Source organism: Salvelinus fontinalis, chromosome 1 (genome assembly GCF_029448725.1).
Source record: "Salvelinus fontinalis isolate EN_2023a chromosome 1, ASM2944872v1, whole genome shotgun sequence".
Lineage (NCBI taxonomy): Eukaryota > Metazoa > Chordata > Actinopteri > Salmoniformes > Salmonidae > Salvelinus > Salvelinus fontinalis.
The window spans coordinates 27,201,798-27,323,693 of NC_074665.1; the positions used below are offsets into that span (position 1 = coordinate 27,201,798).

Genomic DNA, 121,896 nt, shown 5'->3' on the forward strand with positions numbered 1-121,896 from the left:
GTGTGTGTGTTTCACTTGAAGGACATTAGGTATTATTCTGAGCTTGACATGTTTCATGAGAAGCTGTGAAAATGTACCTCTCTCTAGGACATGCTAAACAGAGCTGGGTAGTTAGCTAGCATGCTTTACACATTTCAGTTTTCCTTTACACTGTGTCATGATTATAGACATATTTTTATAACAATTTGTGACACAACTCCTCAGTGGCGTTATAACACTGATGACTCTCTAATGTTGTTTCATAGCAAGTTGCCAGATATAAAAAGTCAGACATGGTCGTTGGTTGAGTTGTGCTTCTACAGCTGCATTGCTTGCTGTTTGGGGTTTTAGGCTGGATTTCTGTACAGCACTTTGATATATCAGCTGATGTAAGAAGGGCTATATAAATACATTTGATTTGATTTGTGCCCATGAACCGTCTGGGTATGCAGAGATGTGTACTGTACATCCCTGAGTTTGTAATAAGCGTCAGATGCTGCCATAGCTAAACATGGCGAGGGGGTGAGTAAGACCCTCTATGTGTCACCATTCAATTACCTCATGTTAATGGTCACATGTTGACCAATGCCAAATAGAACGACAGTCATATTCTTAGCAGCATGGATTATAGTATTTCACAAAGCCTTGGGCTCGAGGACTGTTGTTTTGGTTGGCTGGAAATCAGACATGCTTAATGGCTTGGATGTTTGTGGTTTTTATCGAGAGGTGAACCATATGTAATAGATATTGAACATGTTTTAGCTGAACTGTTGTTCATAACTCTGGTGAATTGATTATCACATTAAAGTCCACAGTTGCATAAATCAGGGATTCTTGAAAGATGGGAAAATCTTCTACTATTCTTCACACTATTTAAAAAAAAATATTTCTTTCGAAAGAACAAAGTATCAGCTATCACACCATGTAAAGTAATTGTAAAAAAAAAAAAAAAAAAAAAAAGATTAAATGCAACCAACTGGATTTATGTAAACTCCGTCAGACACCATAAAAGGCATTTAATTTGTCCAATTTAATGTATTGTCCAACGAGTGTTTAAACGCTTTGATTGTTTATTTCTAATATTAGATTATTCAAATATTTAATACAAATCTCTCAAACTTCTTTTTGTTTTATTTCACAGCACTATATAATGCGCCACATAATGCTAATTTCGTTAGCATTTTGCTATGTTTTTTAAGATACAGAACATTTTAAAAAAACTATAAAGAAAACATTATCCCTTTGATCAGCAAATACGTCAATAGTTTAAGCATACAGTATGTTGCAGAACGGTGATTAAAATGTTTTTTTTCCCGAATATTTACCAAAAAAACAAACATTTTAAGGGGGTTAGTTTATTTTAATGCATTTTTGTCAACTCCCTAAAATATCAACTTCATCATCTTTTTGTCTAACGTCAACTCCATCAGAGTGCTGAAAGAAAGGTTATATTTTTATTGGGGATTTTCAAATGAATAATTTTCTATATTTTACAAATGTTTGTGCTGAACAAAAATATGTGTGTTTTGAGTACTTGTTGTCAGTATTTGGATATCCTATTTTAATCTATCGGGGAGATGGAGTTGACAGTTCACGGCTGTGACCCTAGTGATTTCAATATTGTTTGTTTAAATCTATCAAAATAAAATAAATCGACGCTACAGTTTTGTTGCACTACATGTAATGAAGACATGAAGAAGGGGTCCTCATGGTGTGACTGACCCTGTTCATTCCTGATTCATTTAGGATTGTATACAAATCCGATGCAATTGACCAAATCTCTGGACATATTCTTTTGGAATCAGTTGAGAGATATATTCTTCAAAGTCAGAGAGGGCTATTGCAAGAAACTACATACGATCCTTTTCAGTTAATATTCATTATTGCCCATTTATTTGAATTTAAAAAACTCATTTTTGGAGAGTTTGAAATTGGGATCCTTTGCTCCGGACAAGAGCATTTCCGGGCATAGAGCCGACATGGAAATGAATAATATTGAGAGAAAAAATTGAAAGTTCCAAAAGCAAATCTTTCCCCTTATAACATTCTCCTAAATGTAATCTTTAAACTCAAATAATGCAACCCTCCACCAAAAAAATGTCAACTATGAAAATAAAGTTTCCCTGCTGGACAAGGATTGTCCCGACTTTCAAGAGTCCCTGAAATATGATTTTTGTTTTATATGAAAATAAAACTTTCTCAAAGGTATAGGTAAATGTATAGGTAATTCAAGGAGAGATGGTCATAAACATGACTATACTGTGAGATGATCTTGGTAACAATGAGAGGGACATCGGGAAGAAACTTTCATTAACAGTGCTTACATTGATATCTATGCCATCAGAGGAGGCACGGATAGAGAAATTGTGGCTTTGTGCATATTTGTAGCAAATTAATGACAATCATATAAAGGCCTATTCATATTTTGCACCAAATTAATACTAGTAACTAATAATCTGTCAAAGTGTAGGAAAATGTATGTGACAGGGACATTGATCCAGGCCCATGTTGCCAGAGTTCGACTCCAGAGTTGACTTCAATCAACACATTATTGGCCGACAAGCTGAGTGGCACTTTCTTGGATCTAACATCAGGAAAAGAGAAAAGAGAGCGAGTCCACCCCCCTCTTGTCAATTCCATTTCCGCTTCACCAAAGAAGATAACTCCCTGGATTTAGCTGCTTTGTGGCCTGATATCACAGTAGTGACCAACATTGAGCTAGGAGGGAGGGGAAGAGTGAATGGGAGGCTAAAGGGAGATGCGGTGGGGGGGGGGGGGGGGGGGGGGGGGTCTATCTTTGGAAGAGCATGTCACTGGCACTGGTTGGACAACTTCCTGGGACAGTTAGGCCAGAGTGGATCTATCCTCTCCACATTGCTTTGGAAAAGGGCAGGGTGCGAGCTCACATCCCATCCATCTGGGAGGATTAATCCCGGGGAATGGGGGATAGCAGGTAGGGGGCAGGGGATAAAGGCCTTTAATACCTGCTGCCCGAGATGGAGGAAGAGGGCTTTGACAGTTTACCTGGCAGGGGTCCGAGGGGAAGCCATATCCAGGGACAGAGAAGAGTTTAATCAGAACCCCCTGCCAAAGAGCTGGCAGCTTTGCATGGTTGGCAAAGCGGACCCCTACTCTACCCCCTCTGCCCACGCTACCCACAGAATACTGGGCAATGAAGGAGCCAGCCAGGCAGGCAGGCGCTGCCACCCACAGGCCCTCACACAGCCACCATCTGGCCTGAGGCTGGGCATGTGGACAGACACACAGCACTGCATGACACAGGCAGAACTCTCTCCAACAACGCTTGTTCTCCATACGCACAATAGCCTAATGCATAATTGGAATTCTTTATTTCCCTTCAAATATTATTATTTTGTTTTACAATATTTAGAGATGGTGTATTTGAATGAATGCATTTTAAAGTACAGTTTGAAATACAGATTTTAAATGCACATCTTGCGTATCAAAATGTGTCAGTGTTATGAAGACAATCCATTCCCTACATTAGCAGTGAAAGAGTTAATCCCGTGCTTGTCCATCAATCTAAATTGGACCTGGTTCGAGGAGACGGACCACTTGAGGAGACTACGCTATGTGCAAACATTATGACTTTTTTATTGCCCAAGGTACAAACACTTGTCAGAGTGGCTCCAGTGCTCGTTTCCCTTTGAGGATTGTGGCGCTCATTGGCCAACTGGCACGCTGGGCACTCAGAGCATAACCATAGCCTGCTTGCTGACAGATCGATGCATCACCTAGCATCGGATCAAAAGAGAGCTGGGACTGGGATGTTTGTGCGTGTGTGTGTATGTGAGAGGGAGAGAGGGAGACAGAAAGCAAGCAAGAGAAAGTAGGAGAGAGAGAGAGCGGAGAGACAGGGAGTGAGCACACACACACACAACAGCTAAATTAACCCAGTGCAGTAAAGCCAGTTAATCCAGAGCCTCTTTTTTTATAAATACTCTCCCTGCAGATGATAATGTAGTTCAACAAGATCCCTGTTGCCCTTGTAAACTGAGGTGGGGGTGAAGAGGTTGTGGGGCTGGTTATTTAAGGAGTCCCCAAGTTCACCTTGACATCTCTGCTGACAGGAAGAGGGGCTGGCGGATCCCCTTTCTTCGCCCATGATTCATTTTCAGCACAGCTGCCAGTGTGTGGCCATACTTGGAGAGGGCTGTTGCCTGCTGCAGACAGAGAAAGAGAGAGAGAAAGAGAGAACTGGGGAGTGGTCTTATGGGCACAGAAAGAAAGAGAGGAAGAAGAGAGGTGATGACTTAATAAGGTAGATGAGGTAGAGCACAGTAGAGCTAGCTGGCCATCTGGTTTCTAACAGTCTGGTCCTGACCAAAGAGCTTGCTGCCACCTGATCCCCCTCCCACTGGTCCAGCTACAACATAATTCACATCCTAAACGTGTTAGCATCTTGTTTGTGGAACTTTCACAGCTAACTATTCACGTTCCACAAAAAAAAGAAAAAAAAAGAACAAGAAACACCTTTATGGGCATTTGCCTTCCTTCCTGTTGTGAATTTGAGAAAAGGTTGAGCTAATATAGAGAGTATGCTGTCTGCAATGTGTATACTGGATGCAATATCGAACGTTTTTCTTCTGATATACAGTGCCTTCAGAAACTTTTCACACCCCTTGACTTTTTTCCACATTTTGTGTTACAGCCTGAATAAAAAAAATGTATTCAATTGAGATGTTGTGTCACTGATCTAACACTTTACTCCATAATGTCAAAGTGGAATTCTGTTTGTAGAAAATGTTCGAAATGAATACAAAATGAAAAAGCTGAAATGCCTTGAGTCAATAAGTATTCAACCCCTTTGTTCTGGCAAGTTGCATGGACTCATTATGTGTTCAATAATAGTGGTTAACATCGGCAAGGACTATGGAGTTTTTCATGATAAAAAGAAATGGAATAGAGCTAAGCACAGGCAAAACTCCTAGATGAAAACCTGGTTCAGTCTTCTTTCCGACAGATACTGGGAGACGAATTCACTCAAGCAGGACAATAACCTAAAGCACAAGGCCAAATCTACACTAGAGTTGCTTACCAAAACAACATTGAATGTTCCTGAGTGTCCTAGTTACAGTTTTGACTTAAATCTGTTTGAAAATCTATGGCAAGACTTGAAAATGGCTTTCTAGCAATGATCAACAATCATTTTGACAGAGCTTGAAGAATTTTAAAAAGAATAATCGGAAAATATTGTACAATCCAGGTATGCAAAGCTCTTAAAGACTTACCCCCCAAAAGACTCACAGCTGTAATCGCTGCCAAGGGTGTTTCTAATATATGGGGGGCGGTATTTTGTGTAGAACAACAATTACATTCATTTTAATCTCACTTTGTAACACAACAAAATGTGGAAAAATTCAAGGGGTGAGAATACTTTCTGAAGGGCACTGTAAATACCAGTGAATCAGACACGTACTGAATTAGGACTTGTGCTATGTACATATAGATATATACATATTACAGTATGTATCCACGTTCACATTGTGTTTTCAGTCAGGCATGTTGTGTGAATTGGCTTTAGGAAATGCATGGTCATGAGTTGGCCTCCAGTGAGCACTAATTTGTGCTTTTACAAATACGAGCATGATAGTGAATACATAGAGGTGAAATGAGATGTAATTCAAACTGGCCTCCAGGTTCCACCTATGAGCCACCAGAACAATTATAGTTAGCCTGCTTTGGATGGAATGCAGTGGAGTATGTCTGACTGTCTTGGCAATGGAGAAGTTTAATCATGGGTAGAAAACCCAATGCAGTACAATGCCATCCTGCTGCGGTGACCCTAGAGGATTAAGGAATTGTTTATATAAATGTGCCAAGGGCTCTAGACTGTAGACGTACAATTGAAGTCGGAAGTTTACATACACTTAGGTTGGAGTCATTATAACTCGTTTTTCAACCACTCCACAAATGTCTTGTTAACAAACTATAGTTTTGGCAAGTCGGTTAGAACGTCTACTTTGTGCATGACACAAGTCATTTTTCCAACAATTGTTTACAGACAGATTATTTCACTGTATCACAATTCCAGTGGGTCAGAAGAGTACATACACTAAGTTGACTGTGTTAAACAGCTTGGAAAATTCCAGAAAATGATGTCATGGCTTTAGAAGCTTCTGATAGGCTAATTGACATCATTTGAGTCAATTGGAAGTGTACCTGTGGGTGTATTTCAAGGCCGACCTTCAAACTCAGTGCCTTTTTGCTTGACTTCATGAGAAAATCAAAAGAAATCAGCCAAGACCTCAGAAAAAGAATTGTAGACCTCCACAAGTCTGGTTCATCCTTGGGAGCAATTTCCAAACGCCTAAAGGTACCTCGTTCATCTGTACAAACAATAGTACGCAAGTATAAACACCATGGGACCACGCAGCTGTCTTACTGCTCAGGAAGGATACGCGTTCTGTCTCCTAGAGATTAATGTACTGGTGCGAAAGTGCAAATCAATCGCAGAACAACAGCATAGGACCTTGTGAAGATGCTGGAGGAAACAGGTGCAAAAGTATCTATATCCACAGTCAAATGAGTCCTATATCAACATAACCTGAAAGGCCGCTCAACAAGGAAGAAGCCACTGCTCCAATACCGCCATAAAAAAGCCAGACTACGGTTTGCAACTGCACATGGGGACGAAGATCGTACATTTTGGAGAAATGTCCTCTGGTCTGATGAAACAAAAATAGAACTGTTTGGCCATAATGACCATCGTTATGTTTGAAGGAAGAAGGGGGAGGCTTGCAAGCCGAAGAACAACATCCCAACCGTGAAGCACGGGGGTGGCAGCATCATGTTGTGGGGGTGCTTTGCTACAGGAGGGACTGGTGCAAGTCACAAAATAGATGGCATCATGAAGAAGGAAAATTATGTGGATATATTGAAGCAACATCTCAAGACATCAGTCAGGAAGTTAAAGCTTGGTCGCAAATGGTTCTTCCAAATGGACAATGACCCCAAGCATACTTCCAAAGTTGTGCAAAATGGCTTAAGGACAACAAAGTCAAGGTATTGGAGTGGCCATCACAAAGCCCTGACCTCAATCCTATAGGAAATGTTTTGGCAGAACTGAAAACGCGTGTGTGCGAGCAAGGAGGCCTACACACCTGACTCGTTTGACCCAAGTTAAACAGTTTAAAGGCAGTGCTACCAAATGCTAATTTAGTGTATGTTAACTTCTCACCCACTGGGAATGTGATGAAAGAAATAAAAGCTGAAATAAATCATTCTCTCTACTATTATTCTGACATTTCATATTCTTAAAATAAAGTAGTGATCCTAACTGACCTAAGACAGGGAATTTTTACTAGGATTAAATGTCAGGAATTGTGAAAAACTGAGTTTAAATGTATTTGGCTAAGGTGTATGTAAACTTCCGACTCCAACTGTAAATGAGCTTGATAGCCAAGTCTGGTGCAGTGTGCATATTTTGCATGACAAATAAACAAAGAAAAGGAGGTGCCATTAGAAATGCAAAAACAGGTAGGGTGCAAGACCTAGCAGTAAAAAAAAAACGGTAACGTTTGTGGTGAATTATGCCAAAATAAATTGCTCCTTTCCCAGTATCAATTATACTTGACAAAACGTTTTTCAAACTCCCGAGTCCTGCATTCTCAGAGGATTCACTGGAATACCAGGGCTATTTTCCAGTGTCCTGGAGAACATCACAGAAGTTTGGCCTATGAACATTCATGCACTGATGTATGTGACGATCTAAAAACGTAAAACTTAGCAAGAGCAAAGAATTGATCATTTTCTTTGGATGGAGACCATCAAATACAAACATCTATGCTACAATTTCAAATTCACATGTGGGGTTTGGAGAGGGTTGAGTAGTTCTGCAGATGGCACAGAAATTGGGAGAAACTCCTACCAGTTCAATACAATGGGACTCCAGTCTAAACAGAGGGGAGATATCGGATCGAAACGCTGCAAGATTTGTTCCATAGATTGTGAAGCAGAGATCTCAGTCATGTTTGAATGCCAATATTGCAAAATAGCTGGCACTTGTCTGAGCTGAACCCACTGGGCACAAACAGGTCGAATCAACAATGTTTCGTGATGTGGAATCTACATTGAAAATATATTCGATTTGAACAAAGTCATCAACTGTTGTTTTGAGGGTGAAATTTCAACCACAGGATTATTTTATCATGGTCACCAAATTTCAACATAGACAAATAAAATACACTACCAAAAGTATGTGGACACCTGCTTGTCAAACATCTCATTCCAAAATGGGCATTAATATGGAGTTTGGCCCCTCTTTGCTGCTATAACAGCCTCCGATCTTCTGGGAAGGCTTTCCACTAGATGTTGGAACATTGCTGCGGGGACTTGCTTCCATTCAGCCACAAGAGCATTATTGAGGTTGGGCACTGATGTTGGGCGATTAGGCCTGGCTCACAGACGACGTTCCAATTCATCCCAAAGGTGTTTCATGGGGTCTGTGCTGGCCAGTCAAGTTCTTCCACACCGATCTCAACAAGCCATTTCCGTATGGACCTCGCTTTGTGCACGGGGGCATAGTCACGCTGAAAAAGGAAAGGGCCTTTGCCAAACTGTTGCCACAAAGTTGTAAACACAGAACCATCTTGAATCTCATTGTGCACCTGTATTTGGGTAGTTTCTCCCATTCTTCTCTGCAGATCCTCTCAAGCTCTTTCAGATTGGATGGGGAGCTTTGCTGCACAGCTATTGTCAGGTCTCTTCAGAGATGTTCGATTGGGTTCAAGTCTGGGCTCTGGCTGGGCCACTCAAGGACATTCAGAGACTTGTCCCGAAGCCACTCCTGTGTTGTGTTGTTGTGTCTGTGTGCTTAGGGTCGTTGTCCTGTTGGAAGGTGAACCTTTGCCCCAGTCTGAGGTCCTTCATCAGGCCAGAAAATCGTGTTTCTCATGGTCTGAGAGTCCTTTAGGTGCCTTTTGGAAAACTCCAAGTGGGCTGTCATGTTCCTTTTACTGAGGAGTGGCTTGCGTCTGGCCAATCTAGCATAAAGGCCTGATTGGTGGAGTGCTGCAGAGATGGTTGTCCTTCTGGAAGGTTCTCCCATCTCCACAGAGGAACTTTAGAGCTCTGTCAGAGTGACCAACGGGTTCTTGGTCACCTCCCTGACCAAAGCCTTTCTCCCCTGATTGCTCAGTTCGGCCAGGCAGCTAGCTCTAGGAAGAGTCTTGGTGGTTCCAAACTTCTTCCATTTAAGAATGATGAAGGCCACTTTGTTCTTGGAGACCTTCAATGTTGCAGATATGTGTATTTACCCTTCCCCCGATCTGTGATTCGACACAATCCTGTCTCAGAGCTCTACGGACAATTCCTTCAACCTCATGACTTGGTTTTTGCTCTGACATACACTGCCAACTGTGGGACCTTATGTAGACAGGTGTGTGCCTTTCCAAATCACGTCCAATCAATTGAATTTACCACAGGTGGACTCCAATTACGTTGTTGAAACGTCTGAAGGATGATCAATGGGAACAGGACGCACCCGAGCTAAATGTTTTGTCTCACATCAAAGGGTCTGAGTACTTATGTAAATACGGTATTTCTGTTTTTTTTATTTTTTATAAATGTGCAAACATTTCTAAAATCTTTTTTCATTTTGTCATTATGGGATATTGTGTGTAGATTGCTTAGGATATTTAAAAGTAATAATAATAATTTTAAAATTAGCCTGTAATGTAACAAAATGTGGAAAAAGTCAAGGGGTCTGAATACTTTCCGATGGCACTGTATACAAAGAACTATTAATAGAAAACAGGTCAAACGAAACGAATTTGCGGTTTTCCAAGTTTCAGTTTGAAGTGATTGTGTTAGTTGTGTTGTTGGCCATCTCCTCTGAACAACAGTGTCCTGAAGACAGAGCACATTTTCTATGCCAGGCGAAATCGTGCATCATTTGCTCATTGTTTTGCTGCTTGTTGCTTTTGGCAGCTTTGATACTTCAGAGAATTTTCTGTGTTGTGATTGGAAAGTATCAACTAGCCACCTCAACAGAGTTACTTCAACGTGGCATATACTGTGCAACTGTACTGTTGCTTTCAACAATAACAACAGAATATGCCCCTTGGGCCTGTGTAGACAGGTTGATTATACTTACCTAATTTGTCATATTAAGATACTTATTAAGACACTGTGCTTACAGGAAACATGGGCCAAAACATGATACTAGGTGTCATGTGAGTGTGTGGCCCCGGGCCCTAGGGGGCCCGCTATATGTTGACACCGTCCACAGCGGCCTCCTCGCTCGCTCCAGACTTCCTGTGGGCATCAGAGCAGACCACAGCCAGCGTACCACATGGACCACGCTCTTATGTTAGCAGAGCTGGGACCCCTGCCAACAGCAACACATTTCATTGATATTTAGCGGGGAAACAGTATTTTTGTGTATCTCCCGTCGGCTATTGAGGGCAACGGTAGTTGGAATTGCAGTAGCTCATTTGCTAAGGTCACGTATTACCTTTAGGAGTTCAGGCGTAATTAGGGAGTTGAAAGCTTTTGGGCAAGAAGAGACACCGTACACCGTAGAATGGCACCCTGCCACCTCTCGCAGACGGATTGCGTAAATGTACGTGTTTAACTCGCTAGCAGATTGGCCAAATGACAGCACTTCATTGCTGATTGTTAATAAGGGCTATTAGGAGCGTGGATGAGTATTCCTCTCGTCTAATGGGGCTGAAGAAGTGGGCCATCTGCTTCACATCACACTCTGATTGGGCGAAGGAGTGGAACCTTGAATAATATTATGTTCTGGCGGAAAAAAATCTCTCCAGGACTATCCTCCAAGACCTCTGTGTTTGCCAATTTCTCTCCAGCTGAAACATCAACATCCAATCGGAGGGGAATGAGTTTATTTAGCGTTGTGACCATGATGGATGTTGCCCTTCTCGTGAGGCAGGGAGGAGTTTCGCTCGAGACGTTTCTGTTTTACACTCTCTTGCCTGACACGTCTTGCTAATGATAGTAGGCTAATATACAGGATGATAAGGCTGTGCCGGTGATTCTATTGAAGTGGTTTTGACCATATTATAACTGGGTTCTATTGACATGTGTAGACCTATGGTTCATTACACATTCACCTCAAACCAAAAGTACTGTGCTTTTTTCCAAAACAACCTCTGGAGTACTGGATATGATGTACAGGATATGATGCTACGTCTGGGCCAAAAGTACATGTTCGTGACAACTGTTCGTAATGCTTTCCCCTCAACAAACAAGAGATCTAATGGTTGCTAATTTGCACCATGCAGTCAATACGTACCGATTTTTTTTTAACCCTCTCTCTACTTGTTTTTTGTTTTCAGTCCGTGGTACAGGAGGGCCTAAGAAAGCTAGCAGCACTGGGAGTTCTTTATTTCCATATTCCCGAAGATGAAGGCTTTTGAGGGGAGCTTGCTCTTATGTTGGAGTGGAAACTCGGTGGAAATGTAACTCTTCAACAAATGTGACGTGACACCCTAATACCCTATGTTGACTGCACATTAAAGGGATCCGAATCAGAGTGCTCCCTCTCATTTTAGGATTATGTGTCTTTTGACTGACTTATCCCTGTGTCTGGTGCTGCAAATGCTCCATATAAGCATACAGGCAAATGGTTTTCAGAATATATAAGTGGCCAAACGTATAGGCAATGGTGGTCACATCAGAGAGCGCTCTTTACCTTTCTGAAATATCAGACATTTTAAATCAAGGTCAAATCAATGAAGGGATCATTCTTTCTTAATAAAAGCCTGGCTTTCCTCCTGTCTTTATACCAATGAGGACTTTTCCAGATGTCAAATCCGAGAAAGGGCTCCCATAGATGGGTTACCTGTTGCTTTTGTGTTAACATCAGGCATTGATTTCGTAGACTTAGGCCTTGGGGCTTGGCTTATGCTATTCCCTCTTATGTTCAATTGCCTTTTCATATGAAACCATTACCCACAGGTTCTATGACGCACACAGCCACTTTATAGGGGTCACTTTTTAAACAGTGACATTGCCTGGTAAAAATGTGGATTTCTTAATATTACTTTAATTGCAGGACTGCGTATTTTTAAAAAAATAAAAAAAGTTAAGGAAACGATTGCCCGCGTTACCTGATTTGACTTGAATGAGTATTACATACTTATTGCAGCTCAGTCCCAGTCTTTGTAAAGGCCAGTAATGTATTTCCGTCGAGTAGAGCAGGTATCGACAGAGTTCTCCCCCATACTGTACCTTTATATTCACAGTGACACATTGTGTCAGGAATACCAGTGACTTAAGTGTCTCTCCTAGGAGTTTTAGTGGCCAGCCTATCACAGTCATACAAGGGTTCCTCTCAGAACACAGGCTTTTCCTGGAACATAGTAACTAGCTAGCAGGGCCCTGCTCCTGGAGGAGTTAAGTTGCATCACAAACAGACACCAAAGGGCTGCCGCCAGTTGAGGGGAGCGGGATCCATTTCAGGCCCAAGAGTCTCTTACAGGTCGCTTTGACCTCTGCCCCTGCCCACCCCCCAGTTGCCTAAAATTACTCCCCATCACTTTGCAGAGTACACACACATTCTCATACTCTCTCTCTCTCTCTCTCTCTCTCTCTCTCTCTCTCTCTCTCTCTCTCTCTCTCTCTCTCTCTCTCTCTCTCTCTCTCTCTCTCTCTCTCTCTCTCTCTCTCTCTCTCTCTCTCTCTCTCTCTCTCTCTCTCTCTCTCTCTCTCTCAAACCCTCTCTATCTCTCACGTGTAGACATGTGTCTACATTTTCATTTGAGTCATTTAGCATACGCTCTTAACCAGAGCGCACATTGACAGATTTTTCACCTAGTCGGCTCAGAGATTCAAGCTGTATGCAGGCCTGCTCTGCTCTGCTGGGAACGGATGTTTTTGTGCTCAGGCTGACCCCCATCAGCGCTTTCCACCTCCTTCCTCCCTCCCTCCCTCCCTCCATGCTTTGCCCCCCTTCCCGTAACCCCTTACACCCCTCTTCTGAACCCTTTAAGAGCTAATTAGGCCCATTAAACAGATATGCTGCATTTCTTTCTTCTTTGTTTATGTTGGCCGCACTGCCAAAACTGTCACCCTCCACCTTGTCAGTTTGGTTTACTGCTTTTAACTCACCAGGACCCCCTCAACACACACACACACAGAGACACACAGAGACATCACATCACCAACAGTTTTGTTGGTGATCTAAACCACTTGTGATGGTAAGTTGGGACAACTTGATACTGTCTCCAAGCTGTTTTGTGAAAAACATCTGAAACAGACTTCTCTAAATGCTGGAAACGGTGTTGTTTTAGGGTGAACTGTAGCTCAGTTGGCCTATCCATGGACTTCCTAGGGCACAGTATTAATATTTCATATTTTTTTGGAGTGGAGGAGACTGGAGGAAAAGGTCAGGTCTTGATATTTCTCTCTAATTTGGTTTACTCTGCAGGTCTGTCACCCTTGCTCTTGACAGTTGATCCTTTCTGGAGTTCGTCATTGCTGGAACAGAGGAAGGAAAAGCACACGGATGTGCACACGTTTTCTAACATTTGTCCTGCAATCATAATACACGGAATTGTTGTTACATTCTGAAGTACACCTATGAGGTACCATACTTAATCCAACTGAAGAGCGCTTCTCGGAGTACTCGAAGTAGAGAGGTTAAGTTGTGCGACAACTTCAACACAAATAAATCATTGTAAGTAATTGGGTTTGATTCACAACACTCAATTGACTTCAAAAAATAAATATTGAAAGGTTCGTACACAAAAAAAAAAATGGTTTCCTTGATCAAGGAAACAATCAGATCTCCACCTTCAATGGAAGCTTTGCTGCTGTTTTTGACTTGGAAGTAAGTCCAGAGTGCTTTGGATTCCTCTCGGGTCAAAGAATGCTCTTGCTCCCACGTAGGAGCTCCTTTTCCACTTTTCGCTTGTAAAGACGTTAGAGCCTCAATTCTCTGAGGTGAGGAGAAAAATGTGGAGGAGCTCTATACATTTAACAGGGACACTGGGTCCTGGCCTGGCTGTCGGTCCACCACAAGCCCAAAGCGGGGGACCCTGGTTGACTTACAGGGTTAACTGGGAAACAGTGAGAGAGGCTTTTAAATTGCTGGGATTCCATTGTTACATGAGATGCCAGTTACCTCAGAATTCTGCTCAGGCACCAATGGAGACAGACAGTTCATTCACACCTTACATATTGAGTATGGCTTATCATTGTCACCTCTGCATCATCAGAGGACCTGTTAAGGCCATTCCTGTTGCGGTCTGAGTCCATCCATCCACTTGTCTGTTAACAAACTCAACGGGAGCCATTTGGAAAGAGGAGAGGATGGGCTGTGCGGCCGAGGTCTGGGAAAGTGTATCGCGGGAGACGAGGGTAGAGGTCAGAAACGTAGTGCGAGGCTAATCATTTGCCCCTCTCACACACAGCAGAACGTGTAATGGGCACTTATCAATTACAGGGCCTAGGAGCCCTAACCCTGGGAAGGGTTTGACTGTCAGGGTTGCAGGCCTGTCAACACGGCTTCCCAGAGTCCTGCCATCAAAGGAAGGAGAAAATGTCTACCCACACTCCTTGTTGGGAAATTACATGAAACAATTTGTGAGATGGGGAGGTCATAATTGGCTTGGCGATTCCAGTAAAAGTTACTTGATGACTATGTTGACTGATCTCATAAAATGTGTCTATTTCCCATTACAAAGTAATTGGATAGACATTGGTCTGCTTTTTAGCATGACAGTAGTATTTTATGACTGCAATATGTATATTTTGACGTCTTGTTACCTACGTTTTATTACGGTGCAATAATTGAAATCTGGTGGAACGAGACAACAACGACAAAGAGACACATTGACTTCCTACTGTAGTTCCTAGTAGTCATAATGTCACATTCCATCAGATATCAGAGGGCATTGTCAGTTGTTGTCAATGAAGGTGATCTGGCTCTGTATTTCTGGTACCTGACGGCCCTTATCGAGGGGTGAGAGGTCAGGCCTGTTGCTGTGTCCCCCTGGGGCTGTGATAGAGGGGAGACGATGACACCAGCCCGTCACAATGACTTCCCCAGCTGTGAAATGAGAGAGCCTGTGGACCAAGAGAAGGGGAGGGGAGGGAGTGGTGAGAGGGGCGATCCAACAGAGAGCCGTGCCAGGGGTTGGGAGAAAAAGGCCCCAATCCAGACAGTTGGTTTGCTCATCTAGCCGTTAAACAGACGTTTGATGCCCCCAAGATAAACAAGGTTATTTACAGTGCTGGAGAGCTGTGACAAGCCAGCAACGGTGGCCTCTCTTTACATAACAGCCCATCAGTGGGTTGTCAGGCAGACGTGTGTTTAAATGTTTGTACTATCAGTGTGTGTGTGTGTGTGTGTGTGTGTGTGTGTGTGTGTGTGTGTGTGTGTGTGTGTGTGTGTGTGTGTGTGTGTGTGTGTGTGTGTGTGTGCGTGCGTGCGTGCGTGCGTGCGTGCGTGCGTGCGTGCGTTGTGTGCGAGACAAAAGAAGAGTTAGTGTTCTCGATCATGGTGTCTTTAGATCTGAGAGCAGGGTTTAGTGTACAGGTCACATACGCTGTGTAAATTAGTTCTGTGTAAATTGGTTTGGTGTAAATTAGTGCGGTGACCTGAGTCTGCCCTTTTGACCTCGGGAGCCTCTGTCCCATTGTACTTCCGACAGGCCACTCTCCCAAAACAGTCATGTTCAGAGTAGTGAATGAGAGGGTAGCTAGCTGCTTAATTGTTAGAAGTCCCCTTTAATCTGAATGATAAGGAAGTCTCTGCCCCAAATCTGTGACTGGGATAGTAAACGCATAAATAAGGACTTGAAGGTCCATGTTTATTCCCCTTTCTATGTGTGGGTCTTTTCCCGACAGTGAAGTGCCAGTGTGATGGCTCTTTAGTTGACATGGCCAGTGCTTTCCCCCTCCATGTTTTTGTGCCAAGAGCTGGGCCTCCCGGTGAAATCTAAAAGACCCTCCTGAGAAAGCACCCCCTCTGCTCTCCCAGACACAGACCCACCAAACCTGATACCATCATTTACTGTAGTGCTGCACCCCCCCAGCTCCGGGCCAGGCCAGGAGGGGTAGACAGGCTTTCACAGCCAGGTCGAGGTGGTGATGGTGGGGACGGGGGGCGCAGGGCAGGGGGGAAAGTAGTGTTTTCAGCTGGTCAAGGCCCTTCATAGTAATCCTGGATTAGATCCCTCTGCGTGTGTGCGTGTGTGTGTGTGTGTGTGTGTGTGCACGTGCGTGTGTGTGTGTGTGTGCGTGTGTGTGTGCGTGTGCGTGCATGTGTGTGCACGTGTGCGCGCAGCACTACAGGGAACTCATGAACTCATACAGGGAACTCATGATGGAGTCTAATCCAGGACTGGGTGTTGGTCGGAGAGGGGAGGGTAGAAGCGAAAAAGTCACAAATGATGTTTCTCTCTCGCCCATGGTAACAGTGGCCATCTAGAATACATTGAACACATTCAATTACCTAAGATGCCTAGATGGTAGAAACATGCCAAAGACAGGTATACCGTCAGATTTCTGTGTTTGAAATCGTGAACTCTCCATAAATTATAGAAAGATGTTGAGAAAAAAGGATGCTCTACTTTTTCAAAACGGAGGCATCATCATCAGCCCCTGTGGGCTATGTGACGAGAGGGCAATGGAGGCAGCATGGAACAGTCTCAGGGCCTTTGTCCCAGGCCTGTCAGAAATGTTTGGCTGCAGTTCATGGGTGTCCATGACTCTGGAATGGAATGGACTGGGGAGATGTGAGAAATACGCAAACACCTGTGTTTGGCAAAAGGTTCATCTCCCTGGCCCAACTTGGGATGTCAGCTCTGACCTAGTTACCAAAGTTTCTGTTTCCTTTTGTGAAACAGCCCTACACTGCCACCATAATATTTACTGTGTGTCTAAGAGAGAACTACAAAACCAGTTATTTCAGTGAATTGGGAAGCTTAATAAAGATAGGCCTCTTTATCTGTCTTTGCTGTTCAGTATTTACGCTTGACCCTCCTGTGATTACTTATGCGTGGTGACATGGATATCCCAGATTACGAGGGATAACAGAGAGCTGGGTTGGACACTTCTGTGTATCCATGGTGAATCGGTCTCGCTCCAGTGAGCCAAAATGAATTTCATGACTCCCTGGCAGCACTATTTCTGTGGCAGTAGTTTGAGTGGAGGTAGGCACTGCAGTAGTGATGGCGGGCGTTTGGTCAAGGGTTCTGCTTGGCCGGTCTGAGATGCAGGGCTGAAGAGTGGGCGGGTGTTGCGTACAGAATTGTTTTGTTCCCGGGGATAACAATCGAACAGCAGATGGTTTGTAAGCCAATGTGGCCACCAGCGCCAGCCAGCACCATCAGAGAGAGGACCACTTCTATATCCTGGAGCTTCCTTTGTTCCGGAAACCTCCAGATTTGAGTTATCACCCCAAGGATTGCAATTTGGGATTGTTTTATTGGCTTCCACGTCAGGCCTGGGATCCCGTGTTTCATGCTTGGAAGTCTATAATTCCTGGAAGTGCATGGCCAGTGACCGCCCTGCAGCCATTTACCCCCACCCCGTTCAGATCATGGATGGTTTACATTGAAAGGCCTTATTTTCCACAGTCAGGGATGATGACTGTGGTAAGATGAATGGTAGCCATGGATACAGCAGACAATTGTCATAATTTGGATCTGGTGAAGTAGGGAGAAGTAGCTAGAGACCGATTGGATGGTCTTGGTGCAAATGTGTATGATGTAATTCTACTATTGCATGTCTAGAAAGTGGGAAGGCTGTTTTCGAGTGTAATCAAACACCAATGTATGTTCAAGTTAAACTAAGAATGAAATGATTCTCAATACCCTCATAATACACAATAGGTAACATTGTTGGGGGGAAAATGACAACATCTAGATGTTCTCAGCCCAATTCCCTTTTTGACTGACCAACCTTTTCACATGGGCCATCAATTCAGAATTCCCTGAGCTTTCCCTCCTGTTCTGTGAAAGGAGATTCCTTTTCCTAAGACCTAGCCTAGCCTGAGGCTGTACCAACCTCAAGTTGATCTCTTTGGCTTTTGAGTGGAGCCTGTTCAGCCTTTAGAGGAGAGTGTAAGAGAGGGTCTGGACATATTTTCTCCGAAGAGCTGACTTTCCCCCTGTTTTAGAATGCCCTGTTGTTCCGTAGGGGAGTGTTCCCCCGAAACGAGACGTGCCTCATTTCTTCTGTGGACTGTGAGAGAGTCCATATGCTCCAGTTAAACGGTTGGAGGACAAATAAGGTGATGTAGTATAAGGATTTTTGAGTGTGTGTGTACATAAAGGTCACTACGCTACAGAGGTTTATTAGGGTCTGTGTACCGTGACGGGTCTTTTCACACCGGTGGGTATGTGTTAAGACATGGTATGTGCATCCATACAAACCTACTAGTTGGGTATTTCGACACTGTTTGGGCATCGATTTCATCCACTTTAGAACATCATGACGCACTTTCGATCGAATCGATATGTGCAAAGCATTGACGCTTTGTGGAGAAGCTGTAAACGGGTGTGGGTCTGTGTTTTAAGGGAGCCGTTCCAGTCCGTTTCCCGTTCTCTGGCCTTTTTGTCCACTTTGCATTCGTCCTACAGTGGAATGGGTTCCCAGGAGCAAAAGGATCTGGGTCCTGTCTCCCAAAATGAGGGTGAGCTGGAGTCTATGCACCTTGGATTGACTCTCCTGGAATGCAATATCTGATTCAAACGTCTCCACCCCTTTGTCCATGTCACCTGTATCCATGGAGCACAACTGCTGTTGGCAGGGCAGGCCCAGAGGCCCATAGCAGCTCTATCTGCCAGTCTGAGCCCAGCATCAGCAGTGTTTTTGAGAGAGAACAGTAGGCAGGTTTAGGGCATGTTTGGTTTATGGGAGAGATGCACTCTCAGGGGACCCCTGGAATAGAACTGGTTTGGGTTTCAGGGGTTCACAGCTGGGGTTATGGGGTGACTTTATACCCAGCAGAGGGGTGAAGTTGTTTATATGTGTGTGTGTGTTCGGTTGGGGGTTTGGTCGGGTGAAGGGGGGGGGTTGTGGTTTGCAGAGGTTTCTGTCTGAGCATTCAGTGGATGTGTAGGACATCTCTTGAAGATCACAGCAGGTCTTTCTGTGTAGCAGGGGAAGACATCTGGAAAGAGAGAAAAAGAGTGAGAGTGAGTGGTGAATGTCTGTGTTGACTGAGCAGGTTCTGGGAACTGACTCTGGTCAGTGTTGTCTGTAGTTACGGCCAGACAGGGACAGATGAGACTGAGACAACATGTTCAGCTTTCTCCAAATCTCTACGGATTTAGAATGAATGCTGCCTCCCCTTTGGCATCCCCGTGGCAATGTGACGCAAATATAGGACAAACACAGAGATACTCAAAAAGATTCTGCCGTGCTCAGAAGTATGAACACGCTACCACCCCATTTCAATTGAGTCCTCAAACTCAGATTTTTTTTTTCACCTCAAATATTTAATCCAATAATAACCGGACCATTTCTTCAGACACCTTTTCAAATCAAAAATCGAATCAAATCAAATTGTATTTGTCACATGCCCCGAATACAACAGTGAAATGCTTACTTACAAGCCCTTTAACCAACAATGCATTAAGAAGTTTTAAGAAAAGTTAGGGGATCCCACCCCCCTTCATGTTGACCAGGTCACCAGCCATATTACTCACTGAAAATGTCAGTTTTATTTGGTCACACAGCTCAGAGATCATTACTGTGGTCCTTTACTCCAGTGTGGTTGTATAGAGTTTTATTTAGAGATGTAACGGAGAGCGGTGAAGAAAATGTTCTCATGTCCCCGGCAACAGTCCTTAACTAAGCCGTAGGGATCAGTGCACATAGCAGTAACAATTTACAAGCAGCATTATGCATGGTTCATGATTATTTTTGTTTTCTTGTTCAGTTTTCAGAGACAAATCTCAGAGCTTCTGTTTCTGGTTGAATGGGGAAGCGAGGAGGGAGGAAGGGAAGGGGGAAATGGGGTTCAAGGGGGTTGTGAGTTGAAGGTATGTGAGAATGTCTTGTCAGTCATAACTCCACTCTACTGGACGTACGCTTGTGTTCGCGGCCAAGTCTGTTTTTCCCATTTAGGCTTCCACCTTCTCAAGGAAGAAACCTGATACTTTCATGTGATTTGGGTTTTCACTTTGTTTGTCTTTGCATTGGATATGTCAGTTTTCAACAGGCCTGTGTTTACTTTTGATATCCTGTTTTGGGGGAACAGAAATAGACAATTAATTGGGACACACGCTTTGATATTTCTCACGAGAGAGGCTATATGGACACGCCTGGTGCCCAAATTGATGACGTATGCCGTGCAGCTGAGAGTCGAGTGGAGACGAATCGATTCGGTTCAGTCAGTCATCCTGATGAGCCCTTCCCAGCTAGCTAATTTATGCTGGCAACAACAGCAGCATGGCACTAGTTAAAACTTGTAAAAGAAAGTGATGCTTATTTCGATGGGCATGGGAGAAATAACTTGTAGTATTGGTCACCAGCTGGAATCTGGATGTCACCCTGACATGTCAATTAGCTAACGTAACGACAAGCCAGTGTGAACGACCAGTGCAACGGTGTCGTATCGAGGCCACTGTTGCTTCCCACTGGGCAGCAGTTGCTTCACCGGGCAGCTGTATCACATGTCGCTGGCGGTAGCTAACGTGGCCAATTCGTTCCATCCCACTTGATTATATCTCGAGGAAGGTAGCAGCCTACACGATAAATAACTTGTAATATTGGTAGTAGCCATCTGGATGTCACCATGACAGTCTACTGACTACTCAATGGGGAGAGTTGGCACTGCATGCCGGAAACACAAGAACACGGGGGCACAGTGTGTCCTGAGTCCCGCTTGCCAAGCACTGCTGTCCTGTAGTAGTTTAGAGGGAAGTAGCTAGATATTGTAGCTAATACCTGGCCAGGGTGACAGCTAAAGCACATTTGTTGTTTTTGTAGTCTGATAAAAATGGAATGATTCTGAACACGTCCCAACTTCGGCAGACAAGTTTCACATTTTTCTGAAGTTTCTTGCCACAAGCATATCAGGGCTCGTTGGGACAATTGACTGAACCGAATCCGTTTGTCCCCATTCAACTGTCGCTGCGCGATATACTGTACGTCATACATTTTGGGCACCAGGCATGTCTGTATAGACTCTCCCATTTCTCAGAGGAAGTGCAGTGGTATCCTGTGGTCTGAAGTCCTTCCTCTTGGTCTGAACGGGCTTCGTCATAATTTGTCAAAAATTCTATAGCGGCACTAATGAAAAAAATAGATATATATGGAAAAGATACAGAGTGACTGAGCCGAATTGTGATTCGTAGACAGACAGGACATATTTCTTTATTTTTCTGAACCCACACTAGACCCCATTTTTTGCACAGTTCCTATTTTAATTCCCTCTCTGATTATGTCTCAAACTCAGCAACACTTCGCATCTCAAATTAAGAGGTGTTGCTGCATTGTTTTGAAACGTTTGTAGATTGTTTACAGCCATCCCAGCACAGTTTATTTGATTAATTTGTTTGGCCACAGGATCCGCTGCTTTGACTAATGTTTCAGTGTCCAACATTTTCCAACACATTGAGGTGCCCATGCTAATGGCAAACAGCAGACTTAGTGCAATGGAACTTTTCCCAGCTCCTGACATTGCAACAGAAATGTGGCTGCATTCTTGTGGCTTTACCATTGGGTGCTTTCCTAATTCTAGGTCCTCTCTGACTTTCAGGGGTCTCAGATAAGGTGAGGCATGAGGTAGGAATGAGGGAGGTAGAGGGAAAGTGGGATACCTAGTCAGTTGTACAACTGAACGCATTCAACTGAAATGTGTCTTCCGCATTTAACCCAACCCCTCTGAAATCAGAGAGACAGGGCAGTTTGTAGACAGGGTGTTATTTCAGAGTGTCTGAAACTCAAGCTTCGCGGCGGTTCTTCTGTGAGGCAAATAGGCCCGGCAGGAGTTTAGATAGAATCACAAGCTCATCTTTCTGTTCTCCGGGCTGCAGGAACACTTCAAGGACTCAGTGCACATTGGTGTCCAACTGGTATAGCTCCAGCATCAGTGCCTGGATACATTCTGTTATATGTGAAGTCTACCCCAGGCAGTGGCAGTTAGCTTGATCCCCACTGACAGTCTTTTCTGCTCAATTATCCAAGTGGCAAGAAAAAGTATGCGAACCCTTTGGAATTACCTGGATTTCTGCATACATTTGTCATAAAATTTGATCTGATCTTCATCTAAGTCACAAATATAGACAAACACAGTCTGCTTATACTAATAACACACAAGCAATTATACATTTTCATGTCTTTATTGAACACACCGTGTAAACATTCACAGTGCAGAGTGGGAAAAGTATGTGATCCCTTGGATTTAATAACTGGTCGACCCTCCTTTGGCAGCAATACCCTCAACCAAACGTTTTCTGTAGTTGCGGTCAGAAGGAATTTTGGACCATTCCTCTTTACAAAACTGTTGAGCTTCAATTGGTGGACAGACATTCTCCTGCAAATGTATTGATACACTTGGGAATTCATTTTTCTGTTGATGATAGCAAGCTGTCCAGGCCCTGAGGCAGCAAAGCAGCCCCAAACCATGATGCTCCCTCCACCAAACTTTACAGTTGGGATGAGGTTTTGATGTTGGTGTGCTGCTTTTTTCCTCCACACATAGTGTTGTGTGTTCCTTCCAAATAACTCAACTTTAGTTTCATCTGTCCACAGAATATTTTGCCAGTAGCGCTGTGGAACATCCAGGTGCTCTTTTGTGAACTTCAGACGTGCAGCAATGGTTTTTTTTCTACAGCAGTGATTTCTTCCCTGGTGTCCTCCCATGAACACCATTCTTGTGTAGTGTTGTACGTATTGTAGACTCGTCAACAGAGATGTTAGCATGTTCCAGAGATTTCTGTGTCTTTAGCTGACGCTCTAGGATTCTTCTTAACCTCACAGCATTCTTCGCTGTGCTCTTGCAGTCATCTTTGCAGGATGGCCACTCCTAGGGAGAGTAGCAACAGTGCTGAACTTTTTTCATTCATAGACAGTTTGTCTTACCGTGGACTGATGAACATCAAGGCTTTTAGAAATACTTTTGTAACCCTTTCTAGCTTTATGCAAGTCAACAATTCTTAATCTTAGGTCTTCTGAGATCTCTTTTGTTCGAGACATGGTTCACATTAGGCAATGCTTCTTGTGAATCTTGTGAGTGTTTTTTATTTGGCAAGGCAGCTCTAACCAACACCTCCAATCTTGTCTCATTGATTGGACTCCAGGTTAGCTGACTCCTGACTCCAATTAGCTTTTGGAAAAGTCATTAGCCTAGGGGTTCACATACTTTTTCCAACCTACACTGTGAATGTTTTAATGATGTATTCAATATAGACAAGAAAAATACAATAGTTTCTGTGCTATTAGTTTAAGCACACTGTGATAGTCTAATGTTGTGACAAATTTTACAACCAATTTATGCAGAAATCCGAAGGGTTCACATACTTTTTCTTGCCACTGTAGAGATAAGACAAGGTAAAATATTGTTTGGTCATACAATGTTTTCCCTTTCCAGATTCATTGGCCTACAATTTGGGGTTGTTTCTCTTATAATCAAACCCAGGCTGTGTTTTGGTCCCTTTAAGCTGATAGGTTAAAGACCCAAACTGTTACAGACCAATATCCATCCTGCCCTGCCTTTCTAAAGTCTTTGAAAGCCAAGTTAACAAACAGATCACTGACCATTTCGAATCCCACCGTACCTTCTCTGCTGTGCAATCCGGTTTCCGAGCTGGTCACGGGTGCACGTCAGCCACGCTGAACGATACTAAACGATATCATATCCGCCATCAATAAAAGACCGTACTGTGCAGGCATCTTCATCGAACTGGCCAAGCCTTTCGACTCTGTCAATCACCGTATTCTTATCGGCAGACTCAACAGCCTTGGCTTCTCAAATGACTGCCTCGCCTGGTTCACCAACTACTTCTCAGACAGAGTTCAGTGTGTCAAATCGGAGGACCTGTTTTCCAGACCTCTGGCAGTCTCTATGGGGGTACCATAGGGTTCAATTCTCGGGCCGACTCTTTTCTCTGTATATATCAATGATGTCGCTCTTGCTGCGGGTGATTCCCTGATCCACCTCTACGCAGACGACACCATTCTATATACATCTGGCCCTTCTGTGGACACTATGTTAATAAACCTCCAAACGAGCTTCAATGCCATACGACACTCCTTCCGTGGCCTCCAACTGCTCTTAAACGCTAGTAAAACTAAATGCAACCGATCGCTGCCCGCACCCACCCACCCGACTAGCATCACTACTCTGGATGGTTCTGACTTAGAATATGTGGACAACTACAAATACCTAGGTGTCTGGCTAGACTGTAAACTCTCCTTCCAGACTCACATTAAGCATCTCCAATCCAAAATAAAATCTAGAATCGGCTTTCTATTTCGCAACAAAGCCTCCGTCACTCATGCTGCCAAACATACCCTCGTAAAACTGACTATCCTACCGATCCTTGATTTCGGCGATGTCATTGACAAAATAGCTTCCAACACTCTACTCAGCAAACTGGATTCAGTCTATCACAGTGCCATCCGTTTCGTCACCAAAGCCCCTACCACCCACCACTCCGTATGCTCTCGTCGGCTGGCCCTCGTTACACATTCGTCGCTAGACCCACTGGCTCCAGGTCATCTATACGTCTTTGCTAGGTTAAGCTCCGCCTCATCTCAGCTCACTGGTCACCATAACAACACCCACCCGTAGCACGCGCTCCAGCAGGTATATCTCACTGGTCATCCCCAAAGCCAACATTACAGTTCTCTGCTGCCAATGACTGGAACGAATTATAAAAATCGCTGAAGTTGGAGACTTATATCTCCCTCTTTAACTTTAAGCATCAGATATCTGAGCAGCTCACCGATCGCTGCATCTGTAAATAGCCAATCCAACTACCTACCTCATCCCCATATTGTTTTTATTTACTTTTTTTTCTCTTTTGCACACCAGTATTTCTACTTGCACATCATCATCTGCACATATATCACTCCAGTGTTAATTTGCTAAATTGTAATTACTTCGCTACTATTGGCCTATTTATTGCCTTACCTCCTTACTCCATTTGCACACACTGTATATATATTTTTGTATTGTGTTATTGACTGTACTTTTGTTTATTCCATGTGTAACTCTGTGTTGTTGTTTTTTGTCGCACTGCTTTGCTTTATCTTGGCCAGGTCGCAGTTGTAAATGAGAACGTGTTCTCAACTGGCCTACCTGGTTAAATAAAGGTGAAATAAAAAAGGTTATGGATTGTTTATGCCACTGGTTCTGTTCTTCAAGTTATCCAAAAGGCAATAATAATTTGATAGCCCCTCTTAGCACGACTCAAGGTGTAGTCTGTATCTGGCCAAATGCCAATCCTTTAGCACACATGGTTAAAACATTAAGATCTTCCCTATTTATTTCAGCAATGCAACCAATGTATGCTCTTGGAGCCCCTGTTTTAATGACGTCTAGCACAGAAAGACCCCCCCCCCCCCCCCTTCTTTCTCCTGGTAACCCAATATGAAGAGGTATTGGCTCCACAAATCGACATCGCACCTAATTTTTGCACTTGGCAGCCGAGTGGTTGGTTATGAATTGAAGTGGCGACTGAGCCTCCAACCCGGTGGTCCCTAGGGGAGTTCTGATATCTGTGCTTTTTCACATTACCAGTGTGACATAGCTGCCCAAATGCATTTGTCTAACACAGCCCTGAAAGATGAGAGAAGTCCTTATGGAAGGGGGAACATAACACGTTTGTTTTGGTTGGTTTAAGAGCTGGAGGGATTATGAATGTGACTAATTGCCATGTAGAAGTCAAGCTGTTATTTGATTTTGGCCAAATTATGATATATGTCAGGAGCACACGGAGATATATGGACCACTGATGTCATGAACTGTAGCAACCCTTTGTGGTCAGAGCCAAGCAAAGTTTATTTGCAGTAAATCCATCATGTAAGCTTAAATGTTTGCATAACACTCATTTGCAGGCATAACAAAATATTCCAAGCCATAGATATAGGGGAAATTATATATACACGATATATACTAGAGTATGTGGACACCCATTAAAATGTGTGAGTTCAGCTATTTCAGCCACACTCATTGCTGACAGGTGTATAAAATCAAGCACCCAGCCATATAATCTCCACAGACAAACATTGGTAGTAGAATGGCCTTACTGAAGAGCTCAGTGACTTTCAACGTGGCACCGTCATAGGATACCACCTTTCCAACAAGTCAGTTCATCAAATTTCTGCCCTGCTAGAGCCGCGCCGGTCAACTAGACGTGCTGTTATTTTGAAGTGGAAACGTCTAGGAGCAACAACGGCTCAGACGCAAAAGGTGTAGGCTCACAGAACGGGACCACTGAGTGCTGAATCGCGTAGGGCATAAACATTGTCTGTCCTCGGTTGCAACACTCACTACCTACCGAGTTGCAAACTGTCTCCGGAAGTAACGTCAGCACAATAACTGTTTGTCGGGAGCTTCATGAACTGGATTTCCATGGCCGAGCAGCCTCACACAAGCCTAAGATCACCATGCGCAATGCCAAGCGTCGGCTGGAGTGATGTAAAGCTTGCCACCATTGGACTCTGGAGCAGTGGAAACACGTTCTCTGGAGTGATGAATCATGCTTCACCATTTGGCAGTCCAATGGAGAAATCTAGGTTTGGCGGATGCCAGCAGAACGCTACCTGCCCCAATGCAAAGTTTGGTGGATGAGGATGCCCCTTAGTTCCAGTGAAGGGAAATCTTAACTCTACAGCAAGGATGAAATTCTAGACGATTCTGTGCTTCCAACTTTGTGGCAACAGTTGGGGGAAGGCCCTTTCCTGTTTCAGCATGACAATGCCCCCGTGCACAAAGCGAGGTCCATACAGAAATGGTTTGTCGAGATCGGTCTGGAAGAACTTTACTGGCCTGCACAGAGGCCTGATCTCGACCCCATCGAACACCTTCGGGATGAATTGGTACACCGTTGGCGAGCCAGGCCTAATCGCCCAACATCAGTGCCCGACTTCAATAATGCTCTTGTGGCTGAATGGAAGCCAGTCCCCGCAGCGATGTTCCAACATCTAGTGGAAAGCCTTCCCAGAAGATTGGAGGCTGTTATAGCAGCAAAAGGGGGGACCAACTCCATATTCATGCCCATGATTTTGGAATGAGATGTTCGACGAGCACGTGTCCACATACCTTTGGCCATGTAATGTATCCTGGCGAACTGTTGACATGATTTACTAACTGTACTTCACCTAGTTTGTTTTTGCAGGTCTGTTTTTACAGGGGTCAACTGTTGGTTCATTCATCAGATTTTGAAAACAATAACACACGACTAGAGCGTCTCTCAGATCAGTCTCTCAGCAAGGTCGTCAGCAGATATGCATATACATTAGCCCTGAAAGATTGAAGGAAGGAATGCTAGCTTGCACAATGCGTTTTAGCACAAGCACAGGTTTTCCAATGTCAATGGTGAACTTTTTAGGCCCTCGTTGTAAGGATGTTGTTTTAACCTTACCCACATTGCCATTTGTCTTGGGTAAATAATGTGTGCGTATGTCAAGAAGTGGTGGGGTTTCCCCTCGGTGACGCCTTCTGTCTGTGTAGTAGCTAACACAGTAGCTACGTGCAGTAGCTAACAGTCGTGTGCTCTATGGCCCACCATACACACATGCCAGGGCTATTATTAGAGGCTGTAAGAGAGGAGGTACTGTAAATGAATGTCATTGTTACTAATCCAAATGTAGGTACTGGTATTGAGGTAACCTTTAGGTGGCAAACCGTTAAGACAGATTGAGTTAAACTTTCCGAGATGATATCAAGACCTTAGCCTTTTATTTGGGGAAGTGGGCATGGTAAATAATCCAATCGCAATTGCTCCATCAGACAACAGGAAATCATTAGAGCCCTAACACATAGTTTCCCTATCATCTATCATAGGTTGTTTGCTCCATTCATTTTCTGCTAAGCATTGTATTTAGCTGTACCAAGGCCAGATCCCTCCGATTAGACCCCAGCAGACAGAACTCTCCACCTCTGACAACACTAAACCCACGCGCCGCTTCGGGCCCCGGTCCAAAAACCACAGGATATGTCCAAATGACTCCTGATGATTTTAAACATAAGCAAATGAAATGTAGCTGCCACGTCCCAGCCACGCATTCAAATCACTCCACTTGGTTGTTTCCTTTGGCTGATGACGAACAGCTTAGGAAGTGCGCAGTGCATGACATATTGGTTTTCATGACAGAGGCCCGTGGACTTGTGAAGGCTATTTAACAGCTACAGTAGGGCCCTCTAGGGTTACAGTGGGAGCATCCCTGAGAAGGCGTTGAGGAGGCTTTTCCGGAGTTTGCTGGTAAAAACTCCTGAAACCCAGCACGTATTTGCTCTGTGGATTTTCCCATTTTCCCGCGATCCCTCCCAGTTTTATAGTGAGTTGTAGTCTAATTCCTTTAGCGTTTGCCAGATCTGGCAGGTGTTAATACATTCTTCCTCCTTTTAATCATGGATTTATTTGTGAGATGAACTGCAGACCAGTAGATGTGGTGTTTTGAAAAGGTTGAATGTTGGAGACCAGCTGCCCTCTACCTCTCCATTGGCATTCCTGTCTGTTCAAAGGCCTCCTTGTCTGGCAGTGAAGTCAAATAGTTTTTTCCCCCTGTGTCTCTTTTGTGTGCTGTTAATTCATGACCTTAAAGTCCAACAACAGTTAAATCCGTACAAAAGCGAACCATGCCAGCCTGAATGAAACTTGCAATTTGAACGCAAACCCACTACCAAAGGGATAGTTCGGGATTTTGACAATGAGGCCCTTTATCTACTTTCCCATAGTGTGATAAACTCGTGGATAACTCGTGGATATTATTTGCATGCAGTTTGACGGAAGGTGCTAACTAAAGCAATTGCTAACTAAGGTTAGCGCAATGACTGGAAGTCTACACCTAGCTGTTCCTGTAGACTTCCAGTCATTGCTCTAACGCTAGTTAGAAAATGACCTCTAACTTCCTTCATACTGGACACAGATACATAAAACTTGGATCCATGACATCATCTGACTTTTCTGAAGTATATAAGGGCCTTGTTCTCTCCCGAGTGGCGCAGCAGTCTAAGGCACTTTCATCACAGTGCTTGAGGCGTCACTACAGCCCCGAGTCCGATCTCAGGCTGTGTCACAGCCGGCCGTGACCGGGAGACCCATGAAGCGGAGCACAATTTGCCCAGCGTCGTCTGGTTTAGGGGAGGGTTTGGCTGGCCGGGATTTCCTTGTCCTATTGTGCTCTAGCGACTCCTTGTGGCGGGCCGGGTGCCTGCAAGCTGACTTCGGTCGGCAGTTTCCTCCAACACATTGATGCGGCTGGCTTCCGGGTTAAGCGAGCAGTGTGTCAAGAAGCAGTGCGGCTTGGCAGGGTCATGTTTTGGAGGATGCATGGCCCTCAACCTTCGCCTCTCCCGAGTCCGTAAGGGAGTTACATTGATGGGACAAGACTGTAACTAGCAATTGGATATCACGAATTTGGGGAGAAAAATGGGTAAAAGTAAAACAATTATATGGACCTGGTCTTTTACCAAATAGGGCTATCTTCTGTATACCACCCCTACCTTGTCACAACACAACTGATTGGCTCAATTCGCATTAAGAAGGAAAGAAATTCCACAAATTAACTTTTAACAAGACACATCTGTTAATTGTAATGCATTCCAGGTGACTACCTCATGAAGCTGGTTGAGAGAATGACAAGAGTGTACAAAGTTATCAACAAGGTGGTTACTTTGAAGAATCTAAAATATATTCAGATTTTTTAACACTTTTGGTTACTACATGATTCCATCTGTGTTATTTCATAGTTTTGATGTCTTCACTATTATTCTACAATGTAGAAAATAGTACAAATAAAGAAAAACCGTTGAATGAGCAGGCGTGTCCAAACTTTTGACTGGTACTGTATATATACACACAAAAAAGGCCTCATTGCCAAAATGATCCCTTTAACTTTTTTCTTTAACTAGGCAAGATAGTTAAGAACAAATTCTTTTTTTCAATGACAGCCTGGGTTAACTGCCTTGTTCAGGGGCAGAACAACATATTTTTTACCTTGTGAGCTCGGGGAATCGATCTTGCATCCTTTTGGTTACTAGTCCAACGCTCTAACCACTAGGCTACCTGCCACCCCAAGTTAATGAAGGAGGAGACAGGGTGACCCCTAATTAACCCTATTAGTCCAAGACTCCAGCACAAATAAGCTTTTCATTTATCTGACTTTAATTTATCTTCATATATTTCCTCACAGTGAAGTGTTTTACCAAAACAATTTAACAAACAGTTGCATTCATTCGTTTTATTGACAAATGTAAATTAAAATGTAATGTCCGCCAAAGCAGAAACCTGATAAAAAAGAATTTATGTCAATGCGGTAAGTACAGAAATTGTTGCTCTGTGGGAAAATAATATCCAACTAGTTAGTGACTGTGAGGAGTTTGGAATTTGTAACAGCAACTATGTGAGATTATTACAGTATTATATACACTATGTCATGGGATTTCCTTTGAATTTCTATGTAGAAAAAACCCTTACCTTCAAATCAAATTTGTATTTGTCACATGCGCCGAATACAATTAGGTGTAGACCTTACTGTGAAATGCTTACTTACAATGTGTCACGCCCTGGCCTTAGTATTATTGGTTTTCTTTATTATTTTAGTTAGGTCAGGGTGTGACATGGGTTATGTTTATGTTTTTGTTGGTTTTGGGTGTTTATTTGGTAAAGGGGTTATGGGGTGGAGTATATGGTTTTGTGTTGAGTGTATATGTCTAGCGTTGTCTATGTTGGTTAGTAATCTAGGAGAGTCTATGGTTACCTGAATGAGTTCCCAATTAGAGACAGCTGATTTCGGTTGTCTCTGATTGGGAGCCTTATTTAGGGTAGCCATAGGCTCTCATTGGTTGTGGGTAATTGTCTATGTAGAACGTTTGTAGCCTTTATGTATGTGCACAACGTTTGTAGCTTCACGGTCGTTTTGTTGTTTTGTTAAAGTGTTTTGTGTCGTGTTCATCTTCGTGTTGTTTAATAAAAGAAGATGGCTTATTTTCCAACTGCTGCATTTTGGTCCGTAAATCCTCCACACGATCGTGACAGAATTACCCACCATAGGACCAAGCAGCATGACCAGCGGCAACAGGAGCAATACAAGGATTTATGGACATGGGAGGAAATTTTAGACCGGGAGGTACCAGGAGAATATAACCGCCCCAAAGCTGAGCTGGAGGCAGCGAAAGCAGAGAGGCGGCGATATGAGGAGCTAGCTCGGAGGCAGGAAAAGGAACCTACAAAGGATCTGGGTTACACTACGTGGGAGGAGATCGACAGGTGGGCGATCAACCCAGGGAGAGTGCCGGAGCCCGCCTGGGATTCTCTGGCGCAGTGCGAGGAGGGATACCGGCGAATGGAGGCAGCACGACGAAGCGGTAGGAAGCCTGTGGGAAAACCCAAAAAATTTCTTTGGGGGGGGCTTAAAGGGAGAGTGGCGAAGTCAGGTAGGAAACCTGCGCCTACTCCCTGTAATTACCGTGGAGAGCGAGAGTACGGGCAGACACCGTGTTACGCAGTAGAGCGCACGGTGTCTCCTGTACGTGTGCATAGCCCGGTGCGGGTTATTCCACCTCCCCGCACTGGCAGGGCTAGATTGAGTATTGAGCCGGATGTCATGAAGCCGGCCCTACATATCTGGCCACCAGTGCGTCTCCTCGGGCCGGTTTACATGGCACCAGCCTTACGCATGGTGTCCCCGGTTCGCCTACATAGCCCGGTGCGGGTTATTCCACCTCCCCGCACTGGTCGGGCAACGGGGAGCATTCAACCAGGTAAGGTTGGTCAGGCTCAATGCTCAAGGGAGCCAATACGCCTGCACGGTCCGGTATTTCCGGCGCCACCTCCCCGCCCCAGTTCAGTGCCACCAGTGCCTATACCACGTAACAGGCTTCCAGTGTGTCTCCAGAGCCCTGTTCCTCCTCCACGCACTCGTCCTATGGTGCGTGTCTCCAGCCCGGTATCACCAATTCCGGCACCACGCACTAAGCCTCTTGTGCGTCTCCAGAGTCCTGTGCATCCTGTTGCTGCTCCCCGCATTAGCCCTGAGATGCGTGTCCCCAGTCCGGTACCACCAGTTCCGGCCCCACGCACTAGGCCTAATGTGCGTCCCCAGGGTCCAGTATGCCCTGTTCCTGCTCCCCGCACTAGCCATGAGATGCGTGTCCCCAGCCCGGTGCCACCAGTCCCGGCACCACGCACCAGGCCTACAGTGCGCCTCAGCCGGCAGGAGTCTGCCGTCTGCACAGCGATGACTGAACTGCTCGTCTCCCCAGCGCCATCTGAGCCATCCGTCTCCCCAGCGCCATCTGAGCCATCCGTCTCCCCAGCGCCATCTGAGCCATCCGTCTGCAATGAGCCTGCAAAGCCGCCCGTCTGCCATGAGCCTGCAAAGCCGCCCGTCTGCCATGAGCCCACTGAGCCGTCCGCCAGACAGGAGCCGCTAGAGCCGCCAGCCAGACAGGAGCCGCTAGAGCCGTCCGTCAGACAGGATCTGCCAGAGCCGCCAACCAGACAGGATTTGTCAGAGCCGCCAACCAGACAGGATCTGCCAGAGCCGCCAACCAGACAGGAGCAGCCAGATCATTCAGCCAGCCATGAGCAGCCAGATCCGTCAGCTAGCCATGAGCAGCCAGATCCGTCAGCTAGCCATGAGCAGCCAGATCCGTCAGCCAGCCATGAGCAGCCAGATCCGTCAGCTAGCCATGAGCAGCCAGATCCGTCAGCTAGCCATGAGCAGCCAGATCCGTCAGCTAGCCATGAGCAGCCAGATCCGTCAGCTAGCCATGAGCAGCCAGATCCGTCAGCCAGCCATGGGCCATCCCTCAGTCCGGAGCTGCAGTCCCTCAGTCCGGAGCTGCAGTCCCTCAGTCCGGAGCTGCCATTCCTCAGTCCGGAGCTGCCCCTTACCCTGGTGCTGCCCCTTACCCTGGTGCTGCCCCTTACCCTGGTACTGCCCCTGACCCTGGTACTGTCCCTGACCCTAGTACTGCCCCTGACCCTGGTACTGCCTCTTACCCTGGTACTGCCCCTTAGTCCGGAACTGCCCCTGAATGCAATGGGGTTAAGGTGGAGGGGGGTCGTTTGGAGGAAGCCTAGGAGGTGTTTAGGTACTGTGGTGACGTGGGGACCGCGACCAGAGCCGGAGCCGCCACCGTGGATGGAAGCCCACCCAGACCCTCCCCTAGACTGTGTATGGTGCGCCCGGAGTTCGCGCCTCAAGGGGGGGGTTATGTCACGCCCTGGCCTTAGTATTATTGGTTTTCTTTATTATTTTAGTTAGGTCAGGGTGTGACATGGGTTATGTTTATGTTTTTGTTGGTTTTGGGTGTTTATTTGGTAAAGGGGTTATGGGGTGGAGTATATGGTTTTGTGTTGAGTGTATATGTCTAGCGTTGTCTATGTTGGTTAGTAATCTAGGAGAGTCTATGGTTACCTGAATGAGTTCCCAATTAGAGACAGCTGATTTCGGTTGTCTCTGATTGGGAGCCTTATTTAGGGTAGCCATAGGCTCTCATTGGTTGTGGGTAATTGTCTATGTAAGAACGTTTGTAGCCAGTGTGTGTAAGTGCACAACGTTTGTAGCTTCACGGTCGTTTTGTTATTTTGTTGTTTTGTTAAAGTGTTTCGTGTCGTGTTCATCTTCGTGGTATAATAAAAGAAGATGGCTTATTTTCCAACTGCTGCGTTTTGGTCCGTAAATCCCCCACACGATCGTGACACAATGCTTACTACCCAACAATGCAGATATTTTTTTTAAGTAAGAAAATATTTGCTAAAAAGAAAAGAGGCTATATACAGCGGGTACCGTTACCGAGTCAATGTGCGGGCGTACAGGTTAGTCAAGGTCATTGAGGTAATATGTACATGTAGGTAGGGGTAAAGTGACTATGTATAGATAGTAAACAGCGAGTAGCAGCAGCGTATTAAAGGGGGTCAATGCAAATAGTCTGGGTAGCCATTTGATTAACTGTTTAGCAGTCTTATGGCTTGGGGGTAGAAGCTGTTAAGGAACTATTTGGACCTTGACTTGGCGCTCCGTGTACCGCTTGCCATGCGGTAGCAGAGAGAACAGTCTATGACTAGGGTGGCTGGAGTCTTTGACCATTTTTAGTGCCATCCTCTGACACCGCCTGGTATAGAGGTTCTGTAAGCAGGAAGCTTGGCCCCAGTGATATACTGGGTGGTACTCACTACCCTCTGCAGCGCCTTGTGGTCAGATGCCAAACAGTTACCATACCAAGTGGTGATGCAACTAGTCAGGATGCTCTCGATAGTGCAGCTGTAGAACTTTTTGAAGATCTAAGGACCCATGCCAAATCTTTTCAGTCTCCTGAGGGGGAATAGGTGTTGTCGTGCCCTCTTCACGACCGTCTTGGTCTGTTTGGACCATGATAGTTTGTTAGTATTAACGACTCTTGTGTAGCTTGTGAGCATCATAGAGCAAAACAAATAGTTTGTAACTCAAACTATTTCGGACTCAACAGACGTTTTTGTATAAAAGACCCGGCCCCGGGCCCTTTCGGGATCCACCCTTGTCTCACAAACACTGCTCTATGTATAAAAGGGGTTAGAAAGTCCTAAATCACGCTAGCGTTACAGTGGGACTCATTGGGTTAAAACCAACGCCCAGTTCCAAAGGCCTGACAGTGCATTTCCAATGATTATGTGAATGAGCAATTCAGGAAAATGTAACCTAGTATCCTGCAGCACTGCTGCTTAACCTCATTTTCGAATGATATAGTTTAAACTGTATGTTTCAAATGCTCTGGGTAACGTTTTTGTGACATGGGAACACCAACATTACTGCTGCTCCTTATAATGTACAGCAGCCTACATTTATAGTATATTTTATCACTAGACATGCAAACTCGTTAATATACTGCACTTACGCGCTTAAAAGCAGACGAGTACAGCGAACTGAGGGTGTTCAAATAGATTCTGCGCCAGAACCTGTATATTGGGACTGGATTCCACTGGAGCCACAATTCAATTGTTGCTGTTTCACATCCATGATTTAAATAGAGGAAAATATGTCAGTTGCTAAAAACAAAGGGAGATTTATGCGCCCCTCCATTAAACCACTTACTGCAATGGAGTGGAAGAGGAAGCCTTTCTTCTGCCCAGTCTGGAGGGCTGTTCAACTTTTAAATGTGTGCCTCTCCCGCCCGAGAGCAATTAGGGAGAATAATGGTAAAGTCAGGTTAATGGTGGCTTTTCTGGCGCAACCACAATGCCGTCTTTGTGGTGATCTGCTGTAAGAGGCACTGCGTAATTATTTAATCTCAGGGCTTAGTGACGTTCTGTGGTCCAACAGTTGTTTGGAAAAAATATTTCAGTCTCAACCCATTTTCTCTCGTTCAGACATTCCAGGAATGGTACAAAACAGAAACGGAATGGGATCGGGTTGTGAAAGACTGAACAGAGATGTTTTATTTGTGTGCAGAAAGTGAAAGGCAGGTCTTCCTATTGGTGTTATCCAGCCCGGATAACCTGCAACATAAAGTAATGCTTATTACATTGATGATTTACTTACACAGCATTTAATGATTTTCTCCCGATCTGGTATTGCAGTGTGTTTACATTTATCTGTTCAATGTGGTCACTTCCCTCTGCACATGGCCTCTGAAGCTAGTACAGTATGTAAACCATGGAAGGCGACAGTCGAGGGCATGTGATTCGTGTACAGCATGTGGCGCCCACACTCCCCCTTAGTTTATTGGCTCTTTACCTAAAGCTCTTTTCCCATGGCCTCCACATCCCATGGTAACTAACTACTGGAGCCAGAGTTTGTCATGCATCGACACCCACCTCTTCGCCATGAACAAGCTTATCCAAGCTAAATGACACCTAGACAGTATGTCTGGATGTGTATGTTTTGTGTTCCATTGAAAGGTATACACAATATTCTGCTTTTGTTTGACGACCAAAGCAATTTCACTCGTGGGGTTTAACGGTTGCCTCTCAGCGGTAGTAGAGAACGTCTTTTCATGAACGTTGGCCTCCCCTCTTTTCACTGGGACATTTTCTCATATCATGACATCAGCGGCACATGAGCCCCCCAAAAAATCACTAGCGCCTTTAAAACTATGAGTCATGTTTAACGAGGCAGCAAACCTACAAGGGCTCCTTGTGAACTGGTCTGTGAACTGTCACCTTTGGGTACACTGAGAGGATCGGGGAACCTCTGCATTGGATCTCTGTGGTTAGCATAGGCTCCCTCTGGCTAGCTGTCTACTGTTCTAGACATGCTGTCTTTTCACAAGGACTCTCTCCCCAGGACCAGTTGAAATGAGCAGAGGAAGGGGTGTGTGATGAACTGCTGATTTGTCTAGACGTGACATTTTTGTGGAGCGCTGGGAACCTGATAGGGCCGTTGTTAATCTTTATTGGTTCCCTGTGGACGGCAGAGGTGCAGGGAGAGGCCTATCCCATTCTTTCAAAGAACTAATCTCCCTCGCCTTTTGGACCAGTCATATACTGTAGTCATATTTTTATTTGGTTATGATTTTTCCAGATTTCAATAAGAAGAGGAGGTTTTTCTCTCAGTAGCTAGGTTTCCATCCAATTGGTGACAGATTTCCATACAAATATTCTTTTTTGCGTTAAAAAAAAACTGGGCATGATGAAGTAGTGCACATAAAAATATCTTTTGCGATTAAATTTCCATGTACCAAATAAAAATTACAAGTAAATGGGTTTTATCACATTTTCAACTCTACAGATCCTTATGTCACAAAACATGTTTTGTTATATAATGAATGTGCCCACTCTGGTCTTTGCACGTGCGATCTAGCCAAAAGCTCTCAGATACAGTGTGGGTAGTTTATCTACATGATGAGAATCCTATAATAAACAAAAGAGCAAGATTATTTGTCAAACGGCAGCCAAGCATCGATCATCATGTCACCAGAATAAGAGCCTTTTTATTTATTGGAAAGCAGCATCAAGCTCATTACCGTGCACTTTCACCGCCCTTTGAAATTCATAATAATGTATTTCATCTATAGCCTAATAAACTGCATGCTTTCCCGAGTCGTAGTGGGAGGACCACACAACATATAATCGTGTGACTCCAAGTTTACTTCGATATGATGGTTATTACATCAATATTTGCGCATAAAGGCGTTTCCGCCGCCATTGCTTGCATAATACATTTTACAGACTATTTTGTTTTGTTTTGTCGATTTAGCTGTTTCCATTAGGCCTGTTGTGACATTTTTTATCCAACATGTACTTTACTCACATGAAAAGGTTGGATGGAGACCTGGTTAATGACAGTAAATCCTGCCCTATGCTTGAACAACTGCATCTGAAAATCCTTTATGTGCAAAAAGGAAATTGGCAGAGAGCAAAATCAATTGATTTTTATTGTAAAGTATTCGTTTCCCCTCAAAATCATTATTATATATATATTTTTTAACGTTTCGTAGTATGAGCATTATAGTTCTATGCGGATTATGCCCTTTAGTGCTCGTGGTAGAGCAAGTTCTGTTAAAAATGAACATTTTATCATTTTCTGCCTAAAATAGCATCGTTAAATTATCACCTGGCTGTGGCACAGACCCTGTTGTGCCACAGCCATTGAAAGTAGTGCCCCCTACTGGCTCTCCATCACCACTACCGGCAACAACCTGTCCCATGCGATCTTCAGTACAAATACCAACCAACCAACCCAAAGCTGCTTTTAGATACTGGCTTTACGAATCTCAACAACAGGAAGAGAACAAGCGTGTTCTATGTCAGCACTAGCGCCGCTGCATTCCATTCAATAGCATGGCTCCAGACTTACCACATCACAAAGCAGACTTTTTGAACGCTGCATGGTTGTCAACCTAAAACTGTCCAATGAGAGTGACCCCTGGGTTCTGGCTCTGTCTTGCATAAGGCTAAAACAGACAGTGTTCTTACTGTTCTGGAACAGCACACTGTTTCCATATAACCCTGTGGTTTCTCCTGTCTGGTCTAGTGTATTGGGAACTCTCCACTACACCTACAGTACATTTCACATTTGTGCCGGCCACTAGTGTGTGTTTAGAAGGGGAATTGGAGAAGCACGGAATCCAGGAGATTGGCTCAGGAAGAGGGGGTTGGGAGGGTATTTTCAGCACTGAAATTCCATAGGTTATTCCTGGATCTATATCGCAGGACACGGATCGTCTTAAGATGGTAACCCATAAGGCCTCTGATCCAGTGTACTCAACCGACTCAAAAGTTAATGTGAATTTAGCATCAATCCAAGGAAATGACAGCCTTTTGGAAGTTTTGAGTTAGTGTCAATTTACTGTTCACACAAAAAAAGTTTGGGTTATTGGTGTTGTATGAGGAGGTGATGCTGAAACTATCATTGTGCGGAAAACAATCTTTGCATCTGTTGTGGAGTTCGAGACAGACATACACTACATGGCCAAATGTATGTGAACACCCCTTCAAAATAGTGCCCACACAAGCTCACAGAACAGGACTGCCGAGTGCTGCAAAAAAATTGGTCTGTCCTCGGTTGCAGTACTCACTACCGAGTTCCAAACTGCCTCTGGAAGCAATGTCAGCACAATAACTGTTTTTCGGTAGCTTCATAAAATGGGTTTCCATGGCCGAGTAGCCGCACACAAGCATAAGATCACCATGCGTAATGCCAACGTCGCCTGGAGTGGTGTAAATCTCGCTGCCATTGGATTCTGGAGCAGTGGAAACGCGTTCTCTGGAGTGATGAATCACGCTTCCCCATTTGGAAGTCCGACGGACGAATCTGGGTTTTGGTGGATGCCAGGAGAACGCTACCTGTCCGAATGCATAGTACCACTGTAAAGTTTGGTGGAGAAGGAATAATGGTTTGGGGCTGTTTTTCATGGTTCGAGCTGGGCCCCTTAGTTACATTGAATGGAAATCTTAACGTTACAGCATAGAATGACATTATAGACGATTCTGTGCTTTCAACTTTGTGGCAACAGTTTGGAGAAGGCCCATTCCTGTTTCACCATGACAATGCCCCTGTGCACAAACTGAGGTCCATACAGAAATGTCAAGACCGGTGGAAAGCCTTCCCAGAAGAGTGGAGGCTGTTAGAGCAGCAAAGGAGGGACCAACTCCATATTAATGCCATGATTTTGTAACGAGATGTTCCACATACTTTTAACCACGTAGTGTAACTATCGCTCAAACTTAAGCTCAGTGTTGGGTAGATGCTTGCCCTCTGAATTATTATCAGTGGTGAGGGAGGGGGACACACCCAAGAGTTTGCATGTGTGGCAGGCAACATTAGACCTCCATTTCCGACTGTCACCAGCTCAGGTCCTTACATAAGAAGGACAGCAGGTGTCAGTGGTACTTGGACAGCGTTTTGTCCGACTGAGGAGGAGCTCAGCGTTTGGCATGCTCGATATAAATGCGTCAAAACAACTTCCTATTTTATGTGTGTCTGTATACGTGTTGAGTGTGTCGCCTTTGCCCCGTAGAGTGTAAAGCTTTGGCTTCATGGCCCTTGCATTGTACAACTGGAGTCTTGTGGGCGCCATCACATGAGCTATTTTTGCAACGCCATGCCTCCCAACGTGCCTTTGGACCAAGGTTGTCTATAGATGTCCCAGAGCGGCCTGCTGGCCTAGCCAACAGGATGTGATGGCGAGCCCAGAATGCTGTTGGAATCTGAGTCCATGCTTGCTTCCCCGTGCTTACGTGCAAGGGGTTTAGGCTTTCGCTTCTGGAGCTGCTCACCCCCACAAGAATTATTGGAGCACCCCAAAATGTTTTCTCCGCCCATCAGTGACTCAGCCTGCGGTGAGTAGGGTGGGCGTTTTTTGGCGAGCACCCCGTCTCTTAGCGCTGTACATGAGCTTGCAACCCAATGCTTAGTTTCTGGCTTTTTAAAATTTAATTATAAAAATTTTTGGCTGCATATTGAAGGCTGGCCAGCACTTCCACACATAGCTCAGCGCAGTTTCTCTAGTTTCTAGTTTCATAAGCTGCCAATATCCCTTTCCAGGACATTCAGAGCTGCAAATACACAGTCAGCACAGATCTAGAATGACTGTGCAATATGTGAAGATGTTGGCTTGGTACGAGTAGGCCCAGCCTAGGTAAAGGGATATTGCTGAAGTGGGTGTGGAGTACAACTAACTGCTGGTTGTTTTTCAACCAGGGCCTCCTGGGTCGAGGGGAAAGAGAGGTCACAATGGGGATCCAGGTAGTTTTACTGTACTGTACCTGCTCTCCACTCTGCATTAGACTGTAGGCCTGTAATGGAACAGGTGAAGAAACATCATAAACATAATACATTCAATGGAATCAGTCATCTCCTGTTATATGGCAACTCTGACAATTACCTTATTTGAGAAAGCAATTTAATACGTGTATGGGTGTTTTTTTTGTGGAATTTAGTTGGTTTTTTAGGAATTTAGTTTAGTGATTTTTTTTCTGAATTTAGTTTAGTGGGGTTTTTTTTTAATTAAGTTTAGTGTTTTGATTCTGTATATTGTGATGAAGTGAAAGTAAAACGTATCTGAAATGAACACGTTCACTGCCCATTCTGGCTGGAACCAGACATCTCCTGTGGGTTTGACCCACTCAGGTTTGACATTTGCTTGTACTATAGTCTTTACTATAGGGTCGAGTCCAAAATAGTGCCTTCCCAGTAAGCAGAAGCTTAGGAAAATGCTAGAAATTGCTAGAAAAACAGAAAAGGAAAAATAATGCAACCCTCAAAGGGAAGGTTTTGTCATCCCTGATTGCATCATCTGTTTTTCCTGGATGTTATTGCTCATGTCAGAATGATCACAGGTCTGTAGGAGTGGCCTGACAGTCTCCCTCTGTCCGTTTAGAGAGTAATTCCTTTCAGGGCTGTTTCTCTAATGTCTATGACAGCTTCTTGCAGTATAATAAGTATGTATTAAGAGTGACCTTCAGACTCTGTCCTCCTTCATTACGGTGTGGCTCCATGGGGTTCTCGGTGTCCTGAGCCCACAGGTTTTTTACTCCTCCTCACTGAGCAGACTACTTGTCCAGCTACAGACCATTTAACAGAGAAACCATCATGTGCTTACTTCCATTCCCATTTTTCACGTTGTTTTTAATGCAAACCGTCTGGAAAACCCGTATGATCCAAAATAAATTATCCAGTTCCACTGCTTGGCTTGATTGTTAATGGGAATATTCCCCCCTGAACAAATTGGCCTGACAGCCGTCTTTTTTACTCATAGAGTCCTAAACTAGGACCAGACAAAATAAGCCATTGAGAAGCTAATGCTGGTGATTTGATGTGACGTTACGGGAAGTGATTTGTCATCAGTAATTTTCCTCACTGTTCTGTGATTGGTGTGATGCCATCTTGTGTGAGCCTACCTTGTTTGACCCGGTCTTGATTTTGCGGTAATTGATTCTGTCTGGTGACTGAGGTCTTTCTGATGATCCCTCTAAACGGCCAGAGGAAAGTATGGTCATAATGTAAGACATATAACTGCTCCTACGCTTTGAGTACTGCTGGAGTATTGCCTCTGTACCTGCCTTGAGTTCCTGATGAGAGTTTTAAAGTGTTATGTAACCCATCAGGGTTGTTCTTTATAGAACTTCAACTATCAGTTGTTCTACTTATAGAACGCATTGATTCCATTAGTATCTCATCACTTCTGGTATTGTGATCTGTAATACAGCTCATGGAGTCCATCGTAGGAGTGAAATAAAATGTTGATTCAGGGAATCATTTTTAAAGAACCAGTTCCCAGGATTCAGTAAGCATGCTGAGAAGAGATACTCCATTGAAAGGGCTTCTTGTTCCAGGAGAAGACTTCATCTGGGTCCTGGAAAACTGCCTGTAATGTCACGTCTGTGTGGATGTCTCTCCACAATGGAAAAAGTAAATGCAATAAGTAGTGCATTAATCTCAGCTGGGTGTGGAGGAAGCTCGAGGAGCGACACCGGTTTGGCGTTGGGCTCAGTCTCATGCTACAGGCGGTGTAGTGTCATCTGGCGTCTCCCTGGCCCGAGTTTCCCTCGCTCCATCCCTGTTCTCATCAATCCAGAAATTGCTAGGCAGACTATTTCCAACACTACCAGAGAGGGGAAACGTCTCAAGGCCAGGAAGGACTGTCTCATGGGAGGGCTGAGGGAGAGTCCGGCTCCCAAAATGAGTACTTTTATGCACCAAATTTCTTGATGTGACGCACAAACAATATGACCTGCCTATATGCTCAGCGTATCCACAAGTTGTCTCAAGAGTGCTGATCTAGGATCAGTTTGACCTTTTAGATCATAGTAAACAAGATTTTTACGGACTGATCCTAGATTAGCACTCCCACTCCGAGACGCTTTTGCGAATACGGGCCCAGTAGTCCCTTCTGTGTCTCTGAAGGTGGTTAGGGACAAAGACAAAGAGCATGAGCGAGGCAGAAGCTGTCCCACTGGGCACAAGACGTCAATTCAACGTCTATTCCACGTTGGTTCAGTGTAATTTCATTGAATTGATGTGGAAACAATGTTGATTCAGCCAGTGGGTGCCCAGTGGGGTGGGTCATGATGGTTTGGAAGAACTCCCCTTATCACTGGACCAGTAAAGTCTTCTATACTTTCACGGAGCCGGCACCTTTGTGATTTGTGCTTTGTAGATGGAAGTGGTGAAAAACCTCTTCTCCTAACAGCAACAGAGAGGTTTTGAGTCATGATTTTTACTGTTCTATAACTCAAAGGCAGGAAGGTTGTCGAGGTGACGCATTGTACCGGTACAGAACAAATCCAAAGCAGACCACCACCGTAAACTGAACTGAAGAACATTTAAAACTTTCCATCTCACATTGTCCTAACTCAATTTCTGTCATGACCTGATCAATGTTTTCCTATACTGAATGACTAATTGAACCTCTCTCTCTCTCTCTCTTTTGCAGGACCCCCTGTAAGTAGAGCTGATACCTTGTGTGACCATGCAGAGAGTGGTAAAGTGACTGTGTTTTTGTGTTTGAGAGTGTTTTGTTTTTGGTGTGCAATGGGTATATGTATGTCCTTAAACGTACAGTGATATCTCTGTTTGATAGCACCTAATCTTGCCTAAATGCACCCGTTTGGTGCTGCTGTGTGGTGTGTTTGCAGAGACCTTGTAAAGAGTGGCGACGTGATGGTTTTGAAGGCATATCATTGAGCATATCATTGAGCATATCAAGGCAATTAGTTAAACGTGGTCATTATAGTCGCTCTTACTTGCGTTGTTTGTGGGGGTGGAAAAACGGTGGATATTCGTCAGTTAGTCAGTTATCCTTATTCAAATGTACATTTTAAGTGAGTCTCCATTTAGTGCTACAGGACATCAATTACAGCTGCTATCAGCTGCTAAGCATTTTAGTGGTTCAGCTCAGTGAAATATCAAGTGGTCTTGACATTATGAATAGTACATTTACACAGGGGTGTGAATGTTATTATGCCTTCAACTTAAAGTCAACTCCTTGGAAAATATGACCACTGAGGAGTGTTTAAAGGTACTTGCTAAATCAGGAGACCAGGCGTGTTTTCCACTCCCAAACTCCTCCACCGTGTCTCTATTTGACAACTAAGAAGCTTTTGGATGTCTGAGAGCACGTCTTCCCTGTCTCCCTTGTATCCTGCCAATACTCAGGGACCCTTAGCCATGTCAGCGTTAGCCTAGCATCTCTCGGCTTACCTGCTGGTCTTAGCCCAGGTCCTGTGGGAGGGCAGGATGTATGGAACATCTTGGGAATGGGACTAAAATTGGGCGTAGCTGCGACAGCTGCGTCCTGGTGCTGAGTGGGGGGAGGAAGGTCGATGCCCAGCTTTGGGCCATGGCAGTGATTGATTGGTCAGCAGCAGCCAAGCAGGGATGGATAGCCAGACCAGGGCCAGGGATAGCCAGAGACAGAAAGGCAGGCCTGGGAGGAGTGGGCTCTGTGAGTTTCCCGGAGAAACACTCACACCTGGGCGGCTGCTTTGCACACTTGATGAAAAGTTCATGGCTGATTTCCAGTCAAGTCAAAAGTAACGACTTAATTATGAAATTGTTAGCTATTACACGAGGATGAAGTTGATAGCTATTTCGTATGATAAAAATAGATGCACGTTTCACAGGGTAGGTGTTCCTGTCACTTCTGCTTTCATTACGTCAACGAAGGAAGGAAACTTCCCAAATTATTTAGTGGAGGTTTGAGTTGTGGTTGGAATCCTTTCGGAAGTTAAGTGCCATTATGTACTGTGGTGTCAAACCTCTCCACTTGAAATGCGTTAGCTATTCATACGAGAAGCACTCAGCTATACAGTAGAGACACAATAGCGCTACCACACAGGTCTCCATGAACCTGCAAGTGAACTTTCATGTAAGGAATAGCACTGGAAGTAATTGATCAAGTTACGTTTTAAATCACTGCCTATATATGAAAAGGGTATTTTAAGACAAATAAATCACCAACACATTTTCTTCATCCAGGTCAAGGATTAATTGAGAATCTCTCTCACTGTGACTAAATGCTAGTGTTTGTTTTCAGTAGTAAGAGTGAGCAATATGGCGCTTCCCCTTGTGTTTGATGAATCGCCTCAGCTTTTCTTAACACGCTGGTCCAGACGATCTGTATAAATACTCTTAGCCTCTATTTACATTGGGATATTAAAGCGAACGCAATTACCCCATGTGATTGCAACTGTAAAATGACATGAAATTGGTGCTTTCCTGTTCCCCCCGAAACCAAGGGCTTTGGTCCTTTTAAAAATATAATACTCCATCATTCATCATAGGTCATATCACAGGCGCTTGGCCTCGTGCATTTAACACACTCTAAAACAATCAGTGTTGATGGGAAACTCCTTCAGACTCAAATTAAACTGAACAGCATAAGAGGTCTCCATCGCTCCACCATTCTTAAGCTCAGATTCAGCGTTGCTCAACACACACAGTTGACCCGCTATAAGTGTACATTTGTCTGAGAAGGACATATTGTTGAAAATGAATTGCTAACAGACCTGTTTCCCAGAAACTAATTTGGTCTCCCCTTTTTGTGGCCCTTTTTTGTCTGCCTTTTGGTTAGATTACAATCAGCTCAGATCTACAGTAAACCAAACCACTCTCCCACACCTCCACCCGTACTACTAAAGGTACAGGCGGGCCCCAGGGGCCACGGAAACCCCAAGAGGGGGACCTCTCATTCGTCCACCAGCACTCGGCCCAAATGGGAGCCACATGTGCCTGGCGTAATTCCAATGAGGGGTTCCTTCCGGAGGTAGGGCCCCTGACCCCTGCAGACGGCCCCCAGAGGCCCTGTAGCAGGCAGGCAAGCAGTCAGGCACCCATGTGCAGTATGTTCTCACTCAGCACCTAGCCTTGCACCTCACCTCAGCACTGCCCCAGACCTCCAGGGCCATGCAAGGTGCTCCACAGAAGCGCTGATCATTAGGCTTCCTAACAGCAGCCGCTTGATTCACTCCCCTGGGCTTGAACATCTATAAAATCTAGCTTCACTTAAGTAGATCAAATAGAATTATGATATGAGATGGGGGAGTGTGTTAACATCTTTTTCCTTTAGGATTGTTGATGGACTGTTGATGCAAGATTAATGACTTCCCGGCCAATAGTCGCCCACGCGCTCAGTATAGGAAGCAGACACAACCATTACTCTCGTTGGCTTTTCAGGGGAGATTAGAGTCAACATGTCAGTCTGTAAGCCATATAACTCCCCCATAGAGATAACATACTCCTCTGTGGACAAACAATGGCCAGTGACTTTGGGAAATGTCAAGGGTTCCTCTTCCCGTTAAACCAGTCATTACCGCTGTGTCCTTTATTGATACAGCACGGATAAAAGAGCCGTCGATTTCTGTTCCCTTAGCTCACCGAAAACAAAACACTCAGTGTTGGAGGACATGTTCCTTTCTCCTTGAACATGGCAATATTGTACACAATATCGGACATCCTCATGGCTTTGTTGGTTTGTGAAAGGCACTAAGCCAAAATACGTTTTTCATTCGACTTGGTTAGCCACCAGCTGCATAAAGAGCTCTACGTAGATGAATCCATGGCATGCCTTCTCACAAGACCTATCTTTGCATGTATTTACATACTGATTGAAACAAATGGATGTCATTGGATGTTCTTTAATGTTGATGAGAATCTACCGTATGCTACAGATAATTAATAACTTAAACAGCTGTGGTATATGATTGATCCTCGACTTAAGGAAGCATGCTATCGTCTCTTTCATGTCAATGAGGTCTATCAAACCAAATGAAATGATGTAATGTTTTATTTGTTTTCTTATTTTGTTGTGGAATGCGGCCTTTGTTTTCTTTTGTGTCTGCCTGTTATAACTGAACCTGACAAAATACAATGAGCACAGAAAATGACTTTTTAACATACAGTATTGGATACAATCCAAATACTCTGCATTGAGAAAGTTCAATAATGACATAATACTGTAGAAAACGCTCCAAAAACCATTTTATTCTGGCCTGGCTCAGTGTGATGTGAACTCTCTTTGTAATAATGTCACGTTCACTTTTTATGTTGTACCCATTTCTCTCACCCCTTTTCAGGGTCCGCCCGGACGATCAGGCTTTCCGGTAACTGTCTTTTAACTTCCGTCTGTCTGTCGGTCTGTGTGTTTTGAGATCTCTCTGATCTCTCTACTGAGAAGTTGTTTTTGTCCCACTAATTTTTTTCACTAATCAACGAATGATCATTGGAAGAAAAAAAATGCATAGTTGGACAATCAACCAATGAGTGAAAATGTGATTATGACAGCTTCTCAGCTAAAATACCTCAGAGATATCTCCTTAACAGAGAGACTGAGTGCATTATGTGCATACTTTATACACTCCTCTTGTGTGATTGTAATGTCTTTATAGACAAACGGTGCAGCCATTCAATAAGATGTACAGCAGTCTTTACTAATACCTTTTGATTGGACATATCATTTGCATTGAAAAGGTTATGCCCCTTTTCATGAAAGAGTCCATTAGGAACCCAATTTTATAAGAATGAGAGACCTTCACCTAGCATCGCAGACACAAGTGCAGTAGTTTTGTTATCACCTCAGGCCCTCTTTTGCCTCGCTCTTTGCTTTACTGTGTCCCTGTCAGCTTCCTGGTTACCCAGCTCTAACATGACTAACTCCCAACCAGTCAAATCCACATGGTCTCCATCATAGCATGACAATAGGAGGCCATCTTAGAGCTGACCTTTGATCCCAGCTGCCAGTTCTAACCTGTGAACTCCCCTCAGTCCTGTCAGGCTTACTGGTGAAACAGGCCCATAAAACAGTTTGAAGCGGAAGAGAAGGCTCACAGGGTGAGATTTTCAAGGGAGATTAGCTGACAGGTTTTTGTCAAAGTACGGACATGATAAGTTCCCGGATTTTTGATTGATAACACTGTCAAAGAACTGGACATTTTATCACAAGTGCTCTCCTCTCTTCTTGGAAAGGATGTGGTTTTGGAGGGGGAACTCGTCTGCATATAAATCAGTAATGCCTCCCCTTTTTCCATAGAGTGTGGTATATCAGATGTGAGTTTTGAACAAAAGAGCAAAACCACCTCGCGTGATGTTGGAACTCTATACGGTCCTGTCACGCTAACACTTCACTATTTTCTACTTTGTACTTCAAGCCTGCTATATATTCATTTCACAATATCTCCATGCAGCTTCCACTAACTCATTCCCAGTGATTCATTATTCTACAATGACAACCGTCACGTAATTATCACATTACGCCACAAACTCTTAAGATGAGTGTTGACTATCATAATACTTTTAAGCCCTATACATCCTCCTTCAGTCATGCCTCATCTAAAGTAATCCACTGGTCTGAGTGTGTGTATACTGAAGCAGCAGCCGTGCTAGCGGTGGTGAGTGGAGCCGGTCCGTAGAGTGAGAGTGTGCTGGGCTCGAGCATATAGTCCAGCTGAGTCTCATTACTCCTGTTAATACACTTGTAAATCCTCCTGCAGTGCATGCATGCATGCATGTTTGTTCAGTGGGGGGGGGGGTCAGCAGTGTGGTCTGGGACCAGTGAATTTGAGACTGCCGCAGTCCCAGCAACTCTAAATCCCAGGCTGAGAGTGACAGGTGGGATGGAATCAGAGGGGACAGGGGGTGGGAGGTGAGGTAGAAGTGGTCGCCTAAACTCTTGTCTTTTTTAGGGCAACGGACTTCAACAATAGAAGGAAAACACAGTGGGGAATAGAGTGGGGAGTGATCAGATTTCTGTCTGAGATCTCTCGGAATGCTGCCTTGCACAATAACAGACTTGGCTCTGCGCGGGATAAAGGTTAGAGAGCCAGCTGTTCATGTGATGCTCGGGAATCAACAGTTTGAGCGAAAGCTGCATTAAGTGACCATAGGAAGTGGCTCGTTCTGCTCCTTTTAAAGGCATAAAACTGAATATAGGGGAATGTTGAGCAGGTATGATATTGCAAGGCCTTGTCTTGAATCAGAACCTTGGAGAGGGCATATAGAGCCCTGCCTTAAGCCAGAAAACCCTATAGAGACCTGATAGTGATGTTCCAGCATGGGGGTCATTGTTTTTAATCACAGCGAGATTTGAAATAGCTGCCATTCTACATAGCTGTAGAGGTTTTGTTATACTAACAATCTTTTCTTTTTGTTTGTTATTGGGCAACTATTTTTCATTATTTTCTTAAAAATAGCCATCACCTGTGGGACTCGCTAAAAGATAGTCAGCTTTATATTGATGACCACCCATGTTAGGTTAGTACTTAGGTCCATACCATAATGAGGGGGGTGGAGAGAGAGTGGGAGTCCAACCCAGGCCTCTCCCCCCCAACATCCTTCACAGATTCAGGTATCCAGCACATGTTGTGTCGCTGTGCGTTGTAACGACTTATGGGACTTGGCCCCAAGCTGGTCAGCTGGCAAACCTCATCTCTGACAAGCATCTGATGTTTAAGTGATTAGGGGAAAGTTACACAGTATATTAGTGAGTTCTGACATCATGTTTACCTTTATGAACCATTTGTTTCAAACCATCTCTGATGAGGCTTGTTTTCTGACCACCGTTGGTTCACTGCTGCACGGACTTATTTCAATGTCTGGCACACTGTAGCTAACCATGAGGGAAGCTACAGTTTTGAGCATGACTGCATCAAAATAGCTCAACCTACCAGAATGTTTGTGAATAGTTCCAAAGCTATACAGTGGTTTAACTTTACCAAAGTTGACCTCTAAAACCTGACTGTCTGCCATCAATTTAAACACATACATCATCTGTATTTGCTGAGAAGAGCATCATGTAATATTTTGATGGCATGATAGGATGAAAGCTAGCTCAAGGATGGCAAAGTTAACCTGTTGGCTATGATTGTAGTAGTTCTAGAAGATATCATCATTGTTTACCCCTTTCCTCTTGACTTGCGTTGCTTATTAGGGTGACAAAGGAACAATGGGAATTCCTGGAAGAATGGTGAGTGACATGAAAATGTGCAACCAAGTAATGTGTAGAAACAGTCAAAGGGACATTGACCAAATAGAGGACACTTGAGTAGTGTCTTTAAACTTTTAAAGAAAAGACTGAAGAGAAAGGGCACCAAACGTCAAGCTATAACCAGATAAAGGTTTTTCTGACATTTCTGACATTCTTTATTAATTAATATGTTTTGTATATGCATATGTAATTATTATAAACTTTAAAATTGCCCATTGCAGATTGCAACCTTTGGTGCCTGTTCATCATTTATAAAAACGGACATATCACAGAGTATCAAGATATATGAGGATTGGGTTGGGTATATTTTGACATAGCTAAAGATGTGTAGTTATACTGTAACTTGACATGTTTGCATAATGCTGAAAATTCAACTTCACAAACAAAGCTCTTTTATGCGGTCATGTCATTCATAACCGCATATATCACCTAATATTTGCACTTATAGTGTGTGGACATGGCCTGCATTTAAAGCGTCTCGTCATGCTTAGAAAGTCATTTAACAAACATTGTATCATGTTAATGGAGCTGATCTTGTTAGCTGCGTACAAACATGCCAAATCACTGAAATGTCATACTCAAATATCTCAAAAGTCACAGATCAGAAAATGCTCTATTGTTGTGTAATGCATCATCCAATATTCCATTACTCCCTCTCCCCTTCCCACTCTCTCTCAAACTTGTAGCTTTCAATTTATTCATTAATTTAGTAGAACATAATGATGTTGCTATAAAAGCCAATCATTTTTGTATCTATTTTTTTGTGTTAGAAACACAGCTTCCCCATATTTCATATTTGTCGCGTTTTTTGGCTTGATACATATTCACGTTTTTATTATTCCGTGTGTAAACTATATTTTTAAGTTTTTGTCGTTTTTTGGAATGTGGAATTGCCAAGAGACATGCACACATTTTTTTATTTAAAGATGAGGAAAACAGTTTGCACTGACAAGTGAAGGCTCTCCCCCATTTTGCGTGCAGACTTTTTATTTTCTCATTTATTTAGATTTGTTTATTTTAGCTCATTTCAAGGCAATCTTAAACCGCAACATATGGTTAACAGTACCTCGGCTCTCTCTGTTTTGCTGAGTCGTCGCACCGGAGGTGAATTTTCACAAATACGACTCCTGTTTGTGGCCTGAAAATTCTGGCTTTAAAAACACTCCCTCTCCAACGTGGGGCTTTCTGCAGTATCGCTCCAGCTGTGAAGCCCATGCAGAGCACTCAATATTTCACACAGTGTACAGGAGTTAAGCTACTATGTGGTCCTCAAGCACCTCCTCAAAGGAAGTCCTTTTTTTTCTCTGGCTTATCCCACGCTCCCAGCTCACTGCCTCTCCCTTTCCTTCAGTCACTACTACTTCTGTGAGAAAAGTACGTCTCGACACTAGACAGCTCCCCGTGGCCCTAGACTTCAGCCCAGCCAAAAGACCAGCCTCCTCTCCTCTCCCCTCCCTTCCCTTCCCTTCCCCTCCCCGCCCCGCCCCTCCCCTTGACCACTTCTGAGGCTGATGCATGCCCCGTGTCTCTCTGTGCCTGTCTAACCCCGGTTCCTCTCCCTCTCTGTCTCTCTCCTCCTTCACACTTTGCATGCGACTGTGTCTGCTGTGACTGACCAGGGGATAAAAGGATACGCAGGGGAGAAGGTAAGTGTATAGGGACGTCAGTAGGAACAGCCAACCTCCAAAGCCTGCAGGAGAGAAGGCAGGGAGAGAGGCTTCAACAGGCTTAGTGGTGATGGTGGTGGTGGTGGTTAGAAGCACACACTTGTTCACTGTACAGTAGTGTATGGAGGTAATAGTTGATTTATTTCAAGGGCCCTGGGCGTTAGGGTCACATTCTGAAAACCATTTCCCACCCTGGTTGGATTACCTGTGTTTTTTCACTCAATGAAACAGAGTAGCAAATAATTGTCACATAAGAGTCTCAGAGTTCTAATTTAAAGAGCGATTGCCCCTGAAAGGCCATTTTCAAAATGAGAAGTTGTTTGTCTGGCATCGATATGAGTCAGAAACATTTTATTCTATTCTTTATTCTAAATTGACAATAATGTGTAAAAAGCATAATTTTGGTCATAAAGTAATTATCGTCCCAAACAGAGTTTTACGAGGTGATAGGGGGGGGGGGGGGGGGAGAAGGTTATGGAACAGTTTTCCTTGGGTTGGGTTTATTTCAATCTTGCCTAGATGCACCCAGCTAGATGCGCCCATAATGCCCATGGTCAATTTTGTTTGACATTCTATAACCCTACGGGGCTAGTTAGGGACTATCAGTAAATTACACAATGTACATGAGAAAATATTTTTTTATGTCAATAGCTCCTAATTTCAACGACTTGAAAACCATATACAAATATTGAAAGCATTTAATGAGCAGTGGCGATTTAGCAAAATTGTGGGATGCATGTCAGCAAAGCAACTACACAACACTAAACAATATATTAATTGCACTATAACGGTGACAAACTGTGCCCACAAACAGTTAGGGCCTACATAAAGCTGTCCCAACAACAGAGCTTTCCTTTCAGCACCATGGAGTGAATCCTTACCACTGCTACACCTGGCTATCAGCAGAGTCTTGTCTGGCAGCGAAACAGATAATTCAATCTCATTTACTGCCTTTAAAAAAACATGGCTGACTTGCAAAAACAAATGTGGTTTCTGCTGATAATTGAGATGTACAAATTATGGCATAAGGCACAGAGGAGCAGATATAATATATTACAATATTCAATGATTATATTTCTCTAAAACAAGCTATAGGCTACATGTGCACCACCAAGTCAGAACAGTAGTCTAAGTTATGAGGGGGAAAGGGACCAAATTATTAGGGTGAGGCACATGGGCTACTAACAGCTTACTACACAACATACACTTAACGTAATACTTTCTTAGCTACAGTATACATTTTTGGACTCACCTTGTTGGGCTGTGCTCACTTGAACAGGAAGGTTGCATGGTGGTCATCAAACTTTGTCATCAAAGTCTGGCATTCTCTAGATTTATGGTGCTAAAAAGAGACCATGTTTGTACGCGGCTTAATTAACAAACTTTTTTATTTTTATTTTTTTACATTGTTTCATACTGATATGTTACCCGTATTAATGCCAAAATAACATGCAAAAAGGCACAAAATATATATAATATCCCACTATGTCCATGGCGATGCGTTCAAAGGGCACCCCGATGATCGGTAGGGGGACCAGCGGATTTCGGAAGTGTGCTTTTGGGGGCAGTGATTTGACACTCTTGGCAGCTGCGTCAATATTCTTCCACGCCCCTCCTCATCCCGGGCAAGTGGAACCGGGCGGTGATCCGTTCCCGGGTCTTCACCATTCCCAGTTGCGCCCCCAACAGATGGGTGTGGGCCAGTTGAAGAACAGTTCCCACGTACTGTTGGGGCAGCAACAGTACCTTTCAAAGTTCCCCCTGTTGGCGTGACACCTGATACAAAAGGTTATTCTTGATTTGGAAATGGGGGTATTGCCAGTCACTCACCCCTGGAAGTAGCTGGCCATCCACCGCTATCACTTGGGCTGCGGCAGTTTTCAAGTTTGGATCCTCCCCCTGAGCAGTCCCGAACTGTCCCCTCAGTTGGCCCATGGCGGGTGTCCCGACTGGTCCCTCGAAATCGATGAGGGGTAGGATGGACTACTCCTCCATTTTTTCACCAGAAGGGTCGGGTTCCGACACCCCCTGGGACTCCGAATCCAGACCCGTAGATACAGGTTTGTCAACCACTTGCTTCCGGGCCGCGCAGGCTACGGGTCGTCCTCGCTCTCGTCTCCCGCCAGCTCATACCATTTTTCCTCAGATCGTGCCTCCACAGTGCCGCGGACAATCTCGTCCCACGAGAAGGGGTACCGGCAACTCCAGGATGGCACCCACCATCATCTGGCAGCTCCCTTGTGGTGTCACGATGTTGGCCTGTACGGTCAGATACCGCTTGGTGTCACCGTGGACACATGAAATGGACATCTCCCCACCACGTTCGGTCCCCTGGGCCAGCAGGCTCGTGGCTACGAGCGTAATCACACTCCCAGAGTCCAATAGTGCTTCGGTGTCGTGTCTGTTGACTTTCACCGGGACACCTCCTTTGGTCTCCATCTACCTGGGGTCGTCACCGGCGGGTCCGCTCTCCCCCGGCCATCTCTCCATAGGTTTGTGGTCTTTTGGCCCCGCAGACTGTCGGTTTAGGGTATACGGCGGTGGGGGTGTTCTTTCGTCCCCTCGGACGGGCCCCCGATTTGGCCCGGCTCCCCTTCAGCAGTGCCCCGGTGTTCTGATGGTTCTCCACTGCTCCCAGGAGTTCCTCCAAGGTCTGGGGCACACGTAGACTCGCTGCACTCTTCATGTCATGGGGTAGCGCCCGTAAGAAGCGATCCATGACCACTTTGTCTATGATGGAAAGGGTGGATACGTCAGTTAAGAGCCATGTCCTGGTGATGCATAGTAAGTCGCTCATCTAGGGTCGGGGGGAGGCGTCGGCCACGAACCTCCAGTCATCGACCAGTTGGGCTTGATGGGCCAGGCTGTACCCGTAGCGGCTAAGTATCTCTCATTTGAGACCGTCATAGTTAGCCGCCTGTTCGTCGTTAAGGTCACAATAGAACGGAGCCAGCAGACTTGCCCACTTCAGCCTTGGCCATCCTTCCTTCCGTTCAAACGTGCAGAGGTATGTTTCAATGTTGTCGTCCTCCGTTAGCTTGATTAAAAACTGGTTTGGATGTGATTCAGTAGGCGCTCCTCCTTGTAGCTTCCTGATTTCCTCAACTGGGTGGACATTTTGTAGCCTCTGTTCCTCCAGCGTTCGTTCCTGAACCGCCTGTTGTGTTTGTTGGGACTAGATGAACTGAGCTATCTACTTGTCGATGCTGATGCTGCGTAAATGTCAACCCTGATCTGACCACCTTATCAGATCGCCACACATTCTCCACCAATTGTGGCAGACCAGGGGGTTTGGTTACTTCCGGGATGTGAACGACATCAGCTTGTTCGACGCCTACCACATGCCGAGGGTGGACGAGCTTATCGACCAATTGGGAAAGGCCCGGTACATCAGCACCCTCGACCTGACCAAAGGATATTGGCAGGTACCGTTGGCAGCATCCTCCCAGGAGAAGACAGCATTTTCGGGCACCGGGCAGCTTATATCAGTACCGGGTGCTCCCATTCGGTCTCCACGGAGCCCCGCCAGCATTCCAGCAGCTGATGGACCGAGTCCTCCGACCCCACCAACAGTATTCAGTTGGCCTATTTCGATGATATCATCATCCACAGCCAAGGTTGGGAAAAGCATCTGACGCGCCTCCAGGAGGTGCTGGATGCGCTCAGGCAAGCCAGGTTGACAGCGAACCCCAAGAAATGCAAGCTATGGTTTGAGGAGTTGGAGTACCTGGGGTATTTGATCAGACGGGGGAATGTGAAGCCCCAGGAGTGGAAGGTCCAATGTTGGTCCAGACTGATGCATGCAACACGGGACTCGGGGCCATCCCGTCCCACGTACACGATGGGGAGGAGCACCATCATGTACATAAGCCGAAAAAAGTACTTGATTGTCGAGAAAGAGTGTATAGTGGTGAAGTGGGTGCTAGACACTCTCAAGTATTACCTGTTGGGCACCCACTTCACCCTGGTCAAAGACCATGCTCCCCTGGTCTGGATGGCCAGGGGAAGGGACATAAACGATCAGGTCACCAGGTGGTTCTTGTCCCTACAACGCTTCTTTTTTTTCTGTTGTGCACGGGTCAGGGGCGAAGCATGGTAACGCGGATACCCTATCGAGAAGTGAGACATATGTCGCACTGACGATAGCCCCCTCCCCAACAGAGCTAAGGGGAGGGGGGGTGGCGTACCACAGGTTAGCCACCAGCGATGACTCATCGAGGCCGGGTCTCGACGGGCTCTCTGGCCAGGACTAATTTGGGACTGATTGTGGTTGGTGAGTAATCAAGTGGCTGATTGCTCACCAGCTGGACGAGTCCCATAAAGGCACCAGAAGGGCAGCAGATGGAGGTAGGGAATGGGGAAGAGAGGTTACTCCCGTATAGTCACGCTCAGTACCAGAGATAATGGAGGGACCTCGGTTTTGTTCCCCACAGGGTACAGCAAGACCCAGGAGCCCAGAAGACAGTATCCCGGAGGAGGTCTCCTGGAGGAGACCTATTCTTTTCTCTTTGTTTATTATTTAAATAAACACCCTTGAAACCGAGCTAATACAATTCTGTCCGTTTCTGATCTGTGTAAATGTCTTAACCAAACCCCCTGGTCTGCCACAATATATATATTTGTTTTAATTGAACAGGTGCCCCACCTGCCCTGAATGACGGGTCGCCACTGTTAATGAGACAACTAAAAGATGTGCAACATGCAAATATTGTTCCATTTACATTGTGTAATTTATTGACGGACCCTAACTAGCCCCAGAGATAGGCTATCCAATGTCAAACCAACTTTGCCACGGTCGCAGACCAGCCCAGCTGAAGCTAATTGGCGAAAGAAGTTGGCTAGCACTAGCCTAAGCGGCTTCAAGTCAGGTTGCCCAAAAATATACATATTACAGCTTTAAGGCTCCCTCTAGAAAGTTGAGAGACATTTATTGAGATCATGGTTTACTCCAGATACACTAAGCAGATTCCACTAAGATGTAGGTTTCAGAACCCTACCTCAAATTATATACACTGATGACCAATCTGCGTTGGTGGTGGTGCATTGCATCACCATGAAATCTTATTTCCACCTGGAAGTTCTCAATATGTGTTCATTCCCTCAGATGGCCTATAGTATTCTGACCATGCAGACTTTTCCAGTCCACTAAATGGCCACAGTTGCAAAAGCGATCAGATCTGCCCTCTCTTTTGTTCCAATCAAAGCCAGAGGCAACAGCTTTTTGGATTCACTTTCATCAAACCTGAGGTGATATGGGATGTGCAGAGCTGAATGTGCTGCTAGAGGAGAAACATGCGTTGCGTTCTTCACTGTCATACTGTAGAGAGAGGCAAGCTAGCCAAACAACTTCAACATGGCTCAGCTAGTCTGCCTGCCGGTGGAGAACCTCAGGAGTTATGGGTGGACTTGTGAGGAAACAGAAATAGTAACCAAGACTGTAAATGTAGAACCAGACAACGGCACTGGCTTTGGGTGCTCTCAACAGATCTGGGTCCAAAACAATCCAATAGCTTAGCTCATATTTCTCTGCACCAATTGTTTTGGGAGTGTAATATTGCGGCCTGTATCCCCATGTGTGGTTAACTCTGGCTGCCAGGAGAGAGGATGAAGAAACACAGGGGTTAGACAGGGAGGCTTGACTGCAAATCCTCATTAAATATGAAAACATCCTCTCCAGAACAAAGACAGAGAGCCAACACAAGGGGAACCTTAAAACAAATGAGTTCTGCGGGTTTGTGGGTGGGCCGTACTGAATGGGGCAAGTGACTGGCAGAAGACCAGAGAAAAGGAAAACCACGATGAATCGGTTAAGCAGAGAGAGAAGCATTCACCCAAAGAACACTGACTTCATGGGTATGGGAAGATTTAATATTGGAGGAAATGAAATCTCAAAGGCTGTCTCTATTCTTGGTGTTTCATAGTCCTGGGTTGTAAACGTGTGTGTTTGTTTTGAGATGTTTCTGGTCTTAGTCATGATTTTCGGCCTCTTGAGATTGACCCTTTCCAACACCAGTAATCTGACCGCTCTAGAAGGGCATCTGTAGATCTTCACTTGTCCAGTCTGTTGGATCTCTGTATCATGGGAGGAACTGTAAAACCCTGAACTATAGTAGATTCGAAGACCATTTTTCACAGTGGTTTGCCTTTTGGCCACTGTGAGGCACAGGCACCATCAATCCATCTTCTCCAGTAGCGCTGCGAGGCGACAGCACCTAACCAGAGTGTGAAAACAAATACTTCCCGTCCCAAAGTAGGCATTTGTTGAGAAACATTAAAATCACCTGCATTTGTGATGGATGGTTGGGCCATCAAAGATGTCCCAGTGACAGGGTTTCTGGGGCGAAAGCTAATTAGGGAAAGTGCTGGAAACCCGAGCCGGCCCTGTCTGGCCCAAGTAGTTTCTGGGATTGTGCTGCGAGGGTCCGTAGGTCTGTATGGACGGGGCTGACACTGTGCAAATCACCCACTTTGTGCCAGAGGAGCCCAGTGAGTTTTCTTGTGTTTGTACAGCAGTGCTGCTGACCTTCTGAGCGAGCACTGCTGTCGAAGGTTTAAAGTATGCTTCTGAAATTTGAACTTTTGACTTTGCTGAAAACGTATAGAAATATGTTCTAAAGCCTCTTCGCCTGAAACGTGGGAAAGACTAGGTGTGCGTGTGTAGGAACTAGACTAACTGTATGTGTTACAGATGTTAGTGGCTAATTTGAAATAATTTCTCTCATTTACCATTTTATTCATGTACAGTACATATTATACAGAATTACTAGGCAGAACATCTGGTTAGCTGGATAGGACTAGGAGAGAGGTATTATTCCATTATTTTGTTCCACTGTTGGTGCGTCTTCTCACATTCTGTTTATCTCTCCATAGGGAGCGCCAGGGGAGCCAGGCCTGTCTATCATTGGGCCACGAGGACCTCCTGTAAGTGTCTTCACCTCGTCTTACACCTAATAAACCTGTGCATTACCTGTACTGTTAACTGCTGCTTTCAATTCTCCTTTTCAATTCTCCTTACTAAGTCATAAGTCTTCAGTTCAATGACTCATGGCCTGCCACTCTGAATAAGCCTGGCATGATTGTAATGTCATGAATTTGTCAACAGCAGTTATAAAAGAAGTTATCTTGTGAACCCCAGACTCATGACCACATAGCAGAAATGTCAGAGATTCTACATGTCTGCCTGTCAGGACTTTCCAGACCAAGTTGCTGAGCTAGTCCACCACAGAGCTAATGGAGATTGAAAACCGATAATTACAGGTTGTGTGGGAGTACTTTGGCATTGTCTGAGGATGCCCAAGCTTTGATTTGCCTGTAATCTGGATCATTCTGTATTTCATCAGGATGAGAAGTGAAGACATTCCTCTACCTCTTCTACTGTATCCCAGACACCAGAACCCAATGGGACCTATTGTGTTAAATCATTTCTTTTCCTGAGGTGAAATAAGACTTCATCCTGCTTCAACAGCTTTCTTCCCCCTGTTTCTCTTCTTTTTTTTATCAGTAGACGGACAATAGAGGTACTGCGTTGCAACTCAGTTGTGCAATATCCTGATCATGCTGTGAAGAATTGGACATGTTTTAATCTGAGGTTTTCTTGTTCCGCTGTGGTTTTTGGACAGCAAGGTTAAGAGTACCTTGTTGTGGAGCCAATAGACTGGCTGCTCATGAGGAGTAGACATGTGTTTTCCCAATTGACGATTAGTTACATACACTACCTGTGTTCCCACTCCCCTGGCCGGTAATAAGGCATTTATAATGAACATCAGGCTACTGCGGATGTAAAGCCCAGCAGGAGAGTGAAGGAGTACACAGAGAACCAGAAAAACAGGGGCACTTAAAAGGGGGTTTCCCACAGCAGGTGAGGTCGACACAAGAGGCTCTCTCTTGACCTCATGAAAGGGTGAGGAAATTGTTTTGGTGGAGAGAAAAGAGCAGAAATGAAAGCAAGATAACGGTTATTCGGGGAGGTGCTTATATTCGTCCCGTTAACCACAAGGGTGTAATGGAAATGTGTTTCTTGCGTATCCCTACTCCCTCTGAGACACCTGCAGGGAGTGAGTCATGGCCAGGATCACTATTGTCCAGCACCCCTGGAGCAAGTTCCTTAGTTCTTCTACTGTAGTTGTTCTACTGCAACCTGACCACAAGGAAACAAAGGAGAAAGGACCCCTATGGTTATATCCGATTAGTTCTCTATGTTGATAGTAATACACAATGGTCATATTGAATCATACTGTAGACGTATGTTAAGATGTGTTGTCCACATGCAGAATTAGCCCTACTAGTATGAAGAAATAAAACTAAATGTGATAGGTTACTCTTGATAAACCAACGACTGAGTCAGTTGACCATACATACAGCTCAATACTTTTTGCAAGTTCCAGCATAGAAGCACAGCAAGAGAAAAGGGTCCCATGTTGTGAATTGTATTTGATCACACTGCATTCTCAGTGTTCCAGATCCTCTGTAAGGCTCATGTGCAAGGCATGTACAAGCCACATCCTTTTGCTGTCTTTCCGAAACAGACAATCCCTTCGGGAGGGAAAACATGCATAGTCCCCAATAACTACTCCGGTCCCAGACATTTCATTAGGGACGTTCACCTCTCCCTAATTTTGTCTATACGGCCCTCCTTCTCTTTTTCCCTGGGATATTGAATGGCCTCCTCTAGTCCCACAGGCCGCGTAGCATATCCAACACCCAGTTCAGAATGTTTTCATCCAAACATTTTCCCTAATCGTTGTTGACTTTTACTCATTCGGCTTGTTTGACTTTCTCTCTTTCGCAGTCAATCTTTATTCGATCGGAAAGCGCCAACCGTTGTCTCTTTCATCCCTCTAAAACTCTTTCCAGTGTTGTGTTTCGCCCTCTTATTCCCTCCTGTTTCGAGAGTCAGTTGGTTTTCCCTCCGCAACCCACACAGAAGGCTCTCCCCGTGGCCTGTGGTATCACTCCCTCTGTCAAGGTCTGTTATAGCGCTGCCCAAATGTATTGCTGTGGAAGAGAAAAAACGGTACCCTCTCACACTGACCCTCTTTCACCAGAGTTTCATGTCAATCTGTCAGCGGAACAAAAAATGTTTAACTCGACATCTATTTCTGACTCTCTATAGGGACAGCCAGGAACAAGAGGCTTCCCAGGCTTCCCGGTAAGACTTTGCAGCTTCCCCAGTTAAAGTCTTTATAAACGGTGTTATAATGTTAGGGTACTATTTTACAAGTGGAGCTTTATTACATAGTTGGAGCTCCCAAATGTCAGACGGTTAGATGTTTCATGGCTGGCAATCTCCCGTGGGCAGATTCTGCATAATCACGCAGCTGACCAAATTACACGAGAGTTTACTTCTGGGTAACCGAGATTACATGGCTGGTTAAGTGCATAAGTGCCTTGATCATTGGTCTTGTTTTATTCAAATCTATAGCCAGTCTACTGTCTCCTTTATGCCTCCTCATCGGGAATAGAGCCTTGTCCAATAGCAAAGCTGGCCCTTTATGGTTTAACATGGCCGTTTTGAAGTGTGTGTCAAGTTTGCTGCATCTTAAGTCACTATAATTTCCCTTAAAGTCCCTTCAGAAATGTTAATGGTTCTTTGTCACCGGCTAGACTCACCATGCCACTTACTCCTGCAGAACACAAAACATCCACTATATCCTCAATTTCCTTGACCTGGAAATACCTTTCTTCCCCTTCATAAGGAGTTTCATATCATTGCTGTGGTCTGTGCAGCTATATTAGCTGCTATTAACCTGTGTTTAAATGTCTTCCCCTCTCTTTTTATCCTAGGGTCCGATTGGGTTGGATGGCAAGCCCGTGAGTTTCGCCCCATTCCTGACAAATGTTGAATAATTGAGTAATTGAAGTACTTTAAAAGCCCAGAATCCACCACCTTATGATGATGATGATGATGATGATGATGATGATGGGGATAATTAAGTTAATAATGATTAGGGTCATTATTGTAATAAAATCTCTATTAGTAACATGATTGTTATTATAGGAAGGAGGTAATAGTGTTATGGATATTTCTTAAACGTTTTGCCAAGATACTCAAGTAGAGGCTTGCTTTGATTATTTTACCACATGCATTCACTCTTTTATGCTCACACAGGGACAGAACGGCTTGAAAGGAGACTTGGTAAGTGGTGTTGTCATTTTGCACACCGTTTTGCAGTTCATGTAAACAGCGTAGGCCTATTGCTGTCTGCACTCCTGTACTTGCAAAGGACGTAAACTCACACTCTTTATGTGTTTCGAATGCCCTACAAAATAAGATCGCCATGAACGTGCAGGTCAGTAAATTCTGCCTATGCACCATTTGTTATCCATGTGACCATCTTAGCAAGTTGTTTACCTTGTGTCCTGAGTGAAGCCACAAAATGAATTGGGAAAACACTGTTGTGGCCTGATTTATTTGGATAGTAATGGGATAGAACACATGAATGATCGGCTATGAAAAGCCAAATGACATTTACTCCTGAGGTGCTGACCTGTTGCACCCTCTACAACCACTGTGTTTATTATTATCTGACCCTGCTGGTCATCTATTAACGTTTGAATATCTTGGCCATGTTCTGTTATAATCTCCACCCGGCACAGCCAGAAGAGGACTGGCCACCCCTCAGAGCCTGGTTCCTCTCTAGGTTTCTTCCTAGGTTCTGGCCTTTCTATGGAGTTTTTCCTAGCCACCGTGCTTCTACATCTGCATTGCTCGCTGTTTGGGGTTTTAGGCTGGGTTTCTGTATAACTCTTTGTGACATCGGCTGATGTAAGAAGGGCTTTATAAATAATTTTGATTGATTGATTGATTGATTGATTGATTGACAGCAGTGGGCTGTCTGTTTTAGTGACAGGCAGAACGTATGTCAGTTGATGGGATCTTCAAATGGGAGTTGGAACTGACTGAGATAAAACACAGAGGAGCAAAGGCAAACAATAGTTAGACTTGTCCGTTTCATGCATATGGTGATACAACTTATTTCGAGAGTCCAATTCAGTGGAGTTTTCCAAGAATACACTGAAATACACCTCTAAATAAACAGTATAAAAGAACAATGAATGAAACAGACAGACCATAGAAAGCAGGAATGGATAAATGGCAAACCATAAAAACCTCCAAAAGAATCACCCCAAAATGACCTATTTTGGCTTCCACTGAGGTGCCAGGGGATTGAGACTTCAATTCCCCCCATAACTCTGACACCTTTATAGGCCCTAATGAATCCTGTGGAGCTCCCTGTGAGGCTTCTGAATATGACACAATGACTGTTGAACGTCGTGTACCCCTTCACCTCCAGCCCTGTGACCGCTGGACCGATCTCATCTAGGACCTTGAATCCCTCTTTTATTGATAACGTTCCTCTCTTTTCTGAAGCCTCGCCTCCTTTTTTTCATTGGCAAGAAAGACACATTCACTAAAGACTATATTCTTCTTGGACGATGGTTGTGGTACCCCTGGAAGCTGTTTCTTCATCTAGTACTCCAGGTCTGACTTTTATCAGGCCAGCTGCCGATTTTAGAGGTCTTTGTGTCTCCGTTAGAAAGCCATTGCTCTTTGTTGGATTTGGAGAGTTATCACGAGGGGCTTTGTTTTATTAGGGGGTTATTCACGTCGGCAGCCTCTCGCTCGGAGCGTGTTTGGAGCGCTGCCTTCCTCCAGAAGCTGACATGCTGAGAGGCAGCCTGGGCCAACACAAATGACATGCCTGTCCGGGGCCATGTGGGGTGGATAATTTTCGATGTTGATTAATGTTCATTGAATGAGACCCTTTTCCTCTCCTCCCACTCCCCTTCCCCCAACAACTGTTTTTAAACGTTGTTTCCGTTGAACATGCCGTACAAAAAAAGGCATTTCAATTAACTATATGAAGTGCCTGGATCCTCCTTTCTTTTTGATGACCAATTTACCCCTTTTACCAAAGAGAACTTTCTGTCTACCAAGATCTACTAGTGTGTACCTCAGCAGCGCTTCCCTTCCTCCTCCCTTTTTTTTCTACAGCTGTCAATCATCATTTTAAAGGGTACTGAAGGCCAGTCTGTTAAATGCACAGATGAAATCTTTCCAGTCTCTACAATGCCTTTATGGAACTCCTATGCACCAGGGTCACAGTCATGGAGTGTGCTTGATGTGTCCAACTGTGTACCACTGGCAGATGTTAGACAGCTCTCCCCAGGCCTCGATGTGTAGTCAAACAGAGCAGAGCAGGCTATGACAAGTGATTGGTACAGTCCTTTGGTTGGTTTGCCTATTGCTTGGATCTACACTTTATTTGAATTCTCCTCAAGTTTGTTTTGATCATTTCCATTGATCCTCTTAAAATATATTTGAATGCATCTGCAGTAAAATGATTAAAGTTGCATTTATAAAACGCAAATGATAGTTTGATGACATGATGTTTTTACATGGTTTTAATCTCTTGATCATAGATTGATATACCGGTACTGTTTATTGCTTTTTAGGGTCAACGTGGTCCTAAAGGAGTTGCAGTAAGTTATTTTTTCTTTTCAGGTTTGGCAGCTTTTCTGTTATTTGACATTAGTTGATTAATGCGTCTGTCTCTCTTCACAACAATCTGTTCTCTTCACTCATATCCTTTCTCCTTCTTTGCCATTTTTTTTTTTTACTTACTAGGGTGAACCTGGTCTGAAAGGGGAAAAGGTGAGTTTGTGGTATAATCCACTATAACGCACCATAAAAGTGTTCATTACATAATCACTCTAACTCACGATCCATCTCTCTCTCTCTAGAGCGTATGTGGAGACTACATTCACAGGGTAAGTGAGTCATTAACTGTATCTCTGTGTTACTACAGCAACATTAGGGTCATATTGATTCATGTTAAAGGCCCAGTGCAGTCGAAAACGTGATTGTCCTGTGTTTTATACAGTGCATTCGGGAAAGTATTCAGACCTCTTGACTTATTCCACATTTTGTTACGTTACAGCCTTATTCTAAAATGGATGAAATCGTTTTTTCCCCCCTCATCAATCTACACACGATACCCCATAATGACAAAGCAAACACAGGTCTTTAGAAACGTTTGCACATTATTATTTTTTTACAAAAATAGACAAAACATTTACATAAGTATTCAGGCCCTTTACTCAGTACTTTGTTGAAGCACCGATTACAGCCTCGAGTCTTCTTGGGTATGATGCTACAAGCTTGGCACACCTGTATTTGTGGAGTTTCTCCCATTCTTTTCTGCAGATCCTCTCAAGCTCTGTCAGGTTGGATGGGGAGCGTTGCTGCACGGCTATTTTCAGGTCTCTCCAGAGATGAGGAAAAAATGTATTTAATCAATTTTAGAACAAGACTGTAAAGTAAACAAAATGTGGAAAAAGTCAAGGGGTCTGAATACTTTCCGAATGTACTGTATATACGCATTTCCACAATATGAGGTTGGAATAATTCTGTGAAAATGATGATAACGCCCTTTTAGTGTAAGAGCTGTTTGAAAAGACCGCCTGAAATCTCTGCCTATTTTGGTGGGAGGGAGTTTTGACCTGCCTGGTGACATCACCAAGTGATAAATCAGTTAATAGACCAATGAGAAAGAGAGTTCCAAACCTCTCTGCCAATAATAGCTAGTTTTCAGTTTTCCCCTCTCCACTCAGATCACTCCCAGACAGCCCAACAAAATACTCGCTTGAGAAGTTGCTCTTTGCTATTTTTGTTTATTTTTTACCATTTCAATTGAAAACACTCATAGTACGATACTTAATTGATTACCCAGAAATCGATATTGAGATAAAAAGGCTGCATTGGACCTTTAATAAAGTGACTATATCATCTAGAATTACCATACTGAACTGTAATAATTTTGTTTTTGGAAAAATTGCTCCTCAGTGATCTCTTACAGTAGCACCACAGTGGATGGTGCTAAAATGTGCTTGTATGCTAACTTACATTCTCTTTGGTGTTCTCTGTAGCAAATAACATTGTATTCTTCACAGGTACAGACGTAAAACAAAGTGAATTGTGGGTCTGCGATGTAACATCAGAGTATGTTCAAATGACAGAAAAGAGGCCTGACAAATGAGTCTATGATGGGTAGCACATGCAACACTGAGGCAGGCATCCCCATGAGGCAAATCAGGCCATCTCTCAGGGGCTTGGCTGTTTGAGTTTTAACAAGGCAATTACTGACAGCATGCTGGAGCATACACTACATCATTGTTTCCCAACCCTGGTCCTCCCGTACCCTCAACAGCACACATTTATATTGTAGCCCTGGACAAGCACGCCTGATTCAACTTGTCAATTAATCATCAAGCCCTGAATGAGTTGAATGAGGTATGTTTGACCAGGGCTACAATGATAATGTCTACTGTTGGAGGTACTGGAGGACCAGGGTTGGGAAACACTGCACTACAAGATAAGGGTCTATGTGTGGGGATGCCAAGAAAAAATACTCTTCTGTGCGTTAAGGGATTGTTCAGATAGCTCATTCCATGTCCAATGTAATTCAACCTCCCACTATTCAATGGGTGCTATAAAGACTTGTTGTTGTTATAAACTCTTGTTGCACCAGTAAAGAATATGTATGAAGGACCTCATAACAACAACTCAAAGCATGTGGAAAATAATACTTATTTCATATACTCTGCCAAATGCTTTGGCTAAATAAACAAGTGCAGCAGAGAATGTATAGTTGAGAGGGAGCAGGTCAGAGCATTTGGGGGTTGTTTAAATCCTTTAACCTGTGCTGGAGCCCCCGCCATGCTGTTCGCCCCCTGGCGCACACTGCATGGGAAGTCCTTGCCAGCGGGTGGTTCCACTCAAGTCCTCCTTGTCCTACAGGGGGAACCAGGAGGGGGGTGTAGGCTCAGGCTGGATGCTGTTCGACAGAGTGGTTTCAGGAGTGAGACAGTATATCAACAGTTATTCTATGTGGGTGTGTGGCCTCTGTACAGGATCTTCCAGTGAAAACCCTGGCTGCTATACGCTCCAGTCAGTTTGCGGGTAACCCCAAAACTGTGTCCCAGTTGTGTTGCAAAGATAGGCAATGCTCCACTCGCAGGTGCTCCTCCGTTCTCCCCTACTCCTCCCCTCGTTTCTGGAGTCAACAGGCTACAGGAGAGTAGTGCTGTTCTCCAAACCAGGCCTATTTCTCACACTGTCCACTGATTATCTATCTTCAGATTGAACATATTATGACAGACTTCAGGCTTCAACTTTCAACTCTTTTTTTTCTCAATTTGTTCTATTTCTGATTGCCAGAAACTGCACCACATGTTGTCATTTACTCTATGACCACTGTATGTGGTAAACATGTTTTTTTTGTGTCAAATAAGTGTCACTCTAAAGCTATTTTACTTCTTCGGTCAAATTTTTGGTTTAAGTTTAACTTGGTGCATCTTGGGTGTGTGGGTGTGTATGGTGGATAGCTCTGATAGCGGTGGGGGGGATAACAACACACGTGTCTACTTTTCATGTATTTCCTCCTTCTCCCTGTCTCTACTTCTCAGTAATGACATACAGTACTGTATATATTTCCTCATTGATACCTCAGCATACAATTTTACTTGATACATTTTATGTTAACTTAACTTTAGTTTCAAACGTCATTGCCACTGAAACATTGCTTTGGCAAGGTCTGAGGACATTATTTTTTTTATTTTTTTAACCAAAACCTCAAGTTGGAAATGTATACCGTATGTAAAAAAAAAAAAAAATAGGCAAGTTGTACAGTGCAGGTTCTATGCAGAAAGCAATGGGACCATACAGTATTCTTCACCTCTTTTAAAACTGTGCCTGATAATACTGGTGAATCTCAACAGAAGCGGCGTATTGTACAGCCTTGTGTTGGAGGATTGGCCACAGTAAGTCTGTGAACTGTACTCTCTCTCTCTGGCAAGACTGAATCCTACCTGATCTCCACTCAGCTGCAACAGGACAGGGGCCAGGAGTAAAGTTGATCTGGAAGATTGATGTATAAACAACTCAACTGCTGCCCCTATGGTCTTACAAGCACTCAAAAGGGCTGCCTGATGTTAAGTAAACTGACAGCGTCCAATCTGGTCAAAAACCAATACCTATTCAATTACCAGTAACCAATCTGACCATGGAGGGCACATCAACCCTCCCCTTTGACACCAACTCCTGCCCCCCTAATTTGCCCTGTTGTTACTCTTTCTCTCCCACCGGCTCTCTCTTCTCTCCCCGCCTTGACAATTTCTTGCTTTTCATTCTCATGTTTTGTTTTTATTTCTCTCTTCTTCCCTTCCCAAACCCAACCTCCCCCCCTTCTCTTCAAATTCTGTTCTGTTTCCTTTCCCTGGCCTCCCGGTGAACTTGTTGCCACGTGACTCTCTTACATCGCTGGCCACCTGTGCTTTGTGACCTCAGCAGATGTTGCCCATCCCCATGCGAAACATGCCCCCAATAAACCCTGTAATCCTAAAGCGCCTCAAGGTACATTTCTCTATGCCCCTTCCTGCCCGTTTTTCCTCCTGGATGCTAACCGCCGTCGACTTCCGCCAACCCCCCCATAACCCACCGCTAACCCGTTATGGCACCTGTGTGTCTCAAACCTGAATTCTGTGATAGGAGGAAAAGGACAGAGTCTGAGACACAGTTGGAACAGTTGATAGATGTAGTTGGAATCCTAAAAGAGAAACAAATCAGTAGTATTTACTTTGAACATATTCGTGACTATAGAGGGTTAAGGGTAAAAACAGATACATGCAGTAGATTCTATAAATAGCCTGGGTTTCAAGGCCCATTTAAATTCCATTAACGTAAATGAAATGTCGAAAGAGCCCAATTTGGCTCTTCCACAAACCCTGCATTGCTGTGGGAAAGAATGCATTTTTGGGGGGGCAAAACATTAAAAGCTTCTATGATTTTCATAACCTTAGCAAAGATATGAAAAGAACAGGAAAGAAAAGTTACCTTTTCTGTCAGGAAGTGAGTTTTCTCCAATCCTCTTTGTGGACTTTCACCCTGGCTCTCTGAAAGGACCTTTGTCCCTCCCTGTGCCCAAAACCCTGCCGGCCCTGTTAGAAAGAGGGCCCCTGGCACAGGTGGACCTCTGTTGGCATCCCTCCTCTATCTTGTTTTGGCCAGGTGTGCAGTCTCGCTGTGCCAGGATAGAGTACCTTGTTTGGAGACAATGCTACACACTGTGGTAGAGCCATCACTAAAGACATAGAGGGGAATTTACCACCCAGACCCAGGCCGAATTGGCTCTGTTTTTTAAATTGAACCCCTGGAATCAGTCCTGTGCAGCATAACGGAATGTGTTCATTTCATGGAAGCACATCCGGATCATAAATCATGGCCAGACACATACTGTCAAGCATGGGATGGATCAAATATGGATCTAATGTGGATGGATGTGTTCCGGATGATCAAGAGCCTCGATGTCTGGCCTGGCAACAGAGGCTCAGCTTGAGCTAAAGATGGGGTCCTTGCAAGCGTTAGTGTAGCCTACTCCACAGTGATTATAGGGAGTGTTTGAATTCAAGGCCAGGATTTTGTATTGTGACTTTTCTAAAGTTAGACCACAAGTACAGTAATACATCATCCGTTTGGGTATTTGTTATGTCATATCTAGTCATTCCTTTGAATAAATACTAAAATGACCGTGGAGATATCCAGAAATGTGGTTTTAAAGCCAATAAATACATTTCTAAGAGAGTTCGCCATTGAATATTTTTTGGTCAAATAACGAAATAGATGGTTTGACATAATCATTGGGATGATTATGAGCTCTGCTAGACTCTAGAATGTTAAGACAAGTTGAGGTGTAGGCCTCTTTCCTCTTCTTATCTGTTCCTCGTTGTAAATACAATATTTGACTTTTGGGATTTTGTTTAGTCTTCTATTTTGTGTTGGATATTCCCCCTGGCTCACAGTTGAGTTGCCTCAGGGTAACAATAAAGAAAGAGCAGTTGGAGTTTTTTTTTTTTTAAGTAACATGTCACTCAAATATCCTAAGATGCCACAGAAAAGATGACTTGTGCCCTTGTTATGTCAATGAGTTGGTATTGTTAAAAACAAACTGGTTTTGACAGAATGAACATTTGAAGGACACAAAAACACAAAACATATCCTCATTTGAATTCAAAGTGGTATTCTCTCCAAACGTGGTGCTCAATGAAAAGAAACACCCTTAAAACCACCCTATAGGCCTTGATTCCTGCTAATATTGCCCGCCATAAAATTCCCAGCATGTGTAGTGCTGTGATGTGTTGTGTTGGCATGGCCTGGCCTGGCATCGACTGGCAGATGGTAACTGAAGGTTTCTCAGCAGGGCGAGCCTGGAGCTCAGGGCCCACCAGGACCTCCCGGCCCTCCAGGGCCCTCAGGGACCTCTGGACTGAATGGTGCTAGTGGACCGCCGGTGAGTCCCCTCAGCCAGCTGACCACCACCATCAGCACTGGACAAGTGACTGTATTGGGGAAGAGGCTATGGCCATTGAAGTGGAAATGTTATGAGTGTTTGCCCAGAAAATGACTGTAATGTATCTGTGATTTATTTTTGTGTTAATCTGGTGTAGGGTAAACCTGGTGAACCAGGAAAACCTGGGAAAGATCTAAGGGTGAGTTTGTTTCGCCTCTTGCGTTTGCCGGGACTTATGTATTTTCCTAATAGAAAGAGTCAATGGAAATCTGGTGTTGACATGCTTGTGACTTCTTAATGTTCCTTCCCCATCTTCTCCAGCTCCTACCAGGGATGAAGGTAAACATGATTTGTATTTTCCGTAATCAACACCACTATACATATACGTAATCACAAATGGACATGTATTGCCACTACTTTTAGCTGCACATACTGTATTAAACGCAAACGCTCCGTGATTGGCACACATCTCTCAATTGTCCAAGTGTAGCTTCCAGACTTCCTGTATCTGCAGACCAATTCATGTTGGGAAGCCTACATTTGTGTTCTCTGCATTGCTATTGGACTAGCGGACTATATTTCCCTTGATTACATTCATGGCCATGGATTATTAAGAACGGGGAATTTAGATTGTGGGCCATGGAAACAGACAGGGTCTGTAAAGCAGCACGCCCAACAAACTTCTCCATAAAAATGTAAACCGAGTTCATATCACAGCGGGAAGTTGAAAGAAATGTGCCCTGTAACTTCTGATTGGGCTTTCACAGCGAGGAATACCTTCCCCTCAACTGGGCTGTGGCGAAATATGGCCATCTAGTTGGAAACAAGTCTTTGAACTCCCCAAATTGAATTGAAGCAGTGCATACTCCGTTGTTGACCCTTGCTTGTAATGAAAGAGGAGGCGTAACTACAGTACATGTGTTGTCTGTTACTGTAATATGAATCTTTCTGTCATTTCAGGGTGAGCCAGGCATGGCAGGAATAAAGGTAGGTTGTGGATCTCAATTAAAGCTTAAATCCATAGTTCAATTGAAATGTGTGGTCTCCGGGAATTCATAAATTGTGCATTGCATGATTTATAGGTATTCACGAGAGCGGAAAAGTAATGGCCGTCTGTTTTTCCTTTAGTAGTGGAATTTTATTTTTGATGAATCCATCTGCTTTCAAGCACCCGAGGCAGAAGGAAGATATATTTCATGTAATCATCCCACGACTTGATTGAAAAATCCGCTGTTTGCGGCTTGTCAGAACTGTTACACTCAGATAATGAATGTGCTGATCACCAATGGGCTGCGTCCTCTAGCAGACGTTGCAGAATACAGATAGGAACTTGCGAAATCCAGTTGAAAAGGAAGAGTTAGGTGGATTATACACAAGTCATTGTGATCTGTCTTGCTGCCGTCTGCAGTTCTACATCGCCTTTTCACGCTTCTATTTTCACCCTCCTCTTTCTCATTCTGTCTGTCTCCGTTTCACCTTTGTGTCTTTCTTCCATAGGGTGATGTTGGCCCCGCTGGTCCTGAAGGCCCCAAGGTATTGTTATGAACAATATTACCTGTTGATCAGTCTCATTTGACCTGTTCCACTCACTACACTATCAGCAGGACCAGGAATCAACACGTAACCATTCCTGTACCTCAGTGTACTTCCTGTGTCAATGGTATAGCACAGGTTTTGTATTTAGAGCTTAAACTGCTCACAGTCAATTCTAAATTCTATTTATAAACCTCAGGCCCGACTGCAGCCTGTCTCGCCCCTAGCCATGGGCCCTCTCTCCCTCTGCTTGTATCATTTCCTTTAGTATTATACTATACTGTATAGGACATCCAAGGATGGTCCCATACCATTATTGATCGAGGGAGCATTCCTCTCCTACATACACACCCACACACACTCCCATTGGGTGGCTGTTAGAGCTAACATTGGCTTTGAAGTGCTGCATGGGGCATGAGAGCCGTGACTCTTAAACTCTCCACGTGTCTGTCCTTCTCCACTTTTCCATGGCTTAATGGACTTCCTCTGGTGGGCTCACTCTCACAGCCGCTGCCCTTCACTGAACTTGGTTCAGCCTGCACACAGCGTGACTGCATAGAGAGGGGGGGGGGGGGGGTGAATGTGGCTCCCAAGTGGCGCAGTGGTCTAAGGCACTGTATCTCAATGCTAGAGGCGTCACTACCGACCCTGGTTCGATCCCAGGCTGTATCACAACCGGCCGTGATCGGGTGTCCCATAGGGCGGTGCACAATTGGCCCAGCGTCATCCGGGTTAGGGGAGGGTTTGGCCGTGGTAGGCCGTCATTGTAAAATAAGAATTTGTTCCTAAACTGACTTGCCTATTTAAATAAAGGTTAAATAAGAAAACGTATACAGGGAGAGAGAGAAAAGGGGAAAGAGAGAATAGGACAGTGGGGTAGAGATAGGGGTTGAAAAGAGAGGGAGAGAGAGACAACAGCCTGCATGGCTCCCACATCCCCCAACAAAACAGGGTCACATCCACACAAGCCTCTAGAGCAGGTTAAACGTCTTAGCCATCTGGGCATTGTCAAACTGTTTGGCTGCTGCTGTCAGAAAACCACAGCCTCTCTATGACACGATCTCTCAAAGTCATTAGTACACTTCCTCAAGTGAGATATACAGAGTTTGATTCAAACTGTGAGTTTGTTAAAATAGGTATTTCTGTTTGGCAATTGCCATTTCATTTATGTTTGACCCCTATTTTGAGGAACTCTGGAAGAACCAACAGCGTCCAGCTCCAAGTTATATTATTGCCTTGTCAACTCCAGCTTTCCTCCATCTCACTGTTTTCCCATGACAGAGCCCAAAAAAAGTTCAGTCTGGTTTATGAGGAGGTTGGACAACCCTACAGTCGGTTGCTCAGAGGACGACCAAGACCAAGGCTTAACTAAAGCCATGGCCATGTTTTTACGAGAGTAAGTTCACCGCTTTGAAAGTTAGTTTTGCACTAGATGTTCAGAGGTGTGTGAAGGCATTGAAATACAAACTCTCCCATGTTCCCACTGCACCCTGTTCCTTATGGAGGATCCAATACCTTTTTGTAGCTGCGTCAAGAGTTTGTTCATGGGTCCACTACTATCAGAGTGTATTGCACCATCTGGTGGTGTTCTACAGGGCTGTAACTCCGTTTCCTGAGGCAGAAGGAAAGGCTCTTCCTCTCAACTTTGACTGGCTGTATTTTCATATTTTGAAAAATAAATCATAGGAATGATTTATAATGTGTGACTAAATGTTTTGTGTTTCTCTTGTCTTTCTCTCTCCTTCTGTAGGGACTGAAGGGAGACCTTGGACTGAAGGTAAGAGCCGTGTTATAACTCACCCTCTCTCTGTGTTCTTGGTTCGATAGAAGCAACGGTGTCTCACAGGTTCGATGTGATTTTCTCTGACTGTCGAAAACACGACGTGGGAGTTTTGGCAGCTTATTGTTTAGCCGACACCCGCTGAAGCACAAACGCACGCCACAGACCCCACACCACTGACTTTGGTCCATTAATGTATTTTCATGAATGGGCTGAATTATTTTCACTGAAAGCCTCAAAGGAGAGGAGCCTCCCAGTGAAACATGCGATAGTGGGTGTGCAGCCACCAGACGGCAGCAGGTTGTAAATAATATGATCTAAAATAAACCGGGAGTATTTTTCTGTAGACATAGATCATAGACAAACTCTGGGCTGGTTCCTGAATCTGGCCCAGATATCATCCCAGTTCAAAAAGCCCAAGTGGTGCGGCCTTGTCCTGTGTAATTCCCTCCTGTTTAGTGGGGCTTGATGGAATATTCATTTCCCTCACTAGACCCCCCACCCCCACCCACCCCCCCTTCAGTCAAGGGACCACCATGCGAGGCTCAGAGCCCAGAGGTCTAGACGTTGACATGGCTAGGAGACGTTTTTAGGAGATTTATGTAGCCCACTTTCAGAATGGAAGGCTTATTTCCCTGGGTAGCATTGGTTGTCTTTTGAGTCCCTCTCTTTGACTCTTTCCTCTGATGATGTCTCCATCCACACTGTAGGGAGGTGAGGGGAAGAAAGGCCTCATAGGGGAGAGGGGAGAAAAATACTGGAAGCTATATGTGGAGTGTGCCATCTTAAGTTATTTTATAGATACATTGAGCACTGTCTGTGGCTTGATTTTGTTATTGCTTGTTTGAGATAATTACCCTAATATAGTTTGTGCTGTTGAAGTAGTTCATTTGAACATTGATGTTTTTTTAAAGTAACTGTCCAGTGAAAAACCCACTTTTACGATGTCTTCTTCTGTTAACTCATAACCAAAACATTTTGTTGACTCGCCCTATACTCGTATTTGTGGCCAAAGCCTAAATTGGAGACTAAAAAAAACCTTCAAAACCCCCACCTAAAACTTGTATCTCAAACAAACCATTTAAAAAATGCTTGCTATTTCCTCATAGAGTATGATGTCATGAGCTGGTCAATCAATGGTCCAGAGGAGGATGAGCTGGCCGCTCAGCGGTCTACTCCCACACCATTCCAACACAAAAAAACGCTGCTTTTTAACATACCTAATTACCATTTTTTGAAAGGAGAACTATTTCACTCATATTCTAAGTAATTACAGGTCATATTTCATACTGCGCTCAGAACAGGTGCATCCACCAAAATAGAATAGAATTCCATAATTGTGTAGCTGGTCCACACTCAAAAAGGACATTCAAGGTATCTTTTTAGTATTTATTTAATTCAGGGGTGGGTAGATAGACAAACGTTTTGGCCTTCGTCAGTGTCGTCAGTGTCTCCTCTTCAGGTGCGCTTCTTTATTGTGAGCTTGTTAAGGTGTAACGACCGACAGGTGCGTTCGTGTGTGTGCTCCTGGAACAGGCACACATGTCAATAATGCATCACAAATATACAATCTAACCACCCCTGAATGAAATAAATACTCAAAAGAAACCTTGAATCTCTTTTTTTGGAGTGCCGACCAGGTCATATTTCATAGAAATCTGTAAACACTGGAGAAGGCGCCACACGGGGGTGGGAGGAGCCTTCCAGAAGAAGTGGGGCTGTATTGCCCATCTCTGACCGGAAAGCTTCAATAACAAGCTCACATCCTCCCATTCACGCCCCTGGGATTTGAACACATGTGATCCCCAGGCCTCTTCAGTCCTTTGACTCAGTCTCTCATAGACAGTGAGCAGCGCCCTCTGTGGGACGTTCTCCAGTGACGAGACTGGATGATGTAGCATAGCCACTTGTTTTCTTACCTGTCAGCTCCCTGTCATACCGACTTTGCCCTCCTTGAGTCTCGGACTCACGGCCTACCGGTTTCCATGGTGAACATTCCCGCTTCCTCGGCCTGAGCCGCCAGACACAGCAGTAGCAGCTGCCTTGTGTTTTCCCCATTACACTCCACAGACGGAGGGATTGGGAAAGAGAGGGGGAAACACTTCAAGGAAGGGTGCTTTCAGCAAAGACACGGTATCCACAGCAACAGTGAGAGCAATGGCTCAAATTGTTTTATAGTAAAGAGAAAGCGCTTTTGCAGGAAAACGTTCCAAAGCTACACTATATTCACCTTAGGATTTGGGATTTGCCTCTGCCCAAGGGAACTTTGTTCTATATTTATACTCCACAATGTTGGATCAGGCTCACAGTATTGTACAACCAGATTGTAATAAAAAGAACAGGTAAAGGATTGTGGCATGGGCCATAATTGTTAATATCCACATGGTGCCGACCACATGTCTGACCGAGCTACTTCCACATCTCCCGCTCAGCAGGATACAGTCGCCAGGCTACAGTCGCCAGGCTACAGTCAACCAGGCTAGACAAAGAGGAAGTGAACAGGATAGCCATAGACCTCCTCCTCTGCCCTGCTTTTGTAATGGTGAACTAGCTCACCGTTACCGTACAGGGGTTCACCATTAGCCCTGTAATGGCGGATGTCTCTCCCCCGGTCTGGACGACTGGTTGATTTAATGAGCCTGTTAGGCTGTTGGAAAAGCCTGCTTTTGAAATGTCTCCCTTGGGTAAGAGCTGTGTGGGCACTCCCAGACACTCCAGTCAGGAAAGCAGACGACAGAGACCCAGAGACAGTGGATAAGGTGACAGTGGTGCTCAGAACACAGGGGGAAGAGGTGTGTGAGGAGGTAGACTTTGCCAAGCCTAGCGCTTCAGACACCGACCGTCTCTCTGACTGAATGGGGCTCTGCCCTCACGCTCCCTCGAAATCAGAGAGCCCTAGACCAGCACAGCTGGAGAGCACATTAGACCAGAGGGGAAGACAGAAAGTAGGCCTCTCTATTCACCTACCTAGTGCTATTATTCCGTTCACTTGCCTCAGATCCACTCTGGTAGTGGTAGTAGCTGCAGTGGCCATTTTAAGGCCATCTTAAAGTATCTCACACTGTTTACGCCCTCTTTACTGGTGAATCAGAGGGATCATTACGGTTTGTTTTGAACAGATGATGAATCTTTTCTCCTGCGACCATCAGGGCATTTCCTCTGAACTGGAAAGGCCATGACCGCATCGTTTCAATGAAGAGATTAGCCTATTGATAAATCAAGCACCAGGCTTATCAGTCGACAAATTACGCGCGGGCCTACACCCATGGAGTTTCATACACACATGCCGGTGTGAAAATAGAACCAGGGGGTGGGGAGTGACGCTGACGGGAAGGGATGGCTAAGTAGATGGGAGGAATGGTGCGAGCTGATTAGAGAATCAGGAGATCAAAGGGAGCTGTGCTTCCTGTTTCTTTGCTGTGTTTGCTGGGGGCCCCTCCATGCGATTAGAGCCATCGTCGCTCACCTGCCCTGATCCCTCCCTGGCCAGGGGGCCCGCTCGGCGCTTTCATCTTCACAGAAACGGACGGACACTCTATCCCCACGTGACAACCCCCTGACAGGTTGGTGTGAAAGCCATGGGGCAGTTGGGCATGCTGTGGCTGCGGGGGCTCTGGCTCTGTGCCCCCCCCCCCATTTGTCCAATACAGTCTGCAGTCTACTGGTGCCCCATCTTCCCCCCTCCCACTCTCCTCCCCCCTCCACGGTGAGCCTGACCCACAGCACCTGTCAGAGGCTCCAGCAGAAATGCACTTGCTGAGTGTCTGTTGGTAGGGTTGGGGAGAGGAGAGGAGGGTTGCCAAGTTGGGCGTTGCCACCTGCCCCTTTGTCAGACCCAGAGGAGTCAGACTGCCGCCTTTGCTCTCTCTGCCAGGGACGTTCCACCCCTCCTCCCCATGTCTCTGTTCTTCTTTGTTTATGTAATACGCTTTTTCTCCTGAGGATCCTGGTCACGGACATTGATCATTTGTTTTCATTACTTTGAAACATGGCAACAACAAGTTTTGTTTCGGTTGGTTGAATTGTGCCTCCAATTGATGTGTTTTTATTTGAGCTTCAGTGTGTTTCGTCAATACTAACTGTGTGTTGTCCTGCTTGTTTGGGAACACTGTCAGTGTAGTTATTGATAATCAATGTCCTCTTTTAGGGGGACTTTGGTATGCCGGGAATGCCAGGGAAACAAGGATTGAAGGTAGTCCACCCATGTGCAACTATCCCCTGACCTTTCACCCTTGTCCTAAACCATCCTGTGCATGCAGTGTATCTGACAGTGTGCATACTGTGCATCTGAGATGAAATGATGGGAGCAGTCCAGTGTCTTTCTCCCTCCAGATTGTTCCTCTCAGACCTTTGTTTGTCCAAATCTTTGGGGGAGAATGCCTTGTATCTGTTAACTGGTAGTATACTGTATGCCAGAGGTATTCAAATCTTACCCTACGAGGTCCGGAGCCTGCTGGTTTTCTGTTCTACCTGATAATGAATTGCACCCACTAAATCAGTCCCTAATTAGAGGGGAACAATGAAAAAGGGCAGTGGAACTGACTTGGAGGTCCAGAGTTGAGTTAGAGGGCTGTATTCCCAGTATGCTGTCTGTAGAACTGCCTGTCAAAGCATTTCCTAATCCAAATGTTCCCCAAAATACAAGTCAAACCAATGATGAATAGTGTATGGCCTTTTTGAGAAATACTTCCAGGTCCATGGTTGTTCTGCATCTGGATTTAAGAACCATATCTTGACATTGATGATTAGCAATCTGAAATGGGGTGTAAATTGTTACGAGAGAAGTCACCCTCGTAACCTTCGGCATAAGACACGGCATTTGAGTCTCAGGAAGTCAAGTAGATATTGTATAAGCAAGCGTGAGGCAATGCGTCCCAAATGGCACTTGATGTTTCATATCAAGTGCACTACCTTTGACCAGGAATAGGGTGCCATTTGGGACTCGGGCCACAGCCGCCTGCCATAAACCCGTGCAGGTCCTGTGGTCACAGCTGTGACCGTACATCATCCGCCGTGTGTCTCCTCGTTAATCTAGCCAATTGAAGAGGGGAGCAAACACAGGGATGAATTAAATAACTCTCGTGTGCTCTTTGCTATTTATAGCAACCAATTTCGAGGGTTAATCGGCTGGCGGTGGGCTAGAAGCTCTTGACGGATGACAATCAGCGACAGTTCCGTGTCCAAACCCAGACCAGCTATGTGCAAGCGTAGAATGCACCAACCCAGACATGCCTTTCCAAATATCGATCCCAGTGCATGTTGTTTACTTGCGCTGAGGGAATGATGTTCTTCTAAGAAAACTGACAAACACGTGGGTGTAAACAGGCCCCGCGCTGTTTCCGACTATTAGGAAATGTATAGAAAATGCTTGTTAGGGATATGTGGCATGGCTACTGATTCAAAGAGGCACGGTTACTGAGTACCAATTAGCTTACCTCCCTCTGTGTGCATGTGCACGTGTGTGCTTTTTCACGTATTGATTCATCAATATTTGAAAAAGAAGAGTAGAACTTTAATTCTTTCTGTCTTCTTTCTTTTCCCCCTACCTTTGACCTTTGTGCCATCTTGGCCACCGTAGGGAGAGCCAGGTTTTCCAGGCACTCCTGGAAGAAAGGTAATTTCCTTGGAATGGTGTGGCTAACACAGCTCGCAAAAGCCTATATATATCCAGGGTACTGAAACTCTTCTTTCCACTATAAAGGGTCAAGCTGGTATCCCTGGGACACCTGGTTTTCCTGGAAAGAGGGGCTACAGGGTAGGCCTGGAATGGACATTGTGTTTGTGCTCTGTGTCTGTCAATCATCCGTGTTCCCATAACAACAAGAGCTCCATCGAGTCAATCGTCTCACTGTTTGTCTTTGTGACTGATTAGAGCTGCGATTAGAGTCTCGAGTTGCTTCTTTAGCTTTCTCCTCTGTCAGGAGGCTTGGCTTGTGTAGAAGTGCTTTGATCTTTGCATTAGTTATGGACTGAAAAATCTGCTTCCTGAATGACTTTCTTCTTATAGCTGCTTGTACTGCGGTGACGCGGCATAACATGCCTCACGTGACAGCGGGCCATTTCAGAGAAATCGTTCACTCACATGACCCTGTTCCCATCAAATCACAGAGATTTGCCAAATGTGTGAAAACGTCCTCTTGTTAGAGAATGCTTTTGCAGATTTGAGTTCGTGCCTCTGTGTTGAGGGGTTAAGAACTAAAGCTGTGGACAAGGAGCTGTGCTGTTGGTTGTTTTCATGTGATTCACTTTGTGGTTCAGATCCGTATAGATCCGTTGTGACCTGTGTTATTCATCTCCCGTTAATGGCACAGTCAATGGGATGGTGTCTCAGTGTTGTACAGTAGAGTCTGTTGTCCTGTACGGTCGTCGATGACACTGCCCATGTCCTGTTCTGTGGCAGGGTGACAAGGGCGAACCCAGCGCAGCAGGAACTGGCATCAAAGGAGAACCAGGGACCCCAGGACTCCCAGGCCTATCAGGATCCAAGGTAGTAAAAGCTATCCAACAAGAAGCTGTAAACTAGTCAGAAAAAGCTACCTTGGTTTACTAATATCATGCATGCCAATAAAACATTTTTTTTTAAATCTTTCCCAGGGTGACAAAGGCGACCAAGGTCTCAAGGTGAGATGGGAACTTCTTTGTAGCCTCGGTTGACATTTTGGCCCAACAGGAAACGTATGATCACTTAACATTATCCTCTCATTTTGCCCGAGTAGCGTTCACTCCCATCCTGTTAGTGTTGAATGCTGTGTTGAGGTTGATAAATGAAAGGGGAGAGGCTCACTGTCTTAACCTTTGATCATCCTCCAGGGGGAAGCAGGATCTGATGGCCCAGCTGGACCAAGAGTAAGTACAGGCTCTGTCACGCATAAATGCCAGTGGGAGATTTACACAAATGAATGAATATGATTCTTAATATACTTTTTTTGTTGTTGATCCCCCAACTTGATAGGGTCCTCCAGGTGCAGCAGGGGAGCCAGGGAAATCAGAAATCATCAACAATGAAAATGTACGTCACCAACTCTTTACTGCTTCCCGTGATGAGCCTGTGTTTGATTCATGAAGTACTGTAAATGGTACCAGGACTTCTAACATTGTGTTTTTTTTCTCCTTAGGATATTCGGAATGTACCTTTGATGGTGAGTGGCGGTTTCTAAAGTCTGTTAATGATGCGTTAGAAATGTATCGGCCTTTATGCAGGTCTGTGTAACAAAAAGACAGCCAGTTGTGATCAGACAGCTATTTTAAAGGCCTAATCTATTTTGCAACTTTAATTCCAATACAATGTTTGCTATTATGAATACGGTACTGGATAAACAGTATATGTTTTCAATAAGTCATTCTGAGTCACTATTATTCTACAATGTAGAAAATAGTCAAAATAAAGAAACACACTTGAGTGGGTGTGTCCAAACTTTTGACTGGTACTCTCTATACATATCTGATATATATAAATAAACAAAACAATCTTGAACAGGAAGATCTATTTTCTTTGCAATTTGAATGGAACTGATGGATAGAGAAATGCGGTGAGAGTGCTCGAGCGAGCACTGATTTAAAGCAACAATATTCGAATGATTGGCCGTTTCAAAACTCTGCAGCTGTATTAAAAAAAAAAATCTTTCAAATAAAAAAATCATGTGACCCCCAAAAGCCAGATGGAGATGTGTAAATTAGAGGCGCATTCTATGTTACTGTATGCTGCAGAAAATGTAGGCCTAGCAGTTTTCAATGAGTCTCTGTATCTATCCAGGGCCCACCTGGCCCTCCAGGGGTCTCCGGAACACCAGGAACAAAGGGTGAAGTTGGCCTTCCAGGCCCTTCAGGTCTTGACGGAGAGAAGGTTAGAGCACCCCCTATTGTGTATTGTCCAGTAGAAATGTCCATTGTACAGATGTTACGGATGATAAAACACAACATCAACAACAACATGGCAATGATGACGATAAAAGTAAAGACAACAACGACAATGATGTCTGTTTTGTGTGCCAGGGTCCTCGGGGGAAGCCTGGAGAGCCAGGTCCTGTTGGCCCAGCGGGCCCTGAAGGTCCCAGAGGGGAGGGGGGCCTGATGGGTTTCTCAGGACCCAAAGGAGACAAGGGGGACATGGGTCCCTTTGGATCATCTGTGAGTGACTGGGGAACCACAGACCCACACCACACCACTACGCACACTCCCACACCAAAGCCAGAGCACCATCATTAACTAGAGGGAAGAGAGGCCCTTAGCTCTTTCTACCACCCACGTATTATCTAATTAGAGACCTTCTATAGGCTACAGTAATATATCAACTCCAGTTCTGACGCTGGAGTGGGCTACACTCATCAGACCATGTAGGCAAAACATACCGCAAGACTACGCCATACTGTGGGAATGGCTTTACCCGTTGTCTTATGGTTATTATGAGGACGCCATGCAGTGTTAATCATATTAACAGATATATGCACTGTATTTCTGTTAACCATGAAAGGATTGTTTGAAAAGAGTTTTCATTCAAGCAGTCTGGGTGGTTCGACTCTGAGAAAGGATGGGCAACATTGCGTCCCTCGTTGTGGGCAGTTTCATGTCCTGACAGCCACGAGTTGGAGACTACTACTATTCATTGTAACATTTTGAGGCCTTCAAGATCTATTTTGACCTCGAACATCTGACAAATGAGAGGTCTACATTTTCTATATAAATAAAATGTATATTCAAATATGTAAATTGATTAACAGTTTAATATGAAAATGAACACACAAAACACAAAACAGCAATCCAAAACACCAAAATATTGTCAATATTTTAACGTCTATCACGATCTCCCCTTCCTTTGTTCTGTAGGGGTTAGACGGCCCTACTGGTGAAAAGGGGGTTTCTGGGCCCCCTGGCCCCATTGGATTACCAGGCACAATGGTACGCAATGGTGCCCCTCAGACTGCATCTGACCGTACAGTATGAAGTGTCTGACCTGGCTTTGGGGAGCAGTGAAGTACTGTTTAGAATGCTATTCATTTGTACAGTGCTGATTGGGTGTACTATAGTGTTTTATGCATGCTAACTATGATGAGAGTAGCCTAAGCTAACCTTGTATCTTGATGCTTCAGGGTCAGAAGGGCGAGTCCGGAGATAAGGGAGGAAGGTCAGACATGGTAAGGCCCCACTGCTGTATATCTCATTGTGTTTAATGACTCATGTGTGTTTGAGTGGACTTGAGAGGGTCAGATTCAGAGGATTTGTTGTTAGAGTGAACCCACTAATGAAGGAGTGTATCATTGATGACCTGGTGTTTGTCTTTAGGTCTATGGGCCCCCAGGGCCTCCAGGGCCCCAAGGACCAGTTGGCCCCGCGGTGAGTACACTACAGTTGGCACGCCATTAAGCAATATAGGCCCTCAGAAATATCCATAAAACCACCTGATAATATGTCATATTTACGTGAAGTGATTGACATATCCTGACTCAAATTGTGTCTTCACCCCTCAGGGACCTGAAGGACTGGGAGGACCAAAGGTAAGAGTTGGTTGTGGTAGCCTCTGTTGTCTTACTGTACCTCCAGAATCCTTTGATACTGTAGTTAACAGTAGCTATATTTATTGGTTTTAGTAAGTGAGTTTAATGCCTATGTACTAAACATCAGTAATAACTTTTCTGTACCTCTTTCAGGGGGAGCATGGCATAGGCATACGGGGAGAGAAGGGAGCATCTGGTTCGAAGGGCGATAGAGGGGACAGGGGCCATCTTGGACTTCCTGTAAGTACACCAATCAAGAGCGACACCATTCAATCCCTATGTAGATTGTATCTGTGCTGTTGTTTGTGTCGTTTTTTTTTCCTAATTCCCTTTGACCATTTTGCCATTAGACATTTTATTTAGACCCCTGGAAACCACAGTAGGGTAGGCATACTGTTTGTTCAGACGTTTGTGTATTAGAACCAGGCAGCATGATTGTTCTGATGTTGTCATATGTTGCTTTGAAACTAGGCCTAACTCACCAAGGAGGGTTTTCTGGCTCAGCAGTTGCATTCATGTTTTCAAAGTGCATGGATGGATGGTTGCTGCAATCCAATACACAGGGGCAATACAACCACTAATATAAAAACAAACAAATGAAATCTACATGACCCATTGCCATTGTCATATGTTCAGATAACCCAATAATGATTTATTATGTGTTAGAAATAGTTAATGATCATTTTCTTTATTTTGCCAACTTTTTTCTGATAATCTCTCTGAAATGTTGTTAATGTAGTCTCTTGTAGTTCTATTTTTAGTTGCATGTCAAGGAATAAGTTTGATATGTATCACTGGGGGGTCTCTTCTCCTAACTTCTGGTTTACTTCTTGGGTGTCGAAGGTCATTGCTGACAGTCAGTACATGTACTAGTCACATCATCAATGGCACAGTAACTCCTTTTATATGGAAATGATGAGGACTATTATTTATATATATGCTAATCAATGTTAATACAAGACGTGCTATTTGCAAATCATCAGAGACTCATATCTTCACACTTCTCTACATACAGTGCCTTCGGAAAGTATTCAGACCCCTTGACTTTTTCCACATTTTGTTACGTTACAGCCTTATTCTAAAATGGATTTAAAAAAAATAAATCACGAGCAATCTACACTACAATACCCCATAATGGCAAAGCGAAAACAGTTTTTTAGAAATGTTTTCTAATTTATTAAATAAAAAACAGAAATACCTTATTTACATAAGTATTCAGACCCTTTGCTATGAGACTCCAAATTGAGCTCAGGTGCATCCAGTTTCCATTGATTATCTTTGAGATGTTTCTACAACTTGATTGGAGTCCACTTGTGGTAAATTCAATTGATTGGACATGATTTGGAAAGGCACACCTGTATATGGTCCCACAGTTGACAGTGCAAAACCAAGCCATTAGGAATTGTCCGTAGAGCTCCGAGACAGGATTGTGTCGAGGTGACCAAGAACCCGATGGTCATTCTGACAGAGCTCTATCGTTCCTCTGTGGAAATGGGAGAACCTTCCAGAAGGACAACAATCTCTGCAGCACTCCACCAATCAGGCCTTCATAGTAGAGTGGCCAGACGCAAGCCACTCCTCAGTAAAAGGAACATGACAGCCCACTTGGAGTTTTCCAAAAGGCACCTAAAGACTCTCAGACCATGAGAAACAAGTTTCTCTGGTCTGATGAAACAAAGATTGAACTCTTTGGCCTGAATGCCAAGCATCACGTCTGGAGGAAACCTGGCACCATCACTACGGTGAAGCATGGTGGTGGCAGCATCATGCTGTGGGGATGTTTTTCAGCGGCAGGGTCTGGGAGGCTTGTCAGGTTTGTGGCAAAGATGAACGGAGCAAAGTACAGAGAGATCCTTGATGAGAACCTGCTCCAGAGCGCTCAGGACCTCAGAATGGGGCGAAGGTTAACCTTCCAACAGGACAACAACCCTAAGCACACTGCCAGCACAACGCAGGAGTGGCTTTGGGACAAGTCTCTGAATGTCATTGAGTGGCCCAGCCAGAGCCTGGACTTGAACCCGATTTGAACATCTCTGGAGAAACCTGAAAATAGCTGTGCAGCAACGCACCCCATCCAACCTGACAGAGCTTGAGAGGATCTGCAGAGAATCATGGGAGAAACTCCCCAAATGCAGGTGTGTGAAGCTTGTAGCGTCATACCCAAGAAGACTCGATACTGAAATTGCTGCCAAAGGTGCTTCAACAAAGTAATGAGTAAAGGGTCTAAATACTTATGAAATGTGATATTTCTGTTTTTTATTTGCAAACATTTCTAAAAAAACTGTTTTTGCTTTGTCATCATGGCGTATTGTGTGTAGATTGATGAGGGGAAGAAACAAATCCATTTTAGAATAAAGCTGTAACGTAACAAAGTGTGGGAAAAGTCAAGGAGTCTGAATACTTTTCAAATGCACTGTGCATGATTCAAACTGCTTTGAATAGTTGAACCATGCATATGTATCTGAAAGACATTGAAAACTATTTTATCAAAAGTCAGGACTTAATTATTTGATAGAGATAATCAACTGCAGCTATAAAAGGAGTTACTGGCAGTTACTGTTTCTCATGTCATCACAACACCATCACCCTTCATCAACAACTGGATGTGTTTTTTTGAGTCACACGAATCACTGCTTCACTCACCCCCCCAACCCTCTCCACACCTCCTCCCCCTCTCCCACCACCTCCCTCCCACCTCTGCTCTCTAACTGTTTACACACTGTCCAGGGAGCTCATGGTTTAGACGGCAGGCCTGGTCGAGTGGTGAGTGGCGCAAGTCCTGTACCCCCCAACACACACTCCTCCCCTACCCCGCCTCTCCTCCCATATTCTGCTCCCCACACGACTTGCTTGTCTGTCTGTCTGCGCTGGTGTCTTGTCTGTCTGCCTGTCTGCTTGCTTTCCTCCATGCTTGTCCTTTTTTGTTATCTGTCTGATTGTCTGCAGAGAGAGCAGTTCTGTTTTTAGGCACTCTTCGAGGATTGCTCTGGCATAGGGATGATATTCACATGACTGTGTCCCATGTTTGTATGGCAATGGAACGTGTTAGGGTACTAAAATGGACCCTTTGATGCGTCTGCTCTCAATACTTATAAGCAGTTAAGAGCAAGAAATAGTCCCCTTGTTCATTACACGTTGAATCCTAGCTTGAGATTTGCATGTATAACCTAGACTTCTGCCTAAATCATGTGTTGATGTCAATGGAAGATTCATAAGGACCTTTGAGTTACGCAATCAGATCTCAAGATTCAGCCTACTTGCATGAAGTCAAACTGTTTGAGTGTCAGAGTTCATGCCATTGCAAATCTTCAAAAACAGGTGTCTTAACAGTGTCTCTCCTGCATTGTAAAGCTTTGAACTGGCGTTGTGATGTCATACCAGGAGAGCATGCTGGGATGCTCCTGCTGCATGTTGTTATGCGTACAGGACAGTATGGCGTTATGGCTCCCGAATGCTATATGCTGTACATACTGTATTATCTGCCTGAGATGCAAGGTCCTCCTGTTGAATCCTGACTTCCACACAGAGAGAGAGCTGCAGCTGAACTCAATGTTTTTCTCTTGTTTTGTTACTGTTCATTCTTTAACTCAACAAGCTTGGTATAACATGCACAGTGGGATAACCTAGAGAAGACCACTACCTAATCAATCGGTTGTTATTTGATAATGGTCGACCGAAACAGAATTGGATAACTACTCTTTTGGCACTTAAAGACATGCTCCGGTACTTTGGCGACAAAGAACGTTTTTTTTTTTAAATCCCCTGCTTCGGGCCTGGATGTGTCAATGTGTAGTTCATACATGCATAATCTATGAGCAGAATTACGGTCTTACCTCAATTAGTCACGAAATCCCTAGTTTGAAAGCAACTTTGTGCCAGCCCCCTCGCAATTTTCAGGGACCACTTTTGGATCGTGAGTGCTACTTTTAGAACTACTGGCTAAAAATTATACAAAGGTACTGGAGAATCTCTTTAAGTGCTCCAGAAGCTTGTTGAGCTATTGATGATGGAAATGAAGTAATCCATTTTTATTTTGATGTCCTCCCATTGTAATGTCTGCGTCCACTGAGGGTCTGTCTTGTCCTTACCTTACAGGGTCTAATAGGACCAGTTGGTGTGGCAGGGCCAGCAGGACCAAAGGGAGATAGAGTGAGTACTCACATCACTGATCATTATCACACACCGACACATGTACATACACACACACATACACACACAAAAGTAGCACACACATAAGAACTTTCAGTCAAAACAGCTTATTTATCTATTTGAGATGAATGGTTTATTTATTTTTTACATTTTCAGGGTTTCATGGGAGATTCAGGAGTCCCAGGACCAATTGGTCCTCAAGGCATCCCTGTAAGTAGTTACCTAAGTATCAAGAACATCAAATAAATACAGTATTGCATTTCCAGCATTTCATATATCAAGTGAACAATATCTTGACTATCTGAAAGACAATCAATGGCTACATGTTGAATGAGCTATTTTGAACATTGTATAATATTTCTTTAAAGTGACAGGGAAAACATGAATCTTCTCTTAATCAAGTCTTAAGGGAATGAGTGGATCAAATTGATTGACAGCACAAAGCTATACCTCACGGTAACATCTCTGATTGCTTGCACAGGAACTCACAATGTGTTTAATTTCCCCTTCTCAGGGTTTAGTAGGACCACAAGGATTCAAAGGGAACCGGGTAAGACAACAGCTGACAATGATGTGTCTTCCGGAGCAAAATATTATTGTTCAAACAACAGGACGAAAACATGTTCTATGCTAATTAAGTACATTTAGTACTTCTGATAAACTATGGTATTTAAAATGGCTGCTGATCCTCCATGCTCCTACTCAACACTAGATATTATTCTCCCACATATTCTTCATTGAAAAGCAGTACTCATTTTTCATTTGTCTTTTTGGTTGTTCAAGATCCATAATAGTTGTTAAATTGCAAGCCCATTGGAATGTCAAGCTTAAAAGCATGGTGGGCCTATATTAGGTGATATGAGCAGGACCATGGTGGGCCTATATTAGGTGATATGAGCAGGACCATGGTGGGCCTATATTAGGTGATATGAGCAGGACCATGGTGGGCCTATATTAGGTGATATGAGCAGGACCATGGTGGGCCTATATTAGGTGATATGAGTAGGACCATGGTGGGCTTGTGATAGGTGATATGAGCAGGACCATGGTGGGATTGTGATAGGTGATATGAGCAGGACCATGGTGGGCTTGTGATAGGTGATATGAGCAGAACCATGGTGGGCTTGTGATAGTTGATATGAGCAGGACCATGGTGGGCTTGTGATAGGTGATATGAGCAGAACCATGGTGGGCTTGTGATAGGTGGTATGAGCAGGACCATGGTGGACTTGTGATAGGTGATATGAGCAGAACCATGGTGGGCCTGTATTTTCTTAATTCTTAGCTCCTTCTATATTTCTGTGAGTCACTTAAGAGAATCCAAACTGACTGACTGACTGACTGGCTGGACCATGGTACTGTAGGCCTCTATTAGGTGATATGCCTGTATTAGGTGATATGAGCAGGACCATGGTGGATTCAAAGGCTCTCTTAATTAGGCAAATCTGAATCAAAATGTTAATGTGAATATCAATAGCCTCATCTTCTGCTCTTTGATAGTATGTGTGAGTTTATGTGATTCATATAGTGAAAGTGACCTTCAATGGTCTTTTAAGTGATGTTTGAAGAAATTATATTCATATGTCCTTTACCTTTGCAGTGGCCTTTTTACCTCAGAGTTCAATGAATCTTGTTCAAATATGCAAATATGACTAAGGTAGTATAAATTAAGTCAGAGATCAAAAGAGATTGAAGATGTTCAACCTTGATAATGAGATGACTGGAAGATGTGAACGGACACATCAAAGAACTTACAAAATGATATTCTATTTACTCTGAAGACCAGTCAAAACGTTGTCTTATAAATTGTCCTTGGTTTATCTTGTGCCAACGTATCTGAATATTTTGTTCTTACTTCTAGTAATAACAGAATGCTCTACTCTCGTTTTGTAAAATAGCCACTGCAAAATAAAATAAGAGTATGCACTTTAATTATACCAATGTATTAAATAATATTTTACCCATGCCCCCCCCCCCCCCCCCTTCCCCTTGGAGAATGTTTGTTTCCTTCCTATTAACATCTGATTTAATATTCTGACTCCCTACTTAAAAGTCACAACATGTCATTGACCCTCCCAGCACTTCCAACTGGGCTCTTGACAGCAGGAAATATATGACATTGACACTTATGTGTACTTCCTATTTGTGGAACACATTTGTTTGCTACATTGGGGTGTAAAGAAGGGATAAGAGATTGATATTATGAGGTATTTTGCTAAACCAGTTGGAGGGGCTGTGGCCGGCTGTGGGATCCTGGGGCTGTTTTTACTTTTGTTCTGTTTTCCTTTGTTTCCGCAGGTCTTCCTATCCCCTTTTCCTCCCCTCCACCCTCCTCTGTTTCCCGTGGCTCTTTTTGCCGGGTCGTGTTGTCCTCTCTCTCCCTCTCACACACCCTGGCAACCTGCTCCTCCTGCATTCTAATGCCGTAGTCTCGGGTTAATCTTCCTCCTTCTCCTCTTCCTCATCCACCTCTTCCTCATCCTCCTCCTTCTCTTGCCATTTACCTTCCCTGCAAGCCTGTAATCTCCTCTCCCTTGGCTGACGAGTAATGTCCCCCACAATGTTGCCGCAACGTTAGCCAATGTTGATGGTTTTCAGGCAACATTGAGGCAACATTGAGGCAACATTGAGGGCTTTTACATGTTTGCCAGGGTTTATGATTCTTCCAATTCCAATTCCTTCTTGATAAACTGGTCCAACCCCTAATCCAACCCGTTCAAATGCCTTGATCTTGGTGAGCGGAAGTTTGAATGACAATGTGGTCAGGTTTTATACATTTTGATCACTATATAGATTAGTTTGCTTTGGTTGGAAATATTTGATCTGCTCCCAGTAGAGAACTAGGTTCATGAATTTGGAATTTATTGTAAACCATACAGTTGTACCCGTAAATATAACTGTAACTTCAGCAGTAAAGGAATAACACGTCTTGAAAGAAAAATATTAGCTTTTGAATACTCTTAAGTGGCTTGTTTACTTGTAGCCAGCTAGCAGCCAGTCCAGCCACCTTCAGTGGACACAAACAACAGCGTCTTTCCGTTTCATAATTTAGTTCTCATTTTCGGAGAATGGAAACAGTATTTTTTGGAATTGGAATAGAGCGATACTATTTCTGGTATTTCTATGCCGTATTTTGCACGGTGCTGGCTTTATAGTAGTGCAACTGGACATAATCAATGGTGTCTTTACTCAAAGGAGGTTTGTGGTCATGTTCTTTGTCAGGTCTAGAGTACAGTATGTGCAGTGAAACATGATGATCAGTCACTCGCAGTACAATGCACCGCAGAGAGCCTGCTTTCTAAATGTGATATACGACAATTAAGATATTGTTATGGTACTATGTGGGTCGTCAAGTCTATGTTGTGTTGGGGCTAGTGATACCCTCGTAATAATCCATACAGTGGTAGTTGATGAACCAAAAAAGTGTTTTTATTCCTGCAACAAGTCTGTGAAGGTTACATTGGGCACTTAGGGAACCCGCTCACCAATAGCATCGGCCTGTATCCCTACTCCCTAACTCCCTCCACTTACTTTCCCCACCACAAAATTCTTAAACTTCAGTACTCTTCTTCGTAAGCCCAAAAAAGCACATCAATCTTTAAATACCTGTAAAATGTCTAAATTACTTAGGTAAGAATTCAAGCTTCATGATTGTGCTTTTAAAAAAGACACATATTTGCTTACTGTGTGGATGAGCCAGCCAGGAGGAACTAAAGCCTGTCTCTTTTAATGCAATGTTGTTTTCAGGGAGAGAGGGGCAAGAAAGGCAACAGGGGAACTAAAGGGGATAAGGGAGACCAAGGAGCACCCGGATTAGATGCCCCCTGTCCGTTGGTATGTCCTGCTTTCAATGTGCAGCCAGGAGGCAAAAGGAAGGAGCGACCCTCAGAATGCCATATAACCTGCAGTGACAATCAGTAGTCTCTGAATTCTGATTCTGACTTCCTTTTGCCTCTGATGATAATTGACTCTAATAGTCCCTGAAGTGGTTTTGGTCCAAACGTCCTCTACAGTATTAAGTCCAGCGACACAAACTACAGCAGTGATGATCATTTGGTGTTCAGTGAATGCCTGGATGATTATTAGTTCTGAATAATTACCCCAGGACCAGGGACCATAAACTATCAGAGGGGGATTTCTTTTCAGGGGTAAGACTAACAGGAACATGGCCCATTCTCTCCATTGAGTATGTTCCTGTCAGTCTCAGGCCGCTTGCATGTTTAAGTGTGTCTGTCGTTACAGGCTTCGGTCTGTTCATGGAGCGGCAGCAGGTCCTCTCATTGGCCAGCAGGGGGTACTGCTCCGAAAGGAGGGGCAATGTGCAAATGTTTACAAAGTTGATTTCACAAACAGGGTTTCCGAGGCTTTAAAGGAGAAAAGGGTGAACCGGGCCTACCTGGCCTGGACGGGCTGGATGCCCCTTGTCCTGTGGTATGCTTCCTCTCTTCCTTCCCTATCCTTCACTTTGGCTTCCCTAACCACCCATAGCAATTCCCTTCACTCTCGTATTCGCTTTGCTGCAGGTATGAGTAAAAGCCAATATAACAGGGCTGCGTGAAAATGACATTGAACTAACACATTAGTACCGTTAGTTATGTAACAGGTTATTACCCCGAAAAAGCAACGCCTTTATTAACCAAGTAGGCATGCGCACACTTCAAGTTCTTGATCAAGACGTAGCTATTTACTACAAATACTGCTTAGAACACTTATTTAGATGAGCTGTGCATCATGATTTTTCACTTTTACTAACATTAATAATTGATTTGCTGAGAATGTTGTTATTGTGTCTTGCAAGGGCAGCAGAACACCTACACGGATTAGTGGTGTGTTACAGAATCTATTTTCTTGATCACAACCCGTGATCCATTCAGTGACTTTTGTTTGAAAATGTCAAGTACTCTTAATAGTTAATGGCTTTACTTTTCGTTATTTGTATCCCTGTCCCACTCGCATGGCACCCTTTTCCCACCTTGTCCCTTACCTTTTTGGCCAACAGAACTGTATTGGGAAAGATTATCTTGGAAAAACCAGGGCCTCCTCATTGATTTTCATCGAACCCTGTTTTGAGTTTGTGTATTGAAAAGGAGAAGGAGAAGGGGAATGGAAGGTTTGATTCATTCATAGAAGTTGCCAGATGAAAGAAAATAACAGCCCACTGGCTGGGCTCAAACCTAAATAAAAGTTTGAATGAGGCCTCCCGAGTGGCGCAGTGCCAGAGGCATCACTACAGACCCGGGTTCGATCCCAGGCTGTGTCACGACCGGGAGACTCATGAGGCGGCGCACATTTGGCCCAGCGTAGTCCGGGTTAAGGGGAGGGTTTGGCCAGCCGGGATGTTCTTGTCCCATCGCTCTCTAGCGACTCCTTGTGGCGTGCCGGGCGCATCGAAGCTGACTCCGGTCGCCAGTTGTACGGTGTTTCCTCCGACACGTTGGTGCGGCTGGCTTCCGGGTTAAGTCAGCAGTGTGTTAAGAAGCAGTGCGGCTTGGCGGGGTCATGTTTCGGAGGACACATGGCTCTCAACCTTCACCTCTCCCGAGTCCCTACGGGAGTTGCAGCGATGGGACGAGACTGTAACTACCAATTGGATATCACGAAAAAGGGGTCAAAAGTACAGTTTGAAGGAATTTAGACGATAGAGTATTTTCACACATACACATCTACTACTGCGCCTGAGCAATGGAGCAAATGGAGCTGCTGCATCCCCACTTTCTGGTAAAAAAGTGGGGGTGCAAAATGATCATAATCCATTGGGTAATTTCTTATTTTCAATGATTAATAATGTTTTGAGCTAGTATGTATTAAAATAGATGTGTCCATTTGAAATATGATATAATAATGAAGCGATTGTGTCGATTGCACCCTGTCGCCTCAAGATGGATTGTTTTGACCACTCTAAAGTTTTGCTTCGCTCCCGTGCGCCACTGTTTTAGTTCAGTGCAGTTAGAAAGCACTAGTTGCACCACTGGTGTATAAAATGAAAAGGCACTTGCAAAAAAATGGTTTATCTATTTTGTTGTGCTGTTTGTATCGTTGTGTCATATTTGTATCGTTGTGTCATATCCGATGGTGTTGGTCCAATGGTGTTACATATCATTTGAGCGGCATGTATCATTTCACTTTGCCTGAACACGGCCTGGGCATGTCTTGGCCCGGGAATGTCTTGACTTTGCTGTATCGCAGCCTCTGATTCTGAGTAGCCTTCCATCATTGTCTGAAAGGTTGCACCTTTGCAGAAAACTGCATGCCAGGTAGCTTGTGGGCTGTCAATAAGTAGCTCGCAAATTGAGAAATAATCAGTAGGCCTAATATTACATGATTGAATCTGTGAAATAATTTCCCCCCAAGCTGCTTACAGGCATTTAACACCATTCTGCATTTTGCCATCTATTTTCCCAACATCAATCGGTTAAAATACATTGTTAAAATGTTTTCATTCAGTTACAAAAGTAACAGTCCTGGGTGAGCCCCATATGCGAATGCACCATTGTCGCTTTGCAGTTGCAATGTAGTCAAGCTGTGTAGGCTACATAGAGTGTATTTGAAAAGTATTCAGAACCCTTCACTTTTTCCACATTTTGTTACGTTTACATTTAATCTGAAATTGATTAAATAAATACAAATCCTCATCCTTCTACACACAATACCCCATAATGGCAAAGCGAAAACCTGTTTTAGAAATTTTGTAAATGTATTAAAAATAAAAAACAGAAATATCTTATTTCCATAAGTATTCAGACCCTTTGCAATGAGACATCCTTGAGATGTTTCTACAACTTGATTGGAGTCCACCTGTGGTAAATTCAATCGATCGGACATGATTTGGAAAGGCACACACCTGTCTATATAATGTCCCAAAGTTGACAGTGCATGTCAGAGCAAAAACCAACTTTATGGTAGACGGAAGCCACTCCTCAGTAAAAGCATCACGTCTGGAGGAAACCTGGCACCATCACTACGGTGAAGCATGGTTGTGGCAGCATCATGCTGTGGGAATGTTTTTCAGCGGCAGGGACTGGGAGACTAGTCCGGATCGAGGGAAAGATGAACAGAGCAAAGTACAGAGTGTTCCTTGATGAAAACCTGCTCCGGAGCTCTCAGGACCTCAGCATGGGGTGAAGGTTCACCTTCCAACAGGACAACGATCTTAAGCACACAACCAAGACAATGCAGAAGTGGCATCTGGACAAGTCTCTGAATGTCCTTGAGTGGCCCAGCCAGAGCCTGGACTTGATCCCGATCGAACATCTCTGGAGAGACCTGAAAATATCTGTGCAGAGTTTGAGGAGATCTGGAGAGAAGAATGGGAGAAACTCCCTAAATACAGGTGTGCCAGCCTTGTAGCGTCATACCCAAGACGTCTCGAGGCTGTAATCACTGTTAAAGGTGTTTCAACAAACTACTGAGTAAAGGGTCTGAATACTTATGTAAATGTGATATTTAATTTTTTATATTTTTAATACATTTGCAAAAAATTACAAACGTGTTTTTGCTTTGCCATGATGGGGTATTTATTGTGTGTAGATTGATAAGGGAAATTTGTTTAAATAAATGTTAGAATAATGTTGTAACGTAACAAAATGTGGAAAAAGTGAAGGGGTCTGAATGCTTTCCGAATGCACTGTACAGTATGTGCCTATGCCCCACAAAGCACAGGATCATTTGTATCTGGATAAAACAAACAGCTCTGCTTGGTAAGTAAAATTGACAAAATAAGCCATTTCTACCCTACTTCCATCAAATATGTATGCTTCTGAGACAAGTTCCTTCTAAACATTTTCATGGTGACAATGCTTCAAGAAACGGTGCCAAAGAAAATCCATATTGGAGTAAAAGCGGAACGGTCAATTAATGCACCTTTGTTATTCCTCATACTTTTCATGATTATTCTGTTTCTTCACTTTTTGTTGTCAAATATATAGCCTACTCACTGTGGTTGTTGTTCAAAATGACCATTTTAGAATAATTGAAGAATAATCCTGTTACTGCAGGCTACATATTTGTTCAAATGTAAAACCTTTTTATTCTCTCATCATTTTAAAAGGAAAGATTCTCAGGGTAGGCTACAGTAGAATGATTTGTGTGGTTTTAAGAAACAAACACAGTTACGTTATGTATGCTGTGCTGTTCTTTGTTTCTATGTATCAAATTAGGCCTACACAATAAGAAAACATGCAGGCAGTATATGAGTAGCTCCCCCCCAAAATATTTTTGATTAAGTCGTTTTTATGAAATAAATGTTTGAAGACCCCTGCTCTAGCCCAAACTGTTCAAATATGATCAATATTATCGGAGCTACATTTTATTATTTTTGTTGCAGATTTGGGGCTGCAATTTATGGATATATAGAGCTGCCTCAAAAATTCTAATTTGATCATGATAATGATAAATTAATAATACATTGGCAATATTATTTTTATATGAACATAATCAGTGATCACATTTAAATTCAAAACTCCAGTTGGAATTTTTAAGTTGACAGTTCTTGTTCAATGCCCTTCAATGCCCTTCCAGATAACTTTACATTTTTTTAATTTAAAGATAAACCAAAGTTCGCATTTGTAATTGTACTACGTTATTGTGATCGCATTATTTGTGACAAAAAGAAGACGAAAACTCAACGTGCAATTAAACAATGCTTTTTATTAACCTACCAAGTGCAAAATTATAATCAAAATCCTTATTAGGTAAAACAATATTATTCGTCCCAATTTATTAATTTTTTCGTCATTGTCATGTGTTATCCTGGCCACATTCTTGACAGTGTCAGTCGGTAACTGTAGGTGGGATTGTCAAGGGAGGAGCAGGATATGTGTGAGAGTCACCGAGATGGTAGGGTTTCAGATCTGTCAATCAATCACTATGGGTGGGATTTTCAGGGAAGGTAGTAGATTAGTAAACAAGTAATTAAAAAACTTTTTCAATATCATTTATTGTGACAAAACCTAAGAAAAATAGTTGTGTTCTGTTCATAAATATGGATTTCCCCCTGTTAAGAGACAGCGTTGCAGGAAAATGATTTTAATATTATAAATACTACAACATTTTTGCTCTCCCACTTTCAGAAAAGGTCAGTTGCCAATGTGTACCAGTAGCTGTTTGGCTGGTTGTTACTGCTTTTTTAACACAATATGCATAGTACATTGCATAAATATTATACACATATACACACACAATAGTATTATCCTGACCAAAGCATTTTTATTCAACAGTAAACTGCATTGTGTTATACTGTACATTAAGGCACATTCTACAGTCTTGGCAGTGTGGCTAACACATTACCTTAAGTTTATATCTGTTTTAGAACAACTTCATGTAAAGTGTTACCTCAGAGTGTATCTTTATTACTCACTCCCTCTCTTTCCTAAGGGGGATGACGGCCTACCAGTATCAGGGTGTTGGAATAAAGTAAGTGAAAGAGTGTTGGTTTCCTGCTGTAAACGCACATGATCTGCATCTTGAGGTGATAAAGTGCTTGGCAGTTCTGCTTTTTAAATGATCCCCATGCTAGTATAATCAACAACATCATCTATCATGTCTTCATTTCTACTGTAGAAAAGGGCTTATTATTAACTGTATTCATGTTCATTATGTCCTCGATGAACAGCGCATGAACTAATGTGTGGTTTGTGGCCTCTTGTTTTCTCCTTGCAGTGACGATAACTTCGAGGTGGCACGTGTGATTGTACATAGAATATTTATTTTTGTACTTTGTATGTGCTTTCTTATATTGAGGGAAGAAAAAGAAAATCATAACAATACGCCAGGAGTTTTGTACAGATTGTTTATTTTTATTACTTGTAATAATGTTTATGTATTGGATTTTATTTTAGAGCTATGCATTATGTCGACATGTTTGAATAAGGAAGAATGACAATGTGGCTACATACAGTATGCATGATATTTGTGCATAATGTGAATGGATATTGCCTATTAACTTATTGTATCATGTGATGTTGTTTTGTTGTGACCATGCTGCACTGAATTGTGGGGCTGGAAAGATGAAGCGTTGGCTTATTGAAATATCTTAGTTGAACCCTCTTTGTAGCGATCAAAACTATCAAAATGAACAGCACCGCAAATAATTCCTGTCTAAATATGTACACAACTCAAGTCACGGTGACAGACAGCACTGTATTTAGTCTGCACTGTACAGTATAGCCATTTGAATCACTAGCACACGGATACTCATGGATCTCATCCGATTTGAACCGTTTAGGATTTCTGATATCACAAACCCATAAAGTATCCTGACTAGCCAGCATGCCACACAAGCACATTTTGTCGCTTTCTCTGAAAGGGGATCTCATGAAGGCGGTTTCAACTAAGATTGCCAGACCATTTCAAGCTTTAATTGTTTCCACCATGGCAAAACTGCCATTTTTAAATAGAAAACAAATACTTAGTGTTTGCTGCTTTTTCACTGGCTGAGTAGTTATACAGCCAGAGTGACCAACCATTCTAAGCTATAGCTTCACATATAACCTGACCTCAATTTGTCCAAGTTATCTGTAAATGTTTTTGGGGAACCAAATCTAAGGGGCCACCCGTTGCTTTTTCACTATCAGGCTCTCTTTAACCATGGGTGTTTGCCTTTTTGTTAGAACGTTATCAAATTGAGACAAACCCATGTTACAAGCTTTCTCTTGGATGACTGAAATATTGCTGCTCACCCTTAAGGCATGCTGCTGCAACCGGCCACATAGCCTCTACGGCCAGTGTACCTCATCCATTTATTTATATTAAGAAAGCCATTAATGGACAATAAATATATATTTTTTGATAAGAAAAAAACAGACTTGTTATTTACAGCTGTTTTATAGGATGTCGTAGTCTACGTCTATGTGTTTATGAATCAGTATTGAAGAAATGGATGAAGGGGACTGGAGTAGAGTTGCTCCATTACCGCTGCTCATTGTAAAAAAACTCTGTGTTCTGCTCTGCCTGGAAATGTATAGCTAGATTAAGAGATTGTCAGATTACCACCCTCAATAAAGTCTCCACCGGGTTCTTATACCTCATACTATGCCTTGTCCCCCTGCCTTGCCCTCCTTGTGTTAGAGTTCAACCCATAGTTCATGGGAAATCATTGAGGATCCGTGTTCAAGTGGACATGTATGTTGGTTGACCTAATATGTTCAAAATGACAATTAGAAATAAACATACCATTTTTACAGTACATGCAGTTGTGTGCTTTAAAAATAACACACAGTCAGGTCCATAATTATTGGCACCCTTCATAAAGATGAGCAAAGAATACTGTATAAAATATATAATACAAATACTGAGCCATATTATACGCTCCAAAAATTGGGAAATTATATTATTTTATACTAATACAATTGCTCAGAGAAATATATCATAAAAGTATTAGTGGTCAAAAACAGATAGGGGTCAAAATGATTGGCACCCCTGTTTTCAATTCTCTAGCACCCTCCCCTTGTGAGTATAACAGCACTGAGACTTTTTCTAAAATGTTTTATGTGATTAGAACACATTTGGAGGTATCTGAGACCATTCCTCCATACAGAATCTTTCTAGATCCTTGGTATCCTTTGTCTGCTCTTATGGACTTCGCTCTTAAATAATGTATTGTTTCATTTTGCAGTCACTTTTATTGTGAATCAGAATAGAATATGTTTCTGAACAGTTCTACATTAATGTGGATGCATGCTACCATGATTACGGATAATCATGAATAAATCGCGAACAATGATGAGTGAGATCGTTACAGAAGCATTAATATCATACCCACCCCCCCCCCAAAAAAAATGCTAACCTCCCCTGTTAGTGTAATGGTGAGAGGTTAGCATGTCTTGGGGGTATGATATAAAATGCTAACCTCCCCTGTTATTGTAATGGTGAGAGGTTAGCATGTCTTGGGGGTATGATCTTTGTGCATCTGTGTCTCTACAATAAAATTGACCCCAAAATGACACAATACATTATTTACCATTCATTTATATTGTGCACAGCATAATCCCAAACATAAACAAAACAAACTGGAAATGCATCCAACAAGTTTGTGTAGTCATTGCGTGCTATGAACATGGGACCAAATACTTAATTTTTGACTAAACGTTATTCACTATATGTGAATTTGTCTAAATACTTACGAGACATTAAAATGGGGGGACTAGATACTGTACATAAAGTGCATTCATTTCTAAACAGTAAGACATATGTATGAAAATACCCTCAAAATAAAGGTGACATTCTGTACTGTCACTTCATATAAAACATTTCACCTCAAATCCAAAATGCTGGAATATAGAGCCAAAATAAAGGTGTTGGCTTCACTGTCACAGTAGGGAAGTGAGTGTATCACCTTTTTTGTTGCATTACTTTGCATTGAATACCATGCAGAGTTGTGGATCAGGGGATGCCTTTGTTATACAAATGTTCCATTTAACATGAATATTGGGAAGTGTGCATTTAAGTCTCTTAATTTAATTGCTCTGCTCTGGTTTGTACTGACCTGAATGTGTGTGTGTGCCAAAAAGCATGGATTGTGCTGTTTGAGGTGAGGTCTTTGAACTGACATACAGTACACTACAGTACACATGAATGGGGGAAAGGCATATAGATTGGTAGTATGGAAATAGTTATCCATTGACATGAACCTCTTTTTCCTTAAAAGGGTCAAAATCCTTTCCAACTGGCCAAGTAGTAGAGATTCAAGAGATCTGCTCAGTGACATTTCGCTCAAAGCTACAGAATGGAAACTTGAAGACATTTGGAGATATCTTTGAGTTTTGACCCGACCTGTGGTTGCCATTTTACTCAAAGATTTTCCAGCCGACTGAAGACAGAGCCAGTAATATTGGGGGGGGGCTCCAGTGGCAGCAATGAGCAGACTGACTTCAGTAAGACTCAGAAACCGACAGATTTCAGTTTCCTTTGCAGTTTTTTGTTGAAGGCTTCTCGGGGTAGAAAAGCCGTCAAAGCCACAGAGAGACACAGATGCATTTCTTTGAGATGAATATGCTTGATTTTCATCTGTCTTTATTCACTATGTGAAAGTAAGACATGAACCTTTTATAGTGTACACTTCCCTGTGTTTTATTTGACACCAACAACTGTGATTCAAGAATCCAGAGCAGCTCACAGAACATACAGAAATATTCTCTCCCTGTTCATGTGTTTCCAAGACAAACCAAAAAAACGAATGGAAACGCTTTTGATGATTCCTGATATCAAACTCACTGCCTTCTCTACTACCCTGGGTGCTGCAGGCGTATAACAAACTGTTTATGTAGCTATGTTGCCTGCCCTGTGCCCAAGGAAGAACTTTAGTACTAGCATTATACTGTTGGTATACATTATATATACTAAAGACATAGTATATTACATTTATTCACATTCTTGTACTGAGGTGTAATACTCACCATATCAATGCTGAAAGAGTAAGTATTGTCTGGATGTCATTAGGTGAATGCACCAATTTGTAAGTCGCTCTGGATAAGAGCGTCTGCTAAATGACTTAAATGTAAATGTTAAATGTACAGTAGGAGAGGGTTCACACACTTTATCAAGTGCTCACTCCGTGTTGTTGTATATATATTACATTGATGTGACATGGGAGCCTCTCAAAAAAACGGCGTCGGGACATATCAAGCATATGAATTACTCATCGATATATATATTTTTTAGACTGTCTTAGATAATACATGTCAGCAGTCATACTGACAGCTTTCAATGAGTATTCTAGAATAACTTGATTCATATTCCTGAGAAATGCCATACTAAATCCAAGACATCATGCATCGTTTTGGGCAGCTAATTTCAACTGGAATAATTTGAACACATGTTCATCCTGTCTGTATGAATCAGTGGGCTTTACGGTTACTGTTTGTTGCCCTTAAATATCGATATGAACCATAAGAAAGTGTATTCCTATTGTAGGCAAATCTTTATGTGAGATTCTAACCTTGAACAGCTCCTCCAAACTATTTTATTCTTGAGTACTGATGAAAGAAAGATCCCCTGATTTTGTTGTTGTGGCTGGAGGCACAAGACCCGTTTTTTGGAGTTATTGGACAGGTGATAACAGACGCCGAGATTATTTTGAATCTAATGAATTGCTTATTTAGGTCGCCTGTGACGTTTTTATTGGAGCTGATCTACAATTTAACGACGTTCTTGTGTGAAAACAACGTCCGAAGTCTGAACTGCCAGTATGTCCGTCTGGTCAACGACTATGATGTCTTGTGCCTTTTACTATGTTTAACACAAACTTTCCTGTTTCCTAAAATAATCTAATGCACAGAAGCATTCCTTATGTCATATTGACAACTGTCTTCTACCCTTTCGCACAACTCAATCCAAATGCACGTAAGATAATTATTTGAATATTCAAAGTGGTGAATACAGAACAATGCTTTGCTAGAGTCCATATTCATATCCAAATTGGGTACTGCGAACAAGGGGCAGTTATTGTGGTTGTTCTTTAGATTTCATAAAAGTCACATCAAGTCTGAGAACTAGGCTTACTCTGCACTTGTTGTTCATACTTTACACAAAGTTGATTCTGAATGTATTTACATGTAACTAACTACACATGAACTACTCCTATAAAACCTCTGTGGAACATGGTCCTTATAAGAGTGGATCAAGTCAAGTGTTGTTACTGTATTAAAGTAACTACTGTAAATGTCACTTAAAGTCAAGTGTTGTTACTGTATTAAAGTAACTACTGTAAATGTCACTTAAAGTCAAGTGTTGTTACTGTATTAAAGTAACTACTGTAAATGTCACTTAAAGTAAAGTGTTGTTACTGTATTAAAGTAACTACTGTAAATGTCACTTAAAGTCAAGTGTTGTTACTGTATTAAAGTAACTACTGTAAATTTCACTTAAAGTAAAGTGTTGTTACTGTATTAAAGTAACTACTGTAAATTTCACTTAAAGTAAAGTGTTGCCCACAATTGTTGTGTTTAACAATTGATGAATGTTTCCATTTATTTTGAATGCTCTAAACAAGAAGTTGTCCTCCCAAAGATTCAAATTCTAATTTATTTAGTGGAGCCTGTTTGTGCAATGATACATAATACATGTGTAATTAGGCCATTTGATGCTTTTCATTTGATTAATAGATGATTTAGTTCACCTCAAATATTTTTAACAAGAGAGTCCAACTGTCCCCAATACAGCCCACAGTCCTTAATTAACCAGAATAATCCTACAAAGATTGAATATAAATATACTAAGAATCATTCATTATTTTGTAGCAATTCATTCAAAACAGCAGTCACCTTAGTGATTGACTGTAGGGTCATCTTTGAAAGTTTGTGTGCGTTTCATTTCAGCTTTTTATCACTTATATTTTGCACAATGATGGCAGTACTCTTTAGTTTTACCAGATATTTTCTGGTCATTATTATTACATGTATTATTTGTATTATGTTTCTTTGGTATACATTTCCCAATTGGTACAACTTGACTGTGTCTTGATCTTATATTGTGTTAGTATATTAAGTGTACTCTTCATGTAATATGCATATAACTATTTAACACGTTATATATTAGAACAAGTAATTCATGAAAAACACCTATTAACTGATGATAGGTCATGCGTAATTATTTCTGGAACTGAGCACAAAATTGGTCCTTCGTAAGTATTTTTGTTGTCTACTGCAAAAACTCAAATTAAGTCCTCGAATCATTATTCATTTTTGTCAAAGACAATTTGCAATTAATTCACTCTCACTTTTTATTTGAAGAGTACACAGATTTGTTTTAGGACTGGTGTTTTATCAACTGTAAAGTTATGTGGTTCATCACTGGTTGACTTTACCGATATGCTTATGCCAGTCTATGCTCAATGCATTCTGTTTTGTATAAAGTGAATGTAGCTATTCTCGATGCCATCACCATTCTGAGCTTTTAAAGAAATGTAGGAGATTCAGGTTTAGACACCATTTTAGAAAGTATTGTATAGTACTGTATAATAGTTCATCTGCTGTTGACATACATGTTGTTTTCTCTTAACTATCTATACTGTATGTATGCTAGGTAGAAATGAAGATGTATAATATTTTAAAACCAGTTTGTGTGACAATCAGTTTCAGTAGCTAACTGAGAACTGATATGAGGGCATTTATTTCAATGCATTTGATGTCAAAACCATCTGCATGCTGATATTATTGTTTATAAGCACTATTTTACCATTTAATAGCAACAGCGAAATAACTATACACCATATATGGGCATATATTTGATAGGCCAATTCTGCACAAGATGAGGAACTCTGTCAGTTAAGTGACCTTTTATAACTTCCTCTGGTATTACAGACTCTTGAAAATGAATACAATTTGCAACGTCAACATTAAACTGAGGTTTAAAAATATTGTTTCTTGAGACTTAATGTGAGTCATCCGTAAACCTTTGAATTAAATCAATCTGATCCAGAGTTCAGTATGTTTCAATAACTTCGTTGAGTGTGCTGTCAAAGGTGTTTTAACAGTTGTGGTTTTTTTCAGAAAAGGTTTTTGCTTTTTATAGATCGTAAATGGCAGAGTACGTCACTGATTGCCAATTGTTATTTCACTGTTCAATACATGTCACATTTTGAGAACATTGTCAATAATTCCAAAAATAAAGAATTGAGTTATCGTTTTTTAAATTGTTGTTGCTGGAGGCATCCTCAATTAAACCTTGTGGAAATAACCTGCAGTCGCCTATGGACTGCTCTATATGGCATAGAGCATCTATTCTGATAAAACTGAGTCAAATGTATGCTAATCTACTGAACTTTGAGAGAGGTAATCAAGACATACGCCTGGCCATCATGTAAACGTATAATATACTAATATAATAATATAACGCAAGGTGTGAATATGGCCAGTATTCAACTCCGTTTCTACATTGATTAACACCATGCGACCACCAGGGGTAGCCACCAGAGGTAGCCTTGATTTTTCTTGCCGTCATTGGACGGAGTAAGAGTACCATTATTTCCACATAAGTACTCACATTAACGACAACACGCTTCTGAGGAGGATGTCACAGATCACAGTCCATTCAAGGGAGATGACCGTCTTTGTTTTTTTTCGCAAGTGTTTGAACATCTGGAGAGGCTCGTTCATTGCATTTATGAAATACTGCATTACATTTTGAGAAACCAGGAACGTACTCGACGATATTGTAAGTACTATAGCTACGACTTAGGCTATTGTTGTGACATATTGCAGGCTAGTGCAATTTCATTTAGGCTATGATAGGACAAGTTCTGATGTGTGGCTGTGTGAACTTGTGATTTCTAAAATCTATTCAAGATTATCTGTTCACATCTAGATCACAAAATAGATCACATCTATTTTAACATAAAGGGACGCCCCCCCCCCCCCCCCCCCCCCCACACACACACACACAAAAGTCTTATTTGTATACACTCAGTCAGGGTCTCAACTTACTGTTTAGAGTTAGAATAGTAGAATACACAAGGTGCAAGTTCAAAATTTTGTCATTTGTGCATCAGGAATTTTTATCTTGTTCTGTCAGTCACTGACAGTCACTCAATTAGCTATGTCAGCTAACAATTTTTAGATTGGTAAGGAAGTTTAGCCAGCTATCTAAACTTGTAGTAATCATGGCCGAATACCGACCAGGCATCCAGGGCACGTGCCCAGGGTCCCTGACCTCCAAGGGGCCCCCATTGATTTTGTTAGTCACTCTCACTCAGACATCATTAACATGGCATAAGTCATGGCAAAAGGTGTAGAATTACAGGAAATTAGCTGTAAAACAGAAATGTTTTTCCTCTGCCCATGGCAGAATTTGTAGAATTGAATGAAATGTGTTATAAAATTGCGAAATGTTCTCTCCACAAAACTCAGTTGGGGTCTCAACTTACTGTTAAGAGTTAGAATAGGTCTCCCGAGTGGCGCAGCGGCTTCCGGGTTAGGGGAGGGTTTGGCTGGGGGGGCTTTACTTGGCTCATTGCGCTCTAGCGACTCCTCTGGCAGGCCGGGCGCCTGCAGGCTGACTTTGGTCATCAGTTGAACGGTGTTTCCTCCGACACATTGATGCAGCTGGCATCCGGGTTAAGCGGGCGGGTGTTAAGAGGCGTGGTTTGGCGGGTCATGTTTCGGAGGACGCATGACACGACCTTCTCCTCTCCCGAGCCCGTTGGGAAGTTGCAGCGATGAAACAAGATCGAAATTGGATATCACAAAATTGGGGAGAAAAATAAATAGTTAGAATAGTAGAATACACAAGGTGCAAGTTTGAAATTTGTGCATCAGCAATTTGTCTCTTGTTATGTCAGTCACTGACAGTCACTCAATTATCCATGTCAATTATCCATGTTCACTCAATTATCCTACAAGTTAACAATTGTTTAGATTGGTAAATTAGTCTAGCTAGCTATCTAAACTTGTAGTAATCATGGCCGCCATTGATTTTGTTAGCTACCAAATCTCGATTAGAGCCCCAAAAAGGACAGAGCCGGCCGTAACATAAAGCATAACATTCTTCTCAAGGAGAAAGGAGACTTTTCACCAGACGGAGACCTATCAGTGACAAGACGAGGGTGACCAAGAGCTTTCCTATGGTGGCCAGCCAACAGCTGGCCATGGGCAACGGTTCAATCAAAGCCCCACGGCCAGAGGACAGATGCCTGGCCTCCAGCCTCAAGGTGGAGCCTCAGGGCAGCCCAGTGTGGGACACGGAGCCCCTGAGGCTCAGGATAGCCCACCTGGAAGTGGAGCTGGCCCAGAGGGACCAGGAGTTTAAAGCCCAGGAGCTGCAGCTGCAAAGCCTGCAGAGAGAGCTGGAGGCTAAAGTCTCCCAGATAGAAAAGCTCCAGGATGCCATCGGCTACAACAGCCTGGGCCGCTCCGCTCCGGCTCCCAACTACCCCAGCCACCGCATGCTCAGTGTCATCAACCAGGGTCCCACCCGCTTCCACAGGGTGGCCGTGGAGGTCCACTGCAGGCTCAAGGCCAAGGAGGGCGTGTCGGCTGAGCCCACCTCAGGGCACTTCTGCGGGGGTTTCAGAGCCCAACATGTGTCCATAGAGAGGGCCCGTGTCCGCAAGGACTCCAGGTGGGTGTCAGACATCAACAGTACCACACAATGCTGTTGAGGATATTGGAAGGGATAATAACTCTAGAAACATTTCCATGTAATGGAGGACAGCCCAGACTGACTGTCCTCTATTGTACTTGTTCCTATTGTCTCATTCTACCACATTTAATTACATTCTAACCTATTTCCCAATAGGCTAGAAGCAATCAGCCGGGTCTGTGATGATAAAGCCTGCCTTTAATCATTATTTGTTCTCACTGAGTCCGGTGTCTGGTATAGGCTACATGCACATAAAAAAATAACTATGCCGGGATTCAATCTGATCTTGCGTCAAATACAACAGGCGTAGACCTTACCGTGAAACACTTACTTACAAGCCCTTAACCAACAACGCAGTTTAAGAAAATATTTCCTAAATAAACTAAAGTAAAAAAATAAAATAACAATAACGAGGCTATATACAGGGGGTACCGGTACCAAGTCAATGTGCGGGAGGACAGGTTAGTCGAGGTAATATGTACATGTAGGTAGGGGTATCTTGCTTGGGCCGCAATGCACGTTTTAAAGTCAATGTTCCCGTGTTCACGGAGACCACGTTCACAGGAAGAGGTGCATATGTCGGTTTAATTGTAAATGACCTTTTAAACGGCGCATTGTCCAAATCTGTGTTCTGATTGATTCTCGGCCCAAGTGTTCTCAGGAAAACTGTCTGACTCTCTTGAAAGAACAACAGCTCTGGCCAAGCCTTTGTAGTGTCTGCCACTCCAAGGAGATTCGAAATCCTGTATTAGCATTGGGGATAATTGGAAGGCACACAGGGAAACAAAGGCGTTGAGCATCAACATGCAATATGTATGGACTGGATAATTATGGCTTCAATTAAGCAGACCTCGGTTGCCTGCCTCATACTCTCCTGCTTTAGTTCATTCACCAGGTCGATATTAGGTTAATGGACTGGCCCTCGGCTGTCTGATGTGATAACATAGGCCTTGTAGTTAAGAGGGATACAGGGGGGAAACTGACAGCACTAACGGTACTACATCAACAGTTTTGTCTTTTATGTGGCTGGTTTAGAGACGAGTGACAACATAGTGCTTTGTCCATCTGTGAAAACATGAATGCTGTAGTATAGATACAGTAGTAACGGCGTCGTTGAAAGTCTCTCGTGACTAAGCGTTTACTCATGGTCGCGCAAACTCAACCACCAGTTAGCAGCCCCTACTGTATGTAGGGCTTAGTGGGCTGTTTAAGGTGAAATAATTTCGACTTTTGGTGTGCTATCCTAGTACTTTACTGCAATACATTGAATCCTTTTGTTCAGAAAAGTTATCCAGAGACAATAAAACCCACATTATTCAAAATAATCTGCCCATTTGTGCTCCAAGTACCAATTTACTTGACTTGCTGTCAAAGTCAAAACTGATCTTTGACTTCCAACTAAAACGCTGGATGAATATTGATATGGAGGTGAAACAAGCCTTTGACCTCTAAAAGTAGTGTGTCTGTGCCTCTTATCTGTGCTCCTCCTGCTCCTAGCACCAAGAAGCTAATCAATGACGCCATCATGAACAATGACTTCCTGAAGAAGCTGGATCCGCAGCACCTGAGGGAGATGGTGGACTGCATGTATGAGAGGATCTACACTGATGGCCAACTGGTCATCCACGAGGGAGAACCAGGGAACTACCTCTATGTGCTGGCAGGTCATATTGACTTTATTATCTTCTCACACAGAATATCTTTGGCTGTTTGTCTATACTCAGGCTAGGTTTTGTCCCTTCAGATGGCCTGCTAAAGGTCACGCAGAATGGCAAATTGCTTGGAGAGATGCGTCCCAGGACTGCCTTTGGAGAGTTGGCTATATTGTACAACTGTAAGAGAACTGCTACAGTGAAAGGTGAGTTTAACTAGTAGAGTCTCTAGAATGAGAGGATTTCCCCTTTGAGATACAATACTTTCCCACCCACATCGTAAACAAAGTGTTCATACTCAAGTGCAACAAACCACGCATGTGACATACATGATTACCAATGTACGACAGAGCAGCATGGCGGCACATGATTTTATGAGAAGTCACCAAGGGACTATTAAATCGTCATTAGAATGTGCAAAACCATATTTCACACAGGTGCTTTCTCGAATCTTGCATGGAATAGTACTGTAGGAAGCACACACCTTCTTCACATATTGAAAGTATGTTCATGCAATGTTCACGCAATGTTTTGCCAACTCACATAACGCTCTAAGGATACCTGGCCCTGTGAATGTCTGATGTTGTGTGGCGTGTTGACCGGACTTGTGATTTCCAATGGCCAGCTGTATCCCAGGCTCATATCTGGGCTCTGGACCGTCAGACCTTCCAGAGTATTATGATGAAGTCTACACAGGCCACACAAGAAGAGTACTTCAGCTTCCTACGCAGGTACAGCTCGAGGCTTGGTCCTCAACCCTGAAGCAGGCATTGATGTCTAAGGGAGATGTGCATGAAAGTTTGAGATGCGAACGCATGTACAGTACACTGACGAAGCCAAACATTAGGAACACCTAATGTTTGGCAAATAGAAATCCAATATGGATGGTGTTACTGTAAGAGATAGATGGGTTGAATGGAGCTGAAGGTTGGGAATAATAACAGCTAATAACAGCTAAGATAACTGATATAAAACATAGTGTCCGTAAAACGTATATAGGTTCAGAACTTTTGTGAAATAAATAAATGGTTGAGGTTAGAGGAAGGACAGGAGAAAAAACAAACAAAATATTCATGTAAAATAGACTGTGCCCGTATATTGTATATAGTATGTATAAGCTGGAAGTAGAAGCCTGAGTGTTGTTGTTCATTAGTTTACTCCAATTAGCAGAGAAGTGGTAGGGTTAAAAAGTAATAAAGGAAAATATATTTAAATAAAGATGTGTATATATATGTATATGTATGTATTTATGTGTGTATGTATGTATGTATGTATGTGTATGTATGTATATGTATATAAATAAATGCAAAAACATATATATGGGGGATTGGAAGTGATGCAGACAATTACATTAATGGAATTGATCTGCAATATTAAAGCTGATCTACCCCTAAAATTTGGGGAAATGAACATTTTACATTAGGAACACCTTCCTTATGTTGTGTTGCAATATATGGAATGGCATCAAACCATGTGTTTGATGTATTTGATTCCATTCCATCATTCCGCTCCAGCCATTACCACGAGCCCGTCCTCCCCAATTAAGGTGCCAGCAACCTCCTGTGCTACTACAATACCCCGTTCAAAGGCACTTGAACGGGGTATTGTACTGTCTTGCACTGTCTTGCCTGTTCACCCTCTGAATGGCACACACACACAATCCATGTATCAATTGTCTAAAGGCTTAAATATCCTTATTTACGCTGCCTCCCCCCTTCATCTACGCTGATTGAAGTGGATTTATCAAGTGACATCAGTAAGGGATCACAGCTTTCACCTGGTCAGTCTATGTCATGGAAAGAGCAGGTGTTCTTAATGTTTTGTATACTCAGTGTCTACTATTAAGTTAGGTTATCTTTGAAGTAGTTGGCAATATGTTGCATTGCTAAATCCACATTTTTTTGCAAGCATTTTTCCCCCCAATAACTATCTCTGTGTCCTTATCTTTTACAGTGTATCTCTGCTGAGAGACCTGCCAGGAGAGAAGCTTTCTAAAATCGTTGACTGTCTGGAAATTGTGAGCCTTTGACTTTGTTTCTAATCAGACTTTTTTTTATAACAGGTGATTTGGGAAGATTGGTTGATTATTTTGTTTCATGCCTAGGACTATTTTGACAAAGGAGAGTATATCATTCGGGAGGGCGAAGAAGGGAACACTTTCTTCATTATAGCTAGAGGAGAGGTAAGACACGAATGACACATGGTTCATGTTTGTAGCTAAAAAGAGTCACTTTCGTATCTGGCTTTATCCGACCGTGATAGATCATGCAATCTTGATTGGAGAAAACGTAGTCTGCCATTTTGGATCGAGGGCAAAAGAGATAGCCCTTAACAGGCTGTGGTTTCTGGCCAGGTGTGTGTCACCCAGACCACAGAGGGATGTACTGAGCCGCGGGAGATAAAGACGCTGGGTGTGGGCGACTACTTTGGAGAAAAAGCCCTCATAAGGTAAGAGCTGTCACTGATCGCTTTGACCGACTCAAAATGTTAAATGGGCAAAAGCACCCTGGCCTGGTTTGTCTTGCACCGAGGCAAGTTTCAAACACACTTGTAACACACCGTCGGTTCCCTCGTTCTCCCATGTTAATATACGTTTGTCCACTTTCTATCAATTGTCATTGCTAGCCCCCTGACTGACAATCCACACATTTTACCAACGTGGTTTCAATCAAATCCTTTCACAATATTGTAGAGTAGTGGGCCTTGGAATGTCTGTCTGTCTGACAAAGATATGCATTACCCGGCGGCTATTGCATGATCCTGTGGTGAATTTCCATTGGATTCAATTGTGTGTAGCTCCTGCTGAATCCGACTGTCTGTTTCTTTCCAGTGAGGATGTGCGTTCAGCAAACATCATCTCTACTGAGAATGACACACAGTGCTTGGTGGTGGACAGAGAGTGAGTGCGTTCACTGCACACACACTCACACTCACACTCGCACACACACACACTGAAAGGAAACAGCAGTGTGTTTATGCTACCTCTCCAGCAACTTCAACCAGATGGTGGGCACTTATGAGGAACTGCAGGCGTACCTGAAGGAATATGTCGAAGAGCTCTCCCGATGTGACGAGAGGAGAAATGCACTGTAAGTAGTTCCACAAAATTACTGTTTCCACATAACTCAAATAACAAATGGCAGTTACATTGACAAATAGCCAACCACCCCAGATATTTTAGGGCCCCACTGTGGGCAGAAACAGAGGTTTAGGAGTTGAACCCAAATGGTTCCCCCTTCCTCCCTCCCTCCTTCCCTCTTTCCACAGGCCCCGTACCCCCGTTATCGACTCGTCCCCAGAGGCCCAGGAAGTGCATCGGCTCAGGGAGAGGATTGCTGTCCTCCCCACCCATGACCCCTTCCAGGACCTGGAGATCATAGCCACACTGGGCATGGGTGGGTTCGGCCGAGTAGAGCTGGTGAGTGGCTTGACGTCTGGGTCACACCACACCATAAAGCCACGGCAAAAACAACAGCATAGGGCATAGGCCTACAGTTGCTATAAAAACGATGTAACATCATGTCAATAATTGTTATGTTTATATTGCAGGTGAAACTGAGAGATGAAGATACCACATTTGCTCTGAAGTGTATTAAAAAGAAGCACATTTTGGACACGAGACAACAGGAGCACATCTACTCTGAGAGGAACATCCTTCAGCTGACTAAGTCACACTTCATAGTCAGGTCTGCGTCACGTGCTCACAATGCTCTCTGGTTGTCCTCACACAACACTGCCTATTGCAGAGTCCCCAAAGCAGTGTAAACATCCATAGCCTTTTATTCAGGCTTTTGTTCAAGCTTTGACAACTGCAATGTTTTCTTAGAGTACTTCACATGATCCATGTTTATATCAGTGTAAAAGAGTTCCAATATGAATGGAACATGGCTGCTGTCACCTGGACCATGTGACAATCAGGTTCAATCTAAAGAGCAAGGACCACTACTCTGTCACTGTAAGGTCTACACCTGTTGTACTCGGCGCACGTGACAAATAAACTTTTATTTGAAGAGGGAGACAAGACATATTGATGTTTGCAAGGCCTCCCATGTGGAAAATCATATCCAGTGGGGTCTGAAATGATTGACACCATTGATAAAGATGAGCAATAATGACTGCATAAAAGAAATAATTAAAATACTTAGCTATATTGTATGCTCAAATGCTAACTTCCGCTGTTATTGGTAATGGTGAGAGGTTAGCATGTCTTGGGGGTATGAAATGTTGAGCATACAATATAGCTCAGTCTTTAAATGATTTATTTCATACTGGCATCTTTTATCAAGGGTGTCAATTTCAGGCCCCACTGTAGATGTTGTACTCTATTTCCAAGCATTTGCTTTTTGAGGATCGTGTATGGTTTCATAAACAACGTATGGATATACAACATCATAGGTAGGTTCATTTCTGCAAAGTGGGACCTCGTGTATCCGCTGAATGCATAAACAAACCGTTAAGTGAAGGGCAAATTCATTGTTCAGATCGATGAGACAGAGGAGAGAGTGTTTGTATTCACAATGGAGATTAATACAGCATGCATTGTATCCATCTAGTCCATGAGTAACGCATGTTTAGAGCGGTTTCAAACAAAAGTCAAACTTGAAATATAAATGAGGCAAATGCTGCCTAGACCAGTCTTACTTTCACATACTTTTGATAGTTTTAAAATTCATGAAACAAATACTGTGATCTAGTATAACTAGGTTTCCATCCAATTGGCGACAGATTTTCATGCCAATATTCAAAAAATCTGCATAAAACAATATGCCCATTTTCACACCAGAGATGTGTTTCCATCAAACTGACTTTATTGCGGATAAAAGGCTGTGCTTGATAACATAGTGCGCATAAAAATAACTTTTTGCCCATTTTAATTCCAATGTACCGAATGAAAAGTTAAATGGGTTTCAATTGCATTTTTCAACTCGACTGATGGTTTGTCACAAAAAACGTTACGTAAAATCGCAAATGTGCCCACTTTGGTCTTGACACGTGCACTATAGCCAACAGCTCACAGATACAGTGTGGGTAGGGCTAACTATACATGGTGAGATTATTATGGATAATTTTTATTTGTCAAAGGGCAGCCAAACATCGATCATCATGTCACCAGAATAAGACCCTCGGAATGTATTGGAAAGGAGCATCAAGCTCACTTTCACCACCCTGTGAAGTTCACATTAATGGATTTAATCTGTAGCCTAATAAACTGCATGCTTTCACGAGTAGTAGTGGGAGAACCACACAACATACAGTACCTGTCAAAGGTTTGGACACCTACTCATTCAAGGGTTTTTCTTTATTTTTACTATTTTCTACATTGTAGTATAATAGTGAAGACATCAAAACTATGAAATAAAAAATGGAATCACAACCAAAAAAGTGTTAAACAAATGTTTTATATTTGAGATTCTTCAAACCCTTTGCCTTATTGACAGCTTTGCACACTCTTGGGATTCTCTCAACCAGCTTCATGAGGAATGCTTTTCCAATGGTCTTGAAGGAGTTCCCACATATACTGAGCACTTGTTGGCTGCTTTTCCTTCACTCTGCGGTCCAATTCATCCCAAACCATCTCAATTGGGTTGAGGTCAGGTGATTGTGGAGGCCCGGTCATCTGATGTAGCACTCAAATAGCCCTTACACAGCCTGAAGGTGCGTTTTGGGTCATTGTCCTGTTGAAAACAAATGATAGTCCAACTAAGCGCAAACTAGATGGGATGGCGTATCGCTGCAGAATGCTGTGGTAGCCATGCTGGTTAAGTGGGCCTTGAATTCTAAATCAATCACAAAGAGTGAGCACCCCCACACCATCACACCACCTCCTCCATGCTTCACAGTGGGAACCATACATGAAGAGATCATCCGTTCACCTGCTCTGCATCTCGCAAAGACACTATGGTTGGAACCAAAAATCTCTAATTTGGACCGGTCTAATGTCCATTGCTCGTGTTTCTTGGCCCAAGCAAGTCTCTTCTTCTTCTTGGTGTCCTTTAGTAGTCGTTTCTTTGCAACAATTCGACCATGAAGTCCTGATTCACATAGTCTCCTCTGAACAGATGTTGAGATGTGTTTGTTACTTGAACTCTGTGAGGCATTTATTTGGGCTGCAATCTGAAGTGCAGTTAACTCTAATGAACTTATCCTCTGCAGCAGAGGTAACTCTGGGTCTTCCTTTCATGTGGCGGTCCTCATAAGAGCCAGTTTCATCATAGAGCTTGATGGTTTTTGCGACTGCACTTCAAGACACTTTCAAAGTTCTGGAAATTTTCCACATTGACTGACCTTCATGTCTTAAAGTAATGATGAACTGTTGTTTCTCTTTGCTTATTTGAGCTGTTCTTGCCATAATATGGACTTGGTCTTTTACCAAATAGGTCTATCTTCTGTATACCACCTCCGACCACCACAACTGGTTGGCTCAAACACATTAATAAAGAAAGAAATTCTACAAATTAACTTTTAACAAGGCACACCTGTTAATTGAAATGCATTCCAGGTGATTGGCTCATGAAGCTGGTTGAGAGAATGCAAAGAGTGTGTAAAGCTGTCATCAAGGCAAAGGGTGGCTACTTTGAAGAATCTGTTTGTAACGGCGATCCTCCTCCTCTCCATCTTCGGAAAAGGAGGAGTATTGAGGGAACCAAGGCGCAGCGAAGTTTGAACACATATTTATTAAACAAGACGAAAAAACGAACACGAACTACACTTGAAATGATAAAAAAATAACAAACGACGTAGACTGACCTAAACATGAGAACTTACATAGACACGAAGAACGCACGAATAGGAAACAGACTACATAAACCGAAACAGTCCCGTGTGGTACGAAATAACATACAGACACGGAAGACAATCACCCACAAACAAACAGTGAGAACACCCTACCTAAATATGACTCTTAATTAGAGGAGAACACAAAACACCTGCCTCTAATTAAGAGCCATACCAGGCAACCAAAACCAACATAGAAACAGATAACATAGACTGCCCACCCAAAACTAACGCCCTGACCAATTACACATACAAAAACAACATAAAACTGGTCAGGACCGTTACACTGTTTAACACTTTTTTGGTTACTACATGATTCCATGTGTGTTATTTCATAGCTTTGATGTCTTCACTATAGTAAAGAAAATAGTAAAAAATAAAGAAAAACCCTTGAATTAGTAGGTGTGCCCAAACTTTTGTCTGGTACTGTCTCGTCGCTTGACTCCAAATTTACTTCGATGTGATGGTTACTATATTTCCACATAAAGGCGTTTCCACCGCCATTTCTTGCATAATACATTTTACTGACCAAAAAGATCCCTCCATGTCGAACGAACAAATTGTCTGTCAGCATTTATAAAATCCCCAGTTTACATCAGGTCAGTCATGACATTTTTCATACATCAGGTAATTAATCCGCATGAAATGGAGGGATGGAAACCTGGCTAGTTTTAGACAAAGGGATGTTTATTATTTCCCAAGTGATTTAGTTCCATTGCCATGACTCCCATGACTTGAGAGTGAAAGGTCTCATTTCACTGAATATCCTATAAGACAAGTCAGCCCTCAGATTGACACGGGAAAAGGGACTGTGGAAGTGAAGGGTGTTGACCATGAAACAAGAAGTGGTTCATGAGAGGAAAGTTAGAACTTTTCCTATTAAGAGTGAGAGGCCCATCTCCACGTGTTCTATGGTCCAGTATGAGTTGCTAAGGAGTCCCTTTGGAGAATGTCGTTGTCCTTGGTCTCACCACGGAGTGTAGACTGAGGTTTGATTTATCCGCCCTGTGACATTCAAGGACAAAAGGTCTGGGCAAACACTGATTCCAGCTGCCACTCAAAGAGGAAAGTTCAGTTTGAATGCCATATCCATCTTCACACATCTCTCTCTTTTTCAAAATGCTCCTTTCTCTCACTCTGCTTTCCTAGTAACTGTTCTTTGGGGCTCAATTGACAAACAGATCCAAGGCAAACGAAAAGAAGTTTAACACCTGAAAGTACCTCATCCAAAGAAATATACTGCGGAGCAGAAGACCTCTGTCAAGCGGTCATGTCTTTAAGAAGCCCAGAACAGTAACATTGTTCAGATGGTCCTAAGTCCTCTAAATGTCACTTTGTGTTCCAGGTTGTTTCGGACATTCCGAGATGACAGGTATGTGTACTTGCTACTGGAAGTCTGCCTGGGTGGTGAGCTGTGGAGTGTACTACGAGACATGTGAGTGTAGGTTGTCTTACATCTGCTAAAACACCTCAAAAGCCTGTAATCAATAGAGCTCGCCAGCTTGTAGTCCTAAAAACAAAACATTTTAGGATTTACCTCTAGTTGGTACAGCCATTCCTATGGGCTAAATGAATGGGGAAAGAAACCTTTATGGGCGTTGTGTTTTTGAAAATGGCATAAATGCTTCAAAATACATCAAAGTTATGTTAGCTGATTTAAGATTATCTCATAGAACAAAATGTATAAGATGTCTTAAGCCTGTGTTTATCACAGACCTTATTTTCAACTTTTATTCCAAAACCCTTCAAAAACTCCATTAATTGTCCCATAGGCTTTGTCCAATGAAACATAGTGGAATTTGTGCCTAAAAAAAGATGCCATTACTATCGCTCTTATGATGCCATTTAAAAATAATCAGTACAAAATTCTAGTATGTGTCTTAATGTTGGCCTTGACTGTGAAACAGGAGTTTCTTTGAGGAGCAGACAGCCCGCTTCTGCATTGCCTGTGTCCTGGAAGCCTTTGACTACCTCCACGCCAGGGGAATCATCTACAGAGACCTGAAACCTGAGAACCTACTACTGGATGCAGAAGGCTATGTCAAAATGGTAATAGACCTTAATTTGATCACTGCTCATTTTCAGTTGTTTGTACATAGTCATACACTACATGACCAAAAGTATGTGGACACCTGCTCGTCGAACATCTCATTCCAAAATCAAGGACATTAATATTGAGTTGGTCCCCCCTTTGCTGCTATAACAGCCTTCACTCCTCTGGGAAGGCTTTCCACTAGATGTTGGAACATTGCAGCTGGGACTTGCTTCCATTCAGCCACGAGGTTTAGTGAGGTCAGGCACTGATGTTGGGCGATTTGGACTGGCTCGCAGTCGCTGTTCCAATTCATCCAAAAGGTGTTCGACGGGGTTGAGTTCAGGGTTCTGTGCAGCCTAGTCAAGTTCTTCCACACCGATCTCAATAAACCATTTCTGTATGGACCTTGCTTAGTGCACAGGGGCATTGTCATGCTGAAACAGGAAAGGGCCTTCCCCAAACTGTTGCTACAACGTTGGAAGCACAGAATCCTCTACAATATCATTGTACTGTATGCGGTAGGATTTCCCTTCACTGGAACTAAGGGACCTAGCCATAGACCATTATTCCTCCTCCACCAAACTTAACAGTTGGCACCATTCATTCGAGCAGGTAGCGTTCTCCTGGCATCCGCCAAACCCAAATTTGTCCATCGGACTGCCAGTTGGTGAAGCGTGATTCATCACTCCAGAGAAGGCGTTTCCACTGCTCCAGAGTCCAATAGTGGCGAGCTTTACACCACTCCAACCGACACTTGGCATTGTGAATGGTGGTCTTAGGCGTGTGTGCGGCTGCTCGGCCATGGAAAGCTTCCGATGAACTTCCCGATAACAGCACTTACAGTTGACCGGGGCATCTCTAGCAGGGCAGAAATGTGACAAACTGACTTGTTGGAAAGGTGGCATCCTATGACTGTGCCAAATTGAAAGTCTGTGAGCTCTTCAGTAAGGCCATTCTAGCCTTCTATAGCCAAAATCACTAGGGGTGTCCATGTTACAGTATCTGTCTGTTTCCTCAGGCTGACTTTGGTTTTGCTAAGAGGATAGGCCTGGGGAAGAAGACATGGACATTCTGTGGGACCCCAGAGTATGTGGCCCCAGAGGTCATCATGAACAAGGGACATGACTTTGGAGCTGACTGCTGGTCTCTAGGGATCCTCATCTTTGAGCTGCTGACTGGCAGGTGAGTCAGTAGGACAGTATGACATGTGGTCTGCCTTTGACAACAGTGCCCCAAAAGGGTGGAGTGTTGTGGACACTGAGTATGTGCTTGAATCTTGAATAAGGCTCTTCAGGCACTTCACTCTGTGAGGAACTATTAGACGTTAGGCCTCATTCCACAACCACGGTAACATATTTGACACTAGGATGTTGAGTGTATGAGGGTCTATCAGCCTACTTGAGATAGCTTGTTGGGCTGCATCAGACAATACAGTGTGTGTAAGTGTCCCAAGCATATCCACGATACCATTTAGCTAGAGCCTGTCATGTTCATCATGAGCAAGATCCCTCAATATCCCCTATTTGTTTTCTACCCGTTTTCTACCCTCCAACGCACCTCTTCCAGCCCACCATTTTCTGAAACTGACCCTATAAAGATCTACACCATGGTCCTCCACGGGATTGAAAAGGTTGACTTCCCCAAGAGGATCAGCAAGCGCCCCGATGACCTCATCAGGAGACTCTGCAAGTATGTGGCTGTGGCATCACTGACTGCTGCTGCAGTAATCCCATTAAGCGACAAATAAGAGGCTGTAGTTGAATTAAATGAACAGTGTGTCTGTCTGTCTACTTTGTTTGAAGTAAAGACAACACAAATAATGAAACTTTAGTTCCCCATAGGGCGGCGCACAATTGGCCCAGCGTCGTCCGGGTTTGGCCGGGTTAGGCCATCATTGTAAATAAGAATTTGTTCTGAACTGACTTGCCTAGTTAAATAAAATGTAAAAAAATAACTAATAATAATTGTGGTCATACGCACATCCTTAAAAACATAGGTGCTGGGCTAATAAAGTATAACCTATATGAAAAGAACAGAAAGGTCTACTGAAAGAGAGCGTATTTTACTGGTTTGTGAATCACTGACACCGCCCCCGGTTAAAGGGGAATAAAACAGCCCAAGAGTTAACACACAGGAACTTTATTTAAACACACGTATGTGGATGCACATGAGAATGAAAAGTGGGAAAGTTAGTAGAATGGCTGTGCAGTGGTACTGGAACACAAGAGATTGGTGGCACCTTAATTGGGGAGGACAGGCTCGTGGTAATGGCTGGACCGGAATTGGTTTCCATGTCTTCGAAGCCTTTATTTTAAGCCGTCCTCCCCACTGTGAATGGTAGTGGTTCTGAAACAGGATAAACAGAGGTAATGAATCCACTGTACACAATACTATAACTGATAGCACAAGTAGCGCAACAAGGTTATTAACAAGGGAAGGACTGTATGAAACTGTATATGCTACCTGCACATATGACAATACAGCTATACACAAAGGCAGGATACAGCCATAGTAACAACCAACTATTAAGTTCAGAGATATGAGTGAGTCCTGTTGTTGATGGGCAGAGACGTTGCCCTCTGCCACTGCTTGAGAGACACCGTGTGACCTGTATATTTAAGAGGATGGACAGATGTCCATCCCCCTAGTAACATCCCTAGCAACCTATCAGGGCACAAGTCACACAGGTCAGAGAGCGTTTGAGAGGCTGGTTTATGGTACCCCCTAGACTCTCAGGCTCCGGTCATGGGGGGTGGGGAGTGGAGTGTGCAGCTCAGGGTTGTGAGGTGCTAGTAACAGTCACCGGCAGGGAATTTGTAAACCCTACTCAATGTATTCTCCCAATTAGCACCTTAACACCAGTAAACCTGTATATATCCTCTGGATCTAAACGTTGTCGTGGTGGTAATTGGCAGCATATAAAGGATGTGTTTGTCAATTCAATCTGGCAGTCTGCTCAGATAGCAGAGCACTCTGTACTGAGAGTGCCAGAGTACTCAGAGTGCCAGAGAGAATAATAAGGGAATTTACCAACGCCCTTCACTTGTGGATATGACAGGTGACAGTAAACGTCTGCAAAAATATTTGATTAAATTGTTGCCAGCAGCACAGTTACATTCAATAACCCTCTAAATTACATGAAAACAGTCCAACTAGGTCTGCTAGGGCAGTAGAGTGTGTTCACTCATTTGTGTCTGGAAGTAGCTAGTAAGCTAGCCAACTTTAGCCAGTTAGCTTGGGTGCTTGACTACAGTTGTGAGTTCAGAACACTCAGATAAACCCTACTGTACTCTTCAGCCAGAGCGTCCAGTGTGGCGCTCTGAACGCTCAGAGAGTGAAATTCTCTGAACTTATGCACGGACAATCTGACAACGCTCTGAATTTACTAACAACCCAGAGTGCACTTTGACACACTTTCAGCTGACAAAACAATATGTTGATATTCGATTGGCCATAAATAGGCTACTGGATAAGGCTAGTGAGCACCACGTTTCAAATCCTTTGGCCAGCTCAGTGAGTCACACAGCAATTGGGCCTTTTAGTAATTGACTAGACAAAAACAATTGAATGTAATTGGTCCATGGGTGGCCTGCATTGACACTAATCACATATCAAACCAGACCAGGTCGGAATCAAATAGGCTGTGTCATATCTACTGTATCAACCTGCTTTCGTGTGTATAGGGTATTAGCTGCAATCATGTTGTCAGCATTCTGGTTGTCCAGATGGTTGTCAACAATAACAGGTACATATATATTGTCCTGCCTTTAGGCTCAACCCTGTGGATAGGCTTGGTAATAAGAAGAACGGAATCATCGACATTAAGAAACACAAGTAGGTCTACTTCTTTTTAATAAAGCATCATCAACACCAACTACACACCTAAACAGATCCTAGATCCTAGCCACCAATCAGCTATTGTTCTTTAACGTATTCAGCCGTTGATGGATTTCTGAACAAATGTGATATAAATCCAGCTCAGTTTGAACAACTTGCTCAGTGGTGCCTTCATAACCTGTCGGCTATGGATCATTCTCTCTCCATTCAGTCACCCAGAGACATTAGGATAATTATTTCAGAACCCATTGGTGTCATACCTCTCTGCATTGTGCAGACAAATGTGTGTTGAGCACCCCCCTCATCTCTTCAGTATCATGTCACAATAGGGAGTATTGCATAAAAAACAGCACTTTCACCTGGGAGTAATTAGCTGTGAGAATGGGGGGTGCATTTGTCTCCTTATTTAATCAGCAGAGCCTGAATAGACCGTAGGACTGGCAGAGCTGGCTTCCTCTCAACAGTCATCCGAGCACTAATGCTCGAAGCTGGAGGAACTCACTGAGCAAATCATAAAATCGTGACAGCCATTTTGACATCTGTTTGGTCATTAGAGAGATGTTCCTGTTCTGTGTAGGCGAGTGATGTTTGGTAGAAATGGTATGTAAACATTAGTGGCCCTATTAGCAGTTCAATATGACCTAAATCATTCTGTTGTTAGTGTTGCTGTGATTGCATACTCCTGTGCGTGTGTCTTCCTGCAGAATAAAACATTTTGTTCACTGCTTGAAACAGGGTCCTATAGGCTGGGGTCTGTCTTTGTGGGGTGATATGTGTGCATGTACGCAATATCTATACCAACTGTTCTGTATTGTATTGGGTCTGGTGGAGTGTGTGGGCACTGGGGGATGATGGGATCTGTAGTTCTGACAAAATTAATAGCTGACTTTTTGTGACGTCTTGCAGGTGGTTCCAGGGCTTCAACGGGGAGGGGCTGAGATGCCAGAAGCTAATATCCCCACTGAAGAGAGAAGTGAAGTGTTCTGATGCGTAGTACTCTATTCACACAATTATAGAGTACAGGTATATGACCGTAAAAATAGTTATTGGATGTGACTGTATCTGACTGGTGTTCTTTGATGTTCCTCTCCCCAGCTGAAGGGGCCGATGGACCACAGCCACTTTGACCTCTTTCCCCCAGAGCTGGAGGAGCCTCCAGATGAGCTGTCAGGCTGGGACAAGGACTTCTGAGGTGCCCCTTTGAGCCTCTACTCCGCACAGCCATGTCTCCAGACAGGTGGTGTCACTCTACTACCTGACGCTGGTGTTCCACTACTGCAGTGAGCTGTGCTATCTGACCTAAGACAATAGACACCACAGAAGCAGCCTCGACTGAATACTGTAATCCCATCTCTTCCCTGCGGTTGCCATACTTGCCATATATTTGACGTCATGAGTGCCTGGCTGTTGCTGCCTTGCAGACGAGAAGATCGCCTTTTTTTGGCTCTTGGCCGGAGGAACAGTGTGTGAAGTGTCCCTTGAAACTCTCATGAGACAGCAAGGACTTTCATCAAGTGATTGATTAACTTTGAGTGTCAAAAACCCTAATCTCATTCAAATTCTTTCCCTCAAACAGAAACCCTTGGGACAATGGAAGTAAATAAAAAAGCTTCTTGATTGTTACAATTAAAAACCAATGCATTTTGGCTTTTGGAATTCTTCAGGGTTTTTAACAAAAGCAAAGAAGTAATGAGGGTTTTATACAGTACATTTCAAAATGGCCTACTATGGACAAATCACTATAAGAAAACATACTGACCAATTGTCCTTGCCACATTACACACAATACATATTACAGTCACACATTATTTGGATAGTCCGGATCCGAATAGTCCATCTGTAGATGCTCTACAGATGGTCATATTATGAACAAACTATATGTTGATAAGCAACTGTTTGCTAAGGTTAGGGTAAGGGTTAAGTTTAGGGCTAGGGTTAGTAGATACCAGTGGCGGTAGGTGCCGTTTAAGATGAGAGAGGACTATTATTTTTTTTATGAGCATGGCCTTATTTCTATTACAGCATATTGGATGGCTGTCATTCATATTCCATTCACCCA

General features: G+C 43.5%; 2 protein-coding genes across 3 annotated transcripts; both read left to right on the forward strand.

Annotated features, from left to right (window-relative positions):
• The first annotated feature begins 46,601 nt into the window (after positions 1–46,601).
• LOC129851519 (collagen alpha-1(XIII) chain-like) lies at positions 46,602–97,650 on the forward strand. The gene is made up of 39 exons (XM_055918145.1): positions 46,602–46,622; positions 49,445–49,480; positions 51,121–51,147; positions 58,039–58,089; positions 60,281–60,316; positions 60,952–60,978; positions 61,277–61,303; positions 63,625–63,651; positions 63,797–63,823; positions 63,913–63,939; positions 66,949–66,990; positions 69,423–69,515; positions 69,673–69,714; positions 69,837–69,854; positions 70,476–70,502; positions 71,013–71,048; positions 72,799–72,825; positions 76,976–77,020; positions 78,407–78,442; positions 78,530–78,583; positions 79,229–79,315; positions 79,423–79,449; positions 79,639–79,674; positions 79,781–79,837; positions 79,944–79,967; positions 80,582–80,671; positions 80,821–80,955; positions 81,652–81,723; positions 81,915–81,959; positions 82,108–82,158; positions 82,293–82,319; positions 82,473–82,559; positions 85,047–85,082; positions 86,415–86,468; positions 86,625–86,678; positions 86,983–87,018; positions 90,216–90,302; positions 95,841–95,879; positions 96,126–97,650. Exons 2-39 carry the CDS (start codon positions 49,460–49,462, stop codon positions 96,126–96,128), a joined length of 1,737 nt encoding a protein of 578 aa, XP_055774120.1. The 5' UTR covers positions 46,602–46,622; positions 49,445–49,459; the 3' UTR covers positions 96,129–97,650.
• A 5,738-nt stretch (positions 97,651–103,388) lies between these two features.
• On the forward strand, positions 103,389–121,483 carry LOC129851527 (cGMP-dependent protein kinase 2-like). Of its 2 annotated transcripts, none has more exons than XM_055918156.1 (19): positions 103,389–103,616; positions 104,954–105,518; positions 107,037–107,203; positions 107,284–107,397; positions 107,817–107,922; positions 109,145–109,208; positions 109,296–109,373; positions 109,545–109,639; positions 110,022–110,090; positions 110,182–110,280; positions 110,459–110,609; positions 110,741–110,877; positions 115,311–115,400; positions 115,873–116,014; positions 117,019–117,182; positions 117,567–117,689; positions 119,772–119,834; positions 120,744–120,810; positions 120,933–121,483. In XM_055918156.1, the coding sequence occupies exons 2-19, from the start codon at positions 105,022–105,024 to the stop codon at positions 121,026–121,028; spliced, it is 2,322 nt and encodes a 773-aa protein (XP_055774131.1). In that variant the 5' UTR covers positions 103,389–103,616; positions 104,954–105,021; the 3' UTR covers positions 121,029–121,483. The 2 variants fall into 2 exon arrangements, with proteins under 2 accessions (XP_055774131.1, XP_055774135.1); XM_055918160.1 differs by having other exon boundaries at positions 104,957–105,518.
• Positions 121,484–121,896: the final 413 nt, after the last annotated feature.

Bases quoted from the DNA above. Each gene is read 5' to 3' on its own strand.
- LOC129851527 (XM_055918156.1), top strand. From the start codon at position 105,022: ATGGTGGCCAGCCAACAGCTGGCCATGGGCAACGGTTCAATCAAAGCC. The intron at 109,209-109,295 runs GTGAGCCTTTGA...TTTCATGCCTAG, and splicing joins TCGTTGACTGTCTGGAAATT to GACTATTTTGACAAAGGAGA. The intron at 115,401-115,872 runs GTGAGTGTAGGT...ACTGTGAAACAG, and splicing joins TGGAGTGTACTACGAGACAT to GAGTTTCTTTGAGGAGCAGA.
- LOC129851519 (XM_055918145.1), top strand. From the start codon at position 49,460: ATGGGAATTCCTGGAAGAATG. The intron at 85,083-86,414 runs GTGAGTGGCGCA...CTTACCTTACAG, and splicing joins ACGGCAGGCCTGGTCGAGTG to GGTCTAATAGGACCAGTTGG. The intron at 90,303-95,840 runs GTATGTCCTGCT...CTCTTTCCTAAG, and splicing joins TAGATGCCCCCTGTCCGTTG to GGGGATGACGGCCTACCAGT.